Genomic DNA, 144,179 nt, shown 5'->3' with positions numbered 1-144,179 from the left:
AAGTGAATTCAGAGGCTGCACAGGAGAGTCTAAGGGACCCCCCGAGGCTGTACCAAGGCCTCCCGCAGACTCCACCAGCTGCACCTCACACTGGACACCTGCAAACACAGAGACACTAAGGTCAGAAACTGCCACACATATCCACTGTTTCTCTCACTCATGTCCACTCACACTCAATCTCTCTAGCTCTCCATAAATCAACTTTTAAAATAGCAGCAAGGAAAACCCAGCTCAGCACAAACTCCATGGTGATTCCTGTGTGTTCAGTCCTGATCACTGAATGAAAATACTTGGGAATCCCAAGGCTGGGGCTCGTCTCCCAGAGCTGCAGGGTCAGGACTGGGCTGGTTTTCATCAGGAGAGGGAGGGCCCTATTTGCATGTCACCTACTATATAGCAAGCTCTGGGGTGGGACGCCTGAGCAGAGGGCAGTGCCCAGATAAGGTAATGATGCCCTGCAAGAATCTGATGACAATGATGGTGTTTGGAAAACTTGCTGTCTTATTAGGAAATTGTGCTGTGATAAACACTTTGCACTAATCACTCTCTTACATTTTTACATATTTGTGTAAATCATATTTTTAGGGGTCAATGGTTTCTCTATTTACAGATGGTGAAGTAAACCCATACGTGGAGGGGCTTTGTATGTATCTAAGAGCTCATACCTGAGGTTAGTGAGCCCCAGTATCTGGGCCTGTGCTCCTCATCCACTGGCCCTATATTACTCCCTAACCCAACTCCAGGACAGAGCTGGGCATGCCTAGTGTGGTTTGTGAAACCCACTTTCTGTATTGAGAACATGTGTAATTTTGCTGCATTCTAGCATTCACCTAAAAATATGGTGAGAACTAGGGTTCACGAAGATAAATTATTAGGTGTTTCTGAAATTTAGTATTTTTTCTATCTTTATATCACTTACTTCTTGTGCAAGTTTTCATTTGTTTGCTGGTAATAAATTTTATAAATTTCAGTTTACTGATAATAAACTTCACATATTTAAAGTGTACAATTGATAAACCTGATGTAACCATCCTAGTTATCAAGGTGAACCAGAAAATTCTCAAAATTTCCCTCTCATTCTTCCATATTCCTCCTCCTTTCCTCTTCCCTTCTTCTACCATTTCCCCAAATGGTAAATTCTGATCTTCTTTATATTGCTGTAGATTCAATTTAATTTATCAGAATTTATTAAAATGGAATAACATAGTACATATTCTTGTTTGCTTTATTTTCCTGAACATCAATACTTAGATATTTTACCTTGTTGTTATATTGCTTAAGTTCAGTTTTTATTTTCCAGAATTTATATAAATGAAATTATATGGTAAATCTTCTCATTTGTCTGGTTTATTTTATTCAGCAAAAATACTTAGATATTTTACCTTCTTGTTGCATGTATCAGACAATTATTTATTATAAATGTTGTGTAGTATTCCATTGAACAAATTTACCATAATTTGATTTTCTGTTAAGCAGCTTAACAATGTTCAAATTATTTTATTACTCTGGTAGTACTAAAAATCTACTACTCAACTTGAAAATGTACATAAATGAGGAATATATTTTCTTTTTTTCTTACAACTACATCAACAATAACAGATAAACAGTCAAGATGAAATTTTGCAAATTTCTGAATGCTTAGGATAACTGAAGTTAAAAAAAATCTTAAATTTAACAAGAAGCAAGTTCTTGTAGAGAGTAACAAAGCCAGCATATGAGATTACCTAAGGCAGAGTCTGGCATATGAAATATAGGCTGTTAAAGATAAAAATACAAATATATATGGGATTGCTTGAAATTGAATATGGTTAGCTTGTTGTAGTTTGAAATTCTAAGGGACCACATACTGAAGAGCTTTTCTATCCTCTTGAATCCCTTTCCCCAAAAAAGGGGCAGTCACAAAATCTTCCTTTCCCAAAGTGTCTGTCTGGGAGAGAACAAGAGCCCCCATTTTTGAAAGGCATTCAGACTCGACTCCCTTATATCCACTACAGAACTAAAAATTACTTTGCAGGGGAACCACCAAAACCAGTACCCTAGGGGCACTGGTGCAACTCCTCAGGAATTGAGATGGGAACAGAGGTCACTGCCACGAAGTTCTGTTGAGACACAACTCTCTTTCTTATGGAATCAGAGCTTTCGTCTGCAGGGCAGGGCAGCAGATCTGGGAGGTGATGACACTGATGGGGAACACTGGAGCTGTGGGAGGGAACACCTGGGGGAAACAGGGGGGCTGTACCCCAGTGGAAGGGACAAGAACACACAGATGAGCATCTCATCTGGAGAAGGGTCAGGAACACTCAGAAGGTCACACCCAGACTTACGGGCACAATGCCTTTCTAGGAATATGGACCGAGATGAGGTCAGAGACTCTTCCTTCAGTGTAAGGGCTTCCACTAATTTATCAATTGTCAGTTACATATAACAGAGGAATGCACCTGTGGGAGCTGAAAGAGATTCTCTGGAGGATGGAACAAGGAGAAGAGACACAGTCACGCAGCAAAGAAAAACAAGGTATCACTGGAGCATCTGTAGTCTCTGGTGGACATAGAAGAACACACTTCAATTAGTTGTTGAAACCTTTATATCAGTATTTACTAATTTATATGCTAAAATAGTTGGCCTCATCAATGGAGTCTTATTATCCCCATCAGGGATGAGTATCCATGTGGGCACGTGGTGCAGTTCTAGTCATGGGGGCAGGGGAGGTGGTCTGTTCAGGTGTTCCTGGTCCTTCAGAGGAGAATTGCAGAACTGTCTCTGCCCCTTTTCCAGCCAATATATAAAATATGTATGTGACCATGGGAATATTGTCACCATGTAACTGCATGATGGGAGTCACCTGAGGGGTGAAGCTGACTTTCTGGATGCATCAGTGTGGAAAATTGAGAAAAGAAACTTCTTGGGCACATGAGCTGTCAAATTATTCAATCCTGGAGCCACTCACTTCCAGAGGCTTCCTGTTTCATCAGGTTGTGATTTTCCTCATTGTGTAGTCAGCCTAGGTTGTCTTTCTTCACTCTCTGCTAAAATAGTCACACATAATATCTAGAAGCATTAAGATTAATAAGTAACTAATTTGAAAATTAGAACAAGTCCCAAGTGAAGTCAAAGTTACTGTGTGGTTGACAGGAAACATGGCTGGATACTAAGAGTGTGTTCACATCTGTTTTATGTAGATTAGCAACATATTTTGTATATCCCTTAAGTAATACTTTCATTGAGACTCCTGATTTAACACTATTTCTTGATGAATAACACCTAAATCATAAAGGTGGAGGTTATTACCTAATAATTCATATTACTGGTACAAACTTTCACCTAGGGTATATTCCTATACCTGATGTAAAATCAGCCCAGAATGGAGAAGTTACTTCTCTTATTAGAGCTTGTCAATTAACTAAAAACCAGGATTAAATACAGATGTTCTACATTAGTGTGTAATTTTGAAATGTGTTGCAAGCAGAGGAGGTTCTTATGTCTCCTAGAAGCCCCATCAAAATGGACAAAAAAAGACACTTTTAAATAAATTCCTACATTATAGAGACCTGACATATGAATTTGAAACCAAATGCCAACAAAGGAGAAAACAAACAAATAAAACAACTAGTATGGAAGCTAGAATAATGTGATGCACCATTACACCAAATATTCAGTCTTAACATGGTTTTTAATATTATGTAAACATGGAAGGTATTGCCATTGTTCATATGATACAGAATCAATGGTACTCACAATCATCTGAATATGTTGAAAAATGGCATCTTCAAATAAAAATTATGAAAACTTCAATAAAATATTGAACTCTCTTCACCAAGGGTTATACCATTAGCACTATGGCATGATGGTTTCCTCCCTCAGCACACATCAGTTATTACCCTATGACTTGGTAGCTGGAAGATTCACACTTTCGAGATTTTACCCTCATCACATACCTTTGTCCTATTGCATGCATGTGTTACAAAATATTGAAAATGATTTTTGTGTTATACACACTCCAATGACTAAAAATTTAAAGTTGCCTTTTTACCACATCTTTTAACAGCATTTTGTGATATCCGACCATGAAGTTATGTCTATTGTGTGTCTTTTATCACACAATGTGAATCTAGTTAGGAATCGCAGGAGCTTCCTCATTTGACACCAGTGGGTGTTTCACACTGTGCAATCCCCTTCCTGTGAGTGGGAAGCCTCACTCTGACCCACCACGAAACCATCACAAAAGCCCTGAGCCAGTCTGCTTTCTGGCTCTATTGAGCCATTTTGGGTGTTCCTTAGAGACCAGCACTAATCTCAACAGATGCCTCAAGAGGTAATTAACTTTTCCATATTCACATCGAGGGAGTACGCAGCACCCACAGATGTGACATCCACATGACATTTTAGTTGAGATCCCTTCGCCTTTTTGAGGTGTCAACTAGAACTGACGCTGTGAGCTTGTTGTCATGGCTGCTAAACACAGGACCCACCTGTTCCCTGAACCAACTCCAGGACAGAGCTGGACATGCCTGGTGTGGTTTGATAAACCCCCATTTTTAATAAAATCATGACATTATTTTGCTGTATTCTAGTGTTTCCCTAAAAATACAGGTAGACCCAGCGTGTATTCATGTGTATATTCAGGAGTCACTGATTTCTCATATATATTTAATGGAATATGTAATCCTTTCTTTAAATTATACTTTACGTTCTGGGGTACATGTGCAGAATGTGCAGTTTTGTTACATAGGTATACACACGCCATGGTTGTTTGCTGCACCCATCAACCTGCCATCTACCTTAGGTATTTTTCCTAATGCTATCCCTCCCCTAGCCCTTTACCTCCTGACAGGCCTCAGTGTGTGATATTCCCCTCCCTGTGTCCATGTGGTCTCATGGTTCAACTACCACTTACGAGTGAAAACAGCAGTGTCTGGTTTTCTGTTCTTCTGTTAGTTTGCTGAGAATGATGGTTGTCAGCTTCATCCATGTCCCTGCAAAGGACATGAACTCATCCTTTTTTATGGCTGCATAGTATTCCATGGTGTATATGTGCCACATTTTCTTTATCCAGTCTATTATTGATGGACATTTGGGTTGGTTTCAAGTCTTTGCTATTGGGAATAGTGCCGCAATAAACACACGGGTGCATGTGTCTTTGTAGTAGAATGACTTATAATCCTTGGGGTACATACCAAGTAATGGGATTGCTGGGTCAAATGGTATTTCTAGTTCTAGATCCTTGAGGAATCGCCACACTGTCTTCCACAATGGATGAACTTATTTACACTCCCACCAACAGTGTAAAAATGTTACTATTTCTCCACATCCTCTCCAGCATTTGTTGTTTCCTATTTAATGGTCACCATTCTAACTGGTGTGAGATGGTATCTCACTGTGGTTTTGATTTGCATTTCTCTAATGACCAGTGATGAGGAGGATTTTTTCATGTTTTTTTGGCTGCATAAATGTCTTCTTTCGAGAAATGTCTGTTCGTATCCTTCACCTACTTTTTGATGGGTTTTTTTTTCTTGTAAATTTGTTGTAGATTCTGGATGTTAGCCCTTTGTCAGATGGATAGATTGCAAAAATTTTCTCCCATTCTGTAGGTTGCCTGTTCACTCTGATGATAGTTTCTTTTGCTGTGCAGAAGCACTTTACTTTAATTATATCTCATTTATCAGTATTAGCTTTTGTTGCCATTGCTTTTGGTGTTTTAGACTTGAAGTCTTTGCCCATGCCTATGTCCTGAATGGTATTGCCTAGATTTTCTTCTAGGATTTTTATGGTTTCAGGTCTTGATAAGTCTTTCATCCATCTTGAGTTAATTTTTGTATAAGCTGTAAGGAAGGGGGTCCAGTTTCAGTTTTTTGTATATGGCTTGCCAGTTTTCCCAACACCACTTATTAAATAGTTCCGGAATTCTTTCCCCATTGTTTGTTTGTGTCAAGATTGTCAAAGATCAGATGGTTGTAGATGTGTGGTGTTATTTGGGAGGCCTCTGCTCTGTTCCATTGGTGTATATATCTGTTTTGGTACCAGTACCATGCTGTTTCAGTTACTGTAGCCTTGTAGTATAGTTTGAAGTCAGGTAGCATGATGCCTCCAGCTTTGTTTTTTTTTTTTTTTTTTTTTGCTTAGGATTGTCATGGCTATGCAGGATTTTTTTTGGTTCCATATGAACTTTAAAATAGTTTTTTCCAATTCTGTGAAGAAAGTCATTGGTAGTTTGATGGGGACAGCATTCAATCTATAAATTGCTTTGGGCAATATGGCCATTTTCATGATATTTATTCTTCTTATTCATGAGCATGGAATGTTTTTCCATTTGTTTGGGTCCTCTCTTATTTCCTTGAGCAGTGGTTTGTAGTTCTCCCTGAAGAGATCCTTCACATCCCTTGTAAGTTGTATTCCTAGGTATTTTATTTTCTTTGTAGCAATTTTGAGTGGGAGTTCACTCATGATTGATTTGGCTCTCTGTTCTTCTTTTATTGGGTTATAGAAATGCTTGTGATTTTTGCACATTGATTTTGTATCCTGAGACTTTGCTGAAGTTGCTTATCAGCTTAAGGAGATTTTGGGCTGAGACGATGGGGTTTTCTAAATATACAATCGTGTCATCTGCACGCAGAGACAATCTGACTTCCTCTTTTCCTATTTTTATACAATTTATTTCTTTCTCTTGCCTGATTACCCTGGCCAGATCTCTCAATACTATGTTGAATTGGAGTGGTGAGAGAGGCATCGTTGTCTTGTGCTGGTTTTCAAAGTAAATGCTTCCAGTTTTTGCCCATTCCATATGATATTGGCTGTGGGTTTGCCATAAATAGCTTTTATTATTTTGAGATACATTCCATGGATACCTAGAGTATTGAGTTTTTAGCATGAAGGGGTGTTGAATTTTGTTGAAGTCCTTTTCTGCATCTATTGAGATAATCATGTGGTTTCTGTCATTGGTTCTGTTTATGTGATGGATTACATTTATTGATTTGCATATGTTGAAACAGCCTTGCATCCCAGGGATGAAGCCGACTTGATCGTGGTGGATAAGCTTTTTGATGTGCTGCTGGATTCAGTTTGCCAGTATTTTATTGAGAATTGGTGCATTGATGTTCATCAGGGATATTGGCCTGAACTTTTTTTTTTTTGTTATGTCTCTGCCAGGTTTTGGTATCAGGATGATGCTGGCTTCATAAAAAGAGTTAGAGAGGAGTCCCTCTTTTTCTATTGTTTGAAATAGTTTCAGAAGGAATGGTAACAGTTCCTCTTTGTACCTCTGGTAGAATTTGGCTGTGAATCCATCTGGTCCTGGACTTTTTTTGGTTGGTATGCTATTAATTACTGCCTCAATTTCAGAATTTGTTATTGTTCTATTCAGGGATTCGACTTCTTCCTGCTTTAGACTTGGGACGGTGTATGTGTCCAGGCATTTATCCATTTCTTCTAGATTTTCTAGTGTATTTGCATAGAGGTTTTTATAGTATTCTCTGATGGTAGTTTGTATTTCGGTGGGATCAGTAGTGATATCCCCTATATTACATTTTATTGCATCTATTTGATTCTTCTCTCTTTTCTTCTTTATTAATATGGCTAACTGTCTATCTATTTTGTTGATGTGCTGTATTCAGGAGACCCATCTCATGTGCAAAGACACACATAGGCTCAAAATAAAGGGATGGAGGAATATTTACCAAGCAAATGGAAAGCAAAAAAAAAAAAAAGAAAGAAAGAAAACAAAAGCAGGAGTTGCAATCCTAATCTCTGATAAAACATTTTAAACCAAAAAAGATCAAAAGAGACAAAGAAGGGCACTGCATAATGGTAAAGGGATCAATGCAACAAGAAGAGCTAAATATCCTAAATATATATGCACCAAATACAGGAGCACCCAGATTCATAAAGGAAATCCTTAGAGACCTACAAAGAGACTTAGACTCCCACACAACAAGAGTGGGAGACTTTAACTCCCCGCTGTCAATATTAGACAGATCGATGAGACAGAAAATTAACAAGGATATTTAGGACTTGAAGTCAGCTCTGGACGAAGCAGACCTAATAGATATCTACAGAACTCTCCACCCCAAGTCAACAGAATATACATTCTTCTCAGCACCTCATCGCACATATTCTAAAACTGACCACATAATTGGAAGTAATACACTCCTCGCCAAATGCAAAAGAACAGAAATCATAACAAACAGTCTCTAAGACCACAGTGCAATAATCAAATTAGAACTCAGGATGAAGAAATTCACTCAAAACTGCACAACTACATGGAAACTGAAAAACCTGTTCCTGAGTGTCTACTGGGTAAATAAAGAAATGAAGGCAGAAATAAAGATGATCTTTGAAACCAATGAGAACAAAGACACAACATATGAGAATCTCCGGGACACATTTAAAGCAGTGTGTAGAGGGAAATTTATAGCACTAGGTGCCTACAAGAGAAAGCAGGAAAGATCTAAAACTGACACCCTAACATCAAAATTAAAAGAACTAGAGAAGCAAGAGCAAATTCAAAAGCTAGAAGAAGAGAAGAAATAACTAAGATCAGAGCAGAACTGAAGGAGATAAAGACATGAAAATCAGCTCCAAAAAATCAATGATCCAGGAGCTGGTTTTATGAATCTTTAATTCTGTGTTGAGAAATTTAAAATTTCTTTAGTTTGATGATTGAAGTCCTTATGCCATCGTTCTGAGATTTTCTTTTTTATTTCTCATATATTTTACCCATCTCTAAATTCTTTTCTACCACATTATATATGTTTAAATTTGTAGTATTTTAATAAGTTGAAATTAGAAAGTAACAATCTTCCCTTAATGTGTACCATTTAACAAATAATGACATAACCATAACTTTTCTCAATACAGAAAAAATTATCCTCAAAATTTCCTCTCATTGTCCTGTAATTTCCACTTCCTACACCTTCCCTTCTCATACCATGACCACGGCCAACTACTGGTTTTCATTATGTAACTTTAGATTAGTTTTCATTTTATAGAATTTATAAAAGTGGAACTGTATGTATGTACTTGTATTTCTTTGGTTTATGTTACTCGTCATAAGTACTTGTGAATTTACCCTTGTTGCTCATTTCCAGCAGTACTTGTTTGAACAGTGGGTATTATTCAAGTGAATGAATTTAGAACAAAGTGTTTACTGCTTAACCTGCTGATCAATATTTGGATTGCTTTCAGTATCTGGGTATTGTAAAGAAAGGTGCTACTCAGCTTAGAGAACTACACAGTTGAGAAAGACAATGTTCTTATTCCTACATCAACGTGAACAGCAGTTAAACTGAAAAAGCTGCACTTCAATACATTTTCTTCAACACATCAGGTAATTAAAGTTGTAGAACTCTTTGTGTGTGTCAGTTTGTGTGTGAGAGAGGAGGGAGGAAGGGACACAGAACAAGTGAGAGATCCTACATAACTGACCATAATTTATGAGGTGCTCAAATATATACAAGGACTTAGTCCTGAAGGACAAGGTCCACATTAGATGGAGAGGACAACTTGGTGCACCTACGTATGGCTATATATTTATATAAATATCATTGTCTAATAATACAATAATATACATTAGAATAAATATGGTGGAGAGTAAAATATGTCAGTGATGAAAAACCCCACCTCCAGCACCTTTTTTCCCCTCTTGCACCTGCCTTAATGTGTCCTGAGCGCCCCTTGGTGACCTGAGCACCCCCTGGTGTCCTGAGCTTCCCTGCAGGGAGGTTTGTGTCTGGCCTCACAATGACTTCCCCCTCTGTGTCTTTTGTATAAAAATCCATGGTGGTGTACTCATTGCACATGTAGCTCAGCTGTAGGAAAAACTGCTTTCTGAATGTGTATCTGGAGGTGGTGACTGGACTCTTGAGAAGCGGGTGGTACTGTGTGCTTCCTCATGACCTACACACCTGACCCACTTCAGCTCCTTCCCTGGGGGCTGGCAGATCCAGCTCCAGGAGGAAGTACTGGTTATGATCAGAAATCCAGAGGCGGCACAGGTGAAGGAGAGGGTCTCTGAGGGCTTTACTAGAACATGACTGCACTGAAAAACACAATTTTTGTCATACGCAGCATCTGAATGACATTTTGATGAGAATGATCCCAGGCTAGAAGCATCAATAACAAGGTTGACATCAGTGTAAGGTTGGACAGGCAGTTGCTGTGCAGATATTTTCACAGAAATAATTCTTTTATTGTTGTGGTTGCCTTTGTGCAAGGTTGTGGCTTTTCTGAGTGTTATAAAACTAGCTCTTGTTGTTAGGGATATAAGTAATTATTTTGTTGTTGTGGTTGCCTTTGTGCACAGTTGTGGCTATTCTGAGTGTTATAAAGCTAGCTGTTGTTCTTAGGGATATAAGTAATTCTTTTATTGTTGTGGTTGCCTTTGTTCAATTTGTGGTTTTTTGGAGTGTTATAAAGCTAGGTCTTGTTCTCAGGGGTATGTGCATGAGAATCTTCCATAAATGGCCTTCCCCAGCTCCATTTGTCAGGGTTTGAACACAAGGGACTCCAGTTGGATTCCGACAACTTTTACAGGCTCTTCTAACACTACCGGTGAAGAAGGTGACTCTGTGACAGTTTACACAGCACAGGATCAATTCCACATCCTCACCCCATTTTGACCAAAGAAGCTTATGCCCTCATTCCTAATGGCCACATGCATTCCCAGATGCGTCTCCAGAAAACAGAGTGGAGTGTCCTGAATAATGAGAGAGAAGAAAGTCTCAGCAGCCTCTCCCAATGGCTGCAGGAGTCACAGCCTGAGCCCCACCTAAGCTCCAGGGAAAGGGCTTGAGTCCCAGGATTTAGACCACAGGGACAACATCCTTTTTTCCAGAAAGCAGGAAAAGCAAATGGAAAAGCGAGAACCACTAAAAATGAAAGTCAGAAAGCACCAGATCAGTGCTGATACTCATTTGAATATTTTCAGGAGAAATGTCATACATAAAACCTGTGAGGTCCTACATGACACTGAACCTGGTCCAGCCTCTCTCTTGGCTGTAATCAAAATCCCTAAAAGCCATTCTAGTCAGGGAATCCCATTGAAGTTCCTGTCCTGAGTCTGACTGGAGAAGACTCACCGGGCACCCCTGAGCTTCCTCACGACTCTGATGCTGGTGCCCATGGTTGAGGAGTTCTCATTCCGGTAGGTGGCAATGTACATACTGTGCACGTGAGAATGAGTCCTCATATTACAATGATTATAAAAATATATGTAGAGATGACATTGGTGGGCACAGAAATTTAAAATTAAAGAGTTTCCCTAGAGAAACTGTCAGAAGCAGAGGAAGTCCCAAATCCTGACAGGAAACAAACCCCAGCCTCCATGTGAACCTGCTCTGGGGTTGACTCTGATGAATGGGTCCTGAGCGTCCCCTGCAGTGATTTCCCCCAACGTTCCTGCAGGAGGTTTGTGTCTGGGCTCACACTTGTGTCCCCTCACAGGATTTCTCACACAGTAATACACGGCCATGTCCTTGGCTCTCTGTCTGTTCTTTTGCAGATACAGGGACTTGCTGGAATTGTCTCTGGAGATGGTAAATTGGCCCTTCACGGAGTCCACATAGTGCGTCTTACCGCCATTCCAACTAATACCCGAGACCCACTCCAGCCCCTTTCCTGGAGCCTAGAGGACCCAGTTCATGTCACTGTTACTGAAGGTGAATCCAGAGGCTGCACAGGAGAGTCTCAGGGACCCCCCAGGCTGGACCAAGCCTCCCCCAGACTCCACCAGCTGCACCTCACACTGCACACCTGCAAACACAGAGACATCCTGGTCAGAAACTGCCACACATAGCCACTGTTCTGTCACTCATGTCCCCTCACACTCAATATCCTTAGTTCTCCATGAATTACCTTTTAAAATAGCAGCAAGAAAGACCCAGCTCAGCCCAAATTCCATGGTAATTTGTTTATTGCTGTTGACCCAATAGAAACACCTGAGAATCCCAGGGCTGGGGCTTCTCTCCCACGGCTGCAGGGTCAGGGCTGGGCTGCTTTTCATCAGAAAAGGGAGGGTCCTATTTGCATGTCTCCTATTACATAGCAAGCTCTGAAGTGGGACACCTGAGGAGAGGACTGAGCCCAGAGTAATGAGAGTGAAACAGCAAACCTGAACAACTACAGATAAAAAAAAAAAAACCTCAGCATATCAGAGTTGATATCATGGAGCAAACATGAACTGAAAATTTGAGGATAGGGGTTGATAGGGAGACCCAGGATGCATATATGAGTGTACCTGGGGCAGGTGTCACTCCATGGCATTTAAGCTAACCTGGAAACATTTAGAGTTCCTTGAGGATGTGCGCATTAACAGTGTTGGAGTGTGAAGCTTCTAGAGCCATATATTGTTGCAGGCTTTCCTTACAAAGTTTGAAATATCCCACATGACCTCACACTCACACAGTGTGACCTTGCACATCCCCAAGGTCACCTCACATGTGCCCTGAGTCACCTCACACATCCCCAATGTCACCTTACACATCCCGCAGGTCACCTCAAACATTTCCCAGGTAACCTCACACAAGTCCCAATTCACCTCACACATCCCACAGGTAACCTCACACTCACCCAAGGTCACCTCGCACATCCTCCATGTCACCTCAGATGCGCCTTAGGTGACCTCACATGTGCTCAGGTCACCTCACACATCAGGCAGGTCACCTCACATATTCCCCATGTTACCTCACACACACTCCTGCTAAGCTCACACATCCCCCACGTCACCTCAAACGCACCCACATCACCTCACACATTCCCCAGGTCACCTCACATGTCCCACAGGTCACCTCACACATTCCCCAGGTCACTTCACATGTCCCACAGGTCACCTCACACGTTCCCCAGGTCACCTCACACGTCCCCCATGTCACCTCAGATGCGCCTTAGGTGACCTTACATGTGCTCAGGTCACCTCACACATCAGGCAGGTCACCTCACATATTCCCCATGTCACCTCACACACACTCCTGCTAAGCTCACACATCCCCCACGTCATCTCAAACGCACCCACATCACCTCACACATTCCCCAGGTCACCTCACATGTCCCACAGGTCACCTCACACATTCCCCATGTCACGTCACATGTCCCCCAGGTCACCTCACACATTCCCCACGTCACCTCACACATCCGCCACGTCACCTCACACGTCCCCCAGGTCACCTCACACATCCCCCAGGTCACCTCACATGTCCTACAGGTCACCTCACACGTGCCACAGGTCACCTCACACATTCCCCAGGTCACCTCACACGTCCCACAGGTCACCTCACACATCCCCCAGGTCACCTCACACGTCCTACAGGTCACCTCACACATCCCCCAGGTCACCTCACACATTCCCCAGGTCACCTCACACGTCCCACAGGTCACCTCACACATCCCCCAGGTCACCTCACACGTCCCCCAGGTCACCTCACACGTTCCCCACGTCACCTCACACGTCCCCCAGGTCACCTCACACATTCCCCACGTCACCTCACACATCCGCCACGTCACCTCACACGTCCCACAGGTCACCTCACATGTCCCCCAGGTCACCTCACACATCCCCCAGGTCACCTCACACGTCCTACAGGTCACCTCACACGTCCCACAGGTCACCTCACACATTCCCCACATCACCTTACACGAACCACAGGTCACCTCACACGTCCCACAGGTCACCTCACACATTCCCACAGGTCACCTCACACATCCCCCAGGTCACCTCACGCATCCCCCAGGTCACCTCCCACGTCCCACAGGTCACCTCACACGTCCCCCAGGTCACCTCACACATGCCTTAGGTCACATCATACATGCCCAAGTCACCTCATGAGTTCCCCGTGTCACCTCATGCATGTCTAGGTAACCTCACACGCACCCAGGCCACCACACATGCACCCTGGGTCACCTCACATGAGCCCAAGTTCACCTCACACATACCCCCAGGTAACCTTACACATCCCCCAGGTCACCTCACTGTCACGTGACCAGGTCACCTCACCTTCATACAGGTAGGTCGCTTCACACGTGCTATGATACATGTATACATCATGGAATTGTTAATCAAGCTATTTAATATATCCATCACCTCATAAATGTGTAATTTCTTTTTTTTTTTTTTTGAGACTGAGTCTCACTCTGTCGCCCAGGCTGGAGTGCAGTGGTGCGATCTCGGTCACTGCAGCCTTTGCTTCCCAGGTTCAAACAATTCTCCTGCCTCAGCCTCCCGAGTAGCTGGGATTACAGGCGCCCAACACCACGCCTGGCTAACTTTTGTGTTTTTAGTGGAGACAGGGTTTCACCATTTTGGCCAGTCTGGTCTTGAACTCCTGACCTTGTGATCCACCCACCTCGGCCTCCAAAAGTGCTGGGATTAGAGGTGTGAGCCCCCACTCCCGACCTGTATAATTTCTTAGTGGGAAAAATTTTAACATTTACATTTTTAGCCATTTTGAAATATACAATGCATTCATAGCCATATTTTCCATCTTGTGCATTAGAACACTGCAACTTACTCCTTCTGTCTAACTGGAACATTTTACACTTTGACCAAAATCTCTCCTTTTCCAGTCCACCCCTCCAGCCCCTGGTAACCAACATTCTATTCTGCTTCTGTGAGTCTACCATTTTAATGCCCTACAGTGAAATCATGAATTACTTGTCTTCTGCTCCTGCTTGTTGCATTTCACATGTGGTCCTCTAGAGTCATGATTGCTGTCGCATTTCAAAACCAATCATGCCTGTTCAAGAGTCTGCCAAAGTCTTAACTCATTTGAGCCTTAACTCAAAAGTCCACAGTCCAAGGTCTCATTTGAGATGAGGCAAGTCTCTTCCATATGAGCCTGTAAAATAAAAACGAAGTCAGTTACTTCCTAGAAAGAATAGGAGTTCAGGCATTGTGTAAATACAGCCATTCCAAATGGAGAAATTGGTCCAAACTACAGGCCCCATGCAAGTCTGAAATCCAGCTGGGCAGTCAAATCTTCATGTTCCAGAATAATCTTCTTTGACTCCATGTCTCAAATCCAGGTTACCTGATGTAACAGGTGGGTTCCCATGGTCTTTGGCAGTTCTGCCCCTGTGGCAGAACTTTTTAAAAACTTTTCACATGAAAAGTTTTAAAAAACTTTTGCAGGGCACAGTCTCCCTCCTGGCTGCTTTCACGAGCTGGCATTGAGTGTATGTGGTTTTTCCAGAAATATGGTGCAAGCTGTCAGTGGATCTACCATTCTGGGTTCTGGAGGGCAGTGGCTTTCTTCTTACAGCTCCACTAGGTGGTACACCAGTAGAAACTCTGTGTGGGATTTCTGACCCCACATTTCCCTGTCACACTGGGACTAAAGGCACTTGCCACAATACCTGGCTATTTTTTGTATTTTTAGTAGAGACGGGGTTTTACCATGTTGGCCAGGCTGGTCTTGAACCCTTGACCTCAGGTGATCTGCCTGCCTATGACTCCCAAAGTGCTGGGATTACAGGCCTGAGCCACCATGCCTGGCCAAGATTAATATGTCATTTAATGATGTATTTGAAAACTTCATGGTTCTACAAACACACATACATACACAACAGCCCAGCAAAGACACATACATATGCCCATGCAAAAGTGAATGTATATCTAAACACCAAAATAGCACACCTATTTGTTTCATATTTTTTAATTACTTAATTGAATTTAAACTGTGTTTGCAGTTTGAGGTTGTAGTAGAAAATAATGCTCTTCTACGTGTATGTCTGCCTATTCCAATACTAAAAAGACAAATATATTTAAATACATGTTTTGTTAAAGCTGAATGTAAATGCTGTTCTTGCCAAATATGTCACTCAAATGTGCAATGGTATTAACTTTAAATATCAGTCTGTTTTTAATAAATTGAATAACTAATAAGACAAACATTGTATTACATTATTTGTTAAATTTAGATTGTAGTTTTCAAACCAGGAAAGATAAAATTGTTTCATTTGAAAAATTTTAAAAAAACTTTTTTGGCATGAATATTCAATACAAACTCTAGTATTTATTTGTCAATATTCCTTTATGATAGAGAACATCCAGGATAATGAAACTGAACACAGCCCATGATTTTCAGGGCTCACTCACAATGGCATCTTCCTAGAGGGTGGTCTCAGAGGGTCCAAGCACATGGGGATTTGGACTTCATCATCAAAACATAGTGAGCCCCAGGGCTGAACACACAGAGGGCAGCAGGAGCTGCAGAGCCCACTCTGTGGTACTTAGGGAAATGAGGGGATGGTCTGCAGGACCCTGGAAAAGGGTGAGTAGGGCAGAGTCTGCAGGTAGATGAGCATATTCTAAGGAGAACCATTATCCTCTAAACTTGGTTGGCTTCAGTGATTATGAAGACAAGGGAACTGATTCACCAGACTTGGAGGTCAGAAAGTAAAGTGACTTTCTTTTTCCTTCATGGAGACTGAGGAATGTAAAATACTTTCAAAGAAAAAGGGAAGATGGAGAAACAGTCTGAAAAACAGGACACCTGAAGCCAACCAAAATGGAGAACAAGAGCATTTAAAGTCTTGTTTAATTTCCAAAAACAGCAGATGAAAGAAAAAGAAACAAAATACCATGTATACGCTGAGTTAATGTTAAAAAACATGTACAATTGTTTGACTATTACAGCACAAAAATACAAAACTCTAATCATTGAAACAGTTTATATTGAGGATATACATTTTCTTTAAATAGGGTCTCACTCTGTCAACGAGACTGGAGTGCAGTGGCACAATCACAGCTCACTGCAGTATTAACCTCCCAGGCTTAAGGGATCCTCCCACCTCAGCCTTTCAAGTAGCTGCTACCACAGGTGGAACCATACCCAGGTATTTATTATTATTATTTTTGTATAGAAAAGACCTCACTGTGCTGCCAGGCTGTTCTAAAAGTCCTGAGCTCAAGTGATCTGCCTGCCTTATCCTCCCAAAGTTCTGGGATTACAGGTGTGATTTTTATAATTTTACTATTTTAATAATAGTATTATTTTTAATCAAGAGAATATATAAATAACCTATTTTAAAAATTGTCCTGAGAGATCATTGCTAGTATTACTTGGAAAATATGCAGCATTAAAAATTGAATTAAATTCCTGTTCTAAGTTAATGTTTTGTAGGTAAAAGTAATCGTGGATTTACAAGGAAGAAATGGTGAGAGATCCTGGGGAAGACTTTTGCTTGACCAGGTCGGGAATCACCAAGGTTTAAAAGAAAACCACAGCTTCTCAGGCTCCTGATTTGGAGCTGCTTCCTGAGAACCCCCGTGTACTGAGCACCCCCTGGTGGTTCTGAGTGCCCCTGGTGTCATGAGCGCCCCCTCGTGGTACTGAGGGCACTGTGATATCCTGAGCACCCCTGATGCTTCTGAGCGCCCCCAGGTGTCCTGAGCGCCCCCCTTGGTGTCCTGAGCACCCCCTGGTGGTTCTGAGCGCCCCCTGGTGTCCTGAGCGCCCCCTGGTGGTCCTGAACACCCCCTGGTGACCTGAGTGCCTGCTGGTGGTCCTGGGCAAACCCTCGTGTCCTGAGTGCTCCCTTGTGATTCTGAGTGCCCCCTGGTGTCATGAGCACCCCCTCATGATCCTGAGCACCCCCTAATATCCTGAGCACCCCATGGTCCTAAGCACACCCTGGTGGTTCTGAGTGCCCCCAGGTTGTCCTCAAGGCGCCCTGGTGGTTCTGAGGAGCATCTACCATGCAGCTCCCTCCTGTCTTCCTGCAGAGATTTTTCTGTTGGGGCTCACACAGATATTCCCTCTCCTGTGTCTCTCACAGTATTACAAGGCCTTGTCCTTGACTTTCAGTTTGGTCCCTTTAAGGTAGACTGCACATTAAAAGGTGTCACTTGGGACTGTTAATTTATTTGTGCTTATGGAGAGTAACTCTGAGAACTCCCACTTGATCACTCACTGTTTCCACCTACACAAATCCCTGTCGTGAAGCTGGCTGGACCAAGCTCATTGCTGTAGCCAGTAAAGGTGAAATCAGAGGCTTTGCATGAGAGTCTCAGTGAGCCACTGGGTGTACAATTTTTCCCCCTCTGACTCCATCAATAAATTTCACACAGGACTTCTGCAAACACTGAGGAAATGGAAGAACGGCCCCATGTGGAGCAGCCGCACCTGGACCTGATTCACAAGGGACACTAATATTGAGGGTGATGAGAAGGGAAGCCCAAATCAGTGCAGACCCCACGGTGTGGACACTGAGGAAGGGAAGAGACATGGGTTGGCTCCTCGCCAGGGCCTGAAGGAACAGGGGATGAGCTGCCTTTCATGAGGAGGGGAGGGGACACATTTCCTTGTCTTTCTTTTTGTGGTCTTGGGTGCACCGCTCAGCATTGCTCATCCGTCCTCTGTGTCTCCATTTCAGGGGGGCAGGGTCAAAGGACTCGTGGGTCTGGATGCACAGGGTTAATCTGCTGATTAGTCTTTTTTATTTTCTAGTGTGGACCCTGTTCAGGTATCTTCACAGTAGCAAACATTATCAAAAAAATACATCCAGTAAGAACTTAAAAATATATTTCCAGAGAAAACGGACACCAATCTCTAATCGGTGCATTTAGAGCTACAAACTACTGTTCTTGACAATAAGGCAAAGTTAAGGTACAATAAAAAAATGCAGATCTACAACTTGTCAGGGAGGGATTTTATAATTATTATCTTGAGATCATTTTCCCATAAAACAGTTCAACATTGGATATATCTGCTTGTGTCAGGGAACAGTCACTGTGGAAATATGTGTACTTATCAGAGTGAAGAGTTCACATGCAGACATGTTTGTTTGTCTGAGACAAGAGTCCACATGAGGAAATGTCATTACCAGAGGAAAGAGTAAATGTAAGGACATACGTGGTGGTCTGAGGAAAGAGTCCATGTGGGGACATATGTGTTTGTCTGAGGGAAGAATCCACGTGAGTAAAGGTGTGTTTGTCTGACGGAAGAGTCCCCATGTTGACAGGTGTGTGTACCCATCTGTGGGTAAATGCCCATTCAGGGACAGTGTGTGCCTGAACTGAGCTGAAGTTTGGGGAAAATCTTTATCAACCAAGGAAAGAAAAGAATTATCTGGGTTATTTGCTTGTCAGGAAGAAAAAACCTGGGTCACGTTGAAAATTGATTTTTTTAAATTAAAGGTCTTTAGTGAATGGTAACATCTTATATGCAAATGAGGAAAATTACTTCATTCTTTTTTGCATGCATCTCATGATATCCCCACCCTCACCAAATAAGTTATTAGATAACTTTATACAGTCTGCATTTAATCCTGGGTTTAATGAACTGCTAAATACTTTTTACAAAAATTGTATATATTTAGGTTTATATTTTCCATCACACAATTATGAGCTTAGACAAATTAACTGCATCGTGTCTCAACCATTTTATAGCACTAAAAATAATTTTACTATTCTTAAACAGTGCCATTTTTACTTATTTAATACTCATTCTCTAAATTCCTTGAATATCCTCTATCTGTTTACTTGACTATAGTTTTGGTTTATACCGAATTTCAAATAAATGACATTATACGGTGTAATTGAAATGACTTCACTGAAGAAAGTAGAAAATGAAGTTGCTAGTCTAATTAACTTTGAAAATGAGGAAATTCTGTATGTTTAAAATGTAAAGAAACTACACATAGCACTCTATTCTAGTAGATAAACATATTTCCAATGAGCTTTACATTTCTGATACCGCTATGCATGTGTCCTAAAATTGTGCAACCAGGTAATAATAAGGCAATTGGTGGGATAGGATTCCTCACTTTAAAGTGGATGGTTATGGACAGTCAAGGAAGGAAGGCTAGAAAGGTCCACGTGGTAGCATAGTTGGGTCAGGAGACCAGTGTGTTCTCATTTTTAATATAATAAAGTTACAGAAGATTAGGTACATAAGTAGTTTTGATGCGTCCATAAACATGGGTTCATATAAACATGCACGTCTGCTAGGCCAGTAGGTTGAGAGGTCCTAGAAGTAATTATACACGGTATCACAATTTTTTTATTTTACTGCTATTCGTTAACGTTAGAAACAAGCAAGCTTTAGAGAAATGGCTAATTCTATGTACAAAAGAGGTAATACAGAAAATGAACTTAGAATTTGTTGTAATACAAGGAAACAGGGAAGTGTTCAAAAACAAAAGGATGAGGTGCACTGTAAGGATACAGGATCCAAACTAAATGAGCTCCCAGGACCTAATAAAGCTGTGGTGATTTGAACGATAAAATGAGTAATATAGCATGGATCTTCTTCAGAGTATGAAATATATATTCATAAACCAATACACATATTAATAGATGATTATGAAAATAAATATTGGGAAGATGAACACATCTCCTTACAGAAGTATTCCAAATATCTGAGGTGAATAGTCCTCCAATCAAGTAGGTGAAGTTTAAACACTCATGAGTTGATTGTGGCCTGAGCTTAGACACATGGAAAAAATAACCACTATTTGGTATTCTATAATGAGACTTCAGATATAATGCCAAAAACATCATCTATGAATGAATACAATTTTACATGTTTTTGAATCTAAATTTGTACAAACACACACATACACACACAGACACATGCACACACACACGTATGTTTCTGCAATACACACTGATAAGGGAGTAAAGACAGCCACAGACTTGGAAAAAATACTTCCAAGTCACATATTTGTTAAATGAATTCTTTTAATTTGTTAAGTGACTTTTATAAACAATATGCAAGTAAACTTACAATGAATCAAAACAAAGCAATGCAGTTAAAATGAACCAAATATCAGGAGAGGCATCTCAACAAAAGTTATTGGAAAATTGTTAAATATGAACTTTTTGAGGGACATGTGCATTTAAATAAAAATTAGATCCCATTATTCACCTACTAGATTGGTTAAAACACACAACTCTCATAAGGATACATGGCAATATGAATGTGGAAAACCAAGAACTATCGTGCATTGATGGTGGGAATTCAAAATGCTACACGCACAAAAGGAAATTTTTTTGGCATTTTTAATAGATATAAATGCAGACTTAAAATGTGATTTTGTGTCTGTATTCCAAAATACTTACAGCACTGATTAAGAAATTAATGTTTACAGAGATACCTTCAGAGGAAGTTCTATATTAGTTTCATTAATTTGATTCATTCTCTAATCATTGAAATTTGTTTACAGAATAAATGTTGTATGAAAAATCTCTCAAATAATTAAAATTTCTCAAATACACATTAATATTGTTCCTTTTCTTTAATGACTTAATGTCATTTTCTAAGCAAATCTTTAATCTAATAATCTTTGTCATCTCCTCTGTGTCAGCACAGGTGTCTCCTTCCTGGGGTTTCTGACACTCTCAGGATGTGGGTTTTTGCACTGTGTCTCTCACACAGTAATACACGACCATGTCTTCAGATCTCAGGCTGCTCAGCTCCATGTAGGCTGTGCTCATGGACCTGTCACTGGTAATGGTGACTCTGCCCCAGAACGTCTGTGCATAGTGTGTGTTATCATTGTAAGGGTTGATTCATCCCATCCACTATGCCCTTGTCCAGGGCTTTGTCACACCCACCGTGTAAAGTATTTGGTGAAGGTGTATCTGGAAGCCTGGCAGGAGACCTTCACTGAGGACCCAGGCTTCTTCACCTCAGCCCCAGGCTGCAACAGCTGAACCTGGGAATGGACACCTGTGAGGAGAATGGAGGAGTTGATAAAAGCCCCCTTGACTGAACTCAATCCCCTCCTCATCACTGGTACTTGGGAGCCCCTTACCTGTGGCAGCTGCCACCAAGAAGCGGATCCCCCAGGTACAGTCCATGGTGAGGAGCTGTGTTCTCAGGGGCTTCTATAGAGGAGGGATGTGGTTGTTGGGTGATGCTCTCAGGGCACAGACATCCAAATTTACCTCAGTGGATCTCAGGTTATTTGCATATTCATGAGATAGCATTTCATAGCACAAAGCCTGGTTAATAATAAGAAAGGGAAGATAAATGACACATCAGATTTACAAGAGTGAGATGCTGATGGTCCAAGCCCTATTCCTGTTTGAGGAAATGCATGCCCTGCTCCATTTATGAACATTCATGAACAGAGGTCCTTTCACAGAAGAACAATCCCCCTCAGGACACGCTCCTCACTGTGAACCTACATTTTATAAGCACAGAGACCACCTGGATAATTTCTGGAACCATCACTCTCCATGACACTGAGCAGGTGCCTTGGTTCTGTCCTGGATCCATCAGTCACCAGCACAGCTGACTGATGACTGAGGAAGTTACTGCTGATGTCCCACGTGAGTGACCAGCAGGTCCCTCTGAGATCTGCTGGGCACTCCTGAAACAGTGTCTCCAGCACCTGCCTGGTGTTCAGATCCCCCAGGATCTTCAATAGAAACACTCTTGTTTACAGATTTGCTCTGTGATGTGTGATTAGAGATGATTTTCTCATCTCAGGAACCATAAGAATCAGAAGCTGAAACGGTAGTTTCAAATTCTTTATGAACTCATTGCTCCCAAAATATTTGTCAAGGAATTTGTGTTTTGAATAATTTGGGGTTAATTTTGGACTCAATTTATTGGAATTTTTTGAAGTATTTATATATTTTCAATTAATATCCATAGGTCCTCATCTTTACATATTGATATCTAACTCACCTGGTCTGTGCCCCCAACAGCCCAGACCCTGCCTTGCAAAGAGGTTCCTGCTGGGACTTACAAATCATTTCCCCCAAGCTTCTCTAGCCCAGCATGAAATGGCTGTGTCCTGGTTTATCATACTCCTTCAGTGACACCATATGCTGCTGACACCATCTCTTGAAACAACTGATTAGCCTTACTAAACCTATTGAACTCTGCAAGGAGACCCAGAGCAAGGATTCAATGACACAGAAGGGAGCCCCTTCTCTGAAGCTCCAGATTCACTTCATTAGTGGAACCAAAATGAAGACAAAAACTTACAGGAGATTTGGGAGTGCCGTGTTTCTTCACTGGGCTCTTGTAGTTGAATGTTGCATCTGAGAATACCAGCAGGTGCAGATACATTCAGATGAAAGCCCACTCCATACCCACTATTCCAATAACACACATTTTCCCTTCTTCCTAATATGTAGCTTTTAGGAAGTGCCTCCTACACTGACACTAGGCCCAGTTATCTGACTTTCTTCTCCTAGAGATTTAAAGCAAACAGGATACAGGTGGAGACTTGGGAAGTGCATGCAGGTTGTTATTTTCACTTTCTCAGCTGGGAAACCAGCAAAGTCCCCATAATAAAAGAAGCTGAGATCTATGATGGCATTTACAAGATGTTGGTCTTAAAAATCATGATGTCAGAGGCTTCACATTGCTCTACTGCCTTTGTCTCACCCTCTGTCATTGTCTTAGTGTTTCTGTATTCTCCTCAGATAGAGTCTGTGCATTGCCACACTTTCATCTTTAATCCATAGTCATCATCCTAGTTAGAATGGATTGTGCAGTGCAGGTAAGCACTGCCTGTTCTTCCAATGGAAACCTAGAGATTCAATAGGCTTCCTCTTCTGGGCTGTGACCTTGAAAAAGCATCTCCAGGGGAAAAGCTCATTTTTGGCTGTTACTCCCTTTTGTGGTTTTGGCCTCCCTGGACTATTTACGTACATCTTACCCCTTTTGGCTAACTTTACTCATTCATATAATAATGGAAGAATGGGAGAGAATCTGGAATGGGAGATTTGTCTTCCTTCACATAGGATAAGGTTCTGGAAAAGTCATTCCCTTTAGAAGCTTTTGAAGTAGGCTCCTGGTATAGTTTTCTGTAATTAATCATCTTCATTTCATCTTCAATTCTGACCCACAGGAAATTTATTTGGATTGTATATTTTAGAATCTGGAGGTTTCTGGAGAGAAAGTCCAGAAACCTTAGAAGTATAAGACCCTCTGGAATGGTCACATTTACTGAGTCCACATTTGTCTTTCAGACGTCTATAGTGGTTACCATGTAAGTGCCCTCAACAGCTTGTGGCTTCTGCAGCTTCTGCAGTTTCTGCGCAAAGGACAGAATCTCATCATTTTTATGACTGGATAGTGTTTCATTGTGTATATGTGCCACACTTGTAAATTCATTTATCCATTGATAGACACTTAGGTTGATTCCATGTCTTAGCTATTGTAAATAGTGCTAGATATGGAAAGTGGATATGTCTCTTCAATATACTGATTACAGTTTTGGGGATATATAGCCAGCATTGTATTTGGTGAATCATTTGGTAGTTCTATTGATAATTTTTTGGGAAACTTTGTACTGTTTTTCCTAATGGCTGCACTAATTTAAATTTCCACCAATAGTGTATAAATGTTTCTCTTTATCCACATCCATACCAGCATTTGTAATTTTTTTAAATTATAGCCATCCTAAGTGAGATAAGATGATGTCTCATTTTGTTTATGATTCGTGTTTCCCTGATGGTTGGTTGTGTATCTTCTAAAACTTCCTTTTCAATATGCATGGATTTCATTTATTTTTCATGCTTAATTTATCTGGCTATGACTTCAGTACTATGTTGAATAGCAACCATGAAAGCAGGCATCCTTGCCTTGTTCCTGATCTCAAAGAAAAGACTTTTATTTTTTACCACTGTGTATGATGTTACCTGTGAGTTTTTAAATAAACATCCTTTCTCATGTTGAAGTAGTTTTTGTCATTGTCTAGTATTATTAGTAATTTTAACATAAAAATGTGTTGAGTGTTGTCAAATGCTTTTTTGCATCAATTGAGATAATCATGTATAGTCTTTTTTTCTTCATTCTGTTAATGTGGTGTATTTCATTGATGAGCCAACTTTACATTGTAGTAACAAACTTAACTTAATCATAGTGTATAATCCTATTAATAAGTTGTTCTTGGGTTTGCTAGCATGCTATTGAGAATTTATGAGTCAATTTTCATAAGGGACTTTGGTCTGTATTTTTTTTTTTTACTCATAGTGTTTTGTATCAGGGTCATGCCAGCCTCGAAAAATGAACTGTTTCATTCTACTCAACTCTTTGGAAACATTCAGGAAGATTGTTGTTAATTCTTTAAATGATTAGTAGAATTTAGCAGTAAAGTTATCTGATCCTGTGCTTTTCTTTGTCTGAGAAATTTGATTGTGATTCAATCTACTTACTAGTTAGTTACAGCTTTATTCTGATTTTCTATTTCTCCATAATTGACACTTGGCAGGCAGTAAGTTTCTAGGATTGTTCCATTTTATTGAGGTCATCCAACTGGTTTTCAAGGGTTCATAATACTCTCTTATGGTCTTTTTTATTTCTATAAAATCAGCAGTAATATTTCTATTTTTTTTTAGTTATGTAATTCCTCTTTCTTTTTTATTTATTTGTTTTGGTTATTTAGCTAGAGGTATGTCAATTTTGTTTATCTTTTTTTTTTTTAAGTTTCACTCTTGTTGCCTAGGCTGGAGTGCAATGGCCTGATCTTGGCTCACCACAACCTCCACCTCCCGGGTTCAGGCGATTCTCCTGCATTAGCCTCCCCAGTAGCTGGGATTTCAGGCATGTGCCACCACTCCTGGCTAATTTTGTATTTTTAGTAGAGATGGGTTTTCTCCATGTTGGTCAGGCTGGTTTCGAATCACCGACCTCAGGTGATCCGCCTGCCTCAGCCACCCAAAGTGCTGGGATTACAGGCCTGAGCCACTGCGCCCAGCCGAATTTTGTTTATCTTTTCCACCAACCAACCGTTAGTATTATTGATTTCTTTATAGTTTTATAATCTCTATTTGGTTTACCCTGGGCTCTAGTCTTTATTATTTTTTCTTACACTAGCCTTGGATTCAGTTCTTTTAAAATATTTTCTTAAGGCATAAAGTTATGCTGTTGATTGAGGTCTCTCCTTTCTAATGTAAGTATTTACAGATATAAATTTCTTTTTTAGCATTGGTTTCACAGCATCCACCTCAAATATTTTGTTGTGTTTTGCTTTTATGTTCATTTGTATCAAAATAATTGTGTAAATTTCCTTGTAATTTTTTCTAGGAACAATCAGTTAGTTAAGTGTGTTATGTAATTTTCATGTTTGTGAGTTTCCCATTTTTCATTCTGCTGTCGATTTTTGAGATTCCTTCCACTGTGTTCAAAAGAAATATTTTATATAATTTCAATAATATGTAATTTATTATGACTCCTGTAGTCCAACATGTAACTTATTTGAATAATATTCTATGTACAATAGAAAACATGTATTCTGGTGTATTTTTTGTTCTTTATTTAAAAGTTTTATTTTTAATTTTTGTGGGTACATAGTAGGTTTTCTCTCTGGAAGATCTGTCCCACGCTGAATATTTTCACTAAATATACTATTCTAGATAAAAGTGGTGTTTTTTTTTTCAACACTCTAAATATGTCATGCTACTCTCTCCTGGCCTATAAAGTTTCCACTGAAAAGTCTGCTGCCAGACATTTGTTTCCTTTCTCTTGCTGCTTTTTAAATCCTTTCTATATCTTTGACTTTTGGGAGTTTGACTATTAAATGACTTGATTTTGTCTTCTTTGGGTTAAATCTTTTTGGTGTTCTATAACCTTCTTGTCCATGAATATTAATATATTTTCTAGGTTCGGAAAATTCTCTGTTATTATCCCTTTGAACAAAGTTTCAAGTCCACCTCTTTCTCTACTTCCTTTTTAAGGCCAATAACTGTGAGAGCTTCTCTTAAAGACTATTTTCTAGATCTTGTAGGCATGCTTCATTGTTTATTCTTTTTCTTTTGTCTCCTCTGACTGTGTATTTTCAAATAGCCTGTCTTCAAGCTGACTAATTCTTTCTTCTGCTAGATAAATTCTCCTAGATACACTGATGCATTCTTCAGTATATTAATTGCATTTTCAACTTAGAATTTCTGCTTGATTCTATTTAATAATTTCAGTTTCTTCATTGAATTTGTCTAATAGAACTCTGAATTTCTTCTCTGTGTTATCTTTAATTTTTTTGCGTTTCCTCCACAGAGTTACTTTGAATATTCCATCTGAATGGTCACATATCTGTTTTTCCAAGATTTTTTTTTTTGGTCCATTGCTTACTTTGGTGAGGTCGTCTTTTCCTGGATGGTCTTAATGCTTGTAGATGTTTGTCAGTTTCTAGGTATTGCAGAATTAGGCAATTATTGTAGTCCTCACAGTCTGGGCTTTTTTCTGCCTATCCTTGGGAAGGCATTCTAGGTATTCATAGGGACTTAGACCCCAAGCCCAATAATGCTCTGGTTGTCTCAAATTCATAGAGGTACTGCTTTGATGGTCTTGGATAAGATCTTAAAGAATTTTATGGATTACCTGGTGGAGGTTTTGTTCTTTTCCCTTACTTCCTCCCAAAGAAATGGAGTCTCTCTCTCTCCATACAATACTGGGCTTGTGTGGATATAAGCACTCCTGTGGCCACCACCACTGGGGATGCACTCATTCAGACAGAAAACTGGCACAACACTGACTCTTGCCCAAGGCCTGCTGTAATCACTGTCCGGCTACCACCTATGTTCACTCAAGGCCTAGTGCTCTAGAATTTTCAGGCTGTGAAGCCAGCCAGGTTTGTGTACCTCTTTTCAGGGCAGTGAGTTTTCCCATGTTCAGGTGAATCCAGAGATGCTATCTGAGGGCCCGGGATTGGAGTTTAAAACCTTGTAAATTTACCCGATGTTCAATTCTACTGTGGCTAAGCTGGCACTCAAACCACAAGACAAAGCCCTTCTCACACTTTGATCTTTTTTCTATAGGCAGAGGAGCCTATAGAAAAAAGAGCCTTGTGTCCACCACCACCACCACTGCTCCATGGAGGTTTCTGCTAGGTCACTGCCAGTGTCACTTAAAGCTTAAGGGCTCTTGAGTCAGCTTGTTGTGAATGCTGCCAGGCATAGGACTCCCCCTTCAGGGCAATGGGCTCCCATCTGGCCCAGGGCCAGGTCTATAAATGCTGTCCAAGAGCCTACGCCTGGACGTGGGGACCCACGAGCCCACTTGGTTCTCTAACCCATTGTAGCTGAGGTCGTTTTACTTTTTCTTCAGCTTTTCTCAAACAGAAAGTCTTTCATCATAGCCACAACAGCTGGGAATGTGCCGGGTCACATCTGAAGCCAGCATGTCTCAAAACCCAGGGTCCATGGTGTACTACCTGGGTATTGCTGTTGGTTATTCAGGGCTTAAGGGTTCTTTAGTCAATATGTGATGAATCTTGCCAGGACTAGGTCCTTCTATTGAAGGCATGAAGCAGGTTTCCTTTTGGCATAAGGTATTTCCTGAAATGTCATCCAAGAGCTAGGGTCTGGAATGGGAGCCTTACAACTCTTCCTGCTGCCCTAACCTACTGTGGCTGAGCTGGTATCCAAGATGCAAGATGATATCTTCTTTACTCCTCATTCTCCTCTACTCAACCAGAAGGAAGGAATCAGTTCTGTTACTGCCAGCTATCCAGGCTGAGTTTGGGGGACAGATAGCAGCAGCCCTCCCTTAGCCACCCTGTCTAGTGTCTCCCTAGTTCATGTGCCACCCTAGTCCACTGGCTCTAAGACCAACCCAGCACTAGGAGTTGCCTAGGAATTGCAATACTTGTGTTCTAGACAGTCTTTCAAGTTTTCCTAGGAACGCTGAGCACTTTGGCTGGCAGTGGAAAGGCCTGCCAAGAAGCTCAAGTTTTGACTGCTGGGATAGGCTAATCCCTCTAGCTAGGACTGGCCCTAATTCATGAACACTGGCTAAGCCCAACATGGCTTTGCTCTCTGCTGTGGCAGAGAAGCACTGAGCTCAATGTAAAGTCCCCCAGTTGCTGCAATCTCCCTCCCCTAAAGCCACAGACTTTTGCTCTGTGCTACAAGGCCACTGCCAGCAAGTTGGTGAGGTGTGGCATTGGTGATTCAAGACTGTTTCTCCTACCTACCCTTTTCAGTGCTTCTTTCAGCAATATAAAGTTAAAACCAGATACAGTGATTGCTCATTTGTTTTTTGGTCTTGTGATGTTGCTTTTTTGTGTGTAGTTGTAAAAATTTGGTGTTCCTGTTGGGGGAAAGTATCGTGTAGGCTTCTATTCAACCGTCTTGCTCCATCTGAGTGGAGTGTTGTGTTTTTACATCTGTTAGTTCCAATTGGCTTATAGTGTTGTTCAAGTTCTTTATTTTTTTGTTGATTCTCTGTCTAGTTGTGCTACTCATTTTTTTCACTTACATAAATTTATGGGATACAAGTGCAATTTTATTACATGCATAGATCACATAGTGGTCAAGTCAGGGCTTTTAGATAGTCATCACTCAGGTAACATACAAGGTACCCATTAAGTAACTTCTCATCATTCATTCTCCTTCCACCTCCTCACCATTTGGAGTCTTCATTATTGAAAGTGGAATATTTACATTTCCTAGTATTATTGTAGAGCTGTTCATTTCTGCCTTTAATTCTGTCAGTGTTGGCTTCTTGTATTTTGTACGTTTGATGTTCAGTGCATTTGTGTTTATAATTGTTGTATCTTCCTGATAAAAGAATCTTTTTGTCATAGGACATCCTTTCTGTCTTGTATAATAGTTTTAGACTGAAATCTTCTTGTTTGGATGTGAGTAGAGCCACCCCATCTGTCTTTTGGGCACTGTTTGCATGAGATGTATTTTTTCATTCTTTCACTTTCAATCTATATTTGTCTTTGGATCTAAAGTGAGTCTCTTGCAGACACTGTATAGTTTGATCCAATTTCCTATAAATTGAAAAAAAATTTATTTTTCCAATTTGGATCCATTTATTTGAGTTTACTTTTTACTTAAAGTAACTGCTAATAGAAGGAAAACTTACATTGTATTATTGTTTGCTGTATGTCTTACAATTTTTTTCCTCATTTATTCCATATCTGCTTTCATTTTTTGTCTTATTTTATTTGCTGTACACAGATACATTTTTGTTTTCTTATCATTTCCTTTTGTGTATATTCTATAGATATTTTCTTTGTCATTACCATAGAAACTGCGTACAACATCCTAAAACTATGAAAATCTATCTTAAATGTATACCAACTTAAACTGTGTACAAAACTATAATATTCTAGTGTGTCACCTTCTCTATTAATATCACAAATTACATGTTTATTTTTCTGTAGTTGTTAACACAGATTTATGATATCATTTCTCATTATTTTATTTTATTTTATTTTTATTTTATTATTGTTATACTTTAAGTTTTAGGGTACATGTGCACAATGTGCAGATTAGTTACATATGTATACATGTGCCATGTTGGTGTGCTGCACCCATTAACTCGTCATTTAGCATTAGGTATATCTCCTAATGCTATCCCTCCCCCCTACCCCCACCCCACAACAGTCCCCAGAGTGTGATGTTCCCCTTCCTGTGTCCATGTGTTCTCATCATTCAATTCCCACCTATGAGTGAGAACATGCGGTGTTTGGTTTTTTGTCCTTGCGATAGTTTACTGAGAATGATGATTTCCAATTTCATCCATGTCCTACAAAGGACATGAACTCATCATTTTTTATGGCTGCATAGTATTCCATGGTGTATATGTGCCACATTTTCTTAATCCAGTCTATCATTGTTGGACATTTGGGTTGGTTCCAAGTCTTTGCTATTGTGAATAGTGCTGCAATAAACATATGTGTGCATGTGTCTTTATAGCAGCATGATTTATAGTCCTTTGGGTATATACCCAGTAATGAGATGGCTGGGTCAAATGGTATTTCTAGTTCTAGATCCCTGAGGAATCGCCACACTGACTTCCACAATGGTTGAACTAATTTACAGTCCCACCAACAGTGTAAAAGTGTTCCTATTTCTCCACATCCTCTCCAGCACGTGTTGTTTCCTGACTTTTTAATGATTGCCATTCTAACTGGTGTGAGATGATATCTCATTGTGGTTTTGATTTGCATTTCTCTGATGGCCAGTGATGATGAGCATTTTTTCATGTGTCTTTTGGCTGCATAAATGTCTTCTTTTGAGAAGTGTCTGTTCATGTCCTTCGCCCACTTTTTGATGGGGTTGTTTGTTTTTTTCTTGTAAACTTGTTTGAGTTCATTGTAGATTCTGGATATTAGCCCTTTGTCAGATGAGTAGGTTGCAAAAATTTTCTCCCATTTTGTAGGTTGTCTGTTCACTCTGATGGTAGTTTCTTTTGCTGTGCAGAAGCTCTTTAGTTTAATTAGATCCCATTTGTCAATTTTGGCTTCTGTTGCCATTGTTTTTGGTGTTTTAGACATGAAGTCCTTGCCCATGCCTATGTCCTGAATGGTAATGCCTAGGTTTTCTTCTAGGGTTTTTATGGTTTTAGGTCTAACATGTAAGTCTTTAATCCATCTTGAATTAATTTTTGTATAAGGTGTAAGGAAGGGATCCAGTTTCAGCTTTCTACATATGGCTAGCCAGTTTTCCCAGCACCATTTATTAAACAGGGAATCCTTTCCCCATTGCTTGTTTTTCTCAGGTTTGTCAAAGATCAGATAGTTGTAGATATGTGGCATTGTTTCTGAGGGCTCTGTTCTGTTCCATTGATCTATATCTCTGTTTTGGTACCAATACCATGCTGTTCTGGTTACTGTAGCCTTGTAGTGTAGTTTGAAGTCAGGTAGCGTGATGCCTCCAGCTTTGTTCTTTTGGCTTAGGATTGACTTGGTGATGTAGGCTCTTTTTTGGTTCCATATGAACTTTAAAGTAGTTTTTTCCAATTCTGTGAAGAAAGGCATTGGTAGTTTGATGGGGATGGCATTGAATCTATAAATTACCTTGGGCAGTATGGCCATTTTCACGAAATTGATTCTTCCTACCCATGAGCATGGAATGTTCTTCCATTTCTTTGTATCCTCTTTTATTTCATTGAGCAGTGGTTTGTAGTTCTCCTTGAAGAGGTCCTTCACATCCCTTGTAAGTTGGATTCCTAGGTATTTTATTCTCTTTGAAGCAATTGTGAATGGGAGTTCACTCATGATTTGGCTCTCTGATTGTCTGTTATTGGTGTATAAGAATGCTTGTGATTTTTGTACATTGATTTTGTATCCTGAGACTTTGCTGAAGTTGCTTATCAGCTTAAGGAGATTTGGGGCTGAGACAATGGGGTTTTCTAGATATACAATCATGTCATCTGCAAACAGGGACATGATTTGACTTCCTCTTTTCCTAATTGAATACCCTTTATTTCCTTCTCCTGCCTAATTGTCCTGACCAGAACTTCCAACACTATGTTGAATAGGAGTGGTGAGAGAGGGCATCCCTGTCTTGTGCCAGTTTTCAAAGGGAATGTTTCCAGTTTTTGCCCATTCAGTATGATATTAGCTATGGGTTTGTCATAGATAGCTCTTATTATTTTGAGATATGTCCCATCAATACCTAATGTATTGAGAGTTTTTAGCATGAAGCGTTGTTGAATTTTGTCAAAGGCCTTTTCTGCATCTATTGAGATAATCATGTGGTTTTTGTCTTTGGTTCTGTTTATATGCTGGATTACATTTATTGATTTGCATATGTTGAACCAGCTTTGCATCCCAGGGATGAAGCTCACTTGATCATGGTGGATAAGCTTTTTGATGTGCTGCTGGATTCGGTTTGCCAGTACTTTATTGAGGATTTTTGCATCAATGTTCATCAAGGATATTGGTCTAAAATTCTCTTTTTTGTTGTGTCTCTGCCTGGCTTTGGTATCAGGATGATGCTGGCCTCATAAAATGAGTTAGGGAGGATTCCCTCTTTTTCTATCGATTTGAATAGTTTCAGAAGGAATGGTACCAGTTCCTCCTTGTACCTCTGGTAGAATTCGGCTGTGAATCCATCTGGTCCTGGACTCTTTTTGGTTGGTAAGCTATTGATTATTGCCACAATTTCAGAGCCTGTTATTGGTCTATTCAGAGATTCAACTTCTTCCTGGTTTAGTCTTGGGAGGGTGTATGTGTCCAGGAATTTATCCATTTCTTCTAGATTTTCTAGTTTATTTGCATAGAGGTGTTTGTAGTATTCTCTGATGGTAGTTTGTATTTCTGTGGGATCGGTGGTGATATCCCCTTTATCATTTTTTATTGCATCTATTTGATTCTTCTCTCTTTTCTTCTTTATTAGCCTTGCTAGTGGTCTATCAATTTTGTTGATCCTTTCAAAAAACCAGCTACTGGATTCATTAATTTTTTGAAGGGTTTTTTGTGTCTCTATTTCCTTCAGTTCTGCTCTGAATTTAGTTATTTCTTGCCTTCTGCTAGCTTTTGAATGTGTTTGCTCTTGCTTTTCTAGTTCTTTTCATTGTGATGTTAGGGTATCAATTTTGGATATTTCCTGCTTTCTCTTGTGAGCATTTAGTGCTATAAATTTCCCTCTACACACTGCTTTGAATGTGTCCCAGAGATTCTGGTATGTTGTGTCTTTGTTCTCATTGGTTTCAAAGAACATCTTTATTTCTGCCTTCATTTCGTTATGTACCCAGTAGTCATTCAGGAGCAGGTTGTTCAGTTTTCATGTAGTTGAGCGGTTTTGAGTGAGTTTCTTAATCCTGAGTTCTAGTTTGATTGCACTGTGGTCTGAGAGACAGTTTGTTATCATTTCTGATCTTTTACATTTGCTGAGGAGAGCTTTACTTCCAAGTATGTGGTCAATTTTGGAATAGGTGTGGTGTGGTGCTGAAAAAAATGTATATTCTGTTGATTTGGGGTGGAGAGTTCTGTAGATGTCTATTAGGTCTGCTTGGTGCAGAGCTGAGTTCAATTCCTGGATATCCTTGTTAACTTTCTGTCTCGTTGATCTGTCTAATGTTGACAGTGGGGTGTTAAAGTCTCCCATTATTATTGTGTGGGAGTCTAAGTCTCTTTGTAGGTCACTCAGGACTTGCTGTACGAATCCGGGTGCTCCTGTATTGGGTGCATATATATTTAGGATAGTTAGCTCTTCTTGTTGAATTGATCCCTTTACCATTATGTAATGGCCTTCTTTGTCTCTTTTGATCTTTGTTGGTTTAAAGTCTGTTTTATCAGGGACTAGGATTGCAACACCTGCCTTTTTTTGTTTTCCATTTGCTTGGTAGATCTTCCTCCATCCTTTTATTTTGAGCCTATGTGTGTCTCTGCAGTGTGATGGGTTTCCTGAATACAGCACACTGATGGGTCTTGACTCTTTATCCAATTTGCCAGTCTGTGTCTTTTAATTGGAGCATTTAGTCCATTTACATTGAAAGTTAATATTGTTATGTGTGAATTTGATCCTGTCATTATGATGTTAGCTGGTTATTTTGCTCGTTAGTTGATGCAGTTTCTTCCTAGCCTCGATGGTCTTTACAATTTGGCATGATTTTGCAGTGGCTGGTACCAGTTGTTCCTTTCCATGTTTAGTGCTTCCTTCAGGAGCTCTTTTGGGGCAGGCCTGGTGGTGACAAAATCTCTCAGCATTTGCTTGTCTGTAAAGTATTTTATTTCTCCTTCACTTGTGAAGCTTAGTTTGGCTGGATATGAAATTCTGGGTTGAAAATTCTTTTCTCTAAGAATGTTGAATATTGGCCCCCACTCTCTTCTGGCTTGTAGAGTTTCTGCCGAGAGATCCGCTGTTAGTCTGATGGGCTTCCCTTTGTGGGTAACCCAACCTTTCTCTGGCTGCCCTTAACATATTTTCCTTCATTTCAACTTTGGTGAATCTGACAATTATGTGTCTTGGAGTTGCTTTTCTTGAGGAGTATCTTTGTGGCATTCTCTGTATTTCCTGAATCTGGATGTTGGCCTGCCTTGCTAGATTGGGGAAGTTCTCCTGGATAATGTCCTGCAGAGTGTTTTCCAACTTGGTTCCATTCTCCCCGTCACTTTCAGGTACACCAATCAGATGTAGATTTGGTCTTTTCACATAGTCCCATATTTCTTGGAGGCTTTGTTTGTTTCTTTTTATTCTTTTTTCTCTAAACTTCCCTTCCCGCTTCATTTCATTCATTTCATCTTCCATCACTGATACCCTTTCTTCCAGTTGATCGCATCAGCTCCTGAGGCTTCTGCATTCTTCACATAGTTCTTGAGCCTTGGCTTTCAGCTCCATCAGCTCCTTTAAGCACTTCTCTGTATTGGTTATTCTAGTTATACATTCATCTAAATTTTTTTCAAAGTTTTTAACTTCTTTGCCTTTGGTTTGAATTTACTCCTGTAGCTCGGACTAGTTTGATCGTCTGAAGCCTTCTTCTCTCAACTCGTCAAAGTCATTCTCCGTCCCGCTTTGTTCCATTGCTGGTGAGGAACCGCATTCCTTTGGAGGAGGAGAGGTGCTCTGCTTTTTAGAGTTTCCAGTTTTTCTGCTCTGTTTTTTCCTCATCTTTGTGGTTTTATCTACTTTTGGTCTTTGATGATGGTGATGTACAGATGGGTTTTTGGTGTGGATGTCCTTTCTGTTTGTTAGTTTTCCTTCTAACTGACAGGACCCTCAGCTGCAGGTCTGTTGGAGTTTGCTAGAGGTCCACTCCAAACCCTTTTTGCCTGGGTATCAGCAGCGCTGGCTGCAGAACAGTGGGTTTTTGTGAACCGCGAATGCTGCTGTCTGATCGTTCCTCTGGAAGTTTTGTCTCAGAGGAATACCCGGCCGTGTGAGGTGTCAGTCTGCCCCTATTGGGGGGTGCCTCCCAGTTAGGCTGCTCGGGGGTCAGGGGTCAGGGACCCACTTGAGGAGGCAGTCTGCCCGTTCTCAGATCTCCAGCTGCGTGCTGGGAGAACCACTGCTCTCTTCAAAGCTGTCAGACAGGGACATTTAAGTCTGCAGAGGTTACTGCTGTCTTTTTGTTTGTCTGTGCCCTGCCCCCAGAGGTGGAGCCTACAGAGGCAGGCAGGCTTCCTTGAGCTGTGTTGGGCTTCACCCAGTTGGAGCTTCCCAGCTGCTTTGTTTACCTAAGCAAGCCTGGGCAGTGGCTGGCGCCCCTCCCCCAGCCTCGCTGCCACCTTGCAGTTTGATCTCAGACTGATGTGCTAGCAATCAGCAAGACTCTGTTGGCATAGGACCCTCCAAGCCAGGTGCGGGATATAATCTGGTGCGCAGATTTTTAAGCCTGTCGGAAAAGTGCAGTATTAGGGTGGGAGTGACCTGATTTTCCAGGTGCCATCTGTCACCCCTTTGTTTGACTAGGAAAGGGAACTCCCTGACCCCTTGCACTTCCTAAGTGAGGCAATGCCTCACCCTGCTTCGGCTTGCACATGGTGCGGTGCACCCACTGTCCTGTGCCCACTGTCTGGCACTCCCTAGTGAGATGAACCCAGTACCTCAGATGGAAATGCAGAAATCTCCCATCTTCTGCATCACTCATGCTGGGAGCTGTAGACCGGAGCTGTTCCTATTCAGCCATCTTGGCTGCCGGACGCTATTTTAAAAAAATTTTAGGAAATAAAAATAGTTAGAATCCAAAATTACTATAATAGTTTTAAGAATATTTGTCTATGTGTTTAACTTTACTGGATAACTTCACATTTTCATATGCCTTAGGGTACTTTTTATAAACCAGTCTTCCATTTTAACCTGAGGGTCTCCTTTTAGCATTTTTGCAGGGCAGATCTAAGGGTAAAAAACAACTGCCCTCCAGGTTTTGTTTGCCTGCACATGTCTTAATTTATCCCTCGTTTTTGAAGAACAATTTCACCAGATATAGAAGTCTGGGTTTATCTTTCTTTTGTTTAGTTTTCTGTTGTTTTTATTTGTTTTTATGGTTGTTTTCTTTTATACCTTTAAATAGATCATCTCACTACCTTCTTCCTGCAATGTTTCCACCGAGAAATCTGCCAATAATCTTTTCTGTGATTCTTTGCATGTAATGAATCACTTTTCTCTTGTTATTTTCAATATTATCCTTATTTTGCTTTTTAACAGCTTGATTTAAATGTATTGGTGTGGATCTTAGGGTTTATCCTAATTAATGTATATGAAACTTGTATTTGTTTATTTTTGTCTTTCCTGAAATTTGGGAAGTTTTCATTCAGTATTTCTCTAAATAAATTTTTCTGTCCCTTTCTATCTCTCTACTTATGCTGGGATACCCATAATGCATATATTGGCCCATTTGATGATATATCTAAAGTCCCTTCAGTTCTCTTCAATCTTTTTCACCATTCCTTTCTAAAATAATTTTGTTCCTCAGATTCAATAATTCCAACTTACCTATATTCCAGTTTGCTGATTCTTTCTTCTGTTTATTCAAGTCTGCAGTTGCACATCTGTAGTCAAGTTTTCTATTTACTTATTGCATTTTTCAACTCTGGTATCTCTCTTTGGTTATTTTTATAATCTCTCTTTATGAATATTCTCATTTTCTTAATATATTGTTTTTCTAATATCTTTTAGTTATTTGTCCATGTTTTCCTTTAGATGTTCAGCATATTTAAGACAGTTATTTTAAAGTCTTTATCTAGTCACCAAATGTCTATGTTTCTATAGGGTTAGTTTGTGGATATTCATTTTTCCTTTTCAATGGATCACATTTTTCTCTTTCTTTGTATGCCTTGTAATCTTTTGTCAAAAAATTGGTATGAAGCAAAGCAGCCACATCTCCCATTATTTGTAGACTGGTAAGGAAGACCTTTACTAGTTAGCAGGACTCTAGGCCTTGAGTTTATCCTAGGGTGAAGACATAAGGAATTCTCAGGTATTTTCTAGGCCTGGAACTATCTGGGCCTGCGTTGTAGTTTTTATTCTTTTCTTCAGTATTTCTTATCTACATTTAACTCTCTTAATTTTTTTAAAGGGTATCACCCAAGCTTTTTCCCAGGGTCTTAGATTTCCCATTATATTCCTCTCTAATTTCTTTTTCCTAGGTGTCTGAGGATCTTACTATCCCTCTGCAGTTTTTGCATTTCAGAGCAGTTCTCTCTCCTTCCATGGAATCTAATCTGACATCCATGCTATGCCACCATTCTTTGTCTAAACTTTAAGTCAGGGGAGACAGAATCCAGCCTTGTGGGTAGGCCACACACAAACTCAAACATTTCAACCAAGCTACATGCTATTCCAGCTTTCATAATGGTAGGAACTGGGACTTGGGCCATACTTCCTCTGACTCTTACACCATGTAGGAAGGGGTTGGGGAAAGAATGAGTTAAAAGGACACAAAAATTTCTACTATTTAAAATATTTCTTTTTCTTGACATTGTCTAACTAGATTTTAGAATGGCTATAAAGCTATTTTACTCAGCGTGTAGTTGTACATTTGATGTTTCCATGGGGGCCAGACTCTGGAGCTTCCTAGTCTTTCATGTTTCTGATGTCACTTTTTACTCTCTTTACAGTTTTCATCTCAGATGTTAAAGTATTGTCTTAGTCTGTTTATACTGCTATAGAAAAATACTTGAGACTAGGTAATTTGTAAATAATGGAAACTTATTTCTTATTTTTCTGGAGGCAGAGAAGTTCAGGATCAAGGCACTGGTAGGTTCAGTGTTGTATAAAACTTAATTTCTGCTTCCCATGGCATCTTACTGCTGTGTTCTTAAATGGTGGAAGGCAAATGGGCAAAAGGACCAAATACTATGTGAAGCCTCTGTTACATTGGCATTAATCCCATTTACAAAAGAGAAACCCTCATGACTTAATCACCTCCTAAAAGTCCAACCTCTCAATACTATTGCATTGGAGATTAAGCTAAATATGAATTTTAAAGAAGACACAAACATTTAAACCATAGCAACTGTCTATTTTGTCTCAGTCATAATCTTTTGTCCCAGGTTACTATGTTGCTGCAGTTGTTTTTAATCTCCTAAGAAATGTTTGAGCAATGATCGCTACTTTTCTCTTCCGATTTCTTGGTTATGCAAAACAGAAATGAGTGCCTTGTGTCAATATTTCAAGTAGCCCTGAGACAAGTTTGAACATACAAACACATAATTTGTGAGTAGGGTCTTCTCTTCTCCTTCTGTGACCATGTACTAGAATGCCACACTGGAAAAACGTGTTGCTGTCTTGACAACTGTAGATAAGGCAGAGAGAAAATAAGGCAATTGCATTTAAAACATACACTCTGTTTTCTATCATTTTTAAGTTGTCTTTTATTTTATTCAGCCTTTGCATCATTGCTCCAGGCTGATTTGTTCTATAGAGTTCCGTCCAGTTTGGCTTGGATATTTTTTTGTTTATTTTGTGATGGTTTTGTGGTGGGAATAAGAGCTTGCCTACTCCATAATTTTGATGATACCTATTTTATTCTTTTTGATGCTATTGTAAATGTAATAGTGTTTATTTTTCAGAATGATTCTGGCTAGTATACAGAAATAAAATACAGTTATAGTGCTGATATTATTTGCTGAATTTTAAATTAGTTTTAATAGTTATTTTATTATTTTCTTAAAGGTTTTTTATATCAGTCTGCCTGGAAATAGATAATATTACTTTTTGTTTTCCAATTTGATGTTTTCATTAATTTTTTTGACCAATTGTTCTGGCTAAAATGAACAGTATGGTGTTCAGTAGAAGTGGCAAAATTGGGCATTTTTGCCTTTCTCCTGATACTAAGAAGAAAGAGTTTAGTGTTCAACCATTGAATATGATCTTAGCTGTGTGGTTCTCATAAATTACCTGTATCAGGTTTTAGAACTCCCTTCTATTTCTAATTTGTTGAGTGTTTTTTTCATTAATGGCTATTAGATTTTGTAAAATGACTATCATGCATCAATTACAATTGTCTTTTTTTGTTAATGTGGTATATTGTATATTAAATTGATTTTTTATGTTGAAACACCTTTCCATTCCTAGAATAAATCCCATGTGTTTATGATATATAACATTTTAATTATCCCCTGAATTAAGTGTGCTAGGATTGTACTTATGATTTTTGCATTAATATTTATAAGGGAGGTTGATATGATGTTTTCTATTTTCTAGTGTCTTTTTATAGCCTTGATATCAAGGCAGTCATAACCTCATAAAATGAGTCAGGAAGTGTTTTCTCCTCCTCTTTCTGTAGAGGAGATTTAGAAGAGTAGTTGATTCTTTTATAAATGTTTGGTAGAACTCAGTGAAGCCATCTGGGCCTGGCCTTCTCTTAGTTGAGCATTTCCTGTTTATGGATTTGATTTCTTGCATCAGATTTACCTCTTTATATTTCCTATTTTTAATGTCTTTTTTTTGTATTTTCTTTGTTTGCCTATTTTAATCTAGTTTTTTGGCATACAGCTGTTCATAGTATTCTCTTTTTATCCTTCTTATTTCTATAAGGCCTGTAGTAATGTAACATCCTTTATTAGTCATTTTATTAATTTAATTCTTCTCTCCCTTCTTTATCTGGCTAAAATTTGTTGACATTAAAAATCTTCAAAAATTCTTTGGTTTTTTGTCTTTGAATATTGTGTTTATCTGATCTCAGCTCTAATTTTATTATTTTCCTCATGTGAGTTTACATTTACTTTGTTCTTTTACTTATTCATTTAGGTAGAGCGTTAGGTTAATATAAATCTTTTTGATGGAAACATTAACAGTTATAAATTTGCCTGTGATTCCTCTTTTTGCTGTATTTCTTAAATTTTGGTAGGTTAGATTTTTAATATCATTTGTATCGAAGTATTTTTAAATTCTCATTATGGGCTGGATGTGGTGGCTTATTCCTGTAATCCCAGTACTTTGGGAGGCTGAGGTGGGTGGATCACTTGAGGTTAGGAGTTCAAGACCAGTCTGGCCAACATGGTGAAACCCCATCTCTACTAAAAATACAAAAAATTAGCTCAGCATGGTGGCACGCACCTGTAATCTCAGCTACTCGGGAGGCTGAGGCAGGAGAATCGCTTGAACCAGGGAGGCAGAGGTTGCAGTGAGCCGAGATTGTGCCACTGCACTCTAGCCTAGGTGACAGAGTGAGACTCCATCTCAAAAAAAAAATTGTTATGATTTCTCTTTGTCCCTCTGTTTGAGTGTATTGTTTTATTTAAATCTATTACAAATGTTCTAGTTTTCCTTTTGATATTGATTTCTCATGTTATTCCACTTGGCCAGAGAAAATTCTTTGATTTCCTTTAATCATTTTCAAATTAATTGAGAATTGTTTTGTGACCTAATAATATATAATGTCTCCTGGAAATTGTTCCATGTGCACTTGAAAAGAAAGTATTCTGCTTTTTTTGTGGGGGTGGGTGGAGTTTTTCATACATATTTGTTAGGTCTAGTTTGTTTATAGCGTTCTACCAGTCCCCTATTACTTATTGATGTTCTGCCTGATGGCTGGTGTCTATTTATTATTGAAAATGTGGAATTGAGGTATTTATTTGTTACTGTAGAATTGTTCATTTTCTCTTAAATTCTGTCCATTTTTAACATATTGTATATTTAATATATTTTCATATATTTGAGGGTTCTTCTGTAATATATGCATATGCTTATAATTGTTATATCTTCTTACTGGATTGGCCCTATTATCAATACATTGTCTTTGTCTCTTGTTACAACTTTGATGTGAAGCCTGTTATTTTCTGATGTGAGTATACTAACCACCTTTCCTTTGATTACTATTTGCATGTAATATCGTTTTTGATTCTTTCACTTTTAAACTATTTGAGCTTTTCAATGTTATGTAGACAGCATATGATTAGACGATGGTTTCTATTATTCATTCTGTGGTCTTCATTAAATAGTTTAACCCATTTATCTTAAAGTAATTACTCACAAGAAAGGACTGACTTCTCTCATTTTTCTATTCATTTTCTACCTGTGCTAAACCAGTTTTTGGCCCTTTTTGCCTACATTACTCCCTTCTCTAGTATCCGGTTTTGTACTCTATTACTTTGATTTTCTTCTTGTTTTCTTTTTAAAAAGTTTATTTTAGGTTCAGGGGTACATGTGCAGGTTTGTTATATAGGTAACTTGTGTGTCACAGGAATTTGGCATACAGATTCTTTTATCAACCAGGTAATAAACATAGTACCTGAGAGGTAGCTTTTTGTCCTCATCCTACTCCTACCCTCCACCCTCAAGTAGGTCCTGATGTCTGTTGTTCCCTTCTTTGTATCCATACATACTCAATGTTTATCTCCCCCTAATGAATGAAAACGTGATATTCGGTTTTCTGTTCCTGTGCTAGTTAATTTAAGATAATGGCCTCTAGCTCCATCCATGTTGCTGCAAAGGACACGATACTATTTTTTATAGCTGTACAGTATTCCATGGTGTATAGGTACTATGTTTTCTTTATCCAGTCTATCACTGATGGACATTTAGACTGATTCCATGTCTTTGCTATTGTGAATAGTTCTGTGATGAACATACATGTGAATGTGTCTTTATGGTAGAACAATTTATATTCCTTTGGGTATATACCCAATAATGGGATTGTGAGATTGAATGGTAATTCTGCCTTGAGTTCTTTCTGAAATTGCCAAACTGCTCTCCACAGTGGCTGAAGTAATTTACATTCCCACTAGCAGTATATAAGCGTTCCCTTTTCTCCACAACTTTGACAGCATCTTTTTTTATTTGACTTTTTAATAAAAGCCATTCTGACTGGTGAGAGATGGTATCTCATTGTGGTTTTGATTTGCATTCTTCTAATGATTACTGATGTTGAGCATTTTTTTCATATGCTCGTTGGCTGTGTGTGTCTTCTTTTGAGAAGTGTCTGTTCATGTCCTTTACCAACTTATTAATGGGCATTTTTGTTTTTGCTTGTACATGTATTTAAGTTTCTTATATATGCGGAATATTAGACCTTTGTCAGATGCATAGTTCACAAATACTATTTTCCCATTCTGTAGATTGTCTGTTTGCTCTGTTTATAATTTCCTTTTCCCGTGAAGAAGCTCTTTAGTTTAACTAGGTCTCATTTGTCAATTTTTCTTTTTGTTACAATTGCTTTTGGTGTCTTCATCATAAAATATTTGCCAAGGCCATGTCCAGAATGGTATTTCCTAGGTTGTCTTCAGGGTTTTTAATAGGTTTAGATTTTACATTTAAGTATTTATTCCACTTTGAGTTGATTTTTGTATATGGTGTAAGGGATGGGTCCAGTTTTACTCTTCTGTACATGGCTAGCTAGTTATCCCAGTACCATTTTTGCATTGGGAGTCTTTTCCTCATTGCTTGTTTTGGTCAATTTTATTGAAGATGAGAAGATTAAAGGTGTATGGCATTATTTCTAGATCTCTGTTTTGTTCCATTCTTCTGTGTGTCTATTTTTGGACCAGTACCATGGTGTTTTAGTCACTGTATAGTATAGTTTGAAGTCAGGGAATGTGATGTCTCCAGCTTTGTTCTTTTTGCTTAGGATTACCTTGGCTATTTGGCCTTTTTTTTTTTCATATGAATTTTAAAATAGTTGTTTCTAATTCTATGAAGAATGTCATTGGCAGTTTGATAGAAATAGCATTGAATCTGTAAATTGTCATGGGCAGTATGGCCATTTTAACAATATTGATTCTGCCTATCCATGAGCATGAAATGTTTTTCTATTTGTTTGTGTCATCTCTAATTACTTTGAGCGGTGTTTTGTAATTCTCATTGTGGAGAACTTTTGCATTGTTTGTTAGCTGCGTTCCTAGGTATTATTTTTTCTTTTTGTGGCTGTTGTGAACAGAATTGCATTCTTGATTTCGCTGTCAGTTTGGATGTTGTTGGTGTAGGGGAATGCTACTGATTTTTGTCCATTGATTCTTGTATCCTGAGATTTGCTGAAGTTTATCAGATCTAGAAATTTTGGAGCAGAGACTATGGGGTTTCCTAGGTATATAATTATATTGTCTGCAAACAGTTATAGTTTGACTTCCTCTCTTCCTATTTGGATGCCTTTTATTTCTTTCTCATGGCTGATTTCTGTGACTATGACTTCCGGTATCATGTTGAATAGAAGTGATAAGAGAGGGTATCCCTGTCTTGTTCTGTTTCTCTAGGGGAATGCCTCTAGCTTTCACTCATTTAGGATGATGTTGGCTGTGAGTTTTTCATAGAAGAGTTTTATTATTTAGTGGTATGTTTCTTCAATGCCTAGTTTGTTTAGAGTTTTTAACATTAAGGAGCGTTGAATCCTTTCAAAAGTTTTTTTCTGCATCTACTGAGATGATCATGTAGTTTTTGGTTTGGGTTCTGTTTATGTGGTGAATCACTTTTTTTGATTTGTGTATGCTGAACCAACCTTGCATCCCAAGGATGAAGCCTACTCGATCATGGTGAATTAGCTTTTTGATGTGCTGCTAAATTCTGTTTATTAGTATTTTGTTGAAGATATTTCTATCTATGTTCATCAGGAATATTGGCCTGAAGTTTTCTTTCTTTGCTGTATCTCTGCCAGGTTTTGATATGATAATAATGTTGGCCTCACAGAATGAGTTAGAGAAGAGTCCTTTATCTTCAATTTTTAAAAATAATTTCAGTAGGAATGGTACCAGCTCTTCTTTACACATCTAATAAAATTTTGCTGTGAATCCATCTGGTCCTGGGATTTTTTTGGTGGGTAGGTATTTTCTTACTGATTCAATTTTGGAACACATTATTGGTCTGTTCAGGGATTCACTTTCTTCCCAGTTCAGTCTTGGGAGGTTGTATGTTTCCAGGAATGTATCTACTTCTTCTAGGTTTTCTAGCTTTTATGTACATAAGTTTGTAGTTGTCTCTTAGGGTATTTTGTATTTATGCAGCATCAGTGGTAATGTCCCATTTTTTTCTGATTGTTTATTTGAACCTTTTCTCTTTTTTATTTAATCTTCTAGCTAGTAGTCAATCTATCTTATTAATTCTTTCGAATAACCAACTTCTGAATTTATTGATCTATTATATGGGTTTTTTTAAATCTCAGTTTCCTTCAGTTCAGATCTGATTTTGGTTATTTCTTGTCTTCTGCTGGCTTTGGGGTTGGTTTGTTCTTGTTTCTCTAGTTCCTCCAGTTGTGATGTTAGGTTGTCAATTTCAGATGTAACTTTTTGATGTGGGTGTTTAGTGTATAAGTTTCTCTCTTAACCCTACTTTAGTGTTCCAGAGATTCTGGTATGTTGTATCTTTATTAGTTTCAAAGAATTTCATAATTTCTGCTTTAATTTCATTGTTTACCCAAAAGTCATTCAGGAACATGTTGTTTAATTTCCAAGTAATTGTATGGTTTTGATCAATTTTCTTAGTATTAATTTGTATTTTTCTTTCTCTCTGGTCTGTGACTGTGGTTGGTATGATTTTTTAAAAATCTGCTGAGGATTATTTTATATCTAATTGTGCAGTCAGTCTTAGAGTGTGTGTGCCATGTGCAGATGAGAAGAATGTGTATTCTGGTGTTTGGGGGTGGAGAGTTCTGTAGATCTCTATTAGGTTCATTTGGTCAAGTGTCGAGTTCAGGTCCTGAATACCTTTGTTAGTTTTCTGCCTCAATGATCTGTCTAATAACTCTGAATTCGTTGTTGAAGTCTCCCACTATTACTGTGTGGTTATCTAAGTTTCTTCACAGGTCTGTAAGAATTTGCTTCATGAACCTGGGTGCTCCTGTGATGCATGAATATATATTTAGGATAGTTAGGTCTTTTTGTTTAATTGAGTTCTTTGCCATTACGTAATGTCCTTCTTTGTCTTTTTTGATCTTTGTTAGTTTGAAGTCTATTTTGTCTGGAATTAAATAGCAACCCCAGGCTTTTTGTTTGTTTGTTTGCTTGGTAGATTTTTCTTCATCCCTTTTCTTTGAGCCTACAGGTATCATTGCATGTGAGATGTTTCCCTCAAAGACAGCATACCATTGGGTCTTGCTTCTTTGTCTAACTTGTTACTCTATGCCTTTTAATTGGGGCATTTAGCTCACTTACATTCAAGGTTAATATTGATATGTGCAGACTTCATCCTGTTATGTTGTTAGTTGGCTACTATGCAGACTTGTTTGTGTGGTTGCTTTATAGTGTCACTGGTCTATGTATTCAAATGTGTTTTTATAATGGCTGATAACAGTCTTTTATTTCCATATGTAGCACTCCCTTCAGGAACTCTTGTAAGGCAGGTCTGGTGGTAACAAATTTCATTAGTATTTGCTTGCCTGAAAAGGATCTTATTTCTCCTTCACTTATGAAGCTTAATTTGGCTGGATATAAAATTATTAGTCAGAAATTATTTTCTTTAAGAATGCTGAATATAGGTTCCCATTCTCTTCTGTCGTCATTTTGATATTTGACATGACACTAGTCTGGTAATTTAATTTGTGTTGTAATTCAGGTACTCACAGGATGAGATTCTGCATTTGGTTTTCAGCAATCTTGGCCTTGTGGTTACTGGAGATAAGCATCTTCATGGCAGACATAGAAGCTTTAAGGTCATGAACGTGGAATTTGGCATACACATTTTTTTTTCTGAGCTCATTCTTTTCTTTCCCCACTTTGTCCACGGACATTACAAACAACCAGTCAATATTCATATATTTTTATTTTGACAAAAATGTTTCAAAGTATTATAGGCATGGTTGTCCAGGTTCTTGATTCTAAAAATGCTTCATTAGGGGTATTCAATGGCAATATTCTGCACCTTTTTTGCCATGTCATGACATGCACTATCAATGCTCTTATTACTACTGGAAATAATTAATAGTGTCTGAATTTAATCAAATTATTGAGCCCAATACAGAAACTTCAGAACCAAAAAATAAGATTTATCCAGGTCATTCCTATAAAACCACTCTTAGTACCAAAATCTGTATTAGCCAAGATTCTTTAGAGAAATAGAGCCAATGGTATATTGTATAAATTATCTCAAGTTTTCATAACAAGTACCACAAACTGGATGGACTAAACAGCATACAATTATTTTTCTACAATTCTGGATGCTTTAAGTCCAAGATCAAGGTCCTATTATGCAGGGTTGGTTTCCAGTAACTCGTCTCTTCCTGGCTTATTGGAGGCTCCCTTCTGTGTTCTCATATAGCTTTCCTCTCTGTGTGTGGAGAAAGAGCTTTCTGGTGTCCCTTCCTCTTCTTATAAAGATACCATTCCTACCAGAATAAGGGCTCTCCCTTATGAATTCATTTAACCTTAATATATGTAGTGTATAATTCAATACTTATAATACATATTATATACTATATGATAACATGCACACATGCACACACGTGTGTATGTTTGTGTATGATAATATAGTATATAATATACATATACATGTATGTGTGTGTATATATATATGTACACACACAGGCTCATTTGATTATGGAGACTGGCAAGTCCAAATCTGCAATGTGGGCTGAGAAGATTAAGACTGAGATCTGAGAGGGCAATTCCAGTTTTAATTTTGAGGAAAATTTGACATAGTTAATGGTGCAGATAAAGTACAAAAGCGATCTAATGGAGATATTTCTCTTGCTCAGGAAGGCTGGCTTTTTTGTTTTATTTAAACCTTCAAATGATTGGATGAGGCCTAACCCGCAGTATGTAGGACAATCTGCTTACTCAAAGATTACAAATTTAAATGGTAATGTCATCAAAAAGAAAGAGCCCTCCATATTGATATAAGATTAACCCACAGAACCCTAATTTTAATGCCTGAAAATCAGGGGAGAGGGTGTCAGTCATTTGCTGATGTTGTTATAATGCAATAGAAGGCAGCACACTCAGTTTCTTTATTTATATTATCATGTTTCTCTTGTTTTGTGGTACTACAACGCTGGTGGGCTAACACTGGTGAGTTTTTTTGGGCCATGTATTCCATTATGTTCAAGATGACATAGGATATAAGGAATACATTTTATTACTGATTTGTTGGAAGACTTTCCAGGCAATCTTAAATTAGTTCAGGATGTCAGAAGAATCCTTAGTCAACAAAAAAGTCTGTGAGTAGAAACTTTGAGTTTGGAAAGGATGATGTAGACCCTATAGTGTGACAAGTCCTCCACTAGATAACTTAAAGGTGTATATCCACTGCTTGAGCACTGAAGGCCAGGTAGTGAGCCAAGGCCATGGGGACCAGCTGAGGAGCAGGTGTTTCTGAGAATGCAAACATCCTAGAGAGTATCTGAGAACATACCAAGGGAGAGTCCCATGATACACACATGGTAGGCAAAAAGCTGTAAAAGTGCTTAAAAGCAGCTTAGAGATGGGAGGTGATGTGGACTCTAACGCTGTCCTGCTGCCTCCTAGGAGGGTCCCACATGTAAGTCTTAACACACTTATCTACTTGCCAAGCTGGATTGGTCTGGATCATTATTTAGTCTCGGCTCCCTTCCAGATTGTGGGACAGGGAAATATTACAGTCTAAAATTTTTCTTATAACAGACCCATTTCCCCCTGCATTTCTCCACTAACTACAGCTATAAACCTTGAAAATCACACAGGAAGCCTTGAAAGGAGAGCTCTGAAAGGTGGTATGAAGAAGACAGTCTGCTTAAGGACTCCAGAACTGAAGGAATTGTTTTGTGGCAATGCATGTTATTCCCCTAACTCAACTGAGAAAAACAGAGACCAACACTTAGTGTTTTTCAATCCCCCAGATAACAAGAAAACACAGCCCAATAAACTTATTTCTTCCCTGATAGAGGACTTTATCCAACAACAGAAGACCATCTTGGCATGACCTCGGAGTAGAATCATTCAGAAGTCTGCTAACAATAAGAAGCCAGAGAATTGCCAGAAGAATATTGCCTTAAAGGCTCAATGGTCTCCACATCTTAAGGTTCACAAACCCATACAAGTAAAACAATATTTGGACATAAAATGCTAATATTCATGAAATTATTTAATAACTTTATATCTGAATTATTTTATTTTTATCCTCTTATATGATAGTTCATATACCCAAAAGAGATAAAAATAATAGAAAAGATTAAAATTTTAATATTTTCTTCTCTTACCACATGGGATATCCAGTTCATCACCTCTAATGTATGCTCTTCACTCTAAATAACTCTGATGTACTAATAAAAAAGTGTTTCTCCTACATCAGCATGAGCCCTCCCTCTCCAAGGAGACTCTGGAGGGCATTGGTGTTGAGCCTGGACTAGAGAGGACTATGTTTCTCACAGATTGGAGTTAACAAATAAAGTAAAAGATAGTCAGTTAAATAAATTTCAGATAATGAATTACATATAGAGTATCCAAATACTTATACTACAGAGTTAGTAGTTGTCTTTCTGCTTTTTAGATGTAACTGTGTGTCTGGTAGTTTTACTTGCTGAATCCATCAACGCCAACATGAAATAATCATAGGATCTGAAAACATGATGCAGACCTAGGAGAAAAGCAAAAGAAGAAAAATCCATAGAGGTCATATAGATTGGAAGGAGCATGGAGGAGAATTGGGTGCCATCTGATACCATACAAATATATGTATTTGAATGCACATCTCAGATTGCTCTGAACAGTGACAGTTTGTCCTCAGGCTGAGGGTGAAGCCCCTGGGTACTCTCAGAGACGGATAATGCAGAACAAGTTCATCTTCCTTATTCTCACTTTCATCTTAGCTTGTTTATGATATTGCAAGCCCAAAAGCTTCCATGCAATCATGGAAATGTCAGGAAAAACATCATCAAGTGAACCAGGAACTAAAAGCTAATCATAAAGTCTATGTGCTTAGATCAAATGTCTGAAAAAAAAAATGACTTCAAAGAAAGAAGCCATTTCCAAAACCAATGTTATTTTGTATTACAGAATGTTACCTTAGACAAAAATAAAGTTTTATAAGACTTATTTCCTCAGTTTTATAATAATAGCTATTGTTTAGTGTTGTATTATTATAACCAAGCCCCTTGAGATTTCAGCACCCCAGCATTTTTAGCGACTGAAATAATGAAATTTCTAATTAAACCTTTGCTTGCTTGCACAAAAGCCAGCATCCCTTGTTTCTACAATAAAATTATAAATTGTTGATATACTGTTGTCAAGCAGGAAGAGATAATTTTCTTTTTCAAGCAGGAGGGTCACAGAAACATTTTGCAGAAGAAATACATGCCTTGAAGGACATTGTTACCAGCTGTTGACACCGAGAAGTCTTGTTGGCCAAGATGTTATCTGAGACTGAAGAAATACACACTTTTCCCCTCAATTCCCTTAATCTCCCCCTTCCTTATCTTCTGGCTGAATAAACATCCCCTGATGCTGCTTTGTTTTTTCAGATGGATTTGAGAAATTTTCTCTCCTACATTCTTACTTTGGCCCCATTGAATAAACCTTCCTCTATCTCCAGGCACCGGTGACACTGTTTGGCCTCAGCTGTACATCACATTCATGAGCCAGGATTTGGAATTCTACATCATTTTATTAACAATATTATTTTAATAGTTACTTGCATTCTTCCTGACATATTTAAGTATAGCTATATATCACAAAATATCCTGTGTTTTATTAGTATAACAATCGAAAGCATCATATTCCTCATCGATTTTACCGTACTTTATAAATAGCATTGAAAAACATATGACTGCTCATCAATAGCACAAAGCGATTATGAGAACTGCAGATTACCTGGTTAGGTGAAGAAAAGGTTTTTTTCATTCAGTGGCAATAGTGGCAACCCAAGAAACACAGCTAGCAATATCAGAAAAGGGAATTGCCCTTCCTGGCTAATAACAGTTTTATTAAATATTTGTGTAAAATGCACAAATGGCAAGATAATAATTATGATATTTTAGATGCCGTCAAAAAACAGACATGCATCTACTATTCATTAAACAGAGTAAGATGCATCGCAAGTCATGGACACTCCCAATCTCAAGACATTTTATTCTCAGCTCATGTGAGAAAAACATGAGTCAGAGAAGGCAGCTGCAGAGGTAGGAGACAGAAAAACACTGGACACAAATCCTGAGCTACAAATTATTGGAAACTTTAAAAATCCTGTCTGCCAGTGCATGTTTCTGACCACGAAACCCAAAAAGATGAGGAAAATATAACACTTTTTCTTCCTAAAAGATTGAAAGGTCTTTTAACCTCATATTTTGGTGGATCACAGTAACAAGATTATAGTAACATGAACTACATCAAATATTACATCAGGAATGAAATGGAGGGTATGTCCTCTGTGCCCAGGAACGCTGATTAAAATTAGTCAAGACCCACGCTCTCAGACACTCCAATGTTCTCTCCTTGACTCTGTGGCCAAACCGTTTATGAGAAAGCCAAAAGAGGAATATGTTTTTGAGATTTCTTTCACAAGATTGTGACTATAGTTACGTCAACCTAAAGTCATCAGAAAGATTAGAATCTAAAAGACTTTATTTAAATACAAACATTTAGGATAGACTGCCTAGAAAAGCACAGATTTTAAAGAATGGAAGTCAGTATTCCAAAGTGTAGAATTTTAAGATCATTTAAACAAAATTCAAGAAAGTTTAACAGAATTTTAACATCTTTCTATGTAAGGTTTAATGTATAGTTATAATATTTTGATTAGATAATCAAATATTATCAATTTTTTGGAAAAGATATATTTAACATTCTAAACAAGGCAGGTTCTGGTGTCCCTGGAAGTTGTAGTTTTGATGTTAATGCTTGTTTACACTTATAGATTCTGCATTGACCACCAGAAGCTCCTCACACAATGGCAGCAGGTTGGTGAACAAGATATAAAAGATTCTACAGGCCCCAACCTGAGTGATCCTCCTGCTTTATAGGGTCTGTATTGATCTCTCATGATACAAGAAAGGTCTGCCCTGGATTTTCTGTAATCCTCAGACTGAAGGCTGGCCCTGTTTTATGAATCTCACGGGGAGGCAAATTCCCCTTGTGTGCAAATTCTATGAGGGATCGCATCTGTTCTGTATTCTTGGGTTTTACAGCAAGAAGAGACAAGAGGAAAAGAGATTCCTTCCAGGAAGGCTGCTATAGAGCATTCTGAAGAGCCCCAGATACTGCATTCAAAATTTAGTGGTGCAGATTTAGGTTCCCAGAGAGACAGGGAAGTGGAAGAGGCCAACTCAATGCGCAGGTACATGTCTGTGCTACCAGGCCCCATGTTCTCTGAATCAATTTCTGTTATAAAGTCCCCAGGTACATTGAAAGACAGGGCTGGAACGGATGATTGCCACTTTATGAGGTTATTTTATTACAAATCTTTTCTAACTATGCCCCAGATGAAACTGCAGAGCCCAAAATAGGCAGCAAGATCATACTGCATTCACATTTTGAGGGCAGGCAAGATCTTCACTGAACAATTGTGGCTTGGGGGAAGAAAGCCTGAAAGAAAATTTGATGGGTATCTGCCAAAGTCCCTTCTAGTATGAAACCTGATCGGTACCTTTTATGTTTATATTTGATCTTGTAATTCTGAACAGTGCTTGGGAAATATAATTAAAACAACATTGCCTCCCAACCTAGAATGCCTCCCCACAAAGGTAGAAGAGAGATAAAATTGTTTTATAACTCAAACCAGAATGTGATGTGCATCAGAAGCAAAACATGTAGTGTTTAAACATCACAGTCTGGTTTGAGTTATAAAACATATGTGTTGTCAAGATTAATATTAGTAGCCCTCAAGTAGGAAAATTTGACAGCACCATTTGGCACAGTTTATCCTAAATTCACCTGGTAACTAGAAAGATGATCTAGGTTTGATAACTGGCTTTATTAAAAGGAAAAATAGGCCGGGCGCGGTGGCTGACGCCTGTAATCCCAGCACTTTGGGAGGCTGAGACGGGCAGATCACGAGGTCAGGAGATTGAGACCATCCTGGCTAACACGGTGAAACCCCGTCTCTACTAAAAATACAAAAAATTAGCTGGGCGTGGTGGCAGGTGCCTGTAGTCCCAGCCACTCGGGAGGCTGAGGCAGGAGAATGGCGTGAACCCCGGAGGCGGTGCTTGCAGTGAGCCGAGACTGTGCCACTGCTCTCCAGTCTGGGCGACAGGGCGAGACTCCGTCTCAAAAAAAAAACCGGGGGGGAAAATAAACTTCCAACTTTTGTGACAGAAAATTGTTTTGCAACTTGGAATTAAGTGCCTGATAAAATTAGGCTTCTATCTTACTGCAAAATTGTGAGATCGGGTACTATCTTTTTTCGTATTTATATTTCAAATACATTGTTCCCAGGTCCTGGAGAAAAGTATTCGTGTGTGTGTGTGTGTGTGTGTGTGTGTGTGTGTGTGTGTGTGTGTTTTAACAAAGAGAAGCAAAACAGCCAGCTAAATGTCGGAAAGTTGCACATTTTGGAGACTGATTTAGTTGGCTAGATGGGCTTTTTAACGTAGTGTGTTTTTTAGATTACTGGCTTCAGGGTGGAGCCACTTAATAAATAAAGCAAAGGAAGCATGCAGTTTTTAGGGCTTAATATTTAAATATGTGCAAAGCAGGAGCAGCTGGAAGGCATAACACTTAGATTCTCCCAAATCAAGAATCCCATTTTTACATTGAATTCTGAGCCCCCAAAAGAAATGCCATGCCAGAGGACTGGGCAGTTCAATGATTCCATAGTGCACCTCAGTAGAGGGACATTCATTTGAGGTTGGTAGGCAATCCTATGCCAGCACACACTATGATTACTGCATCCCACATGGGTGTCTTACCCCTCGGTGGGGTGGCTTGGGGGCTGTTTCTGTAGCCTCTACATTCTAAACCATACTTTTTCTATCCAAACACCCAAAGAAATAAGCAACTCCCTAGAGTAATAAACATTTACTGTAAGCGACTGCTGTCAGCCCTCTAACACCATAGCTCTTGCCAGTGACTCACCAGCAATTACATCCACCTAGTCAAGTTCTCTCATAGTACAATGTAATCTCTGGTATCCCCCAAAGCCAAGGAGATCAAGTAATGCAATACAAGAAAGAGCAGAGTGTTAGACCTGAGAGGGATCTCTCTGCTTACAACTCTGAGGGCCTCATGAGAAAAAGCAGTTTCCTCCCAAGAGGAGGAGACTGTGACAACTTTTCTGTTTTCTGTGATTCTAGGCTAGAATTCTGTTAGAATTCTTTTTTTGGGGGGCGTTCCCCTCATGTGGCATTTGGAGTGGCAAGAGGAAGGACAGACAGAAGTAAATGGAGAAACAGAATTCATTTGACTTTTACAGAGAGAGGAGATCTTAAAACCATGCATATGTGTATGTACGTAGAGTAAATATCAGTTTTTATTAAGTCAACTTTGGACTATAGAGCTCTTTAAAAATCCTTTTCCTAACTGTAATTCCTACTCAAGTCATTATACTTTTGCTGCTAGCTGGACCTCTGTAGCCAAATGAGCAGCCATTACACCTTAGTCGCTGTTCAACACCCTTCCTCACTGCAGTGTGATAGACCACTCTCAGATAACAATCATGCTAATTCTGCCAGAAGTATCCTAACTAGAGGCCCTATCTTGAATAAAGGCCAGGTAAAGCCAAACCTATGGCCGGGCACAGTGGCTCGCACCTGTAATCCCAACACTTTGGGAGGCTGAAGTGGGCAGATCAGCTGAGGTCAGAGATTCAAAAACAGCCTGGCCAACATGGTGAAACCCTGTCTCTACTAAAAATATATAAATTAGCCGGGTGTGGTGGCGGGCACCTGTAATCCCGGCTACTCGGGAGGCTGAGGCAGGAGAATGGCTTACGCCCAAGAGGCGGTGATTGCAGTGAGCCGAGATTGCACCACTGCAGTCCAGCCTGGGCAACTCAGCGAGACTCTGTCTCAAGAAAAAAAAAAAAAAAATGCCAAACCTGCTGGATTACTTTCCGAGGGGGCTGGGCACTCTTGGTCACAAGATGTTTATGGTTGAAACACTGAGTTAATGATGTTAATCAACTAAATAAGAACTCAAAACTTAAGAAAATGTCCCAGTACTTTAAGAAAAAGCATTATTAGTTTAAGTATGTTTTGCTTTAAAAATAGTACTCATAAATTCTTGCTGAAATCAATAGTAACATAGAAAAGTAACAATACTAATAGCCTGTCATAAGCTGATTAGAATCCTCTGTAATAAAGTATACCATTCTTAATAACCTATATAACCATTTGAAATGGGTGCATTTCTCCTCTTGCTTTCTGAGGAAGGCCTACTCTAACAGAGGAGCTTTCAATAAACTATCTCTTCTCATTGCAAGGCATTCCTCTTCCTGCTTTCTGAGGATGCCCTACTCTGTAACTGAGTAGTCTCTAATAAACTTTACTACACTCTGCAACTCACCAAGAATTCTTTCCTGTGTGAGATTCAAGAACCCACTCTTGGGGTCTGGGACAAGATCATCACATCTCTTCTAGTGACTCTGCCAGGACTTGAATGAGGTGAAGTCCCAACTCAAAGGAATGAGGTCCCAACCCAAAGGAAACAGACTCTGCAGCACCAATGGGCTGACGCAAACTCTAGTTGTAAATTTTTGACAAATAAACCCTTACGACCTTCACCTAGTTTAGAAACAGAACATTTTCATCATCTTCAGAAAATTCACTCGTGTTTTGTCCCAGGCACCTATCTTTTCTTCCTCAGCCAGAGGCTATCAATGTGTTTATTTCACCATAGGTTTATTTTGCCTGAAATAATACAATACATAAATATACAAAACACAATTTTATGTCTACCTTTTTTCACTTACGAGGTCTATGAGATTCATATAGGGTGTGAGCTTTAGGCTGAGTTGTATTCTGTTATATGAATGCTATGCAATTAATTCAAACCACTGCTTTAACCCAACATCTTTTGGTGAACTACTTACAAACTGGCTCTCAAATGAATGTAAAACATTTGCTGCTAAGTTGTGGCCTTTCAATCTTACCTGCCTTATCTAATCATTATTAAGATAGTCACTATGAGAAAACTATTCTCCAAATTATTGAAAGTTTAAGTCCTCCAGCAAAAGGAATATTAGGGAAGACATTTCACTGTTAACCCATAGTATATTATTTCCATCTGTTAACCACAATCTTAGATAAGATGGAATAGTTTAACACTGGTGTCAGTACAACATTTCATTCATTGTACATCAGTGTTAAAACATGAAAAACCAACTCATTTTATTAAAAGAAATTAAGTTCACCCATAGTCTACAGCATTTTAAAATCCACTATATTCTTCCTGGTCAAAATACAGTTACAAGTACTCAAGAAGCATTCTTTTTTTCCAATATACTAATCTTGCAGTTCTGTTTTCTACGTTTTTTTAAAGTGAGGCTAATTATTTAGTGAATGTTGATAGGAATTATCTTCACATTTCCCTGATACAGGTGAAGATGTTATTCTCATCACATCAAATACTCAACTTTTTCACTATGTATTCTATCACATCAAATAATACTAAAGACTCCTACTTTATTCTGTTTTAAAGATATGTTAGTACTTCAACTCAGTGGTCCTAACCTTTTTGGCACCAGGGATTGGTTTCATGGAAGACAATTTTTCTACAAACTGGCAAGGAGAGAGATGGTTTTGGGATGAAAATGTTCTGCCTCAGGTCATCAGGCATTAGTTGGAGTCTCCTAAGGAGCACACAACCTAGATCCCTCACATGCATAGTTCACAATAGGGTTTATGAAAATCTAATGCCACCACTCATCTGAGAGGAGGCAGAGCTCAGGTGGTAATGCTTGCTCACCCACCACTCATGTCCTACTGGTGCAGCTCAGTTTCTAACAGGCCACAGACCAGTAACTGGTCTACAGCCTGGGAATGGGGACCTCTGCTTTAAATGAAGTCTTTTTAAAAAAAAAAAAAAAAAAAAACTTATGGAGGAATTGAAGTAATTTCAAAAATTCAGAATATCCCTCTTACTTTAATATAGAAAAGAGCTCTAAACACGTATATGTTTACATGCATTACTACTTTATTCAAACACAAAGAGCATATTTTTAAAAATTTTCATGTGTTTTACATTTGGCATTAAACTTCCATGAAAAATGCTGATATTAATGATATTAACGTAGAATGACCTCACATTGTTCTGATGCAGAAAAAAAAACAGAACACATATTTTCACATGAACACCACGGATTAAGGAAAAGCAGCAACAGATTTGAAAGCTGAATTATATAAATAATATTTGCTTTCCAAAAACCTCAAATACTGTAAATACAAATGAAGTATCTATGAAATATACCTGTCAAAACATCAATGTTCTTGCTACTTTAAAACATATAAGCAAATAAATTATCTAATTATTTTGCCTTTAGATTATTCTGTACAAAAAATACTCTTATTTAGTATAAAGGCTGAAAGTGTCTGTGCTTTAGTCCTTTCTCACATAAATTCTCTGACACATTTAGACTTCATTTTTTATTAAATACTTCCTCACATTTATTGCATCTGCAAACTTCCTTTTTCTATGAACCCCTAGGTGACTCATAAGTTTGATATTTTGAATAAAACTTTTCACATTTTTACATCTATAGTGTTTCTCTAGTATGGATTATCTTGAGTAAGGGTTGAGCACAGTTTAAAATAATTTGCCACATTTTTAATATTTGTATGGATTTTTTCAGTTTATATTCTCTGCTATTGTGTAAGGCTTGAAAATAGTTAAAGGTTATGCCACATTCTTAACATTTGTAGGGTTTCACTCCCATATAAATTATCTGATGCACAATAAGACATGGGTAACAAGTAAAAAATCTGCTCCATGTTTTACATTTTTAAAGTTTTTCTCTAGTATGACTTCTCTGATGTGCAATGAGGTATGACCTAGAGTTAAAGGCTTTGCCACATTCTTCACATTTGTAGGGTCTCTCTCCACTATGACTTCTCCGATGTGTAGTGAGGTATGACCTATAGCTGAAGGCTTTACCACATTCATCACATTTGTAGGGTCTCTCTCCAGTATGTCTTCTCCGATGTGTAGTGAGGTATGACCTAGAGTTGAAGGCTTTGCCACATTCTTCACATTTGTAGGGTCTCTCTCCAGTATGACTTCTCTGATGTGTAGTGAGGTATGACCTATAGTTGAAGGCTTTGCCACATTCTTCACATTTGTAGGGTCTCTGGCCAGTATGAATTCTCCGATGCTGAATAACATCTGAACTATAACTAAAGGCTTTGCCACATTCTTTACATGTATAGGGTTTCTCTCCAGTATGAGTTCGCCGATGCACAGTAAGACCTGAGGAGTCACTAAAAGATTTGCTACATGCTTTACATTTGTATGGTTTTTCTCCAGTATGAATTCGATGATGTCGAATAAGGTGTGAACTATAAGGAAAGGCTTTGCCACATTCTTTACATTTATAGGGTTTCTCTCCAGTATGAATTCTCTCATGCACAATAAGATTTGAGAAACAAGTAAAAGGTTTAGCACATACTTTGCATTTGTAAAGATTTTCTCCAGTATGAATTTTCCGATGTTGAGTAAGGCAAGAACTACGGCTAAAGACTTTGCCACATTCTTTACATTTATAAGGCTTCTCTCCAGTATGAACTCTCTGATGCATAATAAGATTTGAAGAACGAGCATAAGATTTGCTACATACTTTACATTTGTAAAGTTTTTCTCCTGTATGAGTTGTCTGATGTTGAGTAAGGCATGAACTACGGTTAAAAGCTTTTCCACATTCTTTACATTTATAAGGTTTCTCTCCAGTATGAATTCGCTTATGTTTAGTAAGGTATGAACTACAGCGAAAGGCTTTGCCACATTCTTTACATTTGTATGGTTTCTCTCCAGTGTGAATTCTCTGATGCACAATAAGATTGGAGGAACGAGTAAAAGATTTGCTACATGCTTTACATTTGTAAAGGTTTTCTCCAGTATCAATTTGCTGCTGTTTAGTAAGGTATAAACTACAGTTAAGGTTAAAGACCTTGCCACATTCTTTCCATTTACAGGGTTTCTCTTCGGTAGGAATGATCTGATGTTGAGTAAGGTGCAAACTATGGTTTAAGCTATCCCCACATTTTTCACATTTGTATGGTTTCTCTTCATTATGGATTATCTGCTTTCTAAGATTTGATGACTGACTAAGATCTTTATCATATTTGTTATAGCTATATGAGTTTTCTCTGATATGGATGGTCTGATGTTGAATATGTTTTAATGACTGGGTACAAACTTCTACACATTTATTACATTTGTAAGACTGTTCTTGTTTCTCTTGCCCATGCATACTCTGAAGAAAGACTTCCTCAAATTCTTTACATTTGTATTGTTTTTCTAGAAAATAATTTTCCTGATGATTTTTAGGGCTTGAGCTTTGGTTCAAGGTTTTTTCAGAATTATTGCAATGATAATTTTTCTCTCCAATAAAAACATTTCGGTAACTATTTAGAGTAGAGACCTGCCTAAATAACACTGAAGTTTTATCATATATGTGATGTTTTCCCCAAATATCTATTTCCTCTTGTTGATTAAGCAATGATGAATGAGTAAAGACCTTCCTATATTGATCAAAGTTATAGCTTTTGGCACAAGAAGAAAGTATTTGCTGGTGAAACAAACTTTCAACAGAGGATTCATCAAATTGATCATATTTAAAAGTCTTTTCATCATAACATCCATTGTGCCCTTCACACTCCTCCCTTTTCCACCTTTTTCTTAAATGTAAATTCTCAAGATCACAGCTCCCATGTCTCCTCGATATCACTTTTTGGAATGAAGCTTCTGTGCAGTGCTCTGTCAACAGGTCCTTGTTATAATGCGAAAACACATCTGAAAGATATAAAAATTTTAAGAATTCCAATTACTATATTCAGGTACATATATTTTACAAATCTAATATACAAAATTATGCTAAGTTGAGAATACAACAACAGTTGAGTGAAAAACCTGAGGCCGTGTTTTCTCAATTGATATACAAACTTTACTACAATAAAGTGGCACGTGAACTACTAAGACACCAACAGTGAAGGAAAGGGAGTGCTTGTGCCACCTTGCCCTTGCCCCTCAGCAGCATCTGCATGGCGGGGAGAAATCTGTTCATTTGGGAGACGGAGAGCACAGTGACTAGGGGACTACAATGAACCCAGTGCTGCCCTATCACAGCAGAGACCTGGCAGGATTCATCACCTTCTGACTTAGGAGCTGCTGGTCTCTGAATAACCTACAGTGGTACCCCAATAACACATCATGAACATTGGACTCCGAGATGTGCTGGCTTCAGGTGTGACCCAGAACATTTCCCACTGTGGTGGGTATAGTGAAAGACACCTTCTGTTTGAGCAAAGCAGAGGAAAAAGTAAATGGGATTCTGTCTTGCACCTGAGGTACCAGCTTGGCCACAGTGGGGTAGAGCACCAAGCAGACTCTTAGGGTCCCTGAGTCAGCATTTCTGGACCTGCCCTGCACCAAAGAGTAAGTCCCAGTTGTGGAAGCAGTCATCATAAGCTGACTGAAGAGTGCTTGGGTGTTGAGTGAACATCAGTGATAGCCCAGTGGAAACCCCTGTGGGCTGGTGGTGGTGGCAGACACATTGTGAGGCTCCTCTGCCTGCAGAAAGGGGAGGGAGGAGTGGTAAGGATGTTGTCTTGTAATTTGAATGCCAGCTTAGCTGCAGTAGAATAGAACACGAGATAAATAAGGCTTCTGACTTCAATACCTGGCTCCCACACAATATCTCTGAACCTACCTGGGGCCAAAGGGAACTCACTGCCCTGAGGAGACACAAACCTGGCTGGTTACCACCTGCTGATTGTAGAGGCCTAAGGTCTTGAGTAAACTTAGGTGGTAGCCAGGCAGTAATTACACTGGGCCTTGGGTGACACCCAGTGCTGTGCTCACTTCAAGTCTAAATTAGCACAGTCCCAGTGGTGGGGGCAACAGGGAAGCTTATGTCATCCCACCCCAGCTCCAGGTAGCTCAGCATAGAGAAAGAAATTCCATTCGTCTGGAAGAAACTAAGGGAAGAGAACAAGAGTCTCTGCTTGGTAATCCAGATAATTCATCGATTTTAACCAAGACCAACCACATGGTACCTCTATGAGTCTGCAAGAACAACGTTATTGAGTTTGAGATCCAAGTACCTTCAAATTCTGGAAAGCCTTCCCAACAAGGGTGGACACAAAGCCCAGACTGCGAAGGCTACAATAAATGCCTAACTCTTCAATGCCAAGACACAGATGAACATCTACACATTAAGACCATCCAGTAAAATATGGCCTCACCTAACAAACTGAATAAGGCATAAGAGGCCAATCCTGGAGAAACAAAATAAGTAACTTTTCAGACAGATGATTCAACATAGTTGTGTTGAGGAAACAAATTCAAGATAAAATAGAGAAGGAATTCAGATTCTATCAGATAAATCAAACAAAGAGGTTGAAATAATTAAAAGGAATCAAGCAGAAATTGAAGTTAAAAAAGCAATTGGCATACTGAAGAATGCATCAGTCTCTTAATAGCAAAACTGATCAGGCAAAAGAAAAAATTATTGAGCTTGAACATAGGCAATTTGAAAATATGTAGAGAAGACAAAAAAGAATGAAGTATGCCTACAAGATTTAGAAAACACCCTGAAAAGGGCAAATCTAAGAGTTGTTAGCCTTAAAGAGAGAAAGAGACAGGGGTAGAAAGTTTCAAGAATACGATCAGAGAACTTCCCAAATCTATAAAGATATCAATATCCAAGTACAACCAGGTTACAGAACACAAAGCAGATTGAACCCAAAGACGACTACCTCAAGACATTTAATAATCAAACTCCCAAAAATTAAGAATAAAGGATCCTAAAAGCAGCAAGAAAAAAGAAACAGCATACAATGAAACTCCAGTACGTCTGGCAGCAGATTTTCAGTGGAAATCTTACAGGCCAGGAGAGAATAGCATGACATATTTAAAGTGCTGAAGTAGCAAAGCTTTTACACTAGAATAGTCTATCCCGTGAAAATATTCCATAGCCATGAAGGAGAAAAAAATGACCTTCCCAGACAAACACTGAGAGATTTCATTAAAACCAGACCTGTCCTACAAGTAATACTAAGGGGCATTCTCTTCCATCTGTAAGAAAAGAATGTTAATGAACAATAAGAAGTCATCTGAAGGTACAGAACTCATTGGTAATAGCACAGAGAAAAACTGAGTATTATAATATGGTAACTGTGGTGTGTAAAATACTCAAGTAGAAATACTCAATGATGACTCAATACAACTACAACAATGTTTCAAGACAAAGACAGTACAATAAGACATAAAGAGAACCAACAAAAAGTTGAAAAATGGGGAAGCAAAGTTAAAGGTAGAGTTTTTACTAGTTTTCTTATTGCTTATTTGTTCACTTAGGCAATCAGTGTGAAGTTGTCAGCAGTTAAAACAATAGGTTATAAGATAGTATTTGTAAGTTTCATGGTAACCTCAAATAAAAAAACATACAACAGACACAGAAACCAAAAAGCAAGAAATTAAATCATACCACCAAGAAAAATCATGTTCACTAAAATGAAGACAGAAAGGAAGGACAAAAGAAAGAGAAGATGCAAAAACAAATAACAAAATGGCAGGAGTGAACACATACTTATCAATAATAATGCTGAATGGAAATGCACTAAACACTCCAATTAGATGACATAGAATGGGTGAAAAAAAGAAAAAGGAAGACCCAATTATCTGCTGCCCACAAGAAATACACTTCATCTATAAAGATACACATAGACTGAAAAATAAAAGAATGGAAAAATGTTCCATGCCAATGAAAACAAAAAAAAAGAACCAAAGTAGCTATACTTACATCAGATAAAATATATTTCAAGATAAAAACTGTGAAGACAGAACAAATGTCATTTTATGATAAAGGGATCAATTCAGTCAGAGAATATAACAATTTTAAATATCCATGCACCCTACACTAAAGCACTGAGACATAGAGTATTAGAGCTAAAGAGAGAGGCCCCAATACAATAATAATTGAGACTTCAACACACCACTTTCAGCATTGTACAGATCTTACAGATAGAAAATCATGAAAGAAACATCAGACTTAATCTGTGCTATAAACCAAATATACCTAATAAATATTTGCAGAACATTTTATCTAATGGCTACAGAACACACATTCTTCTCAGCACATAGATAATTTTCAGATACACAACATTTTAGGTTACAAAACAAGTCTTAAAACATTCAGAAAAGTGAAATAATATCAAACATCTCTGCCCACAATGGAATATAACTAGAAATCAGTAACAAGAATTTTGGAAACTATACAAACAAATGTAAATTAAACAATACGCTCCTCAATGAAAATTGGATCAGTAAAGAAATTAAGAACGAAATTGAAAAATTTCTTCAAACAAATAATGAAAAAACACATACCAAAACCTATGGGATACAGCAAAAGCAGTACTGAGAAATGTATAGATATATGTGCTTACATCAAAAAAGAAAAAAATCATATAACCTAATGTTGGATCTTAAAGAAAAAACAGCAAAACAAAAATTATAATAAACATCACAGCAGAAATAAAATTCAAATAAAAAATACAAAAAAAATCAATGAAATGAAAAGTTGATTTTTTTAAGCAGATAAATAAAATTTACAAACCTTTAGCTTGACTAAGAAAAAAAGAAGACCCACATAAAACCAGAGATGAAAAAGGAGACATTATAACTGACACTGCAGAAATTCAAAAGATTATTAGTGGCTATTATTAACAACTGTATGCCAACTAATTGGAAAATCTAACAAAAATGGGTAAGTTCCCAGATATATACAACTTACCAAGATTAAACAACGAAGAAATCCAAAACATGAACAGACCAATAAGAAGTAACAAGTTCAAAGCCATAATAAAAAGTCTCCCAGTAAAGAAAAGCCCAGGACCTGATGGCTTCACCACTAAATTCTACCCAACATTTAAAGATCTAATACCAGCTCTACTCAAAAACTTCCAAAACACAGGAGGAAGGAATACTTCCCAACTCATTCTTTGAGGCCAGTATTACCATAATACCCAAATCAGAAAAAGATACATCAAAAGATGAAAACTGTACGCCAATATCTATAATAAATATTTATGTAAAAATAACAAAGTGTTAGCAAACAGAATTCAACAACACATTAAAAGATTGTTCATTATGACAAAGTGGGATTTATCCCAGGGATGCAAGAATGGTTCATCATATGCAATCAATCAGTATGATACATCAACAGAATGAAGGACAAAATCATATGATCATTTCAACTGCTGCTGAAAAAAGGATTTAATAAAATTCAACATCCTTTGATAATAAAAACTCTCAAAAAGCTGGGTATAGAAAGAACATACCTCAAAATAATAAAAACCATATATGACAGATCCACAGCTAGTATCATCCTGAATGGAGGAAAAAAATCTGAAAGTCTTTTCTCTAAGATCTGGAACATAACAAGGATGTCCACTTTCAACACTGTTATTCAACATAGTACTGGAAGTGCTAGCTACAGCAGCAGTAAAACGAGAAAAAACTAAATGGCATCCAAATTGGAAAGGAAGTCGTCAAATTATTCTTGTTTGCAGATGGTACAGTCTTATATTAAGAAAAATCTAAAGACTCCACCAAAAAACAGTAAGAACTGATAAAGTTGCAGGATATAAAATGAACATACAAACATCAATAGCATTTCTATATGCCAACAGAGAATCTGAAAAAAGAGATTAGAAAGTAATTCCATTTACAGTAGCCACAAATAAAATTAAATACCTAGACATTAACTTAACCAAAGAAGTGAAAGATCTGTACAATGAAAACTATAAAACATGAATGAAAGACATTGAAGAGGATGGCTGGGTGCAGTGGCTCACACCTGTAATCCCAGCACCCTAGGAGGCCGAGGTGGGCAGATCACTTGAGGTCAGGAGTTTGAGACCAGCATAGTCAACATGGTGAAACTCCGTCTCTACTAAAAATACAAAAAATTAGCCAGGCACGGTGGCGCATGCCTGGAGTCCCAGCTACTTGGGAGGCTGCGGCAGGAGAATCACTTGAACCCGGGAGGCGGAGGTTGCAGTGAGCCGAGCCGAGATCGTGCTACTGCACTCCAGCCTGGGCGACAAGAGGGAGATACGTCAAAAAAAAAAAAAAAAAAAAAAAAAAGAAAAGAAAAGAAATAGAAGATAGAAGAGGACACACACACACACACACACACACACGAAAAATATCCCATGTCAATGGATTGGAAGAATCAATATTGTTAAAATATCCATACTACTCGAAACAATCTACAGAATCAATGCAATCCCTATGAAAATACTAATGACATTCTTCACAGAATTAGAAAAAACAATCCTAAAATATATATGGAACCACAAAAGACTCAGAATAGCAAAGCTATCCTAAGCTAAAAGAACAAAACTTAAGGAGTCACATTATCTGATTTCACATTACACTAAAGAGCTGTAGTAATCAAAATGGTATGGTACTGGCATAAAAACAGACACACAGACCAATGCAACAGAATAGAGAACCCAAAAACAACTCCAGACACCTTGAGTGGACTCGTTTTTAACAAAGATGTTAAGAACATACACTAGAGAAAGGACAGTTTTTTTTCAATAACCAGTGCTAAAAAAAAACTGGATATCCATATATATGAAGACAAGCTATTCATTAAAAACAGAAACTAGACCCTATCTCTCACCATACACAAAAATCAAATCAGAATGGATTAAGGACTTTAAGATTTCAAACTATGAAACTACTACAAGAAAACATTGGGGAAACTCTCCAGGACAATGGTTGGTGTAAAAATTTCTTAAGTAATGTATTAAAGCACAGGGAAACAAAGCAAAAATGGACATATGGGATCATGTCAAGTTAAAAAGCACCTGGACAACAAAGGAAATACTCAATAAAGTGAAGAAACAACCCACAGAATGGGAGAAAATATTCACAAACTACGCATCTGACAAAGGATCAATAATCAGAATATGTAAGGAGCTCAAACAACTCTTTAAGAAACAATCTAATAATCCAATCAAAAATGGGCACAAGATTTGAAGGGACATTTCTCAAAAAAACCCAAACTAGGGAGCAGTGGCACAATCACCGCTCACTGCAGGCATAAATTTCTGAAGTTAACTGATTCTCCTGCCTCAGCTTCCTGAGTACCTAAAACTACAGGCATGCATCATCACACCTAGTGTATTTATTATTAGTATTATTTTTTTTTTTTGAGACAGAGTCTTGCGTTGTCACCCAGGCTGCAGTGCAGTGGCGCTATCTTGGTTCACTGCAAGCTCCACCTCCCGGGTTCAGGCCATTCTCCTGCCTCAGCCTCCTGAGTAGCTGGGACTACAAGCACCCATCACCACACCCGGCTAATTTTTTTTTTTTTCAATTTTTAGTAGAGACGGGGTTTCATCATGTTAGCCAGGACGGTCTCAATCTCCTGACCTCGTGATCCACCCGCCTCGGCCTCCCAAATTGCTGGGATTATAGGCATGAGCCACTGCGCCCAGCCATATTTATTATTTTTTATAGACACAGGGTCTCAATATATTGCTCAGGCAGGTCTCAAACTCCTGGCCTCAAATGATCCTCCAACTTCAACCTCCAAAGTAGCTGGGATAACAGGCATGAGCCACATAACTGGCTAAAATATTTATATTAAAAATGTTCAAACAACTAAAGGAGAACACAACTAAACTAAAAGAGAAAATGGATGATGAAAATGAACAGAGATTAAACCTATAAAAACACAAAGTGTGGAGGTAAAAATAAAAACTAAATTTAAAGATTCACTAGATGAGGTCTACAGCAGACCTGATGTAGCAGGTAAAAAATCCCCAGCACACTTGATAACAGGTCATTTGAAATTTTGAAGTCAGGAAGGCAAACAGGATTAAAAAATGAAGGAAAAAAGAGCCTAGTAAACCTATGGGATACTATCAAGTAGGCCAACATACTCATGAGAATTCTAAACTGAAAAAGAGCAGAAAATTTATTTGAAGTAATAATGACTAAGAATTTTCCAAATTTGATGGAGAAAATGGCCTAAAATTTAAAGTTCAACCAACTCTAGCAGCAACACAAAGAGACTCACATGAGACATTATAATCAGAAATTCAAAAGTGACAAAGAGAATCTTGAAGTCAGAAAGAAAAAGATGACTTGGCACATACAAGGCCACTCTTATAAAATGATCAACAGATGTCTCAGCAAAAAATCTCACAAGCCAGAAGATGGCAGGATGATATATTGAAAGTGATGAAAAAATAACAACTACCTACTATGAACACTACATCTGCCCAAACTATACTTTAAAAATGAATTAGAAAAAAAGAACTTTGGGGGGAGGAGCCAAGATGGCCAATAGGAACAGCTCCAGTCTACAGCTCCCAGCCTGAGCCACGCAGAAGACGGGTGATTTCTGCATTTCCAACTGAGGCACTGGGTTCATCTCACTGGGGAGTGCCAGACAGTGGATGCAGGACGGTGGGTGCAGCCCACCGTGCGTGAGCCGAAGCAGGGTGAGGCACTGCCTCACCTGGGAAGTGCAATGGGTCAGGGAATTCCCTCTCCTAGTCAAAGAAAGGGGTGACAGACGGCACCTGGAAAATCGGGTCACTCCCACCCTAATACAGCGCTTTTCCAATAGGCTTAACAAACGGCACACCAGGAGATTATATCCCGCACCTGGCTCGGAGGTTCCTACACCCACGGAGTCTCACTGATTGCTGGCACAGCAGTCTTGAGATCAAACTGCAAGGTGGCAGCAAGGCTGGGGGAAGGGTGCCCACCATTGCCCAGGCTTGAGTAGGTAAACAAAGCGGTCCGGAAGCTCCAACTGGGTGGAGCCCACCACAGCTCAAGGAGGCCTGCCTGCCTCCGTAGACTCCACCTCTGGGGGCAGGACACAGACAAATAAAAGGCAGCAGTAACATCTGCAGACTTAAATGTCCCTGTCTGTCAGCTTTGAAGAGAGTAGTGGTTCTCCCAGCACACAGCTTGAGATCTGAGAATGGGCAGACTGCCTCCTCAAGTGGGTCCCTGACTAGCCTATCTGGGAGGCACCCCCCAGTAGGAGCTGACTGACACCTCACACGGCCGGGTACTCCTCTGAGACAAAACTTCCAGAGGAATGATCAGGCAGCAGCATTTGCGGTTCACCAATATCCGCTGTTCAGCAGCCACCACTGCTGATACTCAGACATACAGGGTCTGGAGTGGACCTCCAGCAAACTCAAACAGACCTGCAGCTGAGGTTCCTGACTGTTAGAAGGAAAACTAACAAACGGAAAGGACAACCACACCAAAAACCCATCTGTACGTCACCATCATCAAAGACCAAAGGTACATAAAACCACAAAGATGGGGAAAAAACAGCAGAAACACTGGAAACTCTAAAAATCAGAGTGCCTCTCCTCCTCCAAAGGAACGCAGCTCCTCAAAATCAATGGAACAAAGCTGGACGGAGAATGACTTTGACGAGGTGAGAGAAGAAGGCGTCAGACAATCAAACTACTCTGAGCTAAACGAGGAAGTTCGAACCCATGGCAAAGAAGTTAAAAACCTTGAAAAAAAATTAGACGAATGGCTAACTAGAATAACCAATGCAGAGAAGTCCTTAAAGGACCTGATGGAGCTGAAAACCAAGGCACACGAACTACGTGACGAATGCACAAGCCTCAGTAGCCGATTCGATCAACTGGAAGAAAGGGTACCAGTGATGGAAGATGAAATGAATGAAATGAAGCGAAAAGAGAAGTTTAGAGAAAAAAGAATAAAAAGAAACGAACAAAGCCTCCAAGAAATATGGGATTATGTGAAAAGACCAAATCTACGTCTCATTGGTGTACCTGAAAGTGACGAGGAGAATGGAACCAAGTTGGAAAACACTCTGCAGGATATTATCCAGGAGAACTTCCCCAATCCAGCAAGGCAGGCAAACATTCAAATTCAGGAAATATAGAGAATGCCACAAAGATACTCCTCAAGAAGAGCAACTCCAAGACATATAATTGTCAGATTCACCAAAGTTGAAAGGAAGGAAAAAATGTTAAGGGCAGCCAGAGAGAAAGGTCAGGTTACCCACAAAGGGAAGCCCATCAGACTAACAGCTGATCTCTTGGCAGAAACTCTACAAGCCAGAAGAGAGTGGGGGCCAATATTCAACATTCTTAAAGAAAAGAATTTTCAACCCAGAATTTCATATCCAGCCAAACTAAGCTTCATAAGTGAAGGAGAAATAAAATCCTTTACAGACAAGCAAATGCTGAGAGATTTTGTCACCACCAGGCCTGCCCTACAAGAGCTCCTGAAGGAAGCACTAAACATGGAAAGGAACAACCGGTACCAGCCACTGCAAAAACATGCCAAACTGTAAAGACCATCAAGGCTAGAAAGAAACTACATCAACTAATGAGCAAAATAACCAGCTAACATCATAATGACAGGATCAAATTCACACATAAGAATATTAACCTTAAATGTAAACGGGCTAAATGCTCCAATTAAAAGACACAGACTGGCAAATTGGATAAAGAGTCAAGACCCATCAGTGTGCTGTATTCAGGAAACCCATCTCATGTGCAGAGACACATATAGGCTCAAAATAAAGGGACGGAGGAAGATCTACCAAGCAAATGGAAAACAAAAAAAGGCAGGGTTGCAATCCTAGTCTCTGATAAAACAGATTTTAAACCAACAAAGATCCAAAGAGAGAAAGAAGGCCATTACATAATGGTAAAGGGATCAATTCAACAAGAAGAGCTAACTATCCTAAATATATATGTACCCCATACAGGAGCACCCAGATTCATAAAGCAAGTCCGTAGTGTCCTACAAAGAGACTTAGACTCCCACACAATAATAATGGGAGATTTAACAACCCATTGTCAACATTAGACAGATCAACAGGACAGAAAGTTAACAAGGATATCCAGGAATTGAACTCAGCTCTGCACCAAGCGGACCTAATAGACATCTACAGAACTCTCCACCCCAAATCAACAGAATATACATTCTTTTCAGCACCACACCACACCTATTCCAAAATTGACCACATAGTTGGAAGTAAAGCACTCCTCAGCAAATGTAAAAGAACAGAAATGATAACAAACTGTCTCTCACACCACAGTGCAATCCAACTAGAACTCAGGATTAAGAAACTCACTCAAAACTGCTCAACTACATGGAAACTGAACAACCTGCTCCTGAATGACTACTGGATACATAACGAAATGAAGACATAAATAAAGACGTTCTTTGAAACCAACAAGAACAAAGGCACAACATACCAGAATCTCTGGGACACATTCAAAGCAGTGTGCAGAGGGAAATTTATAGCACTAAATGCCCACAAGAGAAAGCAGGAAAGATCTAAAATTGACACCCTAACATCACAATTAAAAGAACTAGAGAAGCAAGAGCAAACACATTCAAAAGCTAGCAGAAGGCAAGAAATAACTAAGATCAGAGCAGAACTGAAGGAAACAGAGAAACAAAAAACCCTTCAAAAAATCAATGAATCCAGGAGCTGGTTTTTGAAAGGATCAACAAAATTCATAGACCCATAGCAAGACTAATAAAGAAGAAAAGAGAGAAGAATCAAATAGATGCAATAAAAAATGACAAAGGGGATATCACCACCGATCCCACAGAAATACAAACTACCATCAGAGAATACTATAAACACCTCTACGCAAATAAACTAGAAAATCTAGAAGAAATCGATAAGTTCCTCAACACATACACTCTCCCAAGACTAAACCAGGAAGAAGTTGAGTCTCTAAACAGACCAATAACAGGCTCTGAAATTGAGGCAATAATTAATAGCTTACCAACCAAAAAAGTCCAGGACCAGATGGATTCACAGCTGAATTCTACCAGAGGTACAAGGAGGAGCTGCTACCGTTCCTTCTGAAACTATTCCAATCAATAGAAAAAGAGGGAATCCCTCCCTAACTCATTTTATCAGGCCAGCATCATCCTGAGACCAAAGCCTGGCAGACACACAACAAAAAAAGAGAATTTTAGACCAATATCCTTGATGAACATTGATGCAAAAATCCTCAATAAAATACTGGTAAACCGAATCCAGCAACACATCAAAAACCTTATCCACCATGATCAAGTGGACTTCATCCCTGGGATGCAAGGCTGGTTCAAAATACGAAATTCAAGAAACATAATCCAGCATATAAACAGAACCAAAGACAAAAACCACATGATTATCTCAATAGATGCAGAAAAGGCCTTTGACAAAATTCAACAACGCTTCATGCTAAAAACTCTCAATACATTAGGTATTCATGGGACGTCATAGATAAGAGCTATCTATGACAAACCCACAGCCAATATCACACTGAATGGACAAAAACTGGAAGCATTCCCTTTGAAAACTGGCACAAGACAGGGATGCCCTCTCTCACCACTCCTATTCAACATAGTGTTGGAAGTTCTGGCCAGGGCAATCAGGCAGGAGAAGGAAATAAAGGGTATTCAATTAGGAAAAGAGGAAGTCAAGTTATCCCTGTTTGCAGATGACATGACTGTATATCTAGAAAACCCCATCGTCTCAGCCCAAAATCTCCTTAAGCTGATAAGCAACTTCAGCAAAGTCTCAGGATACAAAATCAATGTGCAAAAATCACAAGCATTTTTATACACCAATAACAGACAAACAGAGAGCCAAATCATGAGTGAACTCCCATTCACAATTGCTTCAAAGAGAATAAAATACCTAGGAATCCAACTTACAAGGGATGTGAAGGACCTCTTCAAGGAGAACTACAAACCACTGCTCAATGAAATAAGAGTATACAAACAAATGGAAGAACATTCCATGCTCATGGGTAGGAAGAATCAATATTGTGAAAATGGCCATACTGCCCAAGGTAATTTACAGATTCAATGCCATCCCCATCAAGCTACCAATGACTTTCTTCACAGAATTGGAAAAAACTACTTTAAAGATCATATGGAACCAAATAAGAGCCTGCATCACCAAGACAATCCTAAGCCAAAAGAACAAAGCTGGAGGCATCATGCTACCTGACTTCAAACTATACTACAAGGCTACAGTAACCAAAACAGCACGGTACTGGTACAAAAACAGAGATATAGACCAGTGGAACAGAACAGAGCCCTCAGAAATAATGCCGCATATCTACAACCATCCGATCTTTGACAAACCTGACAAAAACAAGCAATGGGGAAAGGATTCCCTATTTAATAAATGGTGCTGGGAAAACTGGCTAGCCATATGGAGAAAGCTGAAAATGGATCCCTTCCTTACACCTTATACAAAAATTAATTCAAGATGGATTAAAAACTTACATATTAGACCTAAAACTTAAGAACCCTAGAAGAAAACCTAGGTAATACCATTCAGGACATAGGCATGGGCAAGGACTTCCTGTCTAAAACACCAAAAGCAATGGCAACAAAAGCCAAAATTGACAAATGGGATCTAATTAAATGAAAGAGCTTCTGCACAGCAAAGGAAACCACCATCAGAGTGAACAGGCAACCTACAGAATGGGAGAAAATTTTTGCAACCTACTCATCTGACAAAGGGCTAATATCCAGAATCTACAATGAACTCAAACAAATTTACAAGAAAAAAACAACCCCATCAAAAAGTGGGTGAAGGATATGAACAGACACTTCTCAAAAGAAGACATTTATGCAGCCAAAAGACACATGAAAAAATGCTCATCATCACTGGCCATCAGAGAAATGCAAATCAAAACCACAATGAGATACCATCTCACACCAGTTAGAATGGCGATCATTAAAAAGTCAGGAAACAAGTGCTGGAGAGGATGTGGAGAAATAGGAACACTTTTACACTGTTGGTGGGACTGTAAACTAGTTCAACCATTGTGAAAGTTGGTGTGGCGATTCCTCAGGGATCTAGAACTAGAAATACCATTTGACCCAGCCATCCCATTACTGGGTATATACCCAAAGGATTATAAATCATGCTGCTCTAAAGACACATGCACATGTATGTTTATTGTGGCAGTATTCACAATAGCAAAGACTTGGAACCAACCCAAATGTCCAACAATGATAGACTGGATTAAGAAAATGTGGCACATATACACCATGGAATACTATGCAGCCATAAAAAATGATGAGTTCATGTCCTTTGTAGGGACATGGATGAAGCTGGAAACCATCATTCTCAGCAAACCATCCCAAGGACAAAAAACGAAACACCGCATGTTCTCACTCATAGGTGGGAATTGAACAAAGAGAACACATGGACACAGGAAGGGGAACATCACACACTGGGGCCCGTTGTGGGGTGGGGGGAGAGGAGAGGGATAGCATTAGAAGATATACCTAATGCTAAATGACGAGTTAATGGGTGCAGCACACCAACATGGCACATGTATACAAATGTAACAAATCTGCACGTTGTGCACATGTACCCTAAAACTTAAAATATAATAATAAAATAAATAAAAAAATAAAAATAAGTTAAAAATTAAAAAAAAAAAAAAAAAGAAAGAATTCTTGGGGCCGGGCACAGTGACTCATGCTTGTAATCCCAGCACTTTGGGAGGCCAAGACGGGTGGATCACGAGGTCAGGAGATCAAGACCATCCTAGCTAATGCAGTGAAACCCCATCTCTACTAAAAATACAAAAAAATAGCTGGGCGTGGTGGCAGGCACCTGTAGTCCCAGCTACTCAAGAGGCTGAGGCAGGAGAATGGCGTGAACCCAGGAGGCGGAGCCTGCAGTGAGCCAAGATCTCGCCACCACACTCCAGCCTGGGTGGCAGAGCGAGACTCCGTTTCAGGAAAAAAAATAAAGAAATAAAGAATTCTTAATAAAAGCTAAATGAATTTATATCCATTAGACCTGTCATACAAGAAATGCTAAAGGAGTCAGTTCTTTATATTGAAAAATAACATGATGGTAGGGAGGAACACAAAATCATGTAACAGTATAAAGTTTTCTGGTTAAGGTAATAATATACACAAATAAAGTATTCGGTATTATTGTAATAATAGTATATAGAATACTTTTAATTCTGCTATACATTTGAAAAGACAAACACTTTCTCGTGTGTGTGACTGTATGGCTCTCTTTTTTTTTTAATTTACCTGATACAATTCTGTATTATTACTAATTACATGGAAATATAGGATACAAAGATGACACAAAATTTTCAGTATCTTGTGGAAATGAATACACTACACACACAGTTTATATATATATATAAATAAACACATTGTGTGTGTGTATGTGTGTGTGTGTGTATATATATATGGATGACACCAAGGGTTCAATTAAAATGCAACTGGCAGCTAGATTAATTTCTAAAAAGGTAATTAAGAAGTCCTAATTGCAATTTACTTCTTGATTCATTTTTGTTTTATATTACAATCTAGGTTATTAGAAAATACACTCATATGAGTATATCATTTATAATATGCTTATAAAGTATTTTAAATAAAAATATTGAGTGGCATTATGCAATCTGTATAACCAATAACTAGGCATTAGAGAGCCTGTTAACTTTGAAATACATACAGGTATGCAGACTTCCTGTTCCTAAACACCACAGTTAGGCACATCTCTCACATTTTCCTTTCACTATGTAATTTTAAGATTTTTTCCTCTTGCTTCTCTAGTTCTTTTAATCGTGATGTTAGGGTGTCGCTTTTAGATCTCTCCTGCTTTCTCTTGTGGGCATTTAGTGCTATAAATTTCCACCTACACACTGCTTTAAATGTGTCCCAGAGATTCTGGTATGTTGTGTCTTTGTTCTCATTGGTTTCAAAGAACATCTTTATTTCTGCCTTCATTTGGTTATTTACCCAGTAGTCATTCAGGAGCAGGTTGTTCAGTTTCCATGTAGTTGTGCAGTTTTGAGTGAGAGTCTTAACCCTGAGTTCTAATTTGATTGCACTGTGGTCTGAGAGACAGTTTGTTGTGATTTCTGTTCTTTTACATTTGCTGAAGAGTGTTTTACTTCCAATTATGTGGTCAATTTTAGAATAAGTGCAATGTGGTGCTAAGAAGAATGTATATTCTGTTGACTTGGGTTGGAGAGTTCTGTAGATGTCTATTAGGTCTGCTTGGTCCAGAGCTGACTTCAAGTCCTAGATATCCTTGTTAATTTTCTGTCTCCTTGATCTAATATTGACAGTGGGGTGTTAAAGTCTCCCATTATTATTGTGTGTGAGTCTAAGTCTCTTTGTAGGTCTCTAAGAACTTGCTTTATGAATCTGGGTGCTCCTGTATTGGGTGTATATATATTTAGGATAGTTAGCTCTTCTTGCGGAATTGATCCCTTTACCATTATGTAATGGCCTTGTCTCTTTTGACCTTTGTTGGTTTAAAGTCTGTTTTATCAGAGACCAGGATTGCAACCCCTGCTTTTTTTGCTTTCCATCTGCTTGGCAGATCTTCCACCATCCCTTTATTTTGAGCCTATGTGTGTGAAAAGACAACACTTAAAAATAACCGTAAATCTGTGTTAATGGATTCACAATAAAAAGCATATAATTTGTGACCTCAATAAAATACAATAAGGGGACATAGAGAGGCAGGATTTTTGTATGCTACTAAAGTTATCAGGTTAATACAAATTGTTAATAATTTTAAGATGTTTTGTGTAATATCTATGGTAACCACAAAAATACCTATAGTAGATACACAAAAAGAAATGAGAAAGGAATCAAAATATGCCACTATAAAAAAAAATCAATAAAACACCAAGGAAGACAGCAAGAGGAAAACAGAAACAAAAAAGCTACAAAATCTAAAATAAAAAACAAAAAGCAATGTCATTCCCTTTCAGTAATTACTTTGTACATAAAAAAAATTAAATCATTCACAAGACAAAATTTGGCTGAAATTCAATAAACAAGATCCGACTCTATGCTTTCAATAAAAGACCCACTTTAGATACAAAAACACACATGGGCTGAACATGAAAGCATGGAAAAAAGAAATTAAATGCAAAGTAAAATACTATCAGACAAAATATACATTACATCAAAAACTGTCACAAAATACAAGAAAGGGCATTATATAATAATAATAATAGTGTCCACTGACCAGAAAGCTATAACAAGCATTAGCATATATGCACCTAATGTCACAGCTCCCATATATACATTGTGACCTTTCACAGAATTGAAGCAAGTAGCTAGCAGCACAATAATAGTAGAAGACTTCCATACTCCACTTTCAGTAATGCAAAAACGAACAAAACCAAAAACAGAAAGAAGATCAATAAGGAAACAGAAGACTTGAACACTAAAGACAATTAGACTTAACATATATACATAACTTGTCACCCAACAACAGCAAAATACACAATGTCTTTAATCACATATGGTACATTATTCCAGATAGACAACTTTTTAAGCCATAAAATGTCTTAACAAATTTAAACAGATGGAAATCACACAAAGTATTATTTTTGACTACAACAGAATAGCTTTAAGTTAAAAATGAAAAGAAAACTGGCAGGTCTACAAATATGTAGAAATTAAACAGTCTCAAACACACAAACTTGTTTAAGAGTTTGAAGACTCAATATTCTTAAGATGTCAATACTATCCAAGGTGATTTACAGATTCAATGTACTCTCTATCAAAATATCAATAGATCTCTTTGCAGAAGTATTAAAATATTCTAAAATATCTATGGAATTTCAAGAAATCAGAAATAGCCAAACAATCTTGGGGGGAAAAAAAGGAGACATCTACTTTCTGATTTTAAAACATATTACAAAGCTATAGTAATCAAAACAGTGTGGTACTCAAAGACAGACAAGTATTATAGATGATGTAAAGATTAGAGAGCCCATAAATCCTCATGTATATAGTAAATTTATCTTCAACAAGGGTTCTAAGAACACACAATGAGGAAAGAACAGTCTCCTCACCAAAGAATGTTAGAAATACTAGAAATTTGCATGGGAAAGAATAAAGTTGGACCTCACTTTGTACCATATACAAACATGAACTTTAAATGAACTGACTTTCTTTTTGTAGCTATTGTGAATGGAATTATGAAATTTTATATCCTGCAACTTTAATGAATTTATTACTCCTAACAGTTTTGTTGTTTCTGGGTTTTTTTTGTTTTGTTTTGTTTTGTTTTTTTGGTGTTTGGTGTTGTGTTCAGGTTTTGTAAATGTAAGATCTTTTTGTCTCTAACAGGAACCATTTAACTTCCTCGTTTCCAATTTAGATGTAAAAGACATCTACTACTAAGTACTAAAATTAAGATACCTAGCAATGAACGTAACTAAGAAGATGAAATATTCCTACATTAAAACTACAAAGCATGGATGAAAAAATAAAATATATGTGAATAAATGAAAAGATATCTTGTGTTCATAGATTGAAAAGATATAATTAAAATGGCCATACTACCCCAAATGATCTATGAATTTAATGCAACTCTGATCAAAAAGTCACCAGCATTCTTCACAGAAATAGAAAAAAAAATTCTAAATTTATATGGAACCACAAGGGACCCTGAATAGCCAAAACAATCCTGAGCAAAAAGAATAAATCCGGAGACAATACAATACCTTACGTCAAAATTTACGACAAAGCTACAGTAAACTAAACAGTATTGTACTGGCACCAAACAGACATATAGACCAATATGCCTGCTGAGCCAAAAAATGCATTCATGCATCTAAAGCAAACTGATTTTCAAATGTGCCAAGAATACACTTTGGGGAAAAGACAGTTTCCTCAATAAATGATGCAGGAAAAATTGAATATCCATATGCAGAAGAATGAGACTACACTGCTACCACTCACCATATACCAAAAAAATCAAGTCAAACTGGATTAAAGAATTAAGTGTAATCAGCCCAAACTATTTCATAGTTTGCATAGGGCATTTGCATAGGGCAAATGCTTTAGTACAGACTTGGAAAATATTTTTCAAATAAGACTTCAAAAGCATGGCCAGTTGCAGTGGCTCGCTCATGCCTGTAATCCCAATGCTTTGGGACGCCAAGGTGGGAGAATCATTTGAGGTCAGGAATCGAGGGCATCCTGGGCTACATAGTGAGATCCTGTCCCTAAAAAAAAATGTTTTAAACTAGCTGGGTGTGGTGGCACGTGTCTATAGTGAGCCTACTCAAGTGGATGAGACAGGAGCATCACTTGAGCCCAGGAAATCAAGCCTGCAGTGAGCTATGATCATGCTACTTCACTCTAACCTGGGTGACAGAGTGAGACCCTGTTTCTTAAAAATAAAGACTTGAAAAGCACAGATAACAAAAGAAAAAGCAAATATAATTATATCCTACTAAAAAGAGTTTAAATACAAAATGAAAATACTGAGTGAAAAGACAACCTAAACAATGTGAGAAAATATTTGCAAACTATACATATGAAAAGGTGTTAATATCTAGATCATATAAGAAGCTTTAAGATTTCAAGATAATACAAACATATAACCGAATTTTAAAATGTGTGGAAGACCTTACTAGACATTCTCAAAAGAAGAAATACAAATGGCCAACAGGTACATAAAAAATGCTCAAAATCATTAATCAGACAGGAAATGCAAATCCAAACCCAGTGGGACCCCCTCACTCCAGTTTCAATGGGTATAATCAAAAAGACAAAACATAATAACAAAAATGTGTTGGTGAGGAGGTGAAGAATAGGAATGTATAAACACTGTTGGTGGAATTATAAATTAGTATAGCCACTATAGAAAATGGTATGAAGATTCCTCAAAAAATCATCAAACATAGAGGTACCATACGATCCAGCAATTCCACTACTGGGTATATATCCCCAAAGAAAGGAAATCAGAGTTTGACAAAGATATCTGCATTCCCATGTTTATTGCAGCACTATTTATAATAGCCAAGATATAAAACCAATTCAAGTGTATAGCAGCAGATAAATAATGAAAATGTGCTGTACGTACATACTATTAAATACTTTTCGGCCATTAAAAAAGAATAAAATCCTGTCATTTGAAACAACATGGATGGACTTGGAGAATCTCATGTTAAGTGAAATAAGCCATATGTAGAAAAGCAAATACTTTGTCTACCAATGTCTGGCCGCAGGCTGCCTTCGTCAGCTCCCGAGCTCACCCAGAGCTCACACCCACCTGCTAGACACTGCAGAGCCTCCTCATCAGCTCCCATGGCAAGCAAGATGATATGAGAGGTGATGTCGGCCATCAGCAAAGCAGAAGGCCCCCTGGGAGGAAGTGGGAGCCATGGGTCCGGCTCCCCTTCACAGCCAGACGCAGTTTCATATTTTGAACAATTGATGGTCTGCATGCTAGAAGAAAGAGGCTGTCTTCTTAACACACTGAGATTCCAGAAATGCTGGCACTAACCCAGGGGAAATCACACGAGGTTGGTCATGAAAGAGATTCCTTGCAGAGACAGCTCAACACTCCACCTCCACAGGAGTTCACGGCACTTACTAAAGAAGTCAATGTATGCAGGGAACAGCTCCTTGAAAGGAAAGAAGAAACTGCTGAAAAATGAAAGCAGAAAGGAACACCACCAGGCTACTATTAGAGCATTTGGAATGCCCTGTCTCCAGGCATGAGCGGTATCTCAGGATGACAGTGATGAAGAAACAAGTGCAGTCTCCAGCAGGCATGTCCAGCGAAGCTGAAGTGCTGAAAGCACTGAAGTCATTATCTGAACAGCACAAAGCTCTGGATGAAAAGGTGAGAGCGCGATTATGAGCAGCACTTGAAAGATGTAGTTTGTTAGAAGAAGAATTAGGTGTCACACACAAAGAGCTAATGATTCTTAAACAACAGAATAGTCAGAAAAAAAAAACACTAACAGGTGGAGTGCTTAACATAAACCATGAACAAGAAAATACATCAAACATGAACGGAAAGAGATCTTCTGATGGTTCTTCAAGCTATAAGGAAGACCTTGCTAAAGTAAGTGTGGTCCAAGAAATCATAAACAGTCAAGGGAGCACAGCCAAATGAAAGAGCACCTGGCTGCCCTCTCCAGTCATGTGACAGAGCTGGAAGAGGATCTGAAAGATTTTCCTCAAATCTAGAAAAGATTTCATCAAATTTGAAGAAATGAACTCCAAATTGCAAGAAGATGTCCATAAAGCCATGGCCCAAAAGGAAGACATGAAGAGAGAATCACTACTTTTGAAAAATGTGACCTTGCTGGTCGACCTTAGACATTGCCCTTGGCCAAGTGGCAGGCTTGCTGATCATGGTCCTGGCTACAGAAAAAAACTTGCCACATCCCACTGTAGACTTAGCTATAACCCACTTGGCCTTTGTCCTGTCACTAGGACCATCTGCCAAGAACAGAGGACAACTTATACCCACCTAAGTCTTAGGTGACATACATGCAGAATTTGGTCCTGTCTGTGACACATGAATCAGGCAAAACCCACCTTCTTCACCTCTCACCCATGGTCTGGAAAAAAAGTCCTGCCCACACAGAGATTCTCAGGGAAAAAAATCTATCTGTGGTTCTATATATAGGACCATCAACAATTATCTGAATGTGGACCTGAAGTGGCACTGTAACCTGGCTCCAGCTGCATGCAGCCACAGTTCAGGAGCAGTTATGCTTAACCTGAGACATCCCTGAAGGCACACACATCTGTGCCCATAAAGGCATGACTGCTAACATTAGTCTCATTGTGAATCTTAAAGCAGCTCTGTAACCTAGGTGACTTGGGTGCTGCTAAAGGTATTCAGTTTTATAAGGGAAGCAAACCATAAAAGTTCAGAAAATTTGCAGCCTAACAATGCGATAGAAAAGAAAATCCCATTTTCTGAGAAGAAATTCAGGCCAGCTGCAGATATTTCCATAAGTAATGAAGAGCCGAATGTTAATCACCAAGATAATGGGGAAAATGTCTCCAGGGCATGTCAGAAGTCTTCATGGCAGCCCCTCCCATCACAGGCCCAGAGGCATAGGAGGAAAAGGTGGTTTCCTGGGTCAGGCCCAGGGTCCCCATGCTGCCTGCAGCCTAGGGACTTGGTGCCCTGCATCCCAGCGGCTCCAGCAGTGGCTGAAAGGGGCCAATACAGAGCTCAGGCTGTGGCTTCAGAGGGTGCAAGCCCCAAGCCTTGGCAGCTTTCACGTGGTGTTGAGCCTGTGAGTGTACAGAAGTCGAGGATTGGGGTTTGGGAACCCCCGTTTAGATTTCAGAGGATACACAGAAATGCCTGGATGCCCAGGCAGAAGTTTGCTGCAGGGGCAGGGAGAACCTCTGCTAGGGCAGTGCAGAAGGGAAATGTGGAATTGGAGCCCCCACACAGAGTCCCTACTTGGGCACAGCCTAGTGGAGCTGTGAGAAGAGGGCCACTGTCCTCCAGACCCCAGAATAGTAGATACACTGACAGCTTGCACTGGACACCTGAAAAAGCTGCAGACACTCAATGCCAGCCAGTAAAAGCGGCCAGGAGGGTGGCTATACCCTGCAAAGCCACAGGGGCAGAGCTGCCCAAGGCTGTAAGAGCCCACCTCTTGCATCAGCATGACCTGGATGTGAGACATGGAGTCAAAGGAGATCATCTTGGAGCTTTAAGATTTGACTGCCCTGCTGGATTTTGGACTTGCATGGGGCTTATAGCCCCTTTGTTTTGGCCAATTTCTCCCATTTGAAATGGCTACCCAATGCCTGCACCCCCAATGTATCTAGGAAGTAACCAACTTGCTTTTGATTTTACAGGCTCACAGGCAGAAGGGACTTGCCTTGTCTCAGATGAGACTCTGGACTGTGGACATTTGAGTTAATGCTGAAATTAGTTAGGACTTTGGGGGACTATTGGGAAGGCATGATTGTGTTTTGAAATGTGAGGACATGAGATTTGGGAGAGGCCAGGGGCGGAATGATATGGTTTGGCTGTGTCCCCACCCAAATCTTATCTTCAATTCCCATGTGTTGTGGGAGGGACCTGGTCGGAGGTAACTGAATCATGGGGGCAGGTCTTTCCTGTGCTAATCTTGTGACAATGAATAAGTCTCAGGAGATCTGATGGTTTTATAAAGGGGAGTTTATCTGCACAAGCTCCCTCTCTTTTTGCCTGCTGCCATCCATGTAAGATGTGACTTGCTCCTCCTCGCCTTCCACTGTGATTGTGAGGCCTCCCCAGCCACGTGGAACTGTAAGTCCATTAAACCTCTTTCTTTTGTAAATTACCCAGTCTTGGGTATGTCTTTATCAGCAGTGTGAGGACAGACTAATACACCATCCAAGACCACCTCAGCCTGGATTTTGTTGTCCGTATCATTATCAGCATTTTGGTCAAAACCATTCAACAAGTCTCTAGGGAGTTCCAAACTTTCCCACATTTTCCTGTCTTCTTCTGAGCCCTCCAAACTGTTCTAATCTCTGCCTGCTACCCAGTTCCAAAGTTGCTTCCATATTTTCAGGTATCTATCTTTTCAGCAGCACCTCACTCTACTGGTACCAATTTACTGTATTACTCCGTTTTCATAACTGCTGATAAAGACACAGCCAAGACTGGGCAATTTATAAAAGAAAGAGGTTTAGTGGACTCACAGTTCCACATGGCTGAGGAGGCCTCACAATCATGGTGGAAGGTGAAAGGCACATCTCACATGGCAGCAGACAAGAGAAGAGAGCCTGTGCAGGGAAACTCTCCTTTATAAAACCATCAGATCTCGTGAGACTTATTCACTATCACAAGAATAGCACAGGAAAGACCCGCCCCATCATTCAATTACCTCCCATTGGGTCCCTCCCACAGCATGTGGGAATTGTGGAAGCTACAATTCAAGATGAGATTTGGGTGGGGACACAGCCAAACCATATCAAATGCTAATGAAAAACACACAAAAAATTAAAAGTATAAATGTCACTGGAAATGGTAAATACATAGTGAAATTCAGAATACACTAATACCATAACGTTAGTGTACAAATCACTTTTAACTCTAGTATAAAAGCTACAAAATAAAAGCATTAAAATAAGTATACCTACAATAATTTGTTAATGAATACACAGTATAAAAAGTTATAAAGTATAACATATACAGTAATAAAATGTGTGAAAGGGAGAAAAACTGTGGAGTTTTTTTCTATGGATAGATGTTAAATTGTTATCATCTTAAACTAGACTGTTACAAATATAAGATATTTTATCTAAGTCTCCTGATAACCTCTAGGAAAAAACTGTAGTAGATACACAAATGGAAAAAGCCATCAAAACATAAAAACAACAAAAACAAATCCAAAAATTAACAGAAGACAGCATGAGAAAAAAAGAAACTATAAAACAGAAAACAATAAAACTGTAATAGTAAATCCTTATGTATCAATAATTACTTTACATATAAAGAGATTAAATTATCCAATAAACAGATACTGGTATAGACTGAATGTCACCTCCAAAATTTAGGATAAAATTTAATAGCCATTGTGATGGAATTAAGAGGTGGGATCTTTAAGAAGTGGTTAGGCCATTGGGACTCTGCCCTCATGAATTAATGTCCTTATGGGAGTGTGTTAGTTATCACAAAAGTGAGTCTGTTATAAAAGGGAGCTCTCTTCTCCCTCAGGCCTTTGGCCATGTTACTATGCAGCAAAAAGGCCTTCACCAGATAACAATGTCGTTTTCTTTGCCTTCCAAGCTCCTGGAATCATGAGCCAAATAAACTACCCCTGTTTATAAATTAGCCAATCTGTGGTATTCTATTATAGAAAACAAAACAGACTAGAATAAACACAGAGTGGCTAAATGAATTTTTTTAAACTAACAGTATGCTGCTTACAAGAGACTCACTTTTGATTTAAGGACAAACATAAACTTAAAGAATAGAAACCACAGTGCATGCAAACAACAACCAAAAATCAGGAGTGGTTGTTGGTTATATTAGACAAAACAGACTTCCATGCAAAAATCTGTCACAAGAGGAAAGGAGTTCACTACATGATGATAAAGAAGTTAATTTGTTAAGAGGATATAGAAACTAAAACTATGTATGCACCCAACACTGGAGCACCCAAATATATAAAGCAAACATTAACATACCTGTGGTGAGAAAACGAAATGCAATAACAGGGAACTTCAATGTCCTATTTACAACAAAGCATGGAATATTTAGAGAGAAAACTAATAAAAAAAAAGAGTTCACCTGTATAACACCATAAACTAAATAGACAATATTTTATCAAACAGTATGAGAATACACATTCTTCTCAAGAATACATGGAATATTCTCCAGGATAGATCATATGTTAAACCAAAAATAGAAAACAAGTCTTTTTAAATTTAGGATTAAAATTATATCAAGTTTTTTATCATAATGGTGTAAAACTAGAAAATCAACAGCAGGAGGAAAACTAGAAAGCTCACAAATGTGTGTGATACAGTGTGGATGTTTAGTCTCCCACCACAAAACTCATGTTGAAAAGTAATCCCCATTCTTGAAGGTGGAACCTAATATGGGGTGTCTGAATAATAGGGGCAGATCCCTCAAGAATTCTTTGGTGCTGTCCTTGATAGTGAGATGTTATGAGATCTGGTTGTTTAAAAGTGTGTAGCACCTCCCAACTTAGTCTGGTGCTCCTGCTCTTGCCATGTGACTGCCTGTTCTACCTTTACCAATTCCCCTGATTGCAAACTTACTGAGGCCCTCGCCAGAAGCCAAGCAGATGCTGGTGCCATGCTTCTGTACAGACTGCAGAACTGTAGACCAATTAAATCTCTTTTCTTTATAGAATAGACTAATACAGTGTTGACATTAAACAACATGCTTCTGAACAACCATGAAATCAAAAGGGAAATAAAAAATTGTCTTGATACAAATGAAATTGGAAACACAAGAAACCAAAACTTCTGAGATGTAACAAAAGCAGTTCTAAGACAGAAGTATAAAATGATAAAGTTCTACAATAAGGAAAACAAAGATCTCAAATAAGCAATCTAACTGTAATCCTCAAGGAGCTTGATCAAGAAGAACAAAATAATCCCAGTGTTGGCATAATTATGGAAATAATAAAAATTAGAGCAAAGAGAGAGAGAGACTAGAAAAATAAAAAATATCAAAAAACTGAGTCATTAAAAAAAAACAAAATGAACAAACTTTTCCTAGATTATCCAAGGGAAAAAAAAAGAGAGAGGACTCAAAAAGCTATTAATGAAAAAGCAGTCATTCCAGCTGATATCACAGAAAGAAAAAAAATAAGAAACTATTATGAACAATTACATAACAAAAAAAGATAACTTAGAAGAAATTGATTCTTAGAAAGAACACCACACTGTGAAGAAACAGAAATACCCAAAAGACTAATAATGAGAAAGAAGACAGAAATACTCAGAAATCTTCCAATTTAAAAAAAATCCCATGACCAAATGACTTCATGGGTAAACTGTATCAAGCATTTAAAAAAGCAATGTCAACACTTTTCAAACTCTTCCAAAAAACTGAAAGAAAAAAGCACTTTCAAACTCATTTTATGAGACCACCAACATCTCATACTGAAGCCAGATAAGGACACTACAAAAAAGTAACAAAACAATATTCCTTATAAAGATACAAGCAAAAATTCTCAACAAAATACTAGATACCAAATTCAAAAACACATTAAAAGGATCAGACATCATTATCAAGTAGGATTTATCCCTGAGATGCAAGAATGTTTTAACATACACAATTTAAATGATATACCACAATAACAAAAAGATGAAAATCATATAATCCTCTCAAAAAATTTATTAAAAGCCTATAACAGAAGTAAATACATTTTCATAATAAAAACTCCAAACAACATACATACAAAAGTATCCATCTCAACAGAGTAAACAGTGAAATGCTGAAAGTTTCCTCTAGTATCAGAAACAAGACAGAGGTGCCCAATCTCAACACTTCTATTCAACATAGTAGTGAGAAATCAAGCCAGAACAATTAGGTAAGAAAAAGAAACAAAAAGGCATTCAAATCAGGAATAAAGAAGTAAAATTCTCACTGTTTACAGATGAAGTGATTTGAAGATACAGAAAACCATAAAGACTATACCAAACAAACAAAAAATAGAGCTAATATATCCATTCAGTAAAGTTGAGGCCACAAAAATATACAAAAATTAGTAGCATTTCCATATACTAACAATAAACTGAGAAAAAAGTTACAAAAAAATCTGATTTATAATAGTATCAAAAATTTTTTTTAAATTTTATAACTTCATTTAACAAAAGAAGTGAAAGATCTGTCCAGTAAAATCTATAAAACACTGATGAAAGTAATTGAAAAAGACACAAATGGAAAAATATCCCTTCTTCATGGATTGGAAAAAATATTGCTAAAATGTCCATACTTCACAAAATGATTCACAGATCCAATGAAATCTGTATTGACATTTTAATGGCATTTTTCACAGAAATAGAAAAAATTATAAAACTTCAATGGAATCACAAATAACTCCAAATAGCCCATGCAATCTTGAAAAAGAAGAATAAAGCTAGAGGCATCACACTTCTTCATTTCAAACTATTACACAGCTATACTAATCAAGAGTATGGTACTGACGTAAAAACAGACACATAGACCAATGGAATAGAATACAAAAACCAGAAAGAAACCCATGTGCATACAGTCAACTATTACTTTGACAAGGGCACCAAGATACACAAAGGGGAAGTATAGTCTCTTCAACAAATAATGCTGAAAGAAAGTAGTCATCTGCAAAAGAATAAAATTTACTTATACTATGTACAAAAATTAACTCAAAAGAATTAACACTTAAATGCAAAACCAGAAACTGTATAACTTCTAGAACAAAGCATAAGGAAAAATCTCTTTGACACTGGCCTTGGCAATAATTTTTCTGGCTATCACATCAAAAAATCACAAGCAACAAAAAGCAAAAAATAAAAACAAGTAGCATTAAATGAAACAAAAAAGTGTATGCACAGCAAACACAGAACATGAAAAAGCGACCCAGGGACTGGGAGAAAATAGATCTGATAAGAGTTTTATATCCAAAATATTAAGAATCTCACACAATTCGATAGCAAAAAAAAAAAAAAAAGTAAATCTGACAAAAATTTGCAAAGGACTCAAGTAGACATTTCTCAAAATATGACATGGAAGTGGCAAACAAGTTTATAAAAAGGTTCTCAATGTTATTATTCATCAGGAAAATGCAAGTAAAACCATAATAAGATATCATCTCACACTTGTTAGTATAACTGCTGTCAAAGAGTCAATAAATAAATATTCACACTTGTTAGAATGACTGCTGTCAGAGTCAAGAAATATTAAGAGTCAGAGTGTGGAGAAAAGAAAACCCTTGTACACTGTCAGTGGAAATGTAAATTGATTCAGCCATTATGAAAAATGGCACGAAGGCACCTCAAAAAAAATTAAAAATAGTATTATATGAACCTTCAATGCTACTTCTAATTGTATAACCAAAGGAAATAAAATCATATGTCAAAGATATATCTGTACCCCTATGTTCATAGCCAATTATTCACAATATATAGAATATTATTCAGACATAATGAAGAAGGTACTGCAATTTCTGACAACATGGATGAATAAACAAGGTAGACATTATGGTAACAAGTACAAACTTTCATTTACAAGATAAATTCTGAATATCTAATGTACAGCATTGTAAATATAGTTAATGATACTCTACAGTAGCAGTACCCAACCTTTTCAGCAGCAGGGACCAGTTTTATGGAAAACAATTTTTCCATGGATGGAGGTCGAGTCGGGGGTGGTTTTGGGATGAAGCTGTTTTACCTCAGATCATCAGGCATTAGATAGATTCTCATAAAAAGCACACAACCTAGATCTTTTGCATGCACAGTTCACAAAAGGGTTCACACTCCTATGAGAATCAAATGCTGCTGCTGATCTGAGAGGAGGCAGCGATCAGGCAGTAATGCTTGCTGGCCCAATGGTCACACCTCCTGCTGTGTGATCGGATTCCTCACAGGCCACAGACCAGTACTATAGACCCCTGCACTACAGTATACTTGAGATTTGTTAACAGTGTACATCTTAAGAGTTCTCACCACACACACAAAAATTGGCATCTAATGTGAGATGACTGATGTGGTAATTAACTTTGCTGTGTTAGTCATTACACAATGTGTATGTATATCAAATCATCAAGATGTAACCTTTAAATAGATAATATTTATATTGTGGAAAGAATCATATGTCTAGAAAGAAAAAAAAGGAACTAAAGGACACATTCTCAGTAAGCTTCATACTGAACCAGACAAAATTATAGAATGATAGTTATTAAGATACAAGGCAACAGTTTAGAGTTTATTATATACTGGACAATGTTCTAAGCTCCCCATAGACAAAAATTTAGATAAGAAGTCTATATAATAAGTAATACACATTAAACTATTTTACATTTGTGGAATTTGTGCCTATAGAGTTTAAATTTCTCATCTTAGTTCAGGTGAGAAAAAATGAGAAGTTGAAGTGAAACATAAGATTAGATTTTCTTAGATTTGGGAAGATGCCTTGTATTTTCATAAAATTACTGCATCTTAATTTCTATAGGATCACCTTGGAAACCACAATACGATTAAAAATTAATGTATCAGAAAATATGTGACATCTATCCACAGAATTCCTGAGACTTCTGAAAAAAATTCCACTGTCCATCACTCTCCTCACACACTTCTGACATGAGGCAAAACCAGAACTTTAGAAGTGGTTTCACATAGAGGTAGAAACATGCACAGACTTTCCCAGAGCCCCCAAATCAATGGAAGAACAGTCAGATCAAGCAGGCCCTCACAGGCCAAGGGGAGCACTTTGGCTGTCACTGTGAATATGATGGCGGATCACAGAAGAGGAAGGAGAATCATCAGATAATTCAAGAGCATGGGACAGAAGATGTCCCTCTTTGACAGCAAGGGAAAGAAATAAAGCCAGGTGTCTCAAAAATCATTTCCACTGGAGAACTTCCCAATCCACACTTCAAGGTCTGGTTCTTTCTTGACTTCTGGACCTCTCGCCCATGTCATCTACTTCATTCGCTCCCACCTACCTGGCTGGATGGCTACTGTCTCCTCACTCTTCACATTCCAAGGCTCTTTCCTTTGTTCCAAAAAGGTGATCAGGTCCGGCTTAGAGACAACAAGACCTGTTTTATTGGAAAAATTCACATGACTCTTAATGAGGGTTCTTTTTATTTTTTATTTTTATACTTTTTTTTGGCCCCACAGGACAGGATTAATTTCTAACTTAGTACTGTGCTCAGTAGAAAAAATAAGACATTATAGAAGATTCTTGAAAAGTATTTCTCAAAATATTGTTTCCTACCAGCTTCTTTAGAATATTTAGGAAGCATTTTAAATCTGGGGATCCTGAGCTTCTGCAAATCTGACTGAATCAAAAACAAACAAAAAAAATTGGATTTTAAAGTGTAAGCAACAATAGTTTATGTCAACCAATTTCTAGAATCACGACTAGAGTGAAACTTGTACATCACCTCAAATAAAAAGGCGAATGTCAAAATCAAACATTATGAAATTTTTTCTACTTCAACAAAACCCCTATTTTTTTCCTGAAAACAAGAATCTAAAACTAACTCATACAAAGCACAAGATCCCAAGGGACATTCTGAAAAGAAAATAAAACTCTTAGTTATTAGATATTCCGAAGGCAAGTTATCCTCACCCAGAGAGACCAGGTTTCTGTAGTTTTCTAACATCACATCCTGATACAAATTCTTCTGAGCTGGTTCCAGGTGTTCCCACTCCTCCAAAGAGAATTCTACGGCCACATCCCTGAATGTCAACAGTCCCTGAAATAAAAATAAAGAATACACTGACCATGTGGCCATGGCAGAGTTCTTCATTTGTCCCAAGATGAAATGACAGTTATTGGTTCTGACATATATGAGTGACCTGAATTATTCAGTAAGATCATTTTTAACACAGTAATATTTTCTAATGTAGTCTCAAACTCTGTGGAAAGAAAATAACATAAAATCCACAAAACTAGTGTAGATATTTATATCAAATGTAAAATATAAAACTAAGGCATCAACACAGGAATATACATTTTTGGGTGCTATATTTACATCATCCAGAATCAGCTGTGTATAATTCTCAGGTGCAAAAGTCATGGTGACTTAGAGGCATACTTCTCAAATTGTATAGTATACAACAATAAACTGGAGATCTTCTTCAAAGGCAGAGTCTGATTCAGGAGATCTAGATTTTGAGTTTCTGCATTTCCATATTTTTTAATTTTTAATTTTGACACAGGGTCTCGCTCTGCCACCCAGGCTGGAGTGCAGTGGTTGAATCTTGGCTCACTGCAGCCTCAACCTCCTGGGCTCAGGCGATCCTCCTGTTTCAGCCTCCTGAGTAGCTAAGGCTACAGGCATGAGCCACCATGGCTGGCTGAGTATCTGCATGTCTAACAAGTTCACCAGTAGTGTTAATGCTTCAGGCCCCAAAGCCACTTTTGAATAGCAGAGAGGTCGAACACTGAGGAAAGAATTCAGGCATGATGTGAAACTGAGAGTTTTATGAAATTTACAAGTTATAACAGCTAGAATGGTAGTAATCCTTTTTGAACATGCACAATATATCAGATATCATCCTAAAAGTTGTTTACATATATAAAACCCAATAAATAATCTGAGAAAAATTATATTCTTCCTCTTATATAAAAATTATTTTCCAAATATTTGCTACATAGTAGTTTGTATTTTGCCTCAGTTTATCTGATTTAGAATTTATCTCAAAGGGACATACCGGCCAATATACAGAGACAACCTTAACAGAATGTTCAGAGAAGATTTCGTAACTGAGTAACGAAAACAAGAAAGCAGCCACACAATAGTGATCGAATAATGCTTTCATTTTATGTGCATATGTGCACATAATGGTAACTATATACACACTAAAAGTAAGATAATATTTCTGTGTAAATAAAATTTAAAAATATTTTAAATTGTATAAAAACTATAAAACTCTTTGTGGGTGATGCCTTTTTTGTGATGCCTTTATAAAGACCAATACATACAATGAAATAAAGTAAAGGCTCTTGTTTCTGAGTCTGGTATTTTTTTTCAAGTTTTTGTTATGTTTATTCTATGTGCTATTATATATTTTAGAATTTTAAGACAATAGACATATTTGTTATATGTTAATTCTTGTTCTTTCTCTGAAAATATAGAGAATAAATAAGCATATGCTTGTGACATGAGATGAAATAAAATGGAAACCTACAGAACTGAGACCTGCTTCAGAACTTCCAGTCTTAAAAGCTGTTATCTCCTGTCAACAAATGTGAGAGCCTTTACTCTGCAAAGAAAGCTACAAGCAAAGGGAAACCAAAAAGAAATGGGAGTCTCTGGATTAAATGTGATGGTTTATAGACATCACTCAGTAAATCCTCCCTCCTAGATACTCATTACAAAGAGAAAAATGATTAACTTTATAGCGAAGGAATCTGACAGAGAGCACCTGCACCAAGTGAATGAAGTTAGCATCGTCTGTAATAAGACAAATTGGTACCAGTGCTAATGCACAGATGGGCCCATAATCATTGCTGTGATATGGGCGGAGGGGAACAGTAAATCATAATCTTAATATAATCATAAAAAAACAATCTGTGGGGGAAGATACAGGTGACCATAGATCTTCAAACTGGTTATGTGACCCTACTTAGAAGCCTGGGCTGAGAATCACTTAGCTAAGCATTGCCTCTCAAGGTTCAATACGCATACATATCATTTGGTATTCTGGGCCCCCTCTAAGTAATGTGATTCTGCAGGTTTGGAAAGTTTCCATGAACTGGCTTCTTTAACAAGTCCCCTGTCAATGCTGATGTTGCTCCTCCTAGACCCATTATCAATAGCACTCAGCTAGAGGAAGCAGACACAGCACAGAGTCCCTTACGCCCAATACTCTAATCACAACAAAAATACTTTTCGTTCACAGTGAGGACCACCAACCACTGTCCTGAAAGATCACACCCTTTGCCAGCCATTTAAAGTCTACAGATACAGAGACTGGAGAAGACAGTTATGTCTAAGTCAGCATTTGGAAAACAGCACGGATACATGCATTAAAGCAGTGTTTATTGAGCTTGTACTATGTGCTCACAGTATGTACTGTGCTGGGAACATCACATGGTGTGAGTTAAGCCATATAAACCCCTGGGATATGGGTCCTAAGTATCCCATAATTCCCAGCAGGATTTAGATAATGGCTCAGCCTTTCTATTTCTTCTTGTTTCCCTATCACTATAAAAGCTAACTATAGACAGATGGGAGGGATACAGAAAGGAAGGAGTCAAGTTTAGTTCACAAGAATTTCTCCACTGGGCACGGTGGCTCACGCCTGTAATCCCAGCACTTTGGGAAGCCAAGATGGGTGTTATCACTTGAGGTCAGGAGTTCAAGATCAGCCTGGTCAACATTGTGAAACCCTGTCTCTACTAAAAATACAAAAATCAGCTGTGCATGGTGGCACACCTATAATCCCAGCTACTCGGGAGGCTGAGGCAGGAGAATCATCTGAACCGGGAAGGCAGAAGTTGTGTGAGCCGAGATGACACTATTCCAGCCTAGGCAACAGAGTGAGATTCGGTCTCAAAAAAAAAAAAAAAAAAAAGAAGAAGAAAAAGAATTTCTCATTATTCTCTTTATATCTTTATACTGACTTTGTGACAACTTGTGAAGCAACTACTGGATCTGCAGAAATGAAAAAGATGTTGCCAGGTGGAATGTTTCTAAAGGTACTGGTTTCAATAAGAAAAAAATTTAATTTTCAAATAATTTTGAAAAAGTGAGTCCTGTGCTCCCATTTACCTGCTTTTGGGTTTGGGGAAATTGTGAGCACCACCTCTGAAGAGATGGCAGCAGCGGCCACCCAGAAATCTGATCTCCTCTAGTCAGTTCTGTGAGGGGAGGCTCCAGGGTAGGGACAGACCTGGACCAGGCTCAGAAGAGGCTGGATTTGGGCAGAGCTGGGGCAGGGGCTGGGCTAGGCTTCTCATCTCTACATTGCTGCTTTATTTTCAGCTGTCTTTCCTAAGCCTGACCAACAAGAACTTGACTCCCATGGTTTGCCTTGTTTAAATAGTTTAAGCTTCATCCTATTTTGTAACATGCAACAAGCAATTTAACCAAAACATGTAGGGCTTTCTACGAAAATTATATTAGTAGCTACATAATTATCTTTAACAAGAAAAAATCAATATAAATAATAATTATAATAACAACTCTTTTGTCCACGGGTGGCCCTTCGGGTGGTGACATCAGAATTCACAACGTCAACATAAGGGCAGTGTCCCAAATCAAGCCCAAGTTCCCTGTACACCTCCATTCTTGCTCCTGACCACATGATGTTGAATTCAACCATTATCCGTCTGCTTTAGACTGAAAGTTCCTGGATGGTAGGGACTATGGCTGCTGCATCTGTTTTCCTAGTGGCCATATGAAATGGAAGCAATTGGTTTACCTATCAGTATGAGTCTCCAGAACTCCTCCTTGTATTTCACCCACACATTAGAAAACTGGAGCAACTCCCACTTGGATACCAAATAAGGAGATTCCTTCTGTTAAAAAAGAAACAAACCCTGATGACTCATTCTTCTCCCTCTGAGACGGAAGCAAGATTAGCCCGTTGTCAGCCTGTCCCCTGCCTGCACAGGATATATAACCAAGTGTCCCCTAGGTGCTGGTAAGAGAGTCCCTGGTAACTGTGTGATGAAAACCCAATAGTGATTCAGGCAGGAAAGACTCAAGTTGTCCTTGTGGAACCAGAATAGAAAATTGAGTTGTCATAGTAGGGCCACAGATCCAGGATCCAGATATGTTATTACCTATACCTGATCAGCTGACTCTTGGGTACAAGAAAGGACAAGATTACCCTACTCCAGTAACACAGCTCACAGGTAGGCATAGCTTTACTCATGGCTCTGGACAGTGGTGGCCCCACCCTCCCTCTGCTAAGGTGCTGCTTTACACTTACAGATTCTGCCACGAGATTCTGTTTATAAAAAGGAACCACTCACAGAACTGCTGTAGCTCACTGGACAAGGTCTTGAAAACTCTGAGGGCCTCACTCCAAAAGTAGGGCTTTACAAAGTCCATGTTGATCTCTCACAATGCAGAAAATGTCCCCTGGATTTTCTATATATCCTGAGTCCAAAGTCTGGCCCTGTCTTGTGGATCCCAGGTGGAGACCAGCCTTTATGTGCAGACCCCAGGTGGAATCAACCTGGCTCTGCAATTCTTGTGTATTGCTGTGAAGAAAACTAGAGGAGACAGCCCTTCAGGAAGGCTGCTCTCACACATCCTGGAGAACCTCAGGACCTGGGTTCAGAATTCACAGCTGCAGATTTAGGTGCTGGTGGCGCAGGGAAGTGGCATGCACCTTCTGCACATTCATGGGCATTTGGGCAAGAGGATGAAGGGAATGTTGAGATTCTCCGGCCTGCTCAATGTATGTGTGTGCCTGGTTGGTTTCCAGCCCCCATGGTCTCTGAATCAGTTTCAGGTCTGAAGATGCCAGGGGCATGGAAAGACAGAGCTGGAATGGCTAACTGATGCCCTGTAAACTTATTTTTATAGAAATCTAGTCAAACTATTCTAGAAGCGACTGAAGATCCCAAGTAAGCAGAAAGACCATTCTGCCTGCAGATTTTCGGGGCAATGGGCACTTTGCTGCACAAATGTGGGTTGTGAACAGAAATCAAAGAGGGAAAGGACCCACTGGAGTGAAGTCTTACAGGCATCGTACAGGTTTATATTCTGTGTAGTAATTCTGGGCAATGTTTGAAAAATATAATGAAGAAGAAAATCATAAAATCATCTCCAACCCCAGAAAAACTATCCATAGTGGTAGAAAAGAAAGAAAACTGTTTTATGACATAATTAGCCCAGAATGTAAAGGAATGATAGGCAACCTGCTAAGAGATTAGAAAAATACCCACTGGTGAAAAGTCACCATAATTAGTCCTCAATAGAAGACCTGACAGCACCATTTGTCAGAGAGAGTTCATCCTAAATTCACCTGGGAATTGGGAGGCCATCTGTGTTTTTTAATTGGCTATAGTCAAAGGAAAAATAAACTTCATGTCTTTATGACAGGCAGATTTGCAACTTGGAGCCAGGTGCCTGCCCTCCTAGAGAAACTGTAGGATATGGATCTATCTTCTTTGCTATTTACATTTTATATCAATGATTCCCAGTTCCTAGAGAAAGGCAGTACTGAGTCAAAAAGACTGACAAATGGCCTATTTAGCTGTTAAGAGTGATTTAGACAGGTTGTAAAACAGAAAAATAATTTACATATGAAAGTTTTCCAAAGTAAATGCTTTAAGAAAAAAAAAAAGAAAAATTTCTTTCCTTATTTTCAAGAAGGATTAAGTCTTGTATTTCTAATTTGTATTTGCTCTTACAACAGCCAGATCTAGCGCCATGGTCTTGAGCTCACAGACATCTGAGTTCCAATAGGTGCTGGATTCAGGCACCTGTGGGGTGACCTTGGGAACACCGTGTACACATAAAGAAGGGGCTTGTGGGGAAGTAAAAGGCAGAAGAGAGGAAGGTGCTATTGAGCCATGAGCAGGGGGCAGTACCAAGTTGGTGGAAGGACTGGTTTGTGCTACAGATACTGGCCCAGGTGGGACTATGCTCTGACATATCCCTGGGTCCACGCAGGCAGATGAGATTATGATTGGATGGTCCACAAGCCTAGGTTGATGGAGAAACTAGGCTGCTGCTACGGATTCAGTGTCTGGGATTACAACAAGCCAGGAGTCCTCAGGCACTTGTGTGGGTTTTTGGCAGGAAACCGGAAGCAAAGGTGCTGTGGGTGCAATTCCTGACAGTCAAGCCTTCTCCTGGGATGGACGGGGACATGTCAATGCCTAGTTGGTATGTTCAGGAGTGGGTGGGAATCATGTGGTGGCAGCTGGGTCGGGGAGGGGGTCTCTTCTCAGAACTCCTTTCCTCTCAGTGTTCAGTCCCTTCTCACCCTAGCAGGAGACCTGGAATCAAAGGACAATGCACAGTGGGGCAGCCTGTGTGCAGAACACAGCCTCTCTTCCCACAGACACTTGGGAGTCTCTCTCCAGCCCAGGCCTCTGTGAGGTCTGTCTTCTGACATCAAATGTGTAGAGTTTGCTGAACACCAACCAATCCTCCAACATCAACTGGGTGCCAAAAACTTAATTCTGACACCACGCAGAGTCAGCGCAGGCCCCACAAGTTCTCGGCTCAGTCCCACAACACTGCCCCCACTTCAGATGCCAGTCACAATGCCTGGGGCCCTATCTATACTTCCAAGCTACTGCCTGTAAATCGAGGGCACCCATAACCCTATCCTTAAGTTCAATCATTTCAAAGATCTACTCAAATAACTCAGCAAATCACTTTACTTATGTTTATCAGGTTATCATAAGGATATAGTTCAGAACAGCCAAATGAGATAAATACATACAGGGCAAAAAAAAAAGTAGTGGGAAAAAATAGGAACAGTAACCTGGTAAATAGCTGTGATTAAAGAAATCCCCCATCTTTTGTGTTTTCCAAGAACAGCCTACTGCAAAAAACAACCCTATTATGACTTCGATGATGCTCCCTGATTTAGTCATCACAAAGCCACAGACTCTCCAAATTCCCCTTCTGACTCAGCTGAACAGCTCTGTCTTCAGTGTTCAGAATAAACTACTTAACAAAACTTTGTATTTTTCTCCAGGTTGCTGGACTTTGACACACTCACAGCCTGGTCAACATTCAACCCCTCCCTAAGCCCCTCCTAAGAACAGGCTGACATCAGAGTGAAACATTCTCTGATCTCGAATCTGATTTTGGCACCTTAATCCTGCCCTTCCCCTCCTACCTTCTGAGCTTGTTTGCTCCTCCCTGTGAAAGAAAGTCTTTGTCTGCCTAACCTTTGAGATCCACAAAGATCTTACAGCTGTTGCTTTCCCCCTATTGCAATACTCCTTTAGAATTAAGGAACTTCTTACCTAAACCTGAATTTGTTTTATTTGACAAAATCAAATAAAATGTGGGGAAGGAACTGGAAACTTAATATTTTACTGCAAGCCTCAGTCTGGGGGAACACAGTGGTAGATTTGAGACTCTGCGTGCCACACATTAGGAAAACACAGGGGGAAAACCAGTTGTCGGGTGGGGGGAGTGTTAAAATGATTAATGAGTAGGCGACTATATGGAAGTGGTTGTAGTGCCCTGGGTTTCTGGGAAGAAAAACCAAAATCAGGACAATCACAATTTCTACCCTCAGAAAGAGCCTCCCAACCCTCCTTCCATCCCAACCCCAAATGCCTCTTTCTGTGGATTTTCAGCTTTCAGCTTTCCAGGGCTCTGTAGCTTCTCAGTATAAAGGGCTCCTTCCATGGATGGGGTGAGCAGGCTGGGAAACCTGCAGGGGAAACTCCCCTGGAAGAACTAACTGGGCTTCAGTGACCTCTTCTTGCAGGCTCAAGACCAGGTTAGTTTGCACTCTCTGAGCTCAGGCTTCTGCTTCCCAGTCAGGGTTATTCAATTAGTATTCAATGAGAATGCCCAGTGTTGGAAGAAAGCAAAACTACTCAAACAGTGTTTATAGAATAAAGGAAAGTGAAACGCCTTTATAATTTATACCTCAACAGAAAACACTAAAGTATCTATCCCTTTCAGACAATAAATAGGCCACTTACTTATTTCCATGATAACAGATCATTTAGTAAATAATCATATATAAACAATTCTAGCCAGTGCTACGTTCAGCATTAAAGCCATACATCCAAGGCCAGGCATGGTGGCTCATGCCTGTTATCCCAGCACTTTGGGAGGCCAAGGCGGGAGGATCACTTGAGCCCAGGAGTTTGAGACCACTCTGGGGGCAACACAGTGAGACCCACATCTTTACAAAAAGAAAAAACAAAATAGCCAGCCATGGCGCAGCACCCCTGTAAGTCCCATCTACTTGGAAGGCTGAGGTGGGAGGATCACTTGAGCCCAGGAGGTTGAGTGAGCTGTGATCACACCACTGCACTTCAGTCTGGGTGACAGAGGAGAGATCCTGTCTCCAAAAACAAAAAATAAAAAATAAACTCAACATCCAGACAAGAGGATAAAGAACAAAGATATCCACTGTCATAACTTCTTCACCCTACAAAAAAAAGAAACTGATGTTTTGATGAAACTATGTAATTCACCAATTTACCACACGTTGTTGTGAAAATGTATTCACTTTCTACAGCCAATAATGAAAGAAAGATTTTCTCTGTTTCTTTTCCCTGGCAGCATTTCCAAAAGGTGAGCCCTGAGATTCTGTTTTAAATTACTCCCAAAAAAAGAACAAACCTGAGAAACTTACTACACTCATTCTGCTGAAAAAAAAGATAGTAAGAATTTTTAACAATGAAGTATGACTTGATATTTTAATTTTCTGAAATCCACCTTTCATGGCCTTGGAAATGTTTTTTATCTTTCAAGCTCTACTGATGAAATTTACACTAACTGAAAAACTGAAGTAGAAATAAATGAACAATCTAAGGCAGCAAACTCAGGGAGTGGTAATGCTGTTGGAATACAGACATATCTGGCTCAAGTGTCAAGTCAGGTCACGGTATCATTTGAGACATTCTCCTACCCCAATACTGCTCATTAAAATGCTCAGGGACCATCCTCCCAGATCCTGCACTGTGCCCCATGGACACCGCAGCCGAGTTTGCACCACCTCACTGGGGTGGGGTTTTTGTTTTTTGGTCCTTTGGGAGTTTTTCTCCCTTCACAAATCTGAATGAATCTAGGGGGCAGGAATCATTTGTGACTGTTTCCCCTCAATACCAGCAAACGATTGGCTGACCAGCAATGTGTCTCCAAGGGATGAAAACTAGCTTTGAAGAAATAAAATCCTTATGTCCCAAGGGGTTATCTTTTTAGGTTAAGGGTGTCCCAGGAGATTTCTCTCAGCCCCAGGGCATCCAGCTGCTCCCCTGAGGGACTACATTTCCATACCTTGGGCGGTCCTCTAACAGGAGGTGACCTGGGGCTGACAGTCACTAAACACTCCAGGAGACATGGCCACTGTGGGCATCTTGAGTCATCCCAGACAGTTCTGAAATTCAGGAACAGGAAAAGACTGGATAGAGGGTGGCTATACAGGGCCCTGTAAAGTTTCCAAAGCAAAACCTCAAGTCAAAAGACATTCTTTCCGATAACGTGTCTGTGCCTGGGGAAGATGAATGAAAAAGAGGCACAGTTTTTTTTGCAGTGGAGTGTCAGGGATTTTTTATTCTCTGCTTTCCTCTCACGTGAAATGTATGCCAAAAAAACACAAATCTTTAAAAAAGTGTCATCCACTGCTCTGTGAAATCATGATTAATGAGTAAAATACTGTCTGAAATGTACAATAAATGACCAATAGTTAAGAATGTGAACTGGAGAGGGGAAGTTGGCCTTTGGAAATGTCGGGAAGGAACTGGAAATTTAATATTTTATTGCAAGCCCAGTTAGACTGGGGGAACACAGTGGTGGACTTGAGACTCTGCGTGCTACACGTTAGGAAAGCGCAGGGGGAAAACCAGTTCCCCTGGGCAGTGTTAAGATGATTAATGAGCAGGCGATTATACGGAAGTGGTTATAGTGCCCCAGGTTTCTAGGGAGAAAAACCAAAACCAAACTCAAATGCTTTTCTTGTAAATTACAACTTTAGGGGAAAACAAAATTCAGACTTAACGAACCACAAAGCTCCAATTCACCTCCACCTGCATAGTCTAAATAAGGCAACTACAAACTGTAACCCATCGGTTAATTTGGTCTGCTTCCTCATGCACCTTATAAAAACCTTTCCTTCAAGCCCCTCTGGGGATCTCCGAACCACAAACCAGGACTGCAGGCTTCCCATGTCACAAATCGCTATTTGCTCAAATTCTTCAACGTTTTAACAGTGACTCCCTTTAATTCTTAAGAGGAGTAGTGACTGAGGACCCCACAGGGCACGGTTTCTTCCCACACACCGAACCTGGGTCTCCCCTGAGACGCTCCCGTCCTCACCGCACAATCTGGGGGAGACGCGGGGCTGCGACGCGGAGCTGCCCAGAGAGGGCTCCGGCCAGGGACGAGGTCGCTCTGCGGGGTCGGGATGGGACAGGACACGCGGGGTCCCGGCTGCCGGCCTGGCCGCCATCTTGCAGCGGAGGGGACCGAGGGCCGAGCTGCACCAGTTGGGACTCGGGGCCCAGACCCCGAGGCTGACTGCGGGGAGGCCCGGGTGCCCCTACAGCGGGTTCCCGCCGCTTCCGACCACCGCCCTCCCTCCCTCTGGGGACCCCCGACCCCGCACACTCACCATTTCCCAGCTTCCGGGATGCCCTGGCGTCTTAGCTACGAATCTCCCAGTGCCTGCAAGTCGCAGAGCAACAGAGGTTCTGTTTATTCTCAGAACGCGAAGCCGCCTGGGCCTCCCAGAACGAAAGACTCGGAGCTGTGGCGAGGAGACCCGAGCTCTAACTGGAGCCGACGAAGGCCCCCGCCAAATCCCGGAAGCCGCCCCTGCTCTCCGGCTTCACTCCTGATTGGACGGTTTCCACTCCAGCGCCCCTGATTGGATAAAGCTCCATGCCCCGCCCCCTCATTATTAGTGCCTTTTTTTTTTTTTTTTTTGAAAGGGAGACTGGCTCATTGAGGTGGGGCCGCCTGCTGCGGGTATTACAGCTAATTAAGGGGTGAGCTGCGACTTGAAATACACTTGCTCTTTCCCTTACCTGGTTCTGCTTGTATAAGACATCTTATTAGCTAATTAAGTTTAAGAAGAAGTATATTTAGACACCTTTAAAGCAAGAAAGACCCTCATCCCGTCCCTTAGCACCTCTCTTACCGCACTGTACCCCACTGCTAACGCCACCGTGGGAGGGGGCCCCTCAGCTGGGAACAGAAGGCCGTACACTTCATTCACGTGTTTTCAATTAGGCCCTCGCATGATACATAGACTGAACCAGTGCAAAAGCATCTTATAGGGGCATGCAGGCTGGGGTCCCAGGAGGATGTTGCGGGCCGTGGTGGAACGTGGAAGAGGGGCTGGCCTATTCTTCTAATCTACAACTCTGCCCGCATCTCCTGGAGTCTGCATCACTGGTAACGGGGCCGCTGACTGTCCGTCTGTCTCTCCTTCTCAATCCCTTCAAGCTCAGGGAAGAAGGGTCCTTGGCAGCGACAGGGCTGGGAGCTCAGTTCCTCTGGGCCGTGCTGGCTCAGGCTCTGTGGCCACGGACTCCTCAGCCCTACCTCTGGTTTTTGCTTTTGTTTTGAGACAGGGTCTCACTCTATTGCCCAGGCTGGTGCAGTGGTGCAGTCATGGCTCACTGCAGCCTCCGGGGCTCAAGCAATCTTCCCACCTCAGCCTCCTGAGTAGCTGGGACTACAGGCACATGCCACCATGCCCGGCTGATTTTTGTATTTTTTGTAGAGATGAGGTTTCACCATGTTGCCCAGGCTGGTCTCCATCTCCTGAGCTCAAGCGATCCTCCCACCTTAGCCTCCCAAGTAACTGGGGCTACAGGTTAATAGTCAGTTCGCCAACTCCTGAGCTCAAGTATTCTGTCTGCTTTGACCTGCCAGAATGCCCTATTCCTGTTTTTCTGGAGTCTTGGAGCTAGTGGCGCTGCAGCACCTCGTAGTCTTCCGGCTGAGTAGATTCTCCTAGTCTTCTGGCTGAGTAGAAGGTGGGAGAGGAGGTGGGTGTCAAACTGGGCCAGGGCCCTCGGCCGCCATCTAGCTTGGTTAAACTCCCACTTGGGACAGATCAGGCTCTGTGCCTTATTCAGTGAGACGTGTGGAACAAATGCTTCCCTCCCCAAAGCAGAAACATCCCTGATTGCTGACAGTCAGGATTCCATGCACTTGTCTTGGCCTGGGGCATGGCTGCCTCTCACCCTCTCACCCAGTTCTAGTCGCTGCACTCTGTGGCCTCCCTGCCACCAGATTAGGTGTAGACAACGGGTGTGGGACAGGGCTGCTGACACCACTGGCTGACCAAACCCCTTTCCCACACTGAAGGGAGAAAAGACAGGAGGTTAGGGGCTCCCAAAGGCAGCACTGCTTGTGACAGCACCACGGGAGTCCTTAGGGCCTACTAAGGGGCTGGGCTGGAACTCAGGATCAACTCTGCCTGACTCCAAAGCCCATGCACCTCCATGGACCTCACAACTCAAGCAGCTTCCCTAGGCCTTTGAAATCCTGGAGATTGACTCTTTTGCGATAGAAGAAAGATTCCTTTTGATTCTCATCCTTCTAGTACTCTTCACAATTGGAAATAATCCCCACCAGAGAATGCTTCTGAAATGTCTTGGAAACATGTAGAATAATTTGGGAAAATGGCTGAAGGCTGAGTTTAAGAAATCAAGGCCTAACATTCTATTTTTCATTTCTTATAGGAGAGATTTGAAAGCACTTATAATGGACTCAATGTGTCTGCAAATTATTTTTGTCCCCTTTCAGTATTTGTAAGCTGTTGATGATTTTCAATACAGATTAACTCAAACTACTGTGACTGAAACAATCTTTTACTCTGAAAGCAAGAGATACAAAGGTATATCTGCTGAGAAGACATTTTTTTCTGCCACAATTTAGCCAAACAGCTGAGTACGTCTTAAAGTCAGCCTTTGATTTCTAACAAGTCAAGCTATTTGCCAAGACCACAGTCAGACCATATGACTTAACTACTTCATTGTCCCAGAATGTTGACCAGACAGATCGAAGCTCTGGGGGTGGAGTGGTGAGAGGACCCACGCTAGCAGGTGGGCAGCCATGGGTCCATATGTGAGAATCACTCATTAGGTGGGGTGTTTTGAGGTCCTGATATTTATGACACAATTAATGTGTATATTACTAAAAGTAAATTATAGAACATTACAAATAATAAATCTATATATAAACTAAACATGTCAGCAATTACAACTACTGTTATTTATCATTATTCTAAGTGTGATCATCATTATTACCACAATTAGAAATAGTAGTTGTGGATGCTGCTGCTGCTGCTGTTGCTGGAGGGATGGTGATAAAAACAGCGAGTAAGGCTCTGCTGCCTCCTTCACCTGCGGCATCGGGAGCTGCTGGCTCACTAGTTTGGTGCACACTCTGGACTTCTTTGGTGAAGCTGCAGCTGAAGAGCCTTCAGGCTCCGCTATGGCAGAATTTGAAGGTGGCAGGTAGGATGGTCCCAGGATGCAGTTGATGTTGAAGAGGTGCACACCACTTAGTGAATGAGTGAAAGCCTTTGGTGAAAGGCAGAGTTTCTACATGACACAGATCAGATTCCATTTTGACTGGGGCCAATCAGTGAAACAGACACATCTGCAGAACTGGAAATGGAGGACAAAGATTCAGTTGATGTGTTCCAGAAGCAGACAGGAGGGTCTACTGAGAACATACTCACTGCTTTACTCCAGAACTCTGTTTCTACAGACCAAGCAGACATTCTCACGTAGAAAATTGCAATATGTTTCCATCACATCTACTGGTCCAGCATCCCTTTCTCTCTTCTTCACTTTCCTGTTCCTCATTCCTTTATTGTACATAAATTATCGGGCGTAGCTGTACAAACATATTGATAATTTTTGTTTGCTTGTTTGTTTGTACTGAATGAACAACGATCATTGATTTCCAATGGCCATTGAGTCATTGGTGTTGAGTGATTTCCAATGAAGACAGCTGAGGGAAAACACTGTTTCTGTGAAAAAGACTCTCTTTCTCCACCAGGGACTGCTCACTCACTGTTTATCTCTATATTCCAGGACTTTAACAACAACAGTATAAAAAATATAGTGATCCTTTAGGTTTGTTGGGGGCAGGAAAAAAAAAGGGGGAATAACCTTTGCATACATTGTTCAATTAGAAAATTTTATTTTTAAAAATATATCATTGTAACGCTAAGAACAATTTTATAACTTTTTAAATGTAGCGGTTACACATAGAACAAATCTGTCCTCACACAGGACTAAGTGACAATTAAAAGAACAGAACGGATTCCAGATATGTTCTTCTTCAAATCCAGGATCTGGTTGTTTAAATACACATCTTGTGTAAAATGAAAAGAAAACATTTAATATATAAATAAAAACAGGAAGTAAAGTTTCTCTAGCCACCAAGTGTGTTGGTTGGACTGAAAATGAGGAAGAAGGGGTTTCCGTCTGCAATAAGTTTGAAGTCCCCCCAGGAGCCAGGGAACTGCCCACACCCTCTAAGGCTGCCCCCTCCTCTTCTGCCTGGAGCAGGGTGCCTGTGAGATTTCCATGCCCTGACCCAGGAGGTACATGGAGGGTGAGAGGTTGTCTGTCTCACACCCAGGCAGACATCCCTGGTCCAGGGCCCTCTGGAAGATATTCCCAGGGTCTCCGTAGGCTGCCAGGGTCACACCCTTCCAGAAAAGTTATATAGGTAAATTAACCCAAGAAGGGGTCAGTCCATGGGTGATACCAAGCCACATTGCACCCTGGATAGAGGGCAACACATCTCATGCAACTGCAAACTACAGTAAAGCTCTATCTGCTGACAAAACCTGAGAGGAAGGAAATGAGACATCCTCCTTATGCTTTGAAGGAAAAAACAACAGGCTAGAAGTGGTTGACTCACGTGTTCATGACTGCCATTGTCAGGGTAAGCTGAGAAGTGCATGAGCTCAGAAAAGGACTGTGCCACATGACAAGCTGGAGGGGGTGTGACAGGAGAGAGAGGAAGATGACAAATAGACTATGGGAAGCAAAATGGAAGTTCCGCTTCATGGAAACATAGTACATTCTTTCCTCACAATGAAGAAAAAAGGAAGAAGAAAGAAACTTGACTACAGGCTTTATTTTAAAAAGAAAAAATATATTCTATAACAAAGTCCTAATTCATCTGTGGGTGGTGTATCTGTGCTTTCATGCAATGATTGGATGAAACCTGCTACCAGCACATCAATCCAATTGGCAACAGCATTCCAAAAAAATAAGAAAAAAAATAACAGGGTGTGTACTCTCACTAAAGACACCTGAGAAACTCTATTTCCATGCATTACCATGAGAAGAAAAAAAAATTACCCAGATTGAATCGGGGACAGGACTAATCACTCCTGGGATGAAATACATGCAAATAGATTAAAATGGTGCTTGTGGTGCATGCGTATGTGCATGTGTGTGTACTGTGGTGTGTTTGCCACTGAGTACGAGAAACGTTGCCTGCTTGAACTAAAGGAAATGCTTAGTCCTGTGGAATCCAGAATCCTCCCACCTAGTAGGTGGCTCTTCAACCTCAGGTTTCAGTCTCAGCTCCTTTGAGAGCAGCCACACAGCAGACCAATTGCCGTGAGTGGGGGACTTCGTGGAGGATGCCAAAGGTTTTGTTGGGGGCTAGGCCCTAATTTGGGAGAATTCTGTGAAAGAATACATTCCCACCCACATCCGGGAGCTAAGTCCTCATTTGGGCTCCAGAGGCAAAGTGGTCACTTCATTTCTCACCCCTCTGCTTTCTTCCTCACTCTGAAGTTGGCCACCAGGTGGCGGCAGAAGATCAAAGATAATATCACTAGAACCAGAGCAGGCTGACGGTCTTTTCTTTTTTACTGACAAATAATAATTTTATGTATTTATGGGATACAATGTGATCATTTTGATATACGTATACATTATGGAACGATTCCATCAAGCTAATTAACGTATCCATCCACTCACCAATTTATCTTTTTTTGTAGTGAGAACATTAAAAATTTAATTTTGCAATTTTGAAATGTACAATACATTATTAACTGTGCTCACCGTGCAGTGCAATAGGTCGCTTATTCCTCCAGTCTAACTAAAGCTTCGTATCCTTCCATAAATTACTTCTTTTTCCCTATCCCACCCTTCCCCCTGACACAGCCTCTGGTAACTACCTTTCTAGTCTCTATTCTTTGTTTCTGTGAGATCAATATTTTTAATTCCACAGCTAGGTGAGATCATACAGTATATGTCTTCCTGTTCCTGGTTTATTTAACTTAGCATAATACCCTCTAGTTCAATCCAAGTTATCACAAATGACATAATTTCCTTCTTTATAAAGGCTAAATAGTACTCCATTGTGTATATACACATCTTTATTCATTCATCTGTTGAAGGACACTTAAATTTCTTCTATATCTTGACTATTGTCAATAACGCCAAAATAAACACAGGAGGGCAGATCCCTCTTTAATAGCCTAATTTGAATTCTTTTGGATATATACCCAAAAGTGGAATTGCTGGATCATAGGATAGTTTTTTTTCTTCAATTTTACTTTAACTTCCAGGGTGCGTGTGGGGCATGTGCAGGTTTGTTACATAGGTAAACATGTGCCATGGTAGTTTGCTGCACAGATAAACACATCACATAGGTATTAAGCCCAGCATGCATTAGCTATTCTCCCTGATGCTCTCCCTCCCCCATCCCCCAACAGGCCCCAGTGTGTGTTGTTCCCCACCATGTGTCCATATGTTTTCATCGTTCAGCTCCCACTTAGATGCAAGAATATGCAGTATTTGGTTTTCTGTTCCTGTGTTAGTTTGCTGAAAATAATGGCTTCCAACTCCTTCCATGTCCCTGCAAAGGACATGATCTCATTCCTTTTTATGGCTTCATAGTATTCCATGGTGTATATGCACCACATTTTCTTTACATGGGATACTTTTATTTCTAGGTTTTTGAAGAACTTCCATACCATTTTTAGAATGGCTGTACTACTTTACATTCCCACCAATAGGGTACAAGGGTTTCCTTTTCTCCACATTCTTGCCAACACTTGCCTTCATTGGTTTTTTTGATAAGAGACATTCTAACAGGCCTGGGATTACAGACATTACTCTCTTCTATTCTCATTTAAGTGGTCAGAATGGTTTATTTAAAGTCTTTAAATGACCTCGAATTCTCCCATTGAAAACGGTTTCTTATGGTATTAGCATAATTTCAAACTACTCATCAGAATGATAACGTGCCATGTGAGATGACATGGGGTGGGGAGAGCAACTGAGAGAGCTGCAGCCAAAACACAGACAAAGGAGGAGAAGGGCTGGGATGCCTGTGGAGCTTGTGGTGAAACTTAACAGAGAGGAACAGGGGAGAATCAGAAAATGAAGCCAGCAGAATTCTTGCACCACAGATCAGTGCTGCAGCCTGGGAGCAGGTATCCTCTCTTCACATGTAGAAGCATCACCTGGATGTTGCAGTCTTTTGCCTGCAGATACAATTTCACTCTAATAGGACCATTTCTTAGCCCCACCGCAACCTCTGAGGAGGCAGAGAGGCTGAAAGTTAAGTTAATCACCAATAACCAATGATTTAATCAATCATGCTTATTTAGTGAAGCTTGCAGGAAAGCCCAAAATGAAGGGGTTCCTAGAGCTTCTGGATAGCTGGATACATGGCAGTTCCTGGAAGGTAGGGTGCCCACACCAAGAGAGGGCCCTGAAGCTCCAGGTAGACGTTGTCAGAATCCAGTTGAATTATACAACACCCAGCCAGTGTCTGCTGCAGAATTGGCTGTTGATATAGAGAAATCTCCATAAATTTTGGTGACCAGAGGTCACAGAAGTATTCTGTATTGATTGTTGAGTGAGGAAAAGGAAATACACTTCGGCTGATTTATTTTTTCTTTTTTGAGACGGAGTCTTGCTCTGTCTCCTAGGCTGGAGTGCAGTGGCGTGATCTCGGCCCACTGCAAGCTCCGTCTCCCGGGTTCATGCCATTCTCCTGCTTCAGCCTCCCGAGTAGCTGGGACTACAGGCACCCGTCACCACGCCTGGCTAAGTTTTTGTATTTTTAGTAGATACGAGGTTTCACTGTGTTAGCCAGGATGGGCTGGATCTCCTGACCTCATGATCCGCCTGCCTCGGCCTCCCAAGGTGCTGGGATTACAGGCATGAGCTACTGCGCCTGGCCTCGATTTATTTTTTCTATATCTCTCTGAGTTCGAAAAGTGAAAAATAAGGTGGGAGTGTGTATATATTAATGACAAAACTTGTTCAAGAGAAAGATGTGTCAAACTGGCATCTACAAAGAAGTAAAATGGTTTTGATAAACTCATCCCAAGAAATGCGGAGAAACAGTTCTAAGAAACACGTTCTATTGGAGCAGGCCATCGCGTTTGTGAAAATCTCCCTGTGTAATATTCACATGCAGCCTGGGTTGACATCCATAGCCTTAGAAGAACAGAATTCTCTTTGTCATGAGCTGCTCTAAGGGCAGGGGTGACCTTTGTCTTTCCTCATCTTAATGTACCACAGGGAGGCGAGGACTTCAGTAAGTGGGATTCACAGCAAGGTGCAGATTAGAACTCCCTACAGAGGGTTTCACCATCCTGTGAGGTCCCATCCCAGAGATTCTGATGGGGTGACCCAGCTTAGGGCCCAGGCATCAGCAGGCCTGAAGCCCCCAGGGGGCTCTGATGCACCACCAGGGCTGGGAAGCTGACCCCCAGAGGGTCCAATGCCCAGGGAACTTTTTCCCCTGAGATAATGAGGAGAGCTTCATGGACGACTTGGGGCCTGGGGCAGAGGACTAGTGTGTGACTGAGGAGCTCTTCTTAAGATAGACTCTGGAGGGGTGCATGGGTTCTATACTAATGTGTTTTTCAAATGTGTTTCAGGCTATTTCTCTTCTTGATGATATGTCAGGAAATGCTTGTGTTTAGCTTTCGAGCTTAGGGAAATTCATCAAACCTAATGAAAATTGTTTCCATAATTTTCATGTAAATAAAAATGATTTCTAATTTCATGATAGAATGCTCCAAGAAGTCTGTTTTCATCTGGCTGATAGAAGTAAAAAGACATTCTATTTTGTCTTTTTTTTTTTTTTTTTTTGGTGTATATGGAAGTAAAACTACTACTCAGATTTCTTTGGTCATACATGAGGAAAAGACAGGAAAGAAAAGATCTGGGCTGTGATGGGAAGTGGTTTCTACCTGTTTTTCTGAGGGTGTGGCTTCACAAGAGTTAAATCACACACACCACTACAACAATTAGTACCAGTGATCCTTTTTTAAGGTAATAAAATGGAAAATACCCCATGGACACAAACATGTTCAAAAGGTTTTTTTTCCCCTCAGGTCTATTTCCACAGTCATAAAAAGAGACAAAATGATTATATGATTGGACTGCTAACTCCATTGGACATTCTGTAACTCACTCAGCCACTCATCCCCCATAGAGGTGAGAGGAACAGGCAGTAGGTTTTATTAGTCATGTTACAGTCATAGTAAACAGATGTTTTAATGACAGCTTATTTGAGCTCCATTGATCCTTTGAATCCATATGAAAAAGCATGCCCATATGTGACCACATTCAGGTGCACTGGGAACCACAAAGAAAGAAAAAAATATTTCCTCCAATGTTCATTAATTGAGATTTTAAAGTGATGCTTCTTCCATAGAACCACAGGGTGGTGAAAATATGACAGGGGCTGCTGTGATTTCCAGAACAAGCTCCCATCCTCTGGGGGTCCTGAGATGGATTGATCCTGGAGTCCAACACAGGATCCAACACAATGGATTGATCCTAGAGTCCTCTCAAAAGGAAGGCAATGGTCCCATTGGATGGAACATGGGTGGCTGAAATCCTGGGGGGAGCAGCAGGACATGCCAGGGGCTGGTGGCCAGGCAATGCTCACCACAGCTGGAGGAGCACGTGGGGGTATGTTGCTGTGGTTGGCAGATACATCTGCTGCTGCTGCTGCAGGAGGAGGAAGAGTTCCTGTTCCTGGCAGTGCTGGAATAGGCGTTAGCTGGATCCCAACCTGTGGTTCTGTCCTTTTTCTTTCCCTCTGGCTGCTTGGGATCCTCTCCGTTTTCTACCGAGTCTGCAGCCCTTGACAATCAACTTATTAAAGGATTTCTCAGCAGCCACTTCTGCAGCCTGCCCTGTGGAAACCTGGATGGAAAGCACTCTACTGTCTGCACAACAGTGATCATTCAGATCGTCAAATAATTAGAAATGATTATTTAGATCTGTCTCAGTAATGGCATCACCGAGATCACCAACACAGAGTGTGGTGATAACCTTGTCCTCTGGTGGATCCAGACAAGGTATGGTGAAGCCTGCTTTAGAGGCTTATCTGCTCCGGGGTCATTGATTCCATAATATTGGATTCAGTCTTTAATATTCTTATCAGCAAGGGGATCGTCTGGATCTGTAGGCTTCTCATGTCTGTATGGACCCTCCTCTTCTCCCTCACATTCTCCTTTCACTCAGAAGGAGCAAATGTGCGTATTCCTTTGGTAGTAGCATGTGGTCTGCGCCAGTTTGAGCAGCGTGTCACTGGTATATGTGACTCTCTCCAGCAGGCCAACTTACCATGTTCCATCAGAGTCCACAATTGCTTGTCTATATTCTGCATGTAGTACTCTTCATTGATGTCTGACTCTGGCAAGTCATCTTTTAAAGACAATTCTGTATCATGAACCTGAATGGACAGGCCATAGTCTAGGACTAAGACATTCACTCTTCATTGTCCTGCAGGCCTGGCACACTTCAGTCTTCTTGAAATGCATGTGGATCCCAGGATACCAGCAAAACACTGTGAATAGCCTAGAATAGATTTTCAATTTTTTTCTCATACTTTTCTTTGGTTATTCATATTTGGGTTTTCCCTAAGACATGTCTGACACAGAATGGAGAAGTTTGCATCCTCCCAACTTTGCCTATTTTAGGATTGGAATCAGGAAATGTTGCCATCCTGAGAGGGTCTAGAGGCAGTGGTAGCTTTTTGAATGGAGACAGGACCACCACCATTGTGTCAGCCCAGCTTTTCCTTCTGCCCCTGGTTCTTGAGATCTTGAGATCATGAGAAATTTCCTTTGAAAGTATGTGATTCCTCTTTCTTGATTCAAGGTGAAACTCTCTTCCAAGGAATCCCCATTCTTGTAGGAAACTCTGGATTTCCTAGTCTCTCCAAGGACTGGCCTACAAGGGACAGAGAAAAGTGAATACACCTTGAAACTACTCAGAGTGTATATTTGAGTGACTTTCAGAGACCCTCCCTCTATGCCACCAAGGCCTAAGCATGACCTTGTTTCTGTTGGTGGGAGATGATAAAACCTTACTTGGCAAGTTTGAAAACGAGGATTGCTGGGCGAAGTAATGTCCAATCTTTAAACTCATGGACATATCAGGAAGCATCTGTGCATCTGGATATTTATGATGCTCAATAATGGATAAAGACACCTGAAAAGTGAGTGAACAAAAGAATTTTCAGGCTAAATATTCCTTCCCCTGAAGGGTTCTTCCTTTGTTTCAGGCATAGCGATCTGGCCTGAGAAGGGGCCTTGGGTCACCTTGTGGTCACCAGGACTTGCTTGCAAGAGCTCCATGTATAACAGGCCATAGACTCATCATCTGTGGAGCCACTCCTGTTGCCCAGAATAAGAATTCATGGCTGCCAAAAGTGCCTGTGGTTAGAGCAGAAAGATTGCGAGTTGGTGGGGGAAGAGAGCTAATCCAAAAATTAAAGAAAAGGGTATTCAAACATGAGATAATCTCTTTATCATGCCTTTCCTATAAGTTGATTAAATACGGGAAATCACAGTACTGAAAATAATAATCTAAAATTCTAACTACTAAACTTTGAGCTACGATATATGTGTCACTATAAAGTAATAGAGAATTTATCTCAGTCCAAAATTAATAACAAAGAATTTCAAAATCAGTTTTGAGCTTTGCCTTCTATGTATGTGAAAGAACAAGATCCAGACTCCCTCCAGCATCAAACAAGTAGAAAGCCAGATCCACTATGTGACCTAAATGTGTCCAGATGCTAGAAAGTATCTGATAGGGGCACAGGACAGTGGCCTGGAGGCTGAATCCAAGGGAGGGGACCCCCTGGCTGCCCCAACTCAGAGCCTGCAGAGAGCGTCCAGGAGGCAGTGCAGTGAGGCAGGATCCCGACAGAGCATGGAAATCCCTGAGTTTAGGAAACAGGATTGATGATATAAGGAGAAAGGTGGCTGGAAGGCACAGGGCTGAGTACCAGAGAGCAGGAGGGAGTGGCTGAACTGAGGTAAGACTGGAGAGTAGAAGATGGGGGGTCACTGAACCATTGGCAGATACAAGGGTAATCACCAATTAAACAAATTTGTCCCAGTGAAAGAGGAAAAAGGAACCCTGCCTTTTTCTTTCAGAGCATTTTTAAAAGAAAACTTGTCCCTATGAGTTTCTTCTCTGTCCCCTTGTGACGTATGGAAGTCTCCAAAAGTTAAGTAAGCCGCTTACCAACTTCCAACCAGGACTGTCTTTCTCAAGGGCCTGGGAGCCATCTCTCTAAAATGGAATCATTAAGGGAGCAAGTTCCCATGAGAGGGTAGGAGCCCAGCTTCCGCCAGTGCCTGGCTCTAACTTACTAACCTACTCCTGCCATAAACTATGAGACACTGGTCTTTTCTTGTCATAAATGTGATTAGTGAACACAGTGGGTACCCTTGAGGGACATGTAAAAACAGTGCTGTCAAGTCCCTTCCCTGAGGACTGGTTACTGTTTATCTCGGGAACACGCATGCACTGGTTGTAGCTGCCTGGCTATGCACAAGGGTGAGATTTCCTTCTTTCTTGCAATGTGCTAGGTTATTATCTGTTTTGTGCATCACAATGCCGTTTAATGATTCTTCAATGAAACTGTTTTCTTTCTCTTCTATCTTTCCGGAGAGATTTCCTGAGTTGGCAAGAGACTTTGTTGTTAATCATATTCCCCACCACAGGTAGTGACATCACTATGCTAGAGGGGAGCTGAAGACCTGAGTGGCAGCATCTCTCCCTGCTGCCTCAGCCAAGGCCCCAGTGCCCAGGAAGGGATGCCACCACCTGGAGTAGAGCCTCAGATGGGAACTAATATCAGTAACTTGATATTTCTGCTTGGATAATGGGCAAATTAGAGATAGCTCAGTTTAATCCATTCACAACCAAGCATTTCAGTTCTGGGGAAGACAGACTAGACATACATGTCTCTATTCTTCCCAATAAGTACAACTAAAATCCCTGGACATTATACATGAAACCAAATGGAGAAAGCTCTAAAAGGTGGAAGAAAGCAAGCATACTGTTCGTGAACCGAAGAAAGATGTGATAACAGAGTGGGGTGAAACACGGGTTTCTTTGCCCATATACTGTAGTCTTGGAGCTAAAGAAACTGGCAACTCAGATACACCAATAGGCAAAGGCAAAAAAATAAAACCAGAAAACTTTTATCCAGTGACTGCCCTACTACAGCCAAAACCACTGAAAAACCATGGCTGCCTGCCCACGTATGCCACCAAAAGCCAAATGAGAGGCTAGAGTTTCACCTATGCCAGGATGAAATGCAGACAGCACCATAGGCTTTCTTTCCCTTTTGTGTTTTATAAATTGTATTTGATGCTTTAAGGAAAAATGGTAAGATTTTCAACTATGATAATTTCTGTATATAACGTAATATCTTGATCACACACTAAAAATGCTATACTCAAAAATACTATAAATAAAACAGCCACTGCTCTCTGGACTCCTGGAATATATTTATGGGACTTTAGGCACCTCGCTGGAGTCCTGTGCTCAGAACACAGCCTGATGAGCCACAATGTCATATTTTAAGTATATATTGCATGCCTCATAGTGTATTTGCTGAGTTATGCAATTATAATCTCAGTCGAATTTATTTTTGTTCATCTCTAAAAAGACTTTGTGCTATTTGTAGTCACTCTTCATTTTCTTCCAGCCCTAGACACCATTAGTTTATATTCTGTCTCTAGAGATTTGCCTTTTCTGGACATGTCTTATGATTGGAATTCTACAGTATAAGGTCTCCGGCTTCTGCTTTCTTCTTAGCTTTTTGAAAAGTTTACTCCTCTTGTACCATGTGTCATTACGTGCCTCAGTTTTGATTGCTGAATATATTTCATTGTAAAAACATATATATGTATGGTTTTTATTTTACTTTAAGTTCTGGGATACATGTGCAGAGTGTGCAGGTTTGTTACATAGGCATACATGTGCCATGGTGGTTGGCTGCACCTATCCACCCGTCATCTAGGTTTTAAGCCCTGCATGCATTATGTATTTTGTAGGGTCCAGCCCTACAGGACCTGTGAGTTTTCTCTTTGTGTGTGGAGACAAGAGATCACAGAAATAAAGATATGAGACAAAGAAATAGAAGAAAAGACAGCTGGGCCCGGGGGAGCACTATCACCAAGACGCAGAGACCAGTAGTGGCCCCGAATGCCTGGCCGCGCTGCTATTTATTGTATACAAGGAAAGGGGGCAGGGTTAGAAGTGTGAGTCATCCCCTATGATAGGTAAGGTCATGCGAGTCATGTGTTCACCAGACAGGGGGCCCTTCCCTATTTGGTAGCCAAGGTGGAGAGAGAGAGGGGACAGCTTATGTCATTATTTCTTCTATGCATTTCTTGGAAAGACTTTAATATTTTCACTAATTCTGCTACTGCTATCTAAAAGGCAGAGCCGTGTGTACAGAGCGGAACATGAAAGTGGACCAGGAGCGTGACCGCTAAAGCACAGCATCACAGGGAGATGTTTAGGCCTTCGTATGGCTGCGGGAGGGCCTGACTGCTGTCAGGCCTTCCACAAGAGGTGGTATAGCAGAGTGTTCTCTAAATCCCCCAGGGAAAGGGAGACTCCCTTTCCCGGTCTGCTAAGTAAAGTTTGCCTGCCTTCCCAGGCACTGGCGCTACCGCTAGACCAAGGTCTGCTAAGTAACAGGTGCTTTCTCAGGTACTGGCGTTACCGCTAGACCAAGGAGCCCTCTAGTGGCCCTGTGCAGGCGTGACAGAGGGCTCACACTCGCCTTCTGGTCACTTCTTCTCATCATGTCCCTTCAGCTCCTGACTCTGTATGGACTGGTTTTTCTAAGTTATAATTGTAGGACAGAAGTTATTAATAAAAGAGTAATGCTACAAACTAATGATTAATAATATTCATATATAATCATGTCTATATTCTATTTCTAATATAACTATTCTTATTCTAATTATTTTCTTTATTATACTGGAACAACTTGTGCCTTCGGTCTCCTGCCTTGGCACCTGGGTGGCTTGCCTCCCACAGTATTTATTCTAACGCTTTCCCTATTCTTGCCCCCAACCCCCTGACAGGCCCTGGTGTGTGATGTTCCCCTCCCTGTGTCCATGAGTTCTCATTGCTCAATTCCCACTTATGAGTGAGAACATACGGTGTTTGGTTTTCTGTTCCTGTGTTAGTTTGCTGAGGATGATGGTTTCCAGCTTCATCTATGTCCCTGCAAAGGACATGAACTCATTCTTTTTTACGGCTATGTAGTGTTCCATGGTGTATTGTTTTTCCTTATTCTCACTGGTTGATATTTCGGTTGTTTACCCATTCAGCTATCATGAATAGTGCTGCAGGGAGCCTTTGTGTACACATAGGTTTTCCTATCTTTTAGTTATATAACTGATAGTGTCACATGAATAATTTGCAAATATTTTCTCCCATTCAACAAATTGTCTCATCACTGTTGATTGCTTCCTTTGCTGTGCAGAAGCTCTGTAGTTCAATATGGTCCCATTTTCTAGTATTTGTTTGTTGCTTGTGATTTTGTGGTCTTAGCCATAAAATATCTGGCTAGATCAATGTTCAGGAGGGTTTCTCTTATGTTTTATTCTAGTAGTGTTATAGTTATGGGTTTGTGTTTCAATCTTTTATTTTGAGATGATATATATATCATATATCATATATATTTTTTGAGTTGAGATATATATATATAAATATATATATTTGAAGCTAGACTTCTATCAGTATATATATATACTGATATATATATATATATATATATATATACTGATAGAAGTCTAGCTTCAAATGAATTGAATAGCTTATGCATATAGCTATCCAGTTTTTTCAATACCATTTATTGAAGAGGGTATCCTTCTCCCAACGTATGTTCTTAGTGCCATTGTTGAAAGTCAGTTACTTGTAAATATGTGGTTTTTTTCTGAATTCTCTATTCTGCTCTATTGGTCTCTGTGTCTATTTTTATACCAACACTATGCTTTTGGGGTTGCTCTGACCTTGTATGATATTTTGAAGTCAGGTGGTACAATGTCTTCAGCTTTGTTCTTTTGCTCAGGATTGCTTTGACTCCAGGCTCTTTGTTGGTTCCATACACATTTTAGACTTCTTTTGTGTGTGAAAAAGTTGGCATTTTGATAGTGATTGCATTGAATCTGTAGACTGCTTTGGTCATTTTAACAATATTAATTCTTCTGATCTATGGGCTAAACCACTAGCTAGACAAAAAAATTATGGGCATGGAATCTATGGGCATGCAATGTCCTTTCATTTTTTTATGTACTCTTCAGTATCTTACATCAGTGTTTTTTAGTTCTCCTTGTAGAAGTCTTTCACCACCACAGCTAAATTTATTACTAGGTATTTTAATATTTTGTAGCTATTGTAAATGAGATGGCTTCCTTGACTTCTGTTTCAGCCACTTACTTATTATGTAGAAATGCTCCTGATTTCTGTATGTTGATTTTGTGTCCTGCAACTTTGCTGATCATATTTATCAAATCTAATAGTTTTTTGGTGGCATCTTTATGTTCTTCTAAATATAAGATCATGTCATTTGCACAAAGCAACAATTAAACTTTCACTTTTCCTATTTAGATGCCTTTTATTTCTTTCTCTTGCCTGATTACTTCGGCTAGGACTTCCAGTACTTTGTTGAATAGAAATAGTGAAAATGAACATCGTTGTTTAGTTCTAGTCCCTAGCAGAAAAGATTTAAGCTTTTCCTTATTTAGTATAATGTTACCTGTGGATTTGTCATATATGGCCTTTATTAAGTTGAGGTATGTTCCTGTAGGCCTAGTTTGTTGAGCGTTTCTATCATGAAAAGATGTTAAATTTTGTCAAATGCTCTTTCTGCATCTATTGAGATGATTGTATGGTTTTTGTATTTCATTCTGTTAATGTGATGTATTGTGTTTATGGGTTTGTGTGTGGAAATCCATCCTTCCATCCCTGGGATAAATCCTACTTGATTGTGGCATGTTATCTTTTTGATGTGCTGTTGCATTCAGTTTGCTAGTATTTTGTTGAAGATTTTAACATCTTTATTCATCATATTAAACTGTAGCTTTCTGTTTTCATTGTATCCTTGTATTGTTTTCATATCAGGGTAATGCTTGCTTCATAGAATGAGTTACAAAGAATTCCCCCCCCTTCTATTTTTTGAATACTTTGAGAAAAATTGATATTAGTTCTTCTTTATAAGTTTGGTAGAATTCAGCTGTCAAGTTATCAAGCCCCAAGCTTTTATTTGCAGAGAGACATTTTATTACTGTATCAATCTCATTTCTCATTATTGGTTTGTTTGGGTCTTCTATTTCTCCCTGATTCAATAGTGATAGTTTGTATGTGTCCAGGAATTTAGATATTTTCTCTAATTTTTCCAGTTTGTTATCATGCAATTGTTCTTAGGAGTCTCTGATTATCTTTCATACTTCTTTCTGCAGTATCAGTTGAAATGTCTGCTTTTTCATTTCTGACATTGTTTATTTGGGTCTTTTCTCTATTTTTTGTCTAGCTAGTGGTTTATGAATGTTGTTTCATGTTTTCAAAAAAAGTTTTATTTCATTGGCCCTTTGTATTTTTTTAAGTTTCTAGTTTGCTTACTTCTCCGATTTTTATTATTTCTTTGTTTGTTTGTTTGTTTTGTTTTGTTTTAAGACGGAGTCTTACTCTGTTGCCCAGGTTGGACTGCAGTGGTGCCATCTCGGCTCACTGCAGCCTCTGCCTCCTGGGTTCAAGCAATTCTCCTGCCTCAGCCCCCTGAGTAGTTGGGATTACAGGTGTACTCCACCACACCTGGCTAATTTTTGTATTTTTTAGTAGAGAAGAGGTTTCACCACGTTGGCCAGGCTGGTCTCAAACTCGTGACCTCAGGTGATCCAGCTGTCTCAGTCTCCCAAAGTGCTGGACTACAGGCATGAGCCACTGCACCTTGACTGATTTTTATTATTCCTTATGCTTATGTTGAGCTTAGTTTGTTCTTGCTTTTTTGGTTTCTTGAGGTGTATCATTAGGTTGTTTACTGTAAATATTTCTACTTTTTTGATGTAGGTATTTACTGCTGTAAACTTCCCTCAACACTGCTTTTGCTGCATTTCATAGTTTCCAAAATATTGTGTTTTCATCTTCATTTTTTAAATATTTGTTTGGATTTCTGTATTAACCCAATGGTTGTTCTGGAGCATGTCATTTAATTTTCATGTATTTGTACAGTTTTCAAAGTTCCTTTTGCTACTGATTTTTGGCTTTATTTCACTGTAGTATGAGAAAATACTTGATATGATTTCAATTTTTAAACATTTGTTAAGACTCGTTTTCTGGCCTAACAGAGGGTCTATCCTGAAGACTGTTCCATGTGCTTCTGAGAAGAATGTATGTTTTGCAGTCATTGGATCAAGTGTTCTGCAGATGTCTGTTAGGTTCCTTTGGTCTAAAGCAACGGTGCCTAACCTTTTTGGCACCAGGAACTGGTTTCGTGGAAGACAATTTTTCCTAGGACTAGGGGAGGGGGATGATTTCAGGATAATTTAAGTGCATTACATTTATCATTAGATTCTCATAAGGAGCATACAGCCTGGATCACTGGCATGTGCAGTTCACAATAGGGTTTGAGCTCCTATGACAATCTAATGCTGCTGCTGATCTGACAGGAGGTAGAGCTCAGCTTCACTGGCTCACCTGCCACTCACCTCCTGCTGAGCTTCCTGGTTCCTAACAAGCCAGGGGTGGGTATTGGTCTGTGACCCGACGGTTGGGGACCCCTGGTCTAAAGTACAGTTTAAATCTGATGTTTCATTATTGATTTTCTGTCTAGGTAATCTTCCAGGGCTTGTCTAGTGGTGATGAATTTCTTCAGTTTTTGCTTGTCTGGGAACGTCTTTATTTCTCCTTCATTATGAGGTATAACCTTGCTTAGGCTGTGTTTGCTAGTTGAGGCTGTGGTGAGGTTTTGGTAGGAATGGAACACCAGATAGGCCAGTCCTTCAGCCCCCATGGTGACAGTGGCAGCAGTAAAGGGTTGAGGGTGTCTGTCCTTGGGCTGCTGGGTAGTGTATGTGGGCACTGGTGTTAGTGTGCCTAAGCCTGTTGATTCTCAGGCCTTCAGGAGGCTTGCTCTGATGTCTGTAGTAACAGCAGTGGGCTAGGAAATGGGGCAAGTCCTCAGGCCTCTGAGCAGTGTGTACCGTGTGGATGAGGAGAGTAGTGGGGTTGAGGCAACTTCAGGCTTCCAGGCAGCACTCACAGTGTTTGTGGTGGCTGCAATGGGCTGAATCAGACAGTCCCTAGAGCCTTAGGTGACACATGAGTGTGGATGCTGGTGGTTGTCTGGGTGGGCCCATCCTTAGGACCCCAAGAGTACCCAGATGACAGCAGTGGTGGATGGCATGGGAGATTCCTAGACCTTTAGACAGCATGCTTGAGTGCTGGCTGCACATTTTCTTGGCCTGTTTTTAGGACCCTGGTGGACTCATGCCAGAGGCTACCACCTGTACAATGCTGTCCTCAGGTCCACAAGTGGAATATTTGACCACTAAGGGTGGGAGAGAGGCAGGTGAGGTGGGCCTGTTCTCAAGTCCTCCTAGTGATGCACATGAGCATAGGCTGTGGGCAGGGCAGGGGAAGTCCCAGACCTCTGGAGCTCATGCTAGGGCACCAGTGATGGCAGGCCTTCTGGAGCTGTTATTAGGCCCCTGGGAGATGGGTGCACCAAAATCTCAGAAATCGCCACTAAAGAATTTATTCATGTGCAAATAAATAAATAAATAAATAAATTCACTTACACTGTCTTATAATTATGTAATTAGTTTTGCTAGTGTGTGCTTTGTCTTTCTTATGCATTCAAATTATTGTCTGGATTTACTTGCTTTCAGCCTGAAAAACTTCTTTTGCCATTTTTTCATAAGGTCAGTTGGCTAGCAACAAATTGTATCAGTTTTTATTTACATAAAATGTTTTTATTTAACCTTCATTTTTAATAGCTAGTTTTTGTGGGTATAGGGTTCTTATTAGGCAGGCTTTTTCTGTGAGCATCAGACAAAATAATTTATAAAGAAGTAATTGAAAAGCTTCAGAGAAGGAAAATAAATCAAGACCTAAGGACACTGACTGGATTGAGCACCAACGTCATAGTGATGGCAGCTGGGTTTAAGATGACAGGGAGAATTGTCACTGAAGACAGTAGAAGTCTGGGGATCAAGTGGTCCTGACTGCAGCTGAATGGAAAGTTTATTTTGTATTTTATTTTATTTTAATTTTTGAGACAGAATCTCGCTCTGTTGCCCAGCCTAGAGTGCAGTGGCCCGATCTCAGCTCACTGCAACCTCTGCCTCCTGGGTTTGAGTGATTCTTCTGCCTCAGCTTCCTGAATAGCTGGGATTCCAGGTGCCTGCCATGATGCCTGGCTAATTTCCGTGTTTTTAGTAGAGACGGGGTTTCACCGTATTGGCCAGCTGGTCTCAAACTCCTGACCTGAAGTGATCCGCCTGCCTTGGCCTCCCAAAGGGCTGGGATTGCAGGCATGAGCCACCGTGCCCGGCCTGGAGAGTTTATTTGTTAGAGCCTCAGATATGGCACATGAGAGGTACACCAGCATGAACTCAAACATATTCAGAACTGGTGCCTTGGGGGAAAATCTATAGATTAAGTGCATGAGAAGTCACCACTTCAGTATCAGATGATGTTTGATTAAGAAAGTGTAACTCCAAATGTGGCAATCATGATCAAGGTTAAAGTTAGCACTAGTTATAACATAGGTGTGGTTGGTGGTGTCTCAGAAGCAAATAAAAGTTGTCAGTTGCTAAGAATGTGTTAATCATTTTATTCCACATGCTCTCATGCTGACTGTGTAGTTAAACATCCCTGTAAGTAGAAACAACTTCACTGTAAGCGCTATGTAAGCCTGGTGCAGGGGGCATTTTCTTCATTCCCAAAAAAGTTTTACATAGACTACCTGTAATATTGAAACGTAGGGACAACTGGGGACCATGTGTGAAGGCCCCCAGAAATTTCTTCAGTTAGCAAGGATGTTTGGTAAAGCAACACAGAAATTAAACAAAGTTTGAAACTATAGTTATTGCTTCTACTTTATTGGCAATAACTGAGACCAGACAACCCTCCTGGGCAAAATTACCTAAGAAAACAAGCTTGCACACGTTAAAGTTTGAAACCCATCTGTCCTACACTGATCTTTTCCAGGAATTAAATGTGTTCAGTTTTTCCTTTTGTTGCTCCCCTTTCCAATAATCTCGAGGCCAGGGCTGTCCTGCTTCTACAGGTGACATGACAGTTATGGGCCTGGAGGGAGACGAGCTGACAGTATCCCTTCTTTATAACCAAGTCTCAGGGACCACCATCCACACACACAGACTCACTCCAGGACTCCGCTGGGCAAATGGATGTTTCTCAGCTTTAGTAAAAGTGAGTGATCACGACTTACGTTGGTAGTGGCAGGAGGATTTTCTCAATGATGTAGATAACTCTCTCATAATTTTGTTCTTGTGTCTCACTGAATTATAACTATTTTCAGATAAAAATATAAATTTTAATATCATGAGCACATAAATTTACAGATGTTCGAAAGGATATTTGTAATTTTGTAATGGTATATGTTATAGGTAAGACGTTTATTTAGAAACAGAATGCTTGTTTTTCGGTCATGTAAGGAAAAATTAGCATTTAGACAAAAAGGTTTTTTTAGCAAGGAAATTTTACTTTCTGCAGAAAGGGTGCTCCTTGCAGATGGAACAATGGCAAGAGCACATTTGAACAAGGGAGGGAAGCAATTTTTATTTTTTATGTAGCTTGTCCCTGCTCTTGTGTCCTGTTTTTATTGGCTGGAGACAGACTTCATAATTTAAATTAAAACCTGATTGGCTAATAACTTAAAATTTTTTAAACAGGTAAAAGCAATGGAAAGATAAATGAAAAGAGGAAGTTGTTTATGAAAGGACTTAGAAAAGTAATAACATTCCTAAATAAGGAAGTGACAGGCTGTGAGCTGGGACATGCCTGTGAGCACATCCAGGACAGGTATTTCCGTTAAGGCACAAGGACATAGAATGTACTATGTGCCTGTGAGCATGTTTAACAGCTACATAGGATAGGGCTTAAACAAAGAGTTATTAGCACAAAGTAAGGAGGCTTGAAAGAAATTAGTCTTTAAAAGAAACTATTATTTCTAACACTTATTTATCCTGTAACAAGAATGGAAACTTTGAAGAGGAAACTTTTTACTTTCTGCAATTCCTTCCTTTTGATTTTATAGCTTTTTTTCTTTAAAATTTTTTAACATGTTTTGGTTTAGCTGTTTTGCTTGAGTTTTTAAAAGAAAAAGTTTTTCTGGTTGGTGAAATGCCACGGTAAAAGGGATAGCCAATTGAACTAGAGCACAAATATTGCTTTAATTATTTGGCAGAGTGTTCAGTAAAGGTCTTCTACAATATTATTACATACCTGTTTGGTGATGAATAAGGGGGGATTGATGGGTCAGCTCTTGGAAGTGCCTGACTTCACTGCATTAAGTTTTCAAGGAACACTAAATTTTTCCCTTGTTGTTGGAGACACCAGGTAAAATTGGTCTTGGAAGATGGAGGCTAGATGGCCCTCGGGGGCTGACCCGCAGGGTACTGCATTTTAGGAAATAGTAGCGAGAGCGTTTGACACAGTTTATTATCTCAGGCTGTAGGATTTTGAAAAGGAGCTACCATGTAGTCCATGTTTTGTTGATTAGAGGACTATTTGAGTGGAAAGGGGACAACCTGGGCCTCTAGCCTACCATGCACACGTGTTTAACGGTCACTTTTATTTAGATGCAGATGAAATATTTAATTTATTTTAACCAGCCATTTACATTTTGATATCCTGTTTTAATTGTTATTGTTTGCTTTAGGTTTTTTATTTTTACTGTAGAGACTTTGGTCTTGTTTTTGTGTCTGGGAGGAGTGATAACTAAACAGGCATTAAAAGTAGTAACTTGAGGTGAGTTAGATTTAGTTATATTAATAAGATAGGAAGTAGTTAAAGGGAAGAAAAGAAAAAAGATAGATAGATTACGTTTTTATAGCTTTAACTTGGTAGGGCTTAACCCTGGAACAACGGCCTATGACTTTGACGGTGATGACGCTTTTTTGACTCGGGTATGTGGTGTTCATTCTCTTCTGCTGTGGGAACCGCAGTCTTGGTGGGTTAGCAGCACAAGGTAGGGTTTTTCTTAGGCTGGCTTGAGTTTTTCTTCTTTTTATCCTTTGATAAGGACATGGTTTCCAGGCTGGTGCTGGTTTACTGGAAATTTTAAGAGTGGCACCTGTGCTAGAAGACTTTTAGTTTTGAGGAAAAGGAAAGTGGAAAATAAGTATGTAATTTTTGAGAAACTGATTTTTTTGTTGTTGTTTTAAATGTGCGGATATCAGCCGTGGAATGTAAGTAAGGCAACCTATAGGTAGTTTTTGACTTAAATTTCCTTTTTTAATTTTTACTTATGTTGTTTTTGAGGGAAAATTTGGGGTCCCTCAGAAAGTTAGAACTTTGCATATCCTGGGGCCCGAAGCCCCACGGTGACGCCTCCCGCTTCATTCCCGTTCAATGTAGCCTAGGGGATGCTGTGGCCCTGGCCCCTCTTAAGGTCCCGGCTTCCCTGCGGCCTTTACTGCTACCATGCATTGCGGCCTTGTGGGGATGAGGGTCCTTGTGACTTACCGCACTGCCCCCAGACCTTGCTCCTGCCAGAGACCCCACTGTCTAGCCCCTGGCCTTGGGCTGGGCTGGGCTGTGCTGTCTGACAGTTGTTTGGCCCCCTCCCTTGCACCTGTAGTGTTTGTCCCCCCCACGCCCTCGCAGGCTCTCACTGCAGCCTCTGTAGGAGCCGCTGGAGGTGGAAACTTGTTGGTATTAAACCTGTGCTGGAGAGCCCCAGTGGGTTTTTTGATGCAGTTGGAACAAGATTTTTTTAATAAGGGGTTTGGATAACATTTTTTTAATTTTGGTTTAGCAATATTTATTTTCCTTCTGAATTTTCTTTAGCATCTATTTAAAAAATGTTAATGTAGGTAAAAATTCACATTCTTATGTTTTCTTATAATTTTTTTCTAAAAGTATATTTTACTTTCCTTATATACCTTGCACACAAGTTGCTTCTTTAATAGTTTTACATTTAGGAGGCTTAATTATTTTTAAATTATATAATTTTTTGCATAAATTCCCTTTTATAAAATTTTTTAGGACTTTTACAATTTTTGACATGCCTTAACTTTTAGATAAACTTTTAGACTTTTTTTACACTATTTTTTCCCTAGTTTTATTTTTTGTGTTTTTTTATCTTTGTTTTTTCCAGTCTTTTTTTTTTTTTACTTATTTTTTCCTTCTATCTCTCTCCTTCATTTGCGTTTTCTCCTTCTCTCTGTCACCTCCTGTTTCCTCTTTCTCTCACACTTACTTGTTGGGTGGGATCTTCATGGCTGCAGTCCGTGCCCTGGGCCACTGTCAGCCTAGAGGCTCAGCAGATGCCTGCCATAAGTTGCATGAGTTATTAACCCTGGGCCAGAGGGTCCCCTTGTTTTTCCTCCTTACTTTTATATCCACAGCCCTTACACCATTTATTTTTACCTTCTCCTTTAAAGTACTGACCTTGCCTTCTTTCTTTTTGCATTCCTGAATTCCCTGACTTTTTCCTTTTACCTCTTTTAGAAAACTTTGGAACTTGCCAACAGATTTTTGCTTTTTGTATCTGCCCTTCTCTTTCTCTGTCTGCTGGTCTTTCCCTGCCTCTGCCAGCTGCCCATGCTGCTATTTTCCCCTCTCTTTCCCCTTCCCCTAGGGAGCAGCCAGTGGGTGTGGAGCTTAGCGTTTTTCTTCCCCCAAGAAGAAGGGAAAGGGAAGTTTTGAATATATTTGTTTACTACCGGAGGTTTGTGTGATCTTTAATCTCCCCCAATGGGGATTTTTCACCCCTTTTTTTAACCTCTAAGACAACCCAACTAAGGATTTTTTCACCGCCCCCCAGCCCCGCAGCTTTTCTTTCCTCTGTCTTGACTAAGGCATGCTTTACCGCCCCTGCAATTTCTTTTACCTTGGTGTGCTTTAACCAAGGAATGCTTTACCACCCCACGGCTTTTTTTCCTTAGTTCTGACCACCAAGGAAATACTTTAACTGCTCCTCCAGTGTTTTCGTTGTTTGGCTCATGCACAAGGTCGCCCAGTCTACATGGTATGTAAGGATCCTTTACTCCAGGTTGCCAACTGGTTTCTTTCTGCACTGCTGAGAGTCTGGGTTTATTTGTCATGCTGGGTGGGTTTTGATTCCTTACCCATAAGGCCACCGCAATGAGGCAGTGGGGCCCCTCCTCATGAGAGAGGACTAGAGACCGACCCCAGAGGAGAATGTATGGGCCACCATTTTGTTACATGTAAAATGTTTATTTAGAAACAGAATGCTTGTTCCTCAGTACTGCAAGGAAAAATCAGCATTCAGACAAAAAGTTTTCTTAGCAAGGCAATTTTACTTTCTGCAGAAAGGGTGCTCCTCACAGATGGAACAATGGCAAGAGCACACCTGAACAAAGGAGGGAAGCAATTTTTATCCTTTATGCAGCTTGTCCCTGCTACTGTGTCCTATCTTCATTGACTGGAGCCAGACCTCACAATTTAAGCTAAAACCCAATTGGCAAATAACTTAAAACTTTTCTAAATAGGTAAAAGCAATGGAAAGACAAAGGAAAAGAGGAAGTTGCTTATAAAAGGACTTAGAAAATTAATAACGTTCCCAACTAAGGAAGGGGCATAGGTTGTGAGCTGGGACATGCCAGTGAGCACGTCCAGCACAGATGTCTTGGTTAAGGTACGAAGACATAGAATGTACTATGTGCCTGTGAGAATGTCTAAAGCTACATAGGATAGGGCTTAACGAAGAGTTATTAGCACAAAGTAAGGAGGCTTGAAGGAAGTTAGTCTTTAAAAGAAACTGTTATTTCTAATGCTTATGATTTATTCTTTAACAAGAAGGGAAACTTTGAAGAAAAAACTTTTTACTTTCTATAGTATATTTGAATTGAAATTTTACTTGACTATTTCTCATAATAAATTAATACAACAATAAATTATTTTTATGCATTTATGGAAAGTTTTATGTTTTAAGGCACAATAATCTGAACTAACTCAGAATTCTTTAATTATGCTCTGTTTTTTTGGTTGAAAGTACTTAGTGTATTTCCAATAATATAAGACTATTTAGATAAGGATGTTGTAAAGTAATGATTTGCAAACTTGAATGACACAGCATTCACACATTATTTTAAGAATCCTCTAAATTCACTATCCCTACTTTTTTCCCTTAAGGTTTCAATTATAGTTAACTCAGTAAAACATGTATTTGCAAAAACTGACAAGTTCGTTTCAAGTTAACTGTTGAAATTTACAAGTTAACATTATCTAAATTCAATAAGGTTAGTGCCTTCTAGTGTCTATGTGTCTTTAAAATGGAAAACAGAGGACACAATCAGGACACTTGAAAACAAAAGGAATAAAATGATAATGACAGAAATTGTCAATTATCTGTGGCTCACAAGGGCATCAAAACCTCAAAAAACTTGATCAGTACAAAACTTCTCTGTCCCTGCTCACTAGAGGAGTTTGAGTTTTCCTTAAAATGTGTCTTGCATTTCAGGTAGACGAGAAAGATGTGTGAGAGCATGGGTCTTTATTAATCTTGATCAGAGTTCCTGAGCACAGAGGATATGCCCTCCATTTCCTTCCTAATAAAATAATTGGTGCAATTCATATGATTGTGAACTTCTCATTAATGTGTGGCACAGAGATTTAATGGTAAAAGATCTTAAAGTCTTTAGAAAAAGAAAGTGTTATATTTTAATCATAACTTTTCAGTTCTGGTAGTTAGAAAAACCCACTGCCAACCAGGATTTTAAGGCTTCCAAAAATTTCTGGCACAGTATTTTGGATCAAATTCCTCCAGTGTGTTTCTGTCCCCTACCTCTGCAGTGACATTTCTCATGCCCATGTGTTTCCTCAGTTGAGCCAAGAATAAAATGTCTTCAGATTATGAATGTCCACAGCGAGTATTGTACTTCCAGATGCACCATACTCTTAAGTTAAATTGCTAAAGAGTAGTAGATGCGTTTCAGTTTTTTAGAGGTGTCTGGACCTTAACATTATTCTCTTGCCATTTGTACATTTCACAAATAATTTTCATGAAACTTATTTAGCCAGGAAAGGTAATTCCCTTCCCTGATGTTGCCAGCTGTGTTTCTATGTTGCCCAGGCTGGTCTTGAACTCCTGGCCTCCAGCAAGCCTCCCACCTTAGCCTCCCAAAGCACTAGGACTACAGGTGTGAGCCACTGTGCCTGGCCTTTAATCATGACTCCTGACCTTGAAGCATACACTCTCACCTTGACTCTGACCTTGCTGTCATTCTGACACCTCTCCCTCCTCCACGCCTGAGCTTTACCTTGTTCTCACTCTCACCTTGTGTCAGACTGTGACACTCACCTGACTCTGATCCTGATTGTCACTTACACACTCTATCTTGTTCTTACCCTGACCCCGATTCTGTACTTGACCCTGACCCTCACTTTGGTCTTCAGTTTTAGCCTCACCCTTAATCCTGACCCAAACGTTGAAGGTAACCTTGCGGTGGCACTCAACTTGACCCTCCCCTGGCCTGGAATCTTAACGTCACCACGACCCTCATCATGACCATAAATCTGACCCTTGCCTGACCCTGACTCTGCTGCTTACTTTCCACTGACCCTGACTTGACCCTTACAGTATCCCTGATCCTGACCTCACCTGACTCTACAAGGACCCTTATCCATACCTTCACCATGTCCTTGAACCTACTGTGAATCTGAAACTTATGCTGAGCCTGAACTGGACACTCAGCCTAACCCTGGAACTAAGTTTTTCTCACCCTGAGATGAACTCTGACACTGAAACTGACTCTGACTCTCGCCCTGACCCTGGCTCTGAATGTTTGTCTCACATTCCTCCTCATCCTCACTCTGACACTGACCCCCACTCTGATCCTCACGATGACTCTCAGCTGGACTTTAAGCATGACCCTCACCCTCATCAAGACCAAGCAATTTGCTCACACCTGAGTCCCAGCACTTTGGGAGGCTGAGGTGAGAGGATCACTTGAGGCCAGGCATTCAAGACCAGTCTGGGCAACATAGCAAGACCCCCTCATCTGTAAAACAAAATACTCACATTGTATTACAAATGCCTGCTACATCATTGTATAAATTCTTTCTTTTTACTCCTGTTAGTAGCTACAACGTGGTCTTATGATAAAATTCTGTACCCCTGCTCCGACCACTGGAACAAGCTGGACACGTCTGGCTTCTTACCAGGGCTGGGACTTGGTGAGACAAAGGAGGAGTCAGTGGGAATTTTAACAAAGCCCTCACTCTCAGGTTCATGAAAGTGCAGGGTCAGCTCCTGAGAGTGGGGCCTCCTTAAATGTGCCCTGGATGCCTCACTTGCCTTACTCTCCTCTAGAGCCTGCTTCTTGCAGCTCCTAAAGGGTTTTGCCCTCTGGATATTTTTCGGTTCTCCTACAAATGCAAATGGGCGGCCCATGCCTACCAGTATTCCGGGCACATCCAACTGTCCAACTCCATTTAGAATCCACTGGAATCCCCGATACATTTGTTTGATGTATTTATATATTAATAATGCAGTGGCTCATGCCTGTAATTCCAGTACACTGGGAGGCTGAGGCGGGAGGATCACTTGAGTCCAGGAGTCTTAAGCGACCAGCCTGGGCAACATAGGGAAACCCTGTCTCTACAAAAAATACAAAAATTATCCACCTGTGGTAGTGCAAACCTGTGGTCCCAGCGACTTGGGAGGCGGAGGTGGGAGGATCACTTGAACCCAGCAATTTTTTTCTTTTTAGATGGAGTCTTGCTCTGTTGCCCAGGCTGGAGTGCAGTGGTGTAATCTCAGCTCACTGCAACCCCTGCCTCCCAGGCTCAAGTGATTCTCCTGTCTCAGCCTCCCAAGTAGCTGGGACTTCAGGTGTGCACCACCATGCTGGTCTAGAGTCCAGGAGTTCTAAGAGATCAGCCTGGGCAACACAGAGAAACCCCATCTCTACAAAAAATACAAAAATTGGGTGGCTCGTGCCTGTAATCCCAGCACTTTGGGAGACTGAAGCGGGAGGATCACGAGGTCAGGAGATTGAGACCATCCTGGCCAACATGGTGAAACCCCATCTCTACTAAAAATACAAAAAAAAAAATTAGCTGGGCATGGTGGCAGGAGAATCCCTTGAACCCAGGAGGCAGAGGTTGCAGTGAGCCAAGATCGCACCACTGCACTCCAGCCTGGCAACAGAGCAAGATTCTGTTTAAAAAAAAAAAAAAAAAATTAGCCAGGGCAGTGGTGTTCCCCTGCAGTCCCAGCTACTCCGGGAGGTAGAGGTAGGCGGATTACTTGAGCCCAGGAATTAGTGGCTGTGGTGAGCCACAGTCACACTACTGCTCACCAGCCTGGGTGACACAGTGAAACCCCCATCTCTAATAAAAAAAAGTAATAAAATAAAATTAGGTAATTTATTTTTTATGATTGTCAGGAACTTTTATATAGTTATAATGTACAACATAGTATTTGAAATATGTATATTTTGTGGTGTGGTTAAATCAAGCTACTTAACATACGCAGTACCTCACATATCATTTTTCTTTTGGTGTAAGAATACTTAAAATCTACTCTCAGCAATTTTCAAGAACGCAGTCCAGTACATTGTTGTTATCTGTAGTCACCATGATGTATATTAGATTTCTTGAACTTATTCCTCCATTCTAACTAGAATTTTATATCATTTGACCAACATTTCCCCAATCTTCTTACCACTTACTGCTTGGTAACCATCATTCTATTCTCTGCTTCTATGAGTTTAACATTTTAGCTTCCACATATGAGTATCATGTAATGTTTCTTTCTGAGCTGGGCTTATTTCACTTAACATGTCTTCCAGGTTCATCCACATTGTAGCAAATGACAGGATTTCCTTCTTTTTAAAGGCTGAATAGTATTCCACCATGTATATATACTAATACATACCCCTTTTTTTTTTTTTTTTGAGATGGAGTCTTGCTCTGTCAGCCAGGCTGGAGTGCAGTGGCTCGATCTCAGCTCACTGCAACCTCCGCCTCCCAGGCTCAAGTGTTTCTCCTGCCTCAGCCTCCCGAGTAGCTGGGACTACAGGTGGCACCACCATGCCCTGCTAATTTTTGTATTTTTAGTAGAGACAGGGTTTTTGCCATGTTGGCCAGACTGATCTTGAACTCCTGACCTCGGGTGATCTGCCTGGCTCTGCCTCCCAAAGTGCTGGGATTACAGGCGTGAGCCACCATGCCCAGCCCACTTTTCCTTTATCCATTCTTCTGTCAATGGACACTTAGGTTGATTCCATATATTGGCTATTGTGAATAGTGCTGCAATGAACATGGAATGCAGAGATCTCTTTGGCATACTGACTTCATTTCCTTTGGATATATACTCAGTAGTAGGATTGATGATTCAGATGATAGTTCTATTTTTATTTTTCTGAGGAAACTTCATACTGTTTTCTGTAATGGCTACACCAGTTTACATTCCCACTAACAGTGTACAAGGGTTCTTTGTTCTCCACATTCTTGTCAACAATTGTTTTCTTTTGTCTTTTTGATAATAGCTATTCAACAGGTGTGAGATGATGTCTCACTGTGGTTTTGATTTGCATTTCTCTGATGATTAGTGATGTTAAGCATTTTTCATATACTTGTTGGCCATTTATATATCTTCTTTTTTTTTAAGTTGACATATAATAACCATACATATTTATGGGGCATATAGTGATGTTTCAATATATACAATGAATAGTGATCAGATCAGGATCATTAGCATATCCATCATCTTGAACATTTATCATCTCTTTGTGTTGGAAGCATTCAATATCCTCCTTCTAGCTATTTGAAACTACATTGTAGGGGTTCAGTCAGGATGGTGGGAGAAATTGTAAAATAAATACAAACCTTCTTGGAAGGCCAGAAGGTTTTTGCAAAAGCCTCGGGATAGAGTTATGGCTGAAGGCAGCCTAATCCTCTTTGAGCTATAGCAAGGGTAATTAACATAAGAATGTAGAGGAATCCATCTAAATAGTTTGTTTACTTGGGTGGTCCTGACTAACCTTTGACCATCCGGGAGTGCATGATTGCCCTCTACTCAGTGGGTCAGTAGCCTGATTGCTCTCTACTCAGTGGGTTGTTATCAGTAATTACCTTCTAGTGGTGTTTACTTGAGACCTTTGTCATTTAATGTGTGCTGAATAAATGCGGGCAGGGCCAGCGAGTCGAGGCCGTGGCTGCAACTCTTTACAGACTCTCCTTGGAGTCTGTAAGTGGCCCGGACCCTCAGCTGGACTGACAAGCATAATATCTGTGTCAATGTATGTTATTCATTCTTCGTTGGGTCAGGGTCTGCAGGACAGACCCCCGCACTACACAGCATATTATTGTTATCCCTAGTCGTTGTACAGTGCTATAGAACACTATATGTTCTATCCTTTAACAAATCTCTCCCTATCTATCTCCCTTTCCCCTTGTATATATTCTTTTGAGAAATGCCTTTTCTCGTACTTTGTCCATTCTTTTTTTTTTTTTTTTTTTTTAGATGGAGTCTCGCTTTGCCACCCAGGCTGGAGCACAGTGGCAAAATCTTGACTCACTGCAACCTCCGCCTCCCAGGTTCAAGCATTTCTCCTGCTCAGCCTTCTGAGTAGCTGGGACTATAGGTGCCCACCACAATGCCTGGCTAATTTTTGTATTTTTAGTAGAGCCGGGGTGTCACCATGTTGGCCAGGCTGGTATCGAACTCCTGATCTGCCCACCTCAGACTCCCAAAGTGCTGGGATTACAGGTTTGAGCCACCTGGGATCACCGTGCCCAGCCATACTTTGCCCATTCTTTAACTGGGTCATTTGTTTGCCTGCTGTTGAGTTCCTTACATATTGTAGATATTATCCCCTCATCAGATGTATCGTTGTCAAATATTTTCTCCTATTCCGTAGGTTGTCTCTTCACTCTTTTGATTGTTGCCATTGCTATGTAGAAACAGTTTGGTGTAATCCCATTTGTTGATTTTTGCTTTTCTTGCTTGGGCTTTTAGGCTCATATCCAAAAAACCATTGCTTAGACCAATGTCATGGAGCTTTTCTACTTTGTTTTCTTCTAGTGGTTTTACAGTTTTAGTTCTTACATTTAACTCTTTGATCGACTTTGAATTTATTTTTGCAGATGGTGTGAAAAAAAGTGAAATTTCATTCTTCTGCATGTGAATATCTAGTTTTCCTGACAGCATTTGTTGTAGAAACTGTTCTTTCCCCACTGTGCGTTATTGGCAACTGTGTTGAAAATCAATTGACCATAAATGGGTGGGTTTATTTCTGGGCTATCTATTATGTTTCATTGGTCTATGTGTCTGTTTTTATACCTATAAAATACTGTTTTGATTAGTATGGATTTGTAGTATATTTTGAAATAGGTAGTGTGAGGCCTCCAACTTTATTCTTTTTGCCCAAGATAGCCTTGACTATTTAGGGTCTTTTGTGGCTCCATATAAATTTAGAATTGCTTTTTCTGTTTCTGTGAAAAAACATGTCACTGGAGTTTTGATAAGGATTGCATAGAGCCTGTGGATCATTTTGGGTGGCATAGACATTTTAACAATATTAATTCTTCCAACCCATGATGAATATGGGATATCTTTCCATTTATTTGTGTCTTCTTTAATTTCTTTCATCAGTGTTTTATGGTTTTCAATGTATGAGTCTTTCACTTCCTGGGTAATATTTGTTTCTAAGTATTTTTTTTAATGCTAAGTATCATAAATGGGATAGTTTTCCTGATTTTTTTCCCTGAGATAGTTCATTGTTAATGTGGAACTTTACTGATTGTTGTATGTTTATTTTGTATCCTGCTGCTTTACTGAATTTACCTGTTAGTTCTGACAGATTTCTTGAAATTCTTTCTTAAATGGACACATAATGAATGTACTTACTTACGGGGTAGAATGCAGTGTTATTCATAAAATCAAATGAACTAGCATGCCTCACACATTTATCATTTATTTGTAGTAGAAACATACAGGATGTATGATGCCAACAATAAGGTATTATATATCTCAAAAAGCTAACAGTTTTTTTGGTAGAGACTTTAGGGTTTTCTATGTATAATAGCATGTCATCTGCAAATAGCAACAATTTCACTTCTACCTTTCTAACTTGGATGCCGTTTATCTCTTTCTCTTGCTTAACTGCTCCGGCCAGAACTTCCAGTGCTATGTTGAATGGAAGTGGCAAGAGTAAGCATTCTTTCTTCATTCCTGCTTCTAGAAGGAAAGCTTTTAACTTTTCACCATTAAGTATGATATTAGCTATGGGTTTGTCATATATGACTTTTATTGTGTTGAGGTACATTGCTTCTATACCTAATTTGTTGAGAGCTTTTATCATAAAGGATGTTAAACCTTGTTAAATGCTTTTTATGCATCTATGGAGATGATCATATGGTTTTTGTCCTTCATTCTGTTACTGTAGTGTGTATTACATTTATAGATTTGTGTGTGTTGAATCATCCTTGCATCTCTGTGACAAATTCCATGTGATCATGGTGAATAATCTTTTTAATGTGCTGTTGAATTTTGTTTGCTAGTATTTTGCTGAGGATTTTTGCATTTATGTTCATCAGAGATATTGGCCTGTAATTTTCTTTTCTTGTAGTATCCTTGTCTGGCTTTGGCATCAGGGTAATGCTAGCCTCATAAAACGAATTTGAAAGTATTCCTTCTTCTTTAATTTATTTGAAGAGTTTGAGAAGGTTTAGTTTTTAAAATGTTGGTAGAATTCTTCAGTGAAGCCATCTGGAAACTGGATTAACTGGGATAGGACTGGAGCCTGAATACAAAGGAGCTGGTCTAGTGCTGGGGTGGCCCTAGGTCTGCAGGGTCCTGGGGCCTGGGTCTACCAGGGATAGCCGGAGCCTGTGTCTGCAGGGGTAGTCCTGGAGCCTCAGGTTGCAGTGACTGACCTGGAACTGGAGTTCACTTGGGTGAGCATGGATCCTGGGTTCACTGGAGTCTGAAGTTCGTGGGACTAGACTGAAGCCTAAGGCTAGCCTGGTGCTGGGGCAGGCATAGAGCCTGGGTTTGCAGGGGTGTGTCTGGAGCCTGGGATTGTGGATACTGGCCTGGAGCCTGGTCCATAGGGGATAGTCTGGAAGCTGGGTATGCAGTGCTGGCCTGGAGGCTAGGTCTTCGAGGGGTGGCCTGGGTCATGGGGCCATGGAGGCAGTCCTGGAGCCTGTGTCCATGGATGCCAGGTTGGTGCGTGATGACAGGGTGCCAACTTAGGGCTGGGGCAGGCTGAAGCCTGGGGCTGAAGGGGTGAACCTGGCTCTGGGCTTGGCTGGACCCTGGAGTAGTCCGGGAGGCTGGTCCATGGGTACTGGCCTGATGATGTAGGGCTGTGGAGCCAGCCTGGTGCTGGGGCAGATTGAAGCCTAGTGCTGGGAGTGGCTCAAAGTCTGGGTCAATTGGGGCTGGCCTGATACTGGGGAAGGCCCAGAGACAGTCTGTGAGGCTAGCCTGGAGCCTGAGAATGTGAGGAGAGGCAGAGAGCCTGGGTTTGTAGAGGTTGGCCTGTGCTAGGGCAGGCCTGAGGCCCATGGCCACTGGGGCTGGCCTGGTGGTGGGGCTGGCCTGGAGACCAAGCCTTCCAGGAAGGCCTGGAGCTTGAGGATGCAGAATCCAACCCAGTGCCTTGGTGGACCTGGCAGCTCAGTCTGCTGATGCCAGCCTGGACTTTGGGGTCATGGGGGCCTTCTTGGTGCTGGGTTTCACTGGGGTCGGGTAAAGGGCTGGTGCTGGGGTCCAAGGGAGGGTCCAGTGTTCACTTCCCTGTCCCACCTGGTGGAGGTGTCTCTTGCCAGACTGTGCTGCAGAATGTGGCATGTATGCTTAAGAAGAATATATATTCTTCTGCTGTTGGGTGAAAAGTTTTGTATATGTCTGTTAAGTTTATTTGGTGTATAGTGTTATTCAAGTTTCCCATTTCTTTATTAATTTTTTGTCTTCCACGAGTAGTATTCCATGGTGTGTGTATGTGTGACATTTTCTTTATCCAGTCATCTATTGATGGCCACTTAGGTTGATTCCATATCTTTGCTATTGTGAATAGTGCTGCAATAAACATATAAGGGCAGGTATCTTTTTGATATAACAATTTATTTTCTTTTACGTAGATACGAGGTAGTGGGATTGCTGGATTGAATTGTAGTTCTATTTTTAGTTCTTTGAGAAATCTCCATACTGTTTTCCACAGAGGTTGTACTAATTTACATTCCCACTAACGGTGTGTAAGGGTTCTTTTTTCTCTATATCCTCACCAACAGCTGTTATTTTTTGTCTTTTTTTTTTTGTTTTTTTTGAGATGGAGTCTCACTCTGTCACCCAGGCTGGAGTGCAGTGGCACAATCTCAGCTCACTGCAACCTCCACCTTCCAGGTTCAAGCAATTCTTCTGCCTCAGCCTCCTGAGTAGTTGGGACTACAGGTGCGTGCCACCATGCCTGGCTAATTTTTTTTATTTTTATTAGAGACGGGGTTTCACCGTGTTAGCCAGGATGGTCTCGATCTCCGGACCTCGTGATCTGCCTGCGTCAGCCCCCGAAAGTGCTGAGATTACAGGCGTTGAGTCACCATGCCCGGCTTGTCTTTTTAATGATAGCTATTCTGGCTAGTGTAAGATGATTTCTCATTGTGGTTTTAACTCGCATTTCTCTGATGATCAGTAATGTTAAGCATTTTTTCATATGTCTGCTGGCCATCTGAATATCTTCTTTTGAAAAATGTCTATTCATGTCCTTTTTCCACTTTTTTTTTTTCCCCGAGATAGAGTTTTGCTCTTGTTGCCCAGCCTGGAGTACATTGGCATAATCTTGGCTCACTGCAACCACCTCCCAGATTCAGGCGATTCTCCTGCCTCAGCCTCCTGAGTAGCTGGGATTATAGGCATGCGCCACTACGCCTGGCTAATTTTTGCATTTTTCATAGAGACGGGGTTTCTCCATGTTGTTCAGGCTGGTCTCAAACTCCTGACCTCAGGTGATCCACCCGCCCCAGGCTCCCAAAGTGCTAGGATTACAGGCATGAGCCACCATGCCCAGCCTTTTTCCACTTTTAAACAGGACTATTTATTATTTTTTTGTTGGATTGTTTGAGTTCCTTGTAAATTCTGGATATTAGTCCCCTGAAACATAAGTATTTCCTCCCATTATTCAAGTTGTCTCTTCACTCTGTTGATAATTTTGCAGTGCAGAAGCTTTTAGTTTAATTAAGTTCAGTTTGTGTGTTTTTCTTTTTGTTACTTATGGTTTTTTGTGTGTGGTTTTTTTTGTTTGTTTGTTTGTTTGTTTGTTTGTTTGACAGAGTTTCACTCTGTCGCCGAGGCTGGAGTGCAGCTGCATGATCTTGGCTCACTGGAACCTCCACCTCCCAGGTTCAAGCAATTCCCTCCCACGTAGCTGGGATTACAGGCAAGTGCCACCATGCCCAGCTAATTTTTGTATTTTTAGTAGAGACTGGGTTTCGCCATGTTGGCCAGGCTAGTCTTGAACTCCTGACCTCAGGTGATCCACCCACCTCAGCCTCCCAAAGTGCTGGGATTACAGTTGTGAGCCACCACACCCAGCCTTGCCTGTGCTTTTGAGCTGTTAGTCATGAATTCTTTGCTTAGATCAATGTCTGGAAGAATTTTCCCCAGTTTTTCTTCTAGTATTTTTATAGTTTTAATTCTTTGTTTTTTATTTTTTTTTTATTGATCATTCTTGGGTGTTTCTCACAGAGGGGGATTTGGCAGGGTCAAAGGACAATAGTGGAGGGAAGGTCAGCAGATAAACAAGTGAACAAAGGTCTCTGGTTTTCCTAGGCAGAGGACCCTGCAGCCTTCCGCAGCGTTTGTGTCCCTGGGTACTTGAGATTAGGGAGTGGTGATGACTCTTAATGAGCATGCTGCCTTCAAGCATCTGTTTAACAAAGCACATCTTGCACCGCCCTTAATCCTTTTAACTCTGAGTGGACACAGCACATGTTTCATAGAGCACAGGGTCGGGGGTAAGGTCACAGATCAACAGGATCCCAAGGCAGAAGAATTTTTCTTAGTACAGAACAAAATGAAAAGTCTCCCATGTCCACCTCCCTCTACACAGACACGGCAACCATCCGATTCCTCAATCTTTTCCCCACCTTCCCCCCCCCCCTCCCCTCCATTCCACAAAGCCGCCATTGTCATCCTGGCCCGCTCTCAATGAGCTGTTGGGCACACCTCCCAGACGGGGTGGTGGCCGGGCAGAGGGGCTCCTCACCTCCCAGCAGGGGCGGCCGGGCAGAGGCGCCCCTCACCTCCCGGACGGGGTGGCTGGCCGGACGGGGTGGCTGGCCGGGCAGAGGGGCTCCTCACTTCCCAGTAGGGGCGGCCGGGCAGAGGCGCCCCTCACCTCCCGGATGGGGCAGCTGGCCGGGCGGGGGGCTGACCCCCCCACCTCCCTCCCAGACGGGGCGGCTGGCCGGGTGGGGGGCTGACCCCCCCACCTCCCTCCCAGACGGGGTGGCTGCCGGGCGGAGATGCTCCTCACTTCCCAGGTGGGGTGGCTGCCGGGCGGAGAGGCTCCTCACTTCTCATACGGGGCGGCTGCCGGGCGGAGGGTCTCCTCACTTCTCAGACGGGGCGGCCGGGCAGAGACGCTCCTCACCTCCCAGACAGGGTGGCGGCCGGGCAGAGGCGCTCCTCACATCCCAGATGGGGCGGCGGGGCAGAGGCGCTCCCCACATCCCAGACGATGGGCGGCCGGGCAGAGACGCTCCTCACTTCCTAGATGGGATGGCGGCCGGGAAGAGGCGCTCCTCACTTCCCAGATGGGATGGCGGCCGGGCAGAGACGCTCCTCACTTTCCAGACTGGGCAGCCAGGCAGAGGGGCTCCTCACATCCCAGACGATGGGCAGCCAGGCAGAGACGCTCCTCACTTCCCAGACGGGGTGGCGGCCGGGCAGAGGCTGCAATCTCGGCACTTTGGGAGGCCAAGGCAGGCGGCTGGGAGGTGGAGGTTGTAGCGAGCTGAGATCACACCACTGCACTCCAGCCTGGGCGCCATTGAGCACTGAGTGAATAGTTTTAATTCTTACATTAAGTCTTTAATCCATCTTGAGTTGATTTTTGCATATAGTGATTGATAGATAGATAGATAAGTAGGGGTCCAGTTTCATTTTTGTGTATATGGCAATCTATTTTCCCAGCACCATTTATTGAATAGGGTGTCCTTTCCTCAGTGTATTTTCTTGCCAACTTTGTCAAAGATCAGTTGGTTATAACATGTGGTTTTATTTCTGAGCTCTCTATTCTGTTCCATTGATCTGTGTGTTTATTTTCATACCAGTACCATGCTGTTTTGGTTACCTTAGCCTTATGGTATAATTTGAAGTCAGGCAATGTGATGTGCCCAGCTTTGTTCTTTTTGCTTAGGATTGCTTTGATTACTTTGACTCTTTTTGGTTTCATATGAGTTTTAGTATTGTTTCTTCTAATTCTGTGAAAAATGACATTGGTAGTTTGATAGGAATTGCATTGAGTCTGTAGGTCGCTTTGGGCAGTTTGGTCATTTTGCCTCTATAAATTTTTCTAATTCACAAGCATGGGATTTTTTCCATTTGTTTATGTCAGCTACAATTGCTGTCATCAGTGTTTTGTAGTTTTCCTTCTAGAGATCTTTCACCTCCTCAGTTATGTATGTTCCTAGTATTTTATTATTTTTTGTACCTATTGGAAATGGGATTGCCTTCTTGATTTGATTATCAGCTTGATCGTTATTGGTGTATAGAAATGCTGCTGATTTTTGTATATTGATTTTGTATTCTGAAACTACTGAATTCATTTATCAAATCTAAGAGTTTCTTTGGTGGAGTCTTCAGGTTTTTCTAGATATAAGGTTATATAATCAAAGAATGGGGATAATTTGACTTCTTTTCCAATTTGAATGCCTTTAATTTTTTTCTCTTGTTTGATTACTCTAACTAGGACTTCCAGTACCATGTTGAATGTGTACTGGAATTTTTATATTTTCCCTAAGCTATCCAATTGGTTGGTATACAGATGTTTATAATAGTCCCTTATGATTCTTTTTATATCTGATACATTACTAGTGGAGATAATGTCTCCACTTTCATTTCTGATTTTATTTATTTATGTCTTGTCTATTTTTTCTTTATTAGTCTTGGTAAGTGTTTGTTGATTTTAGTTTTTTAAAAAACAACCCAGTTTTGTTCATTTTTCTATAGCTTTTCCATTCTCTATTTGGTTTGTTTCTGTTTTGATCTTTGTCATTTCCTTCTGCTAATTTTTTTTTTAGTTCTTTGGGGTGTAATGTTACGTTGTCATTTTGATATCTTTCTCTTTTTAAATGTAGGCATTTATCTCCATAAACTTCCCTCTTATCACTGCTTTCATGGCATACTTTGAGTTTTGATATGTATGTTTTCACTTTTGTTCACCACTAGATATTTCAATTCCCTTTTATTTCCGCTCTGAATCAGTAGTTGTTTAAGCACGTGTTACTTAGTCTCCACATATTTGTGAATTATCTTATTTCTTGCTATTATTGATTTCCAGTTTTATACCATTTTGGTCAGAAAAGTACTTGGTGCTACGGTTTGAATGTGTCCCTCAAGAAGCATGTGTTAGAAACTTAATCCCCAATGCAACAGTGTTGGGAGGTGGGGCCTAACGAAAGGTAATTAGGTCATGAGGACTCCACTGTCATGAATGGATTAAAGCTGTTAGCATGGAAACGAGTTCCTTATGTGAGGATGAATTCAGTCCTCCTTTTTCTCTCTTTTTCTCTCTGTCTCTCTCACACATGACTGTGTGTACTCTTTTTTTAATTTATTTTATTTTATTTATTTATTTTTTGAGACAAGGTCTTGCTCTGTCACCCAGGTTGAAGTGCAGTGGTGTGATCTTGGCTACTGCACCTTCAACCTCCTGGACTCAAGTGATCCTCCTGTCTCAGCCCCCCAAGTAGCTGAGACTACAGGTGGGTGCCACCATGCCTGGCTAATTTTTATATTTTTTGAAGAGACAGGGTTTCCCCATGTTGCCCAGGCTGGCCTCAAACACCTGAACTCAAGGGATCCACCCATCTTGGCCTCCGAAAGTGCTGAGATTACAGGTATGAGCCACCATGCCTGGCCCATGTGTGTAGTCTCTTTTCTTTCTGCCTTTCACCATGGAATAGCATGGAAAGAACACCCTTACCATATACTGGTGCCTTTATCTTGGACTTCCCAGATCCAGACTGTGAGAAAATAAATTTCTGTTCTTTATAAATTACCCAGTCTCAGGCATTCTGTTATAGTAGCATGAAACAGACTAAGACATTTGATATAATTTCAATCCTCTTAACCCTTTTCCCATTTAGAAAAAAAAAAGTGCAGGTCACTTCCAGCGCTCATTTAATTTTACATAAACATGCTCTTTGAGACTGAAGCAAATCTGACTGATTTTCAATGTCAAAATAAAATATAAAAACTATTCTTGGAGTTATTTCTAAACAGAACTAACATCAGAATCATCTGAATCATCAGAATAATCTATTTTAGAAAAATAGGATACATCAAATGAATCTTTGATCAACAACTGTTCAAGAATGATGTTAACATCCACATAGGAATGCTACGGTTTCTAGGATTTGACATTTTCAGTGATCGAGAATTACTATATTTTGTAAATGGAAATACCACTACTAAAAACAGAATGCCATAAATAGAATGATATCTTTTGTTTCCAAAGTTGATATACTACAGCGATGAGAAAATAATAATAAAAGCAAGATATTTTGTGGCAAAGTTATCTCTGGGTAAACACTGCAGCCGCAAGCACCACCAGAGAGTATTCTCAGGACAAATAGGAAAAGGGGAAGTCTGTTAAGACATTATTTGTGACCTAACACGTGATCTATCCTGGAGAATGTTGCATGTGTGCTTGAGAAGAATGTGTATTCTTCTGCTGTTGGGTGAAAATTTTGTATATGTCTGTTAAGTTTATTTGGTGTATAGTGTTATTCATGCTTCCTGTTTCTTTATTAATTTTTTGTCTAGATTTTCTACCTACTATTGTATCCAAAGTGGGATATTGAAGTCAGTCTCCTACGATTATCATATTGCTGTCAATTTACCTTTTCATATCTGTCAATATTTGCTTTATATAATTAGGTGCTCTGATGTGTGGTGCACATATATTAATGATTTTTATAACTTCCTGTTGAATTGACCCTTTTATTATAATATAATGACCTTCCTGTAAAGGTTTGCAGAGGTCTCACAATCTCCTTCCATGGAGGATCTGAAGATCTGAATTTTCGGCTGTAGTAAGCTGGTAGAGAAGGCTGAGGAAGTGTCCAGGCTTGGGGAGGTCTATTGTTTATCTGCCTTGTCAGTTCCAGATCTGCAGGCTAGTTAGAATCAAGACCTTCAGGAGGCATTTAGAAAAGTGCAGACGAACTCCTTCCAGGGAAAAACAGGAAGCTGAACTTATTCCAAGGACTACTGTCACTGGAAGTTTTTATGTGCCCATTTATAATGACCTTTTTATTCTCGTTGTTCCAGGAGAACTCATGAATGCCAAGTCCCTGCCACCCCCAAGTGAAGTGATTTAGGAACCAGACCCCTGAGCAAAAGCTGCAGAGTTTGCGCAAACTCTTTCCAGGGAAAATCTGCAAACCTGGTTTTATGGCTGGAGGGAGCCAGGAGAGAAGGATTGGAAAGAGTCCTCCATCTTGTTCGGTCTTGAGGTCTGTTCTTAATCTGTCCCATAGTCTCCAACATGCAGGCAAGGTATAATCCAGAAACTTAGGCAGCAGATGAAAACGTGTTTTGGACAAACCTCTTGCAGAGAGAAGCTGAAAGCTGGACTGATCCTGGGGGGCCATGGTTACCAGAGTCATTCATGTGTCTACTTAAAGTGCCTCTTTGTTTCAGTGCTCCAGGGAAAGTCTTTTTTTTTTCTTTTTTTTTTTGGTTTGAGATGGAGTCTCCCTCTGTCACCCAGACTGGAGTGCAGTGGTGTGATCTCTGCTCACTGCAACCTCTGTCTCCGGGTTCAAGCGATTCTCGTGCCTCAGCCTCCTGAGTAGCTGGGGCTACAGGTATGAGCCACCACGCCCGGCTAATTTTTATATTTTTAGTAGAGATGGAGTTTCACCATGTTGGCCAGGCTGGTCTTGAACTCCCAACCTCAGGTGATCCACCCACCTCAGCCCCGCAAAGTGCTGGGATTACAGGCATGAACCACCACGCCCAGTTGCTCCAGGGAAACTCTTGAGTGCTAAGTCCCTGCCGCTCCCTGAGCTAGGTAATACAAGAGCCAAACCCTCAAGTAGCAACCTCAAATGTTGGGGCACTATATGCACAAACCCTTCACTGTTCAGGAAGAAGCTGGGAGTTGGACCTTCCTTTACACTTTAAGGCTTTGTGCTCAGGAGTGGGTGGTGTGTAAGTGTGTCTCCACTTTTCCTACCTGTTTCAATGTGGACATTTTCTCAGTTGCCCATTGTGCAGGTATCTCGCAACTAGTTTCTGACTTTTTCTCAGAGAGAATTTATCCATCTCTAAATGTTTATTTGGTGCATCCACGGGAGGAGGGCTAGTCAGGAGCCTCCTATTCCACCATGTTGCTGAGGTCAATTCCATCATTTTTCTTAATGTAGAGGTTTATTTTTTATTTTTTAACTTTCTCCTTAGAACTGCTTTTGGTGCATCTCCTAAGTTTTGGTATGTTGTGTTTCCATCTTCATTTGTCTCAACATATTTTTTTGGTTTCTCCTTTGACCCTTGGTTGTTTAGGAAAGTGTTGCTTAATTTTCACATTTCTAGTTTCATACCTTTGTGGTAGGAACAGATATTTATTATAATTTCAGTCTTCTTAAATTTGCTAAGACTGGTTTTGTAGCCTAATGTATGATCTATCTTAGAGAATCTTCCGTGTGCACTTCAGAAAAATGTGTATTCTGCTGCTATTGGATTTGCGCATATGTTTACTGGGTCTATTTGTCTACAGTGTTGTTCAAATCTTCAGTTTCCTTATTGATTTTATATTTAGATATTCTACTCTTTGTTGAAAACAAGGTACTAAAGTCCCCTATTATTATTGCTTTGTTATTTATTTCTCTTTTCAGTTCTATTGAGATTATTGCTATATAGAAATGCTACTGATTTTTGTACATTGATTTTGTATCCTGAAGCTTTGCTGAAGTTGTTTATCAGATCTAGGAGATGAGACTATGGGGTTATCTAGGTATACTATCCTACCATCTGTGAAGAGATATTTTGACTTCCTCTGTTCCTATTTGGATGCCTTTTATTTCTTTCTCTTCCCTGATTACTCTGGCTAGGACTTCCAGTACTGTGTTGAATAGGAGTGGTGAGTGTGAGCTTGTCTTGTTCCAGTTCTCAGAGAATGTTTCCAGCTTTTGCCTGTTCAGTATAATGTTTGCTGTGAGTTTGTTAGATGGTTGTTAGTATTTTGAGGTATGTCCCTTTGATGCCTAGTTTGTTGAGGGTTTTTTTATTTTATTTTATTTTATTATTATTATACTTTAAGTTTTAGGGTACATGTGCACAATGTGCAGGTTAGTTACATATGTATACATGTGCCATGCTGGTGTGCTGCACCCATTAACTCGTCATTTAGCATTAGGCATATCTCCTAATGCTATCCCTCCCCCCTCCCCCCACCCCACAACAGTCCCCAGAGTATGATGTTCCCCTTCCTGTGTCCATGTGTTCTCATTGTTCAATTACCACCTATGAGTGAGAATATGCGGTGTTTGGTTTCTTGTTCTTGCGATAGTTTACAGAGAATGATGATTTCCAGTTTCATCCATGTCCCTACAAAGGACATGAACTCATCATTTTTTATGGCTGCATAGTATTCCATGGTGTATATGTGCCACATTTTCTTAATCCAGTCTATTATTGTTGGACATTTGGGTTGGTTCCAAGTCTTTGCTATTGTGAAGAGAGCCACAGTAAACATACATGTGCATGTGTCTTTATAGCAGCACGATTTATAGTCCTTTGGGTATATACCGAGTAATGGGATGGCTGGGTCAAATGGTATTTCTAGTTCTAGATCCCTGAGGAATCGCCACACTGACTTCCACAGTGGTTGAACTAGTTAACAGTCCCACCAACAGTGTAAAAGTGTTCCTATTTCTCCACATCCTCTCCAGCACCTGTTGTTTCCTGAATTTTAATGATTGCCATTCTAACTGGTGTGAGATGGTATCTCATTGTGGTTTTGATTTGCATTTCTCTGATGGCCAGTGATGGTGAGCATTTTTTTGTGTGTTTTTTGGCTGCATAAATGTCTTCTTTTGAGAAGTGTCTGTTCATGTCCTTTGCCCACTTTTTGATGGGGTTGTTTGTTTTTTTCTTGTAAATTTGTTTGAGTTCATTGTAGATTCTGGATATTAGCCCTTTGTCACATGAGTAGGTTGCGAAAATTTTCTCCCATTTTGTAGGTTGCTT

General features: G+C 40.0%; 1 protein-coding gene, 1 long non-coding RNA gene and 2 pseudogenes across 4 annotated transcripts, besides 8 other annotated features; 1 reads left to right on the top strand and 3 right to left on the bottom strand.

Moving 5' to 3' along the window:
* Positions 1-20,647: 20,647 nt before the first annotated feature.
* LOC124903681 (uncharacterized) lies at positions 20,648-21,944 on the bottom strand. The gene is made up of 2 exons (XR_007065053.1): positions 21,742-21,944; positions 20,648-21,656 (listed from the first exon to the last, which is right to left on the bottom strand). It is a non-coding gene; the product is annotated as an uncharacterized LOC124903681 (long non-coding RNA).
* A 34,517-nt stretch (positions 21,945-56,461) lies between these two features.
* Positions 56,462-100,012, bottom strand: ZNF267 (zinc finger protein 267). 3 transcript variants are annotated; one of them, NR_049749.2, is made up of 5 exons: positions 99,850-100,012; positions 89,195-89,321; positions 88,563-88,658; positions 83,569-83,612; positions 56,462-59,343 (listed from the first exon to the last, which is right to left on the bottom strand). NR_049749.2 is itself a non-coding variant. In NM_001265588.2 (5 exons), the coding sequence occupies exons 3-5, from the start codon at positions 89,226-89,228 to the stop codon at positions 57,338-57,340; spliced, it is 2,136 nt and encodes a 711-aa protein (NP_001252517.2). In that variant the 5' UTR covers positions 89,229-89,321; positions 98,517-98,667; positions 99,850-100,012; the 3' UTR covers positions 56,462-57,337. The 3 variants fall into 3 exon arrangements, 2 of the variants coding, with proteins under 2 accessions (NP_001252517.2, NP_003405.4); NM_001265588.2 differs by lacking the exon at positions 83,569-83,612 and adding an exon at positions 98,517-98,667; NM_003414.6 differs by lacking the exon at positions 83,569-83,612.
* LOC100422713 (PPFI scaffold protein A1 pseudogene) lies at positions 78,622-79,720 on the top strand (annotated as a pseudogene).
* Positions 93,275-93,775: an enhancer, noted in NCBI's record as "H3K27ac hESC enhancer chr16:31891365-31891865 (GRCh37/hg19 assembly coordinates)". NCBI's record gives its function as "activates a minimal SCP1, AML or CMV promoter by ChIP-STARR-seq in naive H9 embryonic stem cells {active_cell/tissue: H9 hESC(naive)}" and the evidence as "EXISTENCE:reporter gene assay evidence [ECO:0000049][PMID:30033119]".
* Positions 95,228-96,427: an enhancer, noted in NCBI's record as "P300/CBP strongly-dependent group 1 enhancer chr16:31888713-31889912 (GRCh37/hg19 assembly coordinates)". NCBI's record gives its function as "activates an origin of replication core promoter dependent on BRD2, BRD4, P300/CBP, MED14 and CDK7 cofactors, with strong dependence on P300/CBP, by STARR-seq in HCT116 cells {active_cell/tissue: HCT116}" and the evidence as "EXISTENCE:reporter gene assay evidence [ECO:0000049][PMID:35650434]".
* Positions 95,936-96,225: an enhancer, noted in NCBI's record as "active region_10769". NCBI's record gives its function as "activates an Ori minimal core promoter by ATAC-STARR-seq in GM12878 lymphoblastoid cells {active_cell/tissue: GM12878}" and the evidence as "EXISTENCE:reporter gene assay evidence [ECO:0000049][PMID:35858748]".
* Positions 99,731-99,810: a silencer, noted in NCBI's record as "silent region_7429". NCBI's record gives its function as "represses an Ori minimal core promoter by ATAC-STARR-seq in GM12878 lymphoblastoid cells {active_cell/tissue: GM12878}" and the evidence as "EXISTENCE:reporter gene assay evidence [ECO:0000049][PMID:35858748]".
* Positions 99,897-100,191: an enhancer, noted in NCBI's record as "tiled region #3948; HepG2 Activating DNase unmatched - State 1:Tss, and K562 Activating DNase matched - State 1:Tss". NCBI's record gives its function as "activates a minimal TATA promoter and a strong SV40 promoter by Sharpr-MPRA in HepG2 and K562 cells {active_cell/tissue: HepG2 | K562}" and the evidence as "EXISTENCE:reporter gene assay evidence [ECO:0000049][PMID:27701403]".
* Positions 99,961-100,010: a silencer, noted in NCBI's record as "silent region_7428". NCBI's record gives its function as "represses an Ori minimal core promoter by ATAC-STARR-seq in GM12878 lymphoblastoid cells {active_cell/tissue: GM12878}" and the evidence as "EXISTENCE:reporter gene assay evidence [ECO:0000049][PMID:35858748]".
* Positions 109,030-110,283, bottom strand: RBM22P13 (RNA binding motif protein 22 pseudogene 13; annotated as a pseudogene).
* Positions 114,246-114,335: a silencer, noted in NCBI's record as "silent region_7427". NCBI's record gives its function as "represses an Ori minimal core promoter by ATAC-STARR-seq in GM12878 lymphoblastoid cells {active_cell/tissue: GM12878}" and the evidence as "EXISTENCE:reporter gene assay evidence [ECO:0000049][PMID:35858748]".
* Positions 130,139-131,048: an enhancer, noted in NCBI's record as "OCT4-NANOG hESC enhancer chr16:31854092-31855001 (GRCh37/hg19 assembly coordinates)". NCBI's record gives its function as "activates a minimal SCP1, AML or CMV promoter by ChIP-STARR-seq in naive H9 embryonic stem cells {active_cell/tissue: H9 hESC(naive)}" and the evidence as "EXISTENCE:reporter gene assay evidence [ECO:0000049][PMID:30033119]".

This window comes from Homo sapiens, chromosome 16, assembly GCF_000001405.40.
Source record: "Homo sapiens chromosome 16, GRCh38.p14 Primary Assembly".
Lineage (NCBI taxonomy): Eukaryota > Metazoa > Chordata > Mammalia > Primates > Hominidae > Homo > Homo sapiens.
The sequence above is the reverse complement of the archived record's forward strand: the minus strand, read 5'-3'. Positions and strand labels throughout refer to the sequence as shown.

What these genes read in the sequence shown, in the direction of transcription:
- ZNF267 (NM_003414.6), bottom strand. An exon ending in CAGAAACCTGGTCTCTCTGG is followed by an intron (nt 88,659 to 89,194) that starts GTGAGGATAACT and finishes CCAATAAAACAG; the next exon opens with GTCTTGTTGTCTCTAAGCCG. An exon ending in GACAGTAGCCATCCAGCCAG is followed by an intron (nt 59,344 to 88,562) that starts GTAGGTGGGAGC and finishes TATATCTTTCAG; the next exon opens with ATGTGTTTTCGCATTATAAC.